General features: G+C 43.7%; 1 protein-coding gene across 1 annotated transcript; it reads right to left on the bottom strand.

Moving 5' to 3' along the window:
* Positions 1-27,695: 27,695 nt before the first annotated feature.
* LOC129701886 (uncharacterized) lies at positions 27,696-99,569 on the bottom strand. Its single transcript, XM_055643374.1, has 17 exons — positions 97,550-99,569; positions 91,627-91,805; positions 90,385-90,590; positions 74,631-74,768; positions 72,396-72,579; positions 65,489-65,579; positions 62,358-62,459; positions 59,495-59,585; positions 58,288-58,473; positions 53,933-54,074; positions 49,663-49,753; positions 47,047-47,141; positions 45,893-46,047; positions 38,136-38,319; positions 36,607-36,719; positions 31,835-31,928; positions 27,696-29,442 (listed from the first exon to the last, which is right to left on the bottom strand). Exons 1-17 carry the CDS (start codon positions 97,650-97,652, stop codon positions 29,335-29,337), a joined length of 2,262 nt encoding a protein of 753 aa, XP_055499349.1. The 5' UTR covers positions 97,653-99,569; the 3' UTR covers positions 27,696-29,334.
* Positions 99,570-144,179: the final 44,610 nt, after the last annotated feature.

The raw sequence follows: 144,179 nt of genomic DNA, 5'->3' as shown, positions 1-144,179 counted from the left end.
GTGGCAGGTACATGAAATGAGCTGCCTGAGGAGGTAGGTGAGGTAGATGCTATCACAATGTTTAAAAAGCATTTGGACAGGTACATGGGTAGGATAGGTTTAGAGGGATATGGGCCAAATGCTGACAGGGGGACTAGTGTAGATGGGACAAGTTGGTCAGCATGGGCATGTTGGGCTAAATGGCCTGTTTCTATGCTGTGTGCCTCTATGACTCTAACAAAAGAGGTAAGTCTTGATGAATTTTTACAAGATCTCTCTTGGACTACTGTTCTTAATTTTGGCCCCTGTACGTCTCTTGGAACCAGTGCAGAGTTGATTAACTTGGGATAATGTGTTTGCCCTGTGAGGAGTTATTGAGAAAAGTGGATGTGATTAGTGGAGATTTGTAGAAGAATTTCTCTCCGTGATGCCTTGAATCATTTTGAACGGGTGCTTACAAGAGGGGGGCAGCAGACAGGGGAAAGGAACCGTGGCAGTGAGCATGCTGGGGGATCACTTCCCTACCCTTTGATGCATCCTGGATGTTCTGTGTTTGACCGTGGGAAGCGCCCAGGAGCATGGAAGCTGAGCAATGGCCATGTGTGATGAAGGACGACGTAAATGTGGGTCGATGTGTCCAGATCGAGGTATCGGTGTGGGGCACTGGCGGTCCTGCATTAGCCCGTGGGTTGAGTAGATCAGGCACCACTGCAGGAGTCTGTGCATGCAGATTGGATATGGCTTGCAGCTCTTGTGAAAATCGGAGGAGGACAATGACAATGTTACCTGGCCAGGACAGCCTTGCAACTACAACCTAGTGCCACTGCCAGAACAATGGAGTTTTACGCCCAATTTAATACATTTTTTAAGAACGTGAAGGGTGCAAGATGCTGCTGGAAACCTGGCGACTCTTGTATACTGCCTATACTTACACTTCTGTACGTCAGTATGATTGTGCCTATGTACAGTAAAAGGTTTACTGACGGCCCTGATCTGAAAAGTCACCTATCCATTTTACTATCCAGGGATGCTGCCTGACCTATTGAGCTGTATCATAACATTATGTATTTTTGTAAACCAGTATCTGCAATTCTTTGTGGCTCCAGATGAAGCCACATATGAAGCAAAAAAAAAAATCGAAAAAACAACTATAAGCAAGAAAGGAATTTAACTGTACTGTACATACATGTGATAATAAACTATGTACATGTGATGATAAACTGTGTTTCTGGGCGCTGTAGGCAGTAGCTCTACCGCTGTGTCCAGTTACATCAGTATGCACCAGTTATAAACAGCATCAGCACCAAACCAATTCAGATCTCTTGTTCCCCATGACTCCAATGAATGCTTTTATGTGTAAACAAATGTACAAGCTTCACACTCACTGGTATTATTATTAACAATTTTAGTATTAATACCATTTAATTGTTAAAGATAAATATCATCTTTAAGAGTGAAGTCCAAAGCAAACTACTCGCTTCATCTGGAGCCACAAAAAATTACTGATGCTGGTTTACAAAAATACGTAACTTTCTGAGGCAACTCAATAGGTCAGGCAGCATCTCTGGAGAGTATGTATAGGTGACTTTTCAGATCAGGACACCTCTTCAGCCTGACCCAAATGAGAAGATCTAGAATAGAACATTTGATGAAGGGTTTCGGCCCGAAACGTTGCCTATTTCCTTCGCTCCATCGATGCTGCTGCACCCGCTGAGCTTCTCCAGCTTTTTTGTGTACCTTAGAATAGAACATTGTTAGCTAGAGTAAGGTAACAACAAGGCATGCAAAGTAAAATTCCATCAGGAGGACAGTCAAATTAGTCGGAGAACTAGGATGCGGGAGGGATAGAGAGAGAGGGAAAGCAAGGGTTACTTGAAGTTAAAGAAGTCAATATCATACCGCTGGGTTGAAAGCTGCCCACTAGTCAAGTCAACCTTTTCCCTTGACCCATCCGCCTGAGGATTTGATACATGTTGCGTTTTACCGCTTGGTATGACTGTATGACAAATTAAATTCCTCGTATGATTTACATACTTGTTTTGGTTTCACATTTGGTTAATAAAAATCAATTACAATTACGATTAAACAAAGTTTTAGAGGGAGAAAGAATTCTCTTAGAACCAAAATATAATCACAGTAGAAGGAGCCCGTAAAATCTACACTTGCACTTTGTAAGAACAATGCAGCTACCTCCATTCCCCCACTTTCTCTCTAGAGAATTGTAAACATGTCCTTTAGATAATTATCCAGCTCCTTTGTGAACACTACAATTACATTTACCCTCACTGCTACTCAAGTTAGTGAATTCCATATCCCTAGTTAGCACTGTGTAAAAGCGTTTTTCCTCACATGACCCACTGGTTCTTTTGCCTATCAGCTTCACTCTATGTCTGGTATTTGGCTACTTCAGAAATGGGAACTATTCTCTTTAATCCCTCTCTCTATATTATTTGTGATTTTAAACAGCTCTATCAGGTCTCCTCACAACCTACCCCGTTCCTGAGAAAATCCATGTAAGTCCTGATAGACACAAGGAACTGCAGATGCTGGATTACAAAAATGAACACAAAATGCTGGAGTACTTTAGACTTCAGAGCGTAAGTCCAAGGACTCATCTTGGTGAATATCCCCTTCACTCTCTCCAAACTCTTTATATTTTCTCTACTGTAAAGTGTGGCTCCCAAAACTAGGCACCATACTCCAGCTATTGCCAAACAAAACTCTTATAATCACCATACCTTGCTATTGCATTCCGTGCCTCTATTTATAAAGCCCAATAATTGTGCATAAATTATCATGTACACTTTTTGTTAAGATATGAATAAAAAAATATGCACGATTTACCAATGACTCTAAATTCATTCATCTAACTGGGACTTCAGTGAAAACAATTCAAATTTATTGCCTTACCAAGAGAAATGAGGCAGCTGACCTATGTAAATGACGGTAATTTATAGAGATTTGTCAGTGAAGACAATGCATAGCAACTGTAAGAGGAAGACTCTGTACAGATAATGATTCAATGAATGTTTGCCTTTACAAAACAAACCCCTAGCTTTAATTCTCAGTTGACCGGAATCTCACCGTGCATCATCAATTGTTTGCAATTGCTGCTCTTAGAAATGGTACCACATCCATCTTTAAATGATTGGGCTCCTCGTGGTGTGGTACACTTCCCTGACCATTTATTTTGCAGGAAATAAATGTTTGACTTAGCTTCTTGCCGCTTCCAGTAGGTCTAGGCATATTGTGGATGCAGCACAGCACATCACACACCCTAGAATACTATCAACACTTCACACTTCCCTCGGGAAAGCAGACAATGTGATCAATGACCACCCACAACCTAACCATTCCCTCTTCTCCCTTCCTCTGTTTGGTAGCAAATACAAAAGTATGAAAGTGTGTACCACAAGGCTCAGACTCAGGCAAGGCTTAGACTCTTTAATGGTCCTCTCATAAGCTAAGGTGGACACAAAATGCTGGAGTAACTCAGCGGGACAGGCAGCATCTCTGGAGAGAAGGAATGGGTGACGTTTCGGGTCGAGACCCTTCTTCAGACTGAAGAAGTCCTCCTCAATGTATGTCGTCTTTGAAGAGGTTCACCTCGTTCCGATCTCATCAAGGTTTGTCTACTTTGAAGAAGTTCTCCCCCCTCTCTCCGATCTCCTCAAGGTATGTCTACTTTGAAGGTTCTCCTCCTCACTCCGACAAGAGTTCAGCAACATCCTCTCATAAGCTAAGGATGTCTTCCCAATCTCCCAATCTACTTCATTACAGCTCCTGCAATTTTCATCCACACTCTCTCTGTAGCCGTAACACTATATTCTGCGTAGGAAGGAACAGAAGATGCTGGTTTGTACCGAAGATAGACACAACATACTGAAATAACTCAGCGGGTCAGGCAGCATCTCTGGAGAAAAGGAAAAGGTGACATTTTTGATTGGAACCCTCCGAAACGTCACCTATTGCTTCTCTCCAGAGATACTACCTGACCCGCTGAGTTACCCCAGCGTTTTGTGTCTATCTACATTATATTCGGCACTCTGTTTCCTTTCGCTTTTTGCATGGCCTATTGTACTCATGTGTGGTTTGGTTGCAACGATAGACGGTGTCATTTACCTGGACAGCTCTCAAAACAACGTTTTTCACTATTATAAACCGATAACAGTATCCAATGTTTGTGAAAGTCAAAACATGTCATGTGGTCGTCCAGTTTACTTGTCACTCTCTCTTCCTACAAGACTTTCACGTTGTTTCAGTGCTGAATCTTAAAATAGAAACACTTTATTTTACCCAAGCAAATGTTTAAGTAAAGAATTAAAAGCGTGATAAAATACACGTTTTACAAATGTGGTTGTTTTCACATTGCTTGAAAGTTTCCAGTTATTTACAGGACCCTCCCGAGTTAAGAACGCCAGATTTTCGGGAGTCCATAGATACGAATGGGTATTTGGGAGACAAGTGGGATGGATTGGCTTACTGCAGTGGGGCTGCAGGCATCTTCTCTGTGTAGGATAGACACCAAATACTGGAGTAACTCAGCGGGACAGGCAGCATCTCTGGAGAGAAAGAATGGGTGACGTATTAGGTCGAAACCCTTCAGACTGAGATTAGGGGAAACGGAGACCAGAGATATGGAAGGGTAAGGTTTGAAAACTATAGATCAAAGCAAACGCTGATCAAGGAAATGTAGAATGGCTCATTGTTGGCTGAGAGGAAGGTGACAACGAGGCATACAAACAGTAAAATTAATCAGGAGGACAGTGAAACTAGTTGGAGAACTAGGGTGGGGGAGGGATGGGGAGAGAGGGAAAGCAAGGGTTACTTGAAGTTAGAGAAGGATATTCATACTGCTGGGTTGTAAGCTTCCCAAGCAAAATATAAGGTGTTGTTCCTCCAATTTGCATTGGACCTCACTTAAACAGTGGAGGAGGCCCAGGACTGCAGTTCAGTGGTGTGAATGAGAGGGGGAGTTAAAGTGTTTAACAAATGGTGGATTGCGTAGGCCTAGGCGGATTGAGCGGAGGTGTCCTGAGCAAGAATCTGATCCTTTCCATCATTAATCTGAATGGTTGAGGTAAACGCCTTGGTTTAAGGACACGTTGCCCTCAGTTGGTCCATGATTTTATTTAAATGCATTTCTGGGCGGCTGCATATCCAATTTACTAATAGTTCAGGTCACGAATAACTCTTGGTTACGGAATCTTGGCTTCATCATTTATTTCTCCTTCAAAATTCTGCTTCCTATAATTTGAAACAAACACAGGAGTCACTGAATAGCAAATTAAATGGGATCTTCCTTTCAGAATAATATATATACATTTCTTTCACATCTTTGCTGCCATATTTGGCATCGGGATAAATTACTCGACACTTGCAACCAACCTGAATGATTTGACCATTTTGTTATTTCAGCTTCTTGGAAATATATATGTGCTTTGAGAAATGATCAATAGGTTTGTATTCCAACACTGGATGCTCCATGCTTCAATCAATTCAGTACGGACTACCATAAAACAGGAATGTTTCCACGATTCTCCTTTAGACTTTCGAGAGACAGTTCAAAACAGACCTATTGGCCCACCGGGTCTGCGGCAACCATTGATCACCCCGCACATTAGAACTACCGTACACGCTAGGGACAATTTACAATTTACAGAAGCCAATTAACCTACAAACCTGTATGTCTTTGGAGTGTGGGAGGAAACCGGACACCCAGAGAAAATCCACGTGGTCACAGGGAGAATGTACATACTCCATACAGACAGCACCTGTAGTCAGGATCGAACCCAGGTCTCTGGCTTTGTAAGGCAGCAGCTCTACCGCTGCACTACTGTGCCACCCCTAAAGACTGCTCCTCGTCTTCCCTGCTACAGTGGTCAAGAAATGAATATGCTACTTTAGTGCAGCCTCTGTGATGAGGGTAATCCCAAACATTTGTTTGCTTGGAAGTTGAAAAATTTGAACCCATTGACCATTGACCCATTAATACATTTGCAAGTCAAGATAGTGTATGATGCAAACACAGACTTATCCTCTGGGAAGAGGATTCTAAACTAGAGTGCCCCCACACCGGGTCCCCCTTTAGTCTCCCACCGCCCCTCACGGCGGTGCCACCATGCCGGGTCCTTCATTGTTCTTCACGGCGCTCCCCCCGTGCCTGGTCCCCATTGTCTTCCTCTCCCCCCTCATGCTCAACGACCGCGAGGCCCCACCACCTCGGCAGCAACGTGGGCCAACGTTGCTGCCGTGACTCCCGCTTCCGCCGCCGAGGCTCCCATCATCGTCACCGCTGAGGCTCCTTCAGCCCAGACAGGCCTCGCTGCCCAGCCTCACTGCAGTCCCCTGGGAGGCCTGTGAAGCAAGTCAAGCCTACCAGGGCTCGTTCCGGTCTTCTGTCATTGCTCTGGTCGTCAGTGCTGCGGTTGTTCGGCGGGTGGATCAGGACACTCCCGCCGCTCTAGCTGCTTCCTGGGACACTCCTGCCGCGCTGCCATCCTTGTATAATGGTGTAAAACTGGCATGCAGTGCCAGAGATGATGGTGAAATCAGATATGATAGTGGCATTTAAGTAGCTTTTATATACTCTAGATACATGGTTAAATGGGGAATGGATGGATGGGGATCACATGAAGACAGAAGAGATAATTTAACTTGGCATCATATTCGGCACAGACACTGTGGGTCTCAGGGCCTGTTCCTATGCTGTCCCTATGCTATGTTCTGTACGAGAATGTGGGTAAGTGGTCTTGAAGAGTATCGTGAAGGCATATGTAGTTTGGATCAGGAGCGATGGTGAGAAATTAGTTTGCTGGGGTGAGGAGTATGATGTGAAAGTAGGCGGATGTGATTTTCTCCCTAAAACAAATACCACGCTGGGTCCCTTTTCCTTCCCGAGCACATTTCTCCTGGTACTTATCTACATATACGGCACCTTGTGACATTAATAAAGGCTGAGGTCATTTCTAGATTTGTACTCAGTGTACTGATCTGTTCAAGGTACTCTTGGTAAACAAACATCTTTGACGATGTTTGATCTAGGACTTGCGTACTGAGGTTTAAAATGCCTACAGCAGATCTGACAAAGCAGAATCGTGCCTTTGTTCACTCGTTAAATAAAGGCTTGATTGTTCTCTGTGGTTTGCTGTGCAGTGTTCACAATGAAGAACAGGCTCCCAAGAGCACCATTTACTGTTGTATTATGATACATACTGTGGCCCGTAAATCAAGGGCTAAACTTTCCAGCTTAATTGCATCTTGAGCTAAAGGTCTGGATGTTCTATCGCCGAACTTTACATACTGGTTAAAAATAAAGAGAGCAAACAAGAGCAACATTGTGGCTTCTCTCTCCATCTGACTCTCCATGTAAAATATTATTTGTCACCAAACCAAATAAAAATCCTCACTTACAGGAATACCTGACTAATTCCACAAAGGGTGGCCAAGAAAATTAAAGGATATACATGAGTAAGAGATGTGAACCATTTAAAAGGGGGTTACTCCCTTGTGCAATTGATACAATCCATCAATTTTATGCCTGGATGTCCAGAAGAAACTTGGGGCACCAGTCCATAGCTCCCTGAAAGTGGCAACACAAGTCGATAGAGTGGCAAGAAAGACATATGGTACGCTTTCTTTCATAAGTTGGAGGATTGAATATAAGAGTCCAGATGTCATATTGCAGCTTTATATAATTTTGGTCAGGCCACATTTGAAATATTGTGCGCAGTTCTGGTCGACCCATTACAGGGAGGATACGGAGGCTTTGGAAAAGGTGCAAAATAATTTCCACAGAATAACGCCTGGTTTGGAGGGTATTAGCTTCAGGGAGAGGTTGCACAAACCTGTATTATTTTCTCTAGGGTGTGGAGGTTGAGGAGTGATTTGATAGTAGCATATACAATGATGAGAGGCAAGATAGCGTATACACACAGACCTTTTTCCCAGAGCGGGAATATCAAAGACTAGAGGGTAGAGCTTTCCGATGAGAGGAGCAAAATTTAAAGGAGTTGAGTGGGGCAAGTATTTTTACACACAGAGTGGTGGGGCTGCAAGGGGTGATAAGATAGTGGGATTTCAGCAACTTTTAGATAGACGCAGGATATGCAGGAATGAGGTGGCATATGGAGAGAAAATGATTTTAACCAGGCATCATATTCATCAAGGATATTGTGGGCTGAAGGGCCTGTTTCTGCATTTAACTATTCTATGTTATATATTTGAAATGGGCATGTTTTCATGGAAGCAGTGATGGAAATGGAAATGGGGGGGGGGGGGGGGGGGTACGCAGGGGTACAGCGTTCCCCTAGTTTTCATTTTCCAGCTCGGGTTTAATGTGTACAGCAGAAGGATTCGAGCCGTTTCTCACTTTATTCAACTCAAACGAAAACGATTTGTTAACTGCCACTGTTAGCACTTGTAAACAGCCAGTATTTAACAGTAGTTATACAATGCGTCATCAATACATTGATCTACATTCCTCAGTAAATGTAATTGTGTTTTAACACCGCAAACTCCTTTGAATAAAATTCAAGGGAGAATTTCTTAAACTCACTGTCAGGGCTACCGGACCGTGAGCACGGGCTCAGGTAAAGTCACGTTATTTTATTATTCCACGTTATTCTATTTGTATCCCTGCCTCCCTGCCTCTGTGCCTCCCTGCCTCCGTGCCTTCCTGCCTCCCTGCCTCCATGCCTCCGTTGCCTCCCTGCCTCCGTGCCTCTCTGCCTTTGAAATGGGTAACTGGAATTTTTTGATCACCAGTTCATCAAAGGCTTTTTGATCACCAGTTCCCCAAACCAGTTCATGATGCCTTTATATGAGGGCCTCTAGACCGATGCAATTTTTTTGTGTAATCAGTAAACTTGCTTGCATATGAGCTGTGAATGTAACAGCAAGACGAGAAGTGAAAGCTTTCAGTTTCTTATTCTGGACACTTGGAAACTGGAGTTTGAGGAAGGACATTCTTGCTATTGAAGGAGTGCAGCGTAGGTTTACAAGGTTAATTCCCGGGATGGTGGGGCTGTCATATGCTGAGACAATGGAGCAGCTGGGGTTGTACACTCAGGAGTTTAGACGGATGAGAGGGAATCTCATTGAAACATATAAGATTGTTAAGGGCTTGGACACACTAGAGGCAGGAAACATGTTCCCGATGTTGGGGGAGTCCAGAACCAGGGGCCACAGTTTAAGAATAAGGAGTAAGCCATTTAGAACGGAGACGAGGAAACACTTTTTCTCACAGAGAGTGGTGAGTCTGTGGAATTCTCTGCCTCAGAGGGCGGTGGAGGCAGGTTCTCTGGATGCTTTCAAGAGAGAGCTAGATAGGATCTTAAAAATAGCGGTGTCAGGGGATATGGGGAGAAGGCAGGAACGGGGTACTGATTGGGGATGATCAGCCATGATCACATTGAATGGCGGTGCTGGCTCGAAGGGCCAAATGGCCTCCTCCTGCACCTATTGTCTATTGTCTATTGTGTTCAGTGGGATTGGGACGCAAACTTCCCCCTTGCCACTATTCACAACCATCTGAACATTGTATGGGTGTGGAGAGCCATGAATATTTCCCCCTACTGCACAACTTGTCATGCTTCTATTTGAAATGAAGATGGATGCACCTTGGAAAGAGTATTCTTCAGTAATTAAATTACTCCATCACTGTGCCGTCTTCAAAGTAGTAATGGGAAGAGATGCTTAGGTGGCGCAGCAGGTTGAGCTGCTGCCTCATAACGCCAGAGACCCGGGTTCGATCCTGATCTCAGGTGCTGTCTGTGTGAAGTTTGCACGTTCTCCCTGTGACTGGGTGAGTTTCCTCTGGGTGTTCCGGTTTCATCCCACATCACAAAGACATGTGGGTCTGTAGGTTAACTAGCCTCTGTAAATTGCTCCTAGCGTGTGCAGGTAGTGATTTCAAAGCACAATGTGAATATTCATTATTTGAACACTCAGGTTCATTATTATAATGTCATTTGAGAATTAGTGAGCTTTTACTAATAGTTTGAAATGCAGAATCCAACAGGATTTTGACTTATTAGGTTCAGTATCAAGCACTGATGTAAAAGGTATAAGTCAGAAGATGCGTGCAATGTTAACAATAAATTTTACACACAACATACTCATGCACACTCATTAATGTAGAGAGGCTCAACACATGCATGCAAGAGAAAGACACTGAAGAACATTATCAAACATTTTCTTCCAGCCTCACTAACGTAGGCTCCTTTGGGAAACACTTCAGTCCTCCTACAGAAAGTATGGAAGAAATCTGAAATATGTGACTAAAGTTCAGCTTGAAAAATAAATGATGGATGTTGGCTCTGATTCTTTGCATTCTTTATAAAGACTTCAACTATTTCAATTGGACAAAGTGGAAGAGAGAAAATTAACCTAACAGGCATTTGTCTTTGTTTTGAAAGACAGCAGAGGGATATATATTGCTATTATTTAGTCAGATCCAATTTGCTTTGATTATTGCATGTTGATTCTGCATGTTAATCTTTAGGAGATTGATTTCAAGGAAGGCAAGGTTCCTCTCAACATCAACACCTTTCAATCTAATGGCATGTTGGCCTTCATAACAAGAGGAGTTGAGTATAGGAGCAAAGAGGTCCTTCTGCAGTTGTACAGGGACTTAGTGAGACCACACCTGTAGTATTGTGTGCAGTTTTGGTCTCCCAATTTGAGGAAGGACATTCTTGCTATTGAGGGAAGTGCAGCGTAGGTTGCCAGGTTAATTCCCAGACGGCGGGACTGTCATATGTTGAAAGAATGGAGCGACCTGGCTTGTATACTCTGGAATTTAGAAGGATGAGAGGTGATCTTATTGAAACATGTAAGATTATGAAGGGATTGGACATGCTAGAGGCAGGGAACATGTTCCCGATGTTGGGGGAGTCCAGAATCAGGGGCCACTGTTAAAGAATAAGTGGTCGGCCATTTAGAACGGAGATGAGGATAAACTTTTTCACCCAGAGAGTTGTGAATCTGTGGAATTTTCTGCTTTTTTATAACACCCAAAATAAAAAGCAGACAACTTGCTGCCTTCCTCACCTTGGTGCCACTGTGTTGTGTCGTGGACTTTCTGTGTTTGTGCTTTTTTAAACATTTCTATTTTATTTTTTTAATATGTTTTAATATTTATTATTTATTTATTTTTATGATACTGACTGTAAAGGGAAATTCATTTTGTTGTCTCTAATTGAGACAATGACAATAAATTTGAATACAATACAATACAATACAACAACACTGTTGGAGGCTGTGTGGGAGTACGGAGGCAGACCACTCGCATATTTTCTGGAACTGTGTAAAGATAAGGCCATACTGGGAAAATGTTAATGCAGCTGTAAAAAATTGTAAAAATAGAAGATACATATTTGATTAAAGTTTTGCTTGCTGCAAGTAAGAAGGCCATTACCAGGCAGTGGCTTAATGAAAACAGTCCAAAACAGGAACAGTGGTTAGAAATTGTGCGAGACATCTTTAATATGGAGAAATTGACATATTCCTTGAGAGTCAAGGAGAATTCATTTGAGAAGATCTGGGAAAAATGGATCGTTTATTTGAGCCATGACACCAATTAGATAAATGCCGAGCTAGATATGCTAAGATTGCGTTATATAGAACTAGATGGTATGATTGTATGAATATTGAATTATCTCCAGATAACTAATCAATGTAATATTTTTTCTTTTGGTAAGTGAACCACACGGTCTTATTCCAATTTTTTTATTTATTTACTTCTTTTTTTCTCCCCTATCTACTTATTTTTTTTATTTTGATTGCTGTTTTTCTTACTTTGTTTTATGTATGGTGATGGTGTTGCACTGTTTTGTATATATCTCTTAAAAATCAATAAAATTTTAAGTGAAAAAAAAAGATAGAGCTCTTAAATATAGCGGAGTCAGGGGATATGGTGAGAAGGCAGGAACGGGGTACTGATTGTGGATGATCAGCCATGATCACAGTGGCAAATGGTCCACTCCTGCACCTATTGCCTATTGTCTATTGTCTATTGTCTCTCATCATCCTTCTCGCTGGAGTTTAGAAGGATGAGGGGGCACCTCATTGAAACTTACTGAATAGTGAAAGGCCTGTATAGAGTGGATGTGGAGAGGATGTTTTCACTAGAGGTAACATCTGACTAGAGTCAAAGACTAGAGGTCATAACCTCAGAATTAAAGGACGTTCCTTTAGGAAGGAGATGAGGAGGAATTTCTTAAGTCAGAAGGAGGTGAACCAGTGAAATTCTTTGCCACAGAACAGTGTGCGGGCCAAGTCAATGGACATTGTTAAGGCAGAGATAGATACATTTTTGATTAATACGGGTGTCAGGGGTTATGGGAAGAAGGCCGTGGAATGGGGTTAGGAGGGAGAGACAGATCAGCCATGATTGAATGGCAGAGTAGACCTGATGGGCCAAATAGCCTAATTCTGATTCTATATCTTATAACCTGATGATAATTTAAGATACTCCACTTTCCTTTTTATTCCACCTACCACTCCCTCACCCATTCACTTGGCTGCTTTGTGCTCTCATAAGTCCTAATTGATTCCTCCTTGCAACCCACATTGCTTTTGCACCATCATCAAACTTTGATATAATAAGCTTGGGACGCTTATCAAAATGATTGATGCAAATTGTGAATAATTCGGGCCTGAGAACGGATTCTAATGATACCCCACTAGTTACAGCCTCCCTAGCCCCAAATGGCCCAATCAGTTTTTCAGACTTAATTTCAGGTTGGTCTGAAGAAGTCTCAATTCAAGATGTCACCTATCCATTTCTCTCCATAATTGCTGCCTAACCCACTGAGTTCCTAATACTGTTTGGCTTTTGCTCAAGATTCCAGCACCTGCAGTCTTTTGTATCTCCAAACCTGTTTCCTCGGCTGTTTTCCTCCACTATGCTTCCTTCCAACTCGGGATAGTCCCTGCCTCAACTTGCCTCCTCTGGCAGCTTGTTCCATACACCCACCACCCTTTGTGTGAAAATGTTACATCTCAAATTCCTATTAAATCTTTTCCCTATGTCCTTAAACCTATGTCCTCTGTTCCTAGATTCACCTACTCTGGGCAAGAGACCCAATCTATTCCACTCATTCCTTTTTCTCCTTATGAATGTATTTACCCTTAGTTGAAATCTAAAATATTTACAATCTCATGGTAATATTTTAAGTCCTTTCCTTTAATCTATACAGTCGTAATCTATTCTTGTTGACCATGGCTGGGCCACTTACCCTTGATGTTTTATGCCGGCAAAGAATATATATTTCTTACAAACCATGCATTAATTTCTTAGATATGATCAGGGGCAGGAATAGCGTTGTTAAATATTGAAGAGCACGACCTTCCAATTCAACTCCTCTGGATGCTGATGTAGCACATTGTGGTTTGTCAATTATAAAAGCCCTGGAGGATGTAGTGCAGCAGAAGCTGTGTGAGGTGCAGTTCAGTTTAGTTTATTGTCACGTGTACCGAGGTACAGTGAAAAGCTTTTGTTGCGTGTTATCCAGTCAGCAGAAAGACTAAACATGATTACAATCGAACCGTTACAGTGTATAGATACATGATAAGGGAGTAATGTTTAGTGCAAGCTTAAGCCAGCAAAGTCCGATCGAGGATAGTCCGAGGGTCACAAATTAGGTAGATATTAGTTCAGTACCGGCGAGTGTTTCAGCTTCTCCCAGCCATTTACAGGGCGGGAGGACAAATACACACTGGACATGAGGATGTCACAGGCCAATGATGTCTTAATCCGATGGAAAATGTGGCCACCACCATGGAACATCACATGAAGACAGGTATACCATTCTTGCGTAGTGCACTAGATATTCCACTATTGGCCCTAATGATTGAAAAAGTACCACTTGGAAGGAGAGTACGAGGGGGTTTAATGTGTGGAAGGGTCATAGGACCAATGGCTACAAACCGCTTTCCCTTTTAGTATGTTGTCCTCACTTTTCCTTCTCCAGCATCCTCACCTCAGTGGGGAACTCAGCATCCTCATTTGAAGAAGGGTCTCAACCCAAAACGTCACCCATTCCTTCTCTCCAGAGATGCTGCCTGTCCTGCTGAGTTACTCCAGTTTTTTGTGTCTATCTTGTGTTTAAAGCAGCACCTGCAGTTCCATCCTGCACATCCTCATTTATGAGTCCTCTGCACCTCCACACCCCTGTCATCTGAGGTATAACAGATGACTTTTCGGGTGGAGGTCCCTCCAGTTTTCCTCTGCCCTGACTTTCAGTCTGAAGAAGGGTTTTGATGCAAAACTTCACCTATTTCTTTTCTCCAAAGATGCTGCCTGCCCCACTGTACTGTTTTATGTTCTGTGTTCTGTGTAAGAAAATAATCGGGATCCTTATTGTCAGCTAATTTCCAAAATTTGCATCATGTAGTAAGCTTACAGCCAAATAGTGATCGACACCATGGAACTAGGCCCTTTGGCCCAAGGGAACTGCACCAGCTATCAACCACACATGTTGTTTTACACTGTTCTATACTGACTAATGTTATTCTTCCAACATTCCCATCAATTCCTCCCCAAATTCTACCTCCACCTGCACAAAATTTACAGAAACCAATTAACCTACCATCCCACATGTCTTTGGGAAGTGGGAGGAAACCGGAGCACCTGGAGGAAACTACACAGTCGTTGGGAGAATGGTCAAACTCCCCACAGACAGCACCGGAGGTGAAGAATTGAATCACGGTCTCTGGAAGTGTCAGGCAGCAGCTCCACCAGCTGCGACACCACTCTCATAGAGTCATAGTCATACAGCGTGGAAACAGGCCCTTCGGCCCAACTTGCCCACACTGACCAACATGTCCCAGCTACACTAGTCTCACTTGCCCACGTTTGGCCCATCCCTCCAAACCTGTCCTATCCTTGTGCCTGCCTAGCTGTTTCTTAAATGTTGGGATTGTCCCTGCCTCAACTATCCCCTCTGGCAGCTCGTTCCCTACACCCACCAGCCTTTGTGTTTGAAAAAGTTGTCCCTCAGATTCCTATTAAATCTGCTCCCCTTCACCGTGAACCTATGTCCTCTGGATAAAAGCTCAGCCCTTTATTTGCTCGCCCCTTGGATGTAAGAAGACATCTTTTTTACTGTCGCATCCCCCTTCAGAACAAATGCTGTGTTTTGAGAAGATACAAAATAATATTGAGGAACTTCACCTCCATTGTTGTGGGTTTGTGCTGCAAGGGCAAAGTTGTAGCTGAGTCACTTCTTATTCTTTCTCAGAGGCCTGATTGTCAAAAGAAAAATTGAAATGCTCAGTGAGGCCTTTGTATAATGGAAACAACTCACTGCAGCTGTGAGAAGGACCATTGTACAGCGGCGCTCAGCTGCAAGGCTTGTGCTTTTACACCTCTGATGTACAGTTCATGGCCAATTACCTTGCAAGGATCTGGCAATGGTCCAGTGGGTTGTTTTCTTCATATAACAAGAGATGGCATGTGCCATCCAAGGTTTTCTGTATAACTGCTCTTTCAGAAGGATGTTGGAACAAATGCTCTCAGATTTGTCATGCGATCATTGTCAGCCAGCCAATCCTCCAAGCAAGAAGGAGCAGTGACAAATCCCCATGACAAATACTTTCTGTTGAATCGATAGGCCACTGGAACATATTACACAATAAGACCCCATCAGAATCGAGGACAATATAAGAATGAATGATGAGAGATTGCTTCAACTCTGAAAGGAAAAGCTTTGTAATACATTGAATCGTGTTAGCATTTTGGGTACATAGCCCCTGCTGGTGCTATTGTTATGGTTTATCGGCTACAAGCCTTGCTTGGTATTTGATTCTTTAAGGTCACTAGAACATACTGCAGCAAATATAATAGCTCCGCCAACGTCCAAGACACGTTTCTAGTCCATAACTGTTTTGGAGGATTTGTAGCTATACCTTGACTGGCAACACTGTCCTGACCACACATTCATCTGCTTTCCTACTGGTGTAAACTGCATTGGAGGTCATGTACAAGTTGCACTATAACTATTTAGGTAAATAGAACTCTACACAGGGAACAATAATTAACAGGCTGGAGGGAGGTTTCTGAATCATAAAAGTGAGGGCTCTAGACCGACTTCTGAGATCTGATCACGCGTTTCTGTGCAGAGCTAAAGAAGTGTCATTTTTTCAGTGGTGCTGTGATACAGATGAGGCATTTAAACTGAGCCCCGTCTGTACTCTAAGATGTACACAACAACCTCATGGCATTACTTTGAAGAAGATCAGGACAGTTGTCCTAATTGCTAAACATTTATCCGTCATGTATATCCGGATTATCACCTTATTTTCGTTATCTTTCTCTATGGGGCCTTGCTCTGCACAACTAAATGGCACGGAATGTAAAGGCACTTACATTGGTTGTAAACATTTTTGGCATCCTGGTGGCTGTGAGAGGCAACTCCAGCTATCAACATGGTTTCGTTTCCTCTCAAAGGAACTTGTGGAGAACAATGAAGTGTCATTCCCTGCTCTTTGATTCAGACCTAAAAATACTGTGAAATGCACGAGAAGTGACTCCTGACTCCAGTCATTGGAGACCCTGACTAAAATTAGAATGATGTAATACAAAAAAGGAGAAACAAAACCTCCAGCAGCAAGTAACGATTTGTACTGGCACTCGGGGATTCCCTAAGTCTTTAAAGGTGGCAAGAGGACATATGACATAGAACATGGAGAAGTACTGCACAAAAACAGGTCCATTGGCCCACCATGTCTGTGCCGAAACAAAAACAGTCTCAATTATTGCTTTGCATTGAGAACTGCCTCAATTTATGACCTAATCCAAATGGCATGCGAGACCCAGACTTCATCCTAACTTCTTCCTTGCTCTAATTTTCTCACCAGGCATCATTCAGAACTGGCTTACTCAAGTCAGTCTATAGATCAACTGCAGAAATGCGATTAGAAATGGCAGATGGACGTTAATTTGGCTGGAGGTTTGTGACCAGTGGTGTTCTGCAGGGATTTGCATTGCGACCTCTGTTTGTGATGTATATTGACGACCTGGATGCAAGTGTAGATGGGTTGGTTGGTAGGTTTGCAGATGACACCAAGATTGCTGGAGTTGTGCACAGTGAGGAATGCTATCAAATAATATAGCAGGCTATAGGTAGACACAAAAAGTAACTCAGCTGGAGTAACTCAGTGGGATGGGCAGCATCTCTGGAGAGAAGGAATGGGTGATGTTTCCGGTTGAGACCCTTCTTGAAACAGCATCTGCCGTTCCTTTTCTGCACAAAGTAGGCTATAGATCAACTGCAGAAATGCGATTAGAAATGGCAGATGGAGTTGAAACTGTGCAAGTGTAAAGGGCCTGTCCCTTTAGGCGATTTTTTGGGCAACTACAGTCGACTACTGCAAAATTTTCAACATGTTGAAAAGTTTTCGGCGACCCTGTCGACTATTTTCGCTATCGTAAGTTGACGTACGTGGTGTCGTAGGTTGTCGTAGGTGCTGCCGTAGGTCGCCAGGTGTCCAAGGTGAATTCCATTAAAACTAGTCCCTGGCAGTCACCTAAAGAGTCGTCTAATTGGGACAAGTCTATTGTAAGGGAGAAGTATACAGTTGATGGCAAGGCTCTTAGCATCATTGATGTACAAAGGGATATTGGGGTCTGGATCTAAAGCTCCCTGTGAAAGTGGTAACACAAGTAGATAGAGTGGTAAATAAGACATATGGTATGCTTGCCTTCAATGACCAGGCATTGACCTTAAGAGTCAGGAAATTATGACACAGCTCCATAAGACTTTGGTTAGGCCGCAGTTGAAGTATTACTTGCAATTCTGGTTGCCCAGGAAGGGTATGGAGGCCTTAAAGAGGGTGCAAAGATGTTTTACTAGAATGAATTCTGGATTAGGTGGTCTGACCTACAAAGAGAGTATGGGCAAACTTGGATTGTTTGTTTTGGAACATCAGAGGTTGAGGATAGACCTGATAGAATATAGTCACATATTTCCCAGGGTGCAAAAATCAAAGGCTGAAGGGGATAGTTTTAAGGTGAAAGGTGCAAAGTTTGAAGGAGATATGTGTTTTTACTCAAAGGGTGGTTTGTGGTTGGAACATGCTGCCAGGGGTGCTGGTGGAGGCAGATGTGATAGTGACGTTTAAGAGACTTTTAGATGGACACATGGATATGTAAAAAAATGGGGGGGGATATGGATCATGTGCAGGCAGGTGAGAATAGGTTGTCTTGGCATGTTCAGCACCGACATTTTGGGCACAACAACTTATTTCTGCGCTGTACCTTTCTAGGTTCTTAGTTTAGATTAGTTTAGTTTAGAGATACAGCACGGAAACAGGCCCTTCGATCCACTGAGTCCGCACCGACCAGCGATCCCTGCACATTAACACTACCCTATTCACACTTGCGACAATTTTACATTTGCACTAAGCCAATTAACCTACAAACCTGTATGTCTTTGGAGTGTGGAAGGAAACTGAAGATCTCAGAGAAAACCCACACAGGTCACAGGGAGAACGTACAAATGCCGTACCGACAGCCCCCGTAGTCAAGATCAAACCTGGGTCTCTGGCGCTGTAAGGCAGTAGATCTACTGCTACGCCAAGTGTTCGGTGCTCTTTATCATTATGAATCACGTTCATGTAAATTAATTGCATCAAATTAATCGCATTTACTTAAAATATTATGGTGTGGCGCGACGATAATCCCGAAATGAAGGCGAGGGATGAGCCAGGTGCTTTATTCGCTGTCGTTGTCCTGACCAGACGAGTCTCCAAGAGAGAGATTGCATCAAAACCCCTGCCCACTCACTTGCGAAGGCGCTGTAGAGTGGATGAGGGCGTTCCCTGCTGCCCCAGTGCCAACGGCACGAACTACCTGGGCACCGTGAGTGGCGACCCGTAAACGTGCTCCGCTGAGGATGAGGCCAAGTCCTCCTTAGGCGCAGTTCAGATGACCAGCAAGACCCATGGCAGTTTGTCCATTCAGCCTGGGCCGGAGAGTCGCGCCTTCAGTGCTGCCTTGAGCTGCCGGTGGAACTCTCCACCAGGTCATTTGCCTGCAGGTGATAGATGTGGTGTGGTGCAGCCACACACCCAACAAGTGAGCCATGGCCGACCACAGCTCAGAGGTGAACTGTGCCCCCGGTCCGAGGAGATGTCCACCGGCACCCCAAAGCGAACAATCCAGTGCGCGGACAACGCATGAGCATGCCTTCATTTTGGGATCACGTCGGGGTCACCAATGTAGTGTGACGATAATCCCGAAATGAAGAAATGAAGAGCCAGGTGTTTCGGGAGGTATTTTATTCGCTGTCCTTCTCCTGACCAGACGAGTTTGCAAGAGAGAGATTGCACCTAAACCCCTGCCCTTTATCCCTGTAGCTAAGGGCCGCCCCCAGACTTATCCATTCCCATGCCGAGGGCTTGGATAGTGGAAATGGCCCAACCCTTGTGAGCCGCACAATGGTGATCAATAATGGACAGGAATGTCTCAATCATTGTCATTCTACCACAATATTTAATTTTGCCTTCTCATTAAAACCCAACTTCAATATGCTATTAGCATTAGTAAAGTTAAACCCAAATGCTGGCTGTTGCTGCCTACAGAGGTTTTGAAGCACATGACTATAAGTGCAGGTGTAATCTTCAGTAGCGAGAAATCAGAGAAGTGACCTGATAATAATCATAAAATGTCATACAAATCACTGGATGAGTTGATAGGTTAAATGCAAAGAAGATATTTTGAGCTGTAGGAATGTCCAAAATCAAGGACCGGAAATAAGAGTCAATCTTAAATCAAATACACAAACTACCCTAGTCGATGAATGGTGGAAAGTTGGAAATGACTACAACATGGGTGAGTTCTGGTGGCAGCAGAGATATAGTTCAGGAGAAGTGAAGTGTATACTTGAGCGTGAAAATAATAGAATGATATTGCATATAGTTAGATGAAGTGAGATAATGAGAAACTTATACAGGTTCTCCCCAGCTTGCAAATCCCCAACCTACGTATATCTCGTACATATGGACGAGTATTTGGGAGACTCCAGAATGGATTTGTTGGCAGCTGCAAGGCTGCAGGCATCTTCTGCTGGGTAAGAACTAGTCACAGCAACTTTTCTGACTGATGAACCATTCAGGTTATGATCCCTGTTGTAAGCTGGGGACAATCTGTACAATGGATAGACACCGGCATGTACCTGTTGGTCTGAAGAAGGGTCTAGACCCAAAACGGCACCTATACCTTTTCCCCAGAGATGCTGTCTGACCCGCTCTGTTACTCCAGCGTTTTGTGTTTTTCCGTTTCTGTTTTTTCTGCTATAATGTTCCATGTATTCGATATTGTGAGGTGGCATGTGCCTGTAAATGAGTGGTTTAAAAGTCAAAGTACTAAGGCACAGAGAGAGAGCTCCATTCCTGCTTCCAAGCATTGTGTGGAATGGAAGACATGCCTTCTGAGAGAACATTTGTTGAAGGGAGACAGTTCCCTCTTTCTCCATTGTGAAATTCTTGGTACTATTATTTTGCCTTCACTCAGACTGCCTTAGGCTTGTTTACTGATCAGCTCTGTTCTCATATTACACATTCTTTTGTCTCCCACGTGATGCATGTTTGAAAGAAAGGCTTTACTGCATAGTTAAAATAAACAAATTTGGTATGAACATTAAACATAAAAGAGGGAAAAACACAAGGGAACAGGTTGAAATGCTAATATCACTCAGGGCCATTTTGTTTGAAATTTTACTTGTCATTCTCGAATTGTATTAGACGTTAGTCTCTGTTTATTCATTTAGTTTTGTTTATTTTAGAGATACAGCGTGGAAACAGGCCCTTCGGCCCACCAAATCCGCGCCGACCAGCGATCCCTGCATATTAACACCATCTTACAGACACTCGGGACAATTTTACATTTATATCAAGCCAATTAACCTACAAACCTGTACGTCTTTGGAGTGTGGGAAGAAATCAAAAATCTCGGAGAAAGCCCACGCGGGTCACGGGTGGAACGTATAAACTACGTATAGACAAGCAATCGTAGTCAGGATCGAACCCGGGTCTGACGCTGCAAGGCAATAGCTCTACCGCTGTGCCACCGTGACATTTGTTGGGATTTGGGCATTGCCGGCAAGATTGGTTCAGATTTTGCTTGAGCTATGGCAAGGTTCCATTCCTGTTCTTAACCCAAAGAGTTTGCAAGTTGGAAACATGTCCGCAAACTGAGTTCCCTAATGGCAGAAGATGCCGGTGGCCCCACAGCAGCTAGCAAATCACCCAACCCATCTCCCAAATGCTTGTTTGTATGTGCAGGCTGCACATTAGTTGTCTGTTTGTAAGCTAGGCAGGACTTGTATTCATTGCCTATCCATGACTGCTCTTGAACAAATAGACAGGCTATTTCAGTGGTGTGGTTAAGGTCAACCACACGCAGTCTACCTGCTTACAACCCAGCAGTATGAATATTGATTTCTCTAACTTGAAATATCCCTTGTTTTCCCTCTCTCTCTGTCCCTCCTCCATCCCAGTTCTCCAACTAGTTCTAACGTTCTCCTAATTAAATATTATTGTTTGTATACCTCGTTGTCACCTTCCCCTCAGCTAACAATGAACCATCCTACATTTCCTTATCACCATTTGCTTTGATCTGCTGTTTTCACACCTTACCCTTCCATATCTCCAGACTCCCACTTCCCTGACCCTCAGTCTGAACAAGGGTCTCTACCCAAAATGCCACCCATTCCTTATCTCCAGGGATGCTGCCTGCCCCGCTGAGTTACTCCAGTATTTTGTGTCTATCTCCGGAGTCAACTTGAAGTTTTATACACAGGCCCAACCAAGTAAGGACAGCGGATATCCTCCCCTGAAGGACATTAGCTAAACAATGGGCTTTTATAGTTTGGTAGTATTTTGCTTTTGCTGGTTGTAAGAGTTGTGGTGTCATAATATCATACTGCAACACCACACCACAGGTCATCATAGAAACATAGAAAATAGGTGCAGGAGTAGGCCATTCGGCCCATCGAGCCTGCACCGCCATTCAATATGATCATGGCTGATCATCCAACTCAGTATCCCGTACCTGCCTTCTCTCCATACCCCCTGATCCCCTTAGCCACAAGGGCCACATCTAACTCCCTCTTAAATATAGCCAATGAACTGGCCTCAACTACCCTCTGTGGCAGAGAGTTCCAGAGATTCACCACTCTCTGTGTGAAAAAAGTTCTTCTCATCTCGGTTTTAAAGGATTTCCCCTTTATCCTTAAGCTGTGACCCCTTGTCCTGGAAACTATTGAACAATATTCCACATTTATTTTTTACACTCTTGCCCCCCAAATCTCCCTTGGATTCTAATACTAGCAGCGGTTTAAAGTGGCCAATTAATTAATCACGCCTCACATCTTGGGGAAACAAGGAACTGCAGATGCTGATTTACACAAAAAGTACTAGAATAATTCAGCAGGTCAGGCAAAATCTCTGGTGAACATGGTGATGTTACAGGTCAGGACCATTCCAGGGGCGGAAATCCTGGGGGGACGGACGAGGGGAACGGGTCCTCTCCATGTTTCCAGAGGTGGGGGAAGACCCCCCCCCCCCCAATGTTTTGTGAACCATGTATTGCTACATATGGTAATTGCTACATATATATTTTGCTATATTTCAGAAGGAAATCCACCTTAGGATAAACCTTCAATGCTTTTATCACAAAACACCTGCATCTCGACTAGTGGGAGGTGAAGACTCGATTGGAAATTCCCATTTACACGATTTTTTCGGTGACTGCTGGCACCGACGCCTCGCTTGTGTATGTGAGTGTGCGCATGCACGTGCGGCCGCCAAGAAATTGTGTCCCCCCGTTGTTTTAATATCGATTTCCATGCCAGGACCTTTCCGACCTGAATCGTCACCTATCCAAGTTCTCCAGAGATACCAATTGATCCGCTGAGTTTCTCCAGCATTCTGTGTGCTCATGTCCTCAGGTTTTGAGTGAAAACGTGGGAGTACCTGGAGAAAAATCATGTGGAGAACGTGCAAACTCCACACAGACAGGTCTGAAGGGTGAGATTGACCCTGCAGAGAAGCAGAGGAGCAGAGATTCCATGGAGATACGTAAATACATAGACAATAGGTGCAGGAGCCCTTCGAGCCAGCATCGGCATTCTATGTGATCATCCACAATCAGTACCCCGTTCCTGCCTTCTCCCCATACGCCTTTGATATCGCTAGCCCTAAGTGCTCTATCTAACTCTCTTTTGAATGCATTCAGTGAATCGGCCTCCACCGCCTTCTGAGGCAGAGAATTCCACAAATTCACAACTCTCTGGATGAAAAAGATTTTTCTCATCTCAGTTTTAAATGGCCCACCCCTTATTCTTGGTGGTGCTAATCTCTTAGGACGTCAAGTTAAATGGAGGATGAGGTTAGTGTGGTGTGGCATGATGAACCTTATGAACAAACAGAGTTAGTTAATGTGTTGGCCTTATATTTATCCATCCAGGTGGCCAAATTAGCATCTTATGACCGATCATATCCCATTTCAGTTGAGTTGCCAATACTTTTACCAGACTTTCCACTTTGTGATACACCAGCCCAAAAAATGACCATTCTGAGTTATTATATCTTTCTGGCAATGTGCGAACCTGCTTTGTTACAGACAATGGGCAACAAAGTGACCTCCAGCTTTCTATCTTATTATGCCACTGTTAAATTAATTCATACTCCAATGAATGTTCTGCCAAATTAAAGCAACATTTAATGGCTCACATATCTGGGCGTTATAATGGCTGAATAACTTCAAATCTGCAGAGCAGAACATTTATATCAGCTGATGGAAATAGTTATTCCTTGCCCCTAGTGTGAAGATAATTTTTTTAAAGGTTGCTGGAAATATTTTGCTAAAAAATCTGCGTAAAGACACTCATGTGTAAAATGAGTATGTACAGAGGCAAATTGAAAAATAAATGTACCAGCTCAGAGGATGACAAAAGGGATAATCTTTCCAGAGTGAATTTATTCAGCCTGAGAAAATACTCAGGTCACTTGATTGGAAACAGTGCAGACAAAAGAAGCTTGAACTTTAGGAATAATAGCAACAGGAAAAAGTAAAGAGTGCTGGGGGAAGAATATATGTCACTGTCAACATCGAAGACATAAATGGGGATCATCATAATGGATGGTGCCATAAAATGAACAAAATTATTAATTATTCTTTGTTGAGGAAATAATGTATTCTGTGGCAAAATGTCACAAGGGTCCCAATACATGAAATAGTGGTCAGGACGGTAACTGATATCTGAATCCCCAAAAGTAATGGTAATTCCAGACATATCTTATATTTAGTTCTTGGATCATTCTGCAACTGAACCTTGTTCTATAGTCATATAGCACAGAAACAGGTCCTTCAGCCCATAAGACCATGAGACGTAAGCGTAGAATTAGGCCATTCAGCCCATCGTATATATTCTGCCATTCAATCATAACTGATCTATTTTTCCCTCTTCTCCTGCCATCTACACATAACATTGAATGCCCTTCCTAATCAAGAACCTATCAAGCTCCACTTTAAAAATACCCAATGTCTTGGCCCCCACAGCCATATGTGGTAATGAATTCCATGGGTTCCCCACCCTCTGGCTAAAGAAATCCTCATCTCTATTCCGAAGGTTTGCCCTTTTATTTGGAGGCAATTGGGATGTAATGTTAAAATTGTACAAGGCATTGGTGAGGCCAATTCTGGAGTATGGTGTACAATTTTGGTCGCCTAATTATAGGAAGGATGTCAACAAAATAGAGAGAGTACAGAGGAGATTTACTAGAATGTTGCCTGGGTTTCAGCAACTAAGTTACAGAGAAAGGTTGAACAGGTTAGGGCTTTATTCTTTGGAGCGCAGAAGGTTAAGGGGGGACTTGATAGAGGTTTTTAAAATGATGAGAGGGATAGACAGAGTTGACGTGGAAAAGCTTTTCCCACTGAGAGTAGGGAAGATTCAAACAAGGGGACATGATATGAGAATTAAGGGACTGAAGTTTAGGGGTAACATGAGGGGGAACTTCTTTACTCAGAGAGTGGTAGCTCTGTGGAATGAGCTTCCAGTGAAGGTGGTGGAGGCAGGTTCGTTTTTATCATTTAAAAATAAATTGGATAGTTATATGGATGGGAAGGGAATGGAGGGTTATGGTCTGAGCGCAGGTATATGGGACTAGGGGAGATTATGTGTTCGGCACGGACCAGAAGGGTCGAGATGGCCTGTTTCCGTGCTGTAATTGTTATATTATATGGTTAATACCCTCAGATTTAGATTCACCCATTACTGGAAATGTCTTTTCCACATCCACTCTATCTAGGCCTTTCATTATCCGATAAGTTTCAATGAGATCTCTCCTAATCCTTCTAAACTCCAGCAAGTACATGCGCAGAGCCTTCAAACACTTTTCACACATTAACCCAATCATCTCCAGGATCATTCTTGTAAACTTCCTCTGGAACCTTGCCCAAAACCAGCACCTTCTTCCTCATATATGGGGCTTAAAACTGCTCATAATTTTCCAAATGTGGCCACATCAGTGCCTGAAAAGTATCAGCATTACACCCTTGCTTTTATATTCTAGCCCCCTCGAAATTAATGCTAGTTTTGCATTTGCCTTCCTTACCGCTGACTCAATCTGCAAGTTCATCTTTTGGGAATCCTGCACCAGCATCCCAAATTCCTTTGCACCTCCAATTTCTGAATTATTTCTCCATTTAGAAAGTAGTCTATGCCTTCATCCCTTCTACTAAAGTGCATGCTAAAGTGTACTTTGCTATGCTGTATTCCATTTGCCTCTTATTTGCCCACTCTCCCAACCTGTCCAAGTCATTTTGCAACCTCCCTGCTTCCTCAACACTACCTGCTTCTCCACTTGTCTTCGGAGTCTGTGAAAAGCACCAAGTTCCTGGGAGTGCACATCACAGATGATCAGACATGGTCCACCAGCACCATCTCCCCAGTCAAGAAAGCACAGCAGCGCCTCCACTTCCTTCGACGGATGAGGAGAGCTGACCTCCCCCCTTCTGCCCTCATGACTTTTTACAGGGGTGCCATTGAGAGCATTCTTACCAGCAGTCTCTCAGTCTGGTATGGCAGTTGCTCTGCTGCTGACCAGAAGGCCCTACAGAGAGTGGTGAGGACAGCGGAGAAGATCACCAGATCACCCCAACCAGCAATCCAGGACCTATACCCATCTCGCTGTCGCAAGAGAGCAACCCCAATATCATCAAAGACACCACCCACCCAGCACACAAACTGTTCACCCTCCTACCATCCGGCAAGCGCTACCGCAGCATGCGGAGCAAAACCACACGATTCAAAAACAGCTTTTTCTCTCAGGCCATCAGACTACTCAACACACTTAAGAAAATTCCATGAACAGTACCCAAACAAAGACAAACAAACTGTGAAAATAACTTGGCTCAATGTCTCCAGTACGAAATTTGCACTTTTTCTATATTGCACCTTTCATTGTTGCACCCTTTTTAAAATACCTCAAAGTTTTTGCTACATTTTGGCATACTGTGAATATTTTAATATTTTAAATAATGTAATGTCTATTGTCTATTTTTATTGGTATGTTGTCTGTCTGTGTTTTTAATATTACTTGCACATTTGGAGTATGGGGAAACGTAATTTCAATCCTCTGTGTAACTACTGTTGCATAATTGAATTGACAATAAAGTTTACTTTGAACTTTGAACTTTGAAGTATCCGGAAACTTGGCCATAAAGCTATCAATTTCATCATCCAGATTATTAACATAGAACCAAAATGTATCTACACTGAAGGTACACTAAAATGCTGGAGAAACTCAGCAGGTGCAGCAGCATCTATGGAGCGACGGAAATAGGCAACGTTTCAGGCCAAAACCCCTCTTCAGACTGATGGATGTATCTACACAGACCCTTGTGGAAATACAAACAACAGCGGCAACCTGAAAACGCCCCCTTTATTTCCATGCTTTGTCTTTTGACAGTCAGCCAATCTGATATCCATGCTAGTACCTTCCCTCTAATACCATGGGCCCCTATCTTGTTTGGCAGTCTCACATGTGGCATCTTATCAAAGGCCTTCTGAAAATCCAACTAAATAGCATCCACTGACTCTCCTATGCCTGTTTGATATCTCCTCAAAAAACTCAACAGATTTGTCAGACAAGATCTCCCCTTAACAAAACAATGTTGACTTTGGCCTATTTTACCATGAGCCCATGATGCGTGATGACCAATATGCCCCATCTAGGCCAGGCCCATATTGCCTGAATTTGACCAATATCCCTCTCAACCGTTTCTACTTGTGTACCTGTCGAAATGTCTTTTCAATTTTGTTATATGACCTGTCTCAATAACTTCCTCTATCATCTCATTCCATATATGTACAGTGTGAACAAATTGCCTCTCGGGTTCCTATTAATCTTTACCCCCTCATCTTAAATGTATGCCCTCTGGTTCTTGACTCCCCAACCCTGGGACAAGGCAGAGTGCATTCACCCCTATTTATGGCCATCATGATTTTATGGACCTCTATAAAATCACCAAAGTTACACATTAAAAGCTGGAGTAACTCAGCGGGTCAGACATCATCTCTGGAGAAAAGGAATAGGTGACGTTTCAGGTCGAGACCCTTCTTCAGACAGAGAGTCAGGGGAAAGGGAAACGAGAGATATAGATGGTGATATAGAGAGATATATAACAAATGAATGGAAGATATGCAAAAAAGTAAACAAAGGAAACAGGCCATGGTTGGCTGTGGGCTAGTTCAAAACGGGGGTGGGGGGTCCTAGATCTTAAAACTGCATTTACCTAATAAAGGATCAGCTTTCTTGGGAATAGTTCAGTTGCAGCAGAGATGAGGCAGCTTGACAGAAGATTAGAGTAATAATAATAATGTTTAATGTACATTTGCTGTCATCATAGAAACATAAAAACATGAAAAATAGGTGAAGTAGTAGGCTCTTCGAGCTAGCACCACCATTCAATATGATCATGATTGATCATCCAAAATCAGTGTCCCGTTCCTGCTTTCTCTCTATATCCATTGAACCGTTAGCCCTAAGAGCTGAATCTAACGCTCAAATTGGCCTCTACTGCCTGTGGTGGAGAATTCCACCGATTCACAACTCTCTGGGTCTTGTGGGAATGGATAATCTGTCATCATTGCTGCTGGTTCGGACAGATTTTGGAACTAACGGAGCCAAGGGCATGCCAGAAATGTCCAGCACAAATGTGATTTACAGAATATAACAGAAACAATAGCATTCTGCAAAAGTATGCAATGTCCTTTTTACTATTTTTCATCTTAGGCATGGTCTATACTGCGGAAGGCTTTTTAATCACATTTTTTAAAGTTTATTCTTGACAGGTGCTGTCCTTATGAATTATATCATTAACAAAGCTAGCATTCTCAACCCACCCACCTTGAGCCTTTGAATAAATGAAGTTGAGCAGTTTACTTGACTATCATGGTCTCACAAGGCTATTGATTAGGGTTTCCAGGGTGTCGATCAATTAATGAATATTTGTGTCCAAATCAGAGTGGCATGTGAATGGGAGGGCAGCTTGGAACAGGGTGGTATTTCCATATTCCTTTTGTGTTTGACCTAATAGGTGATAAAGTTCATTGGTGTACAAGGTGCTGTCAAAGAATCCTTGGTATGTCGGTGCATTGCTTCCCATGGGTAGTAATCTTACCAAACATGGCACGTTAGTGGAGGAGAAAATGGTTGTCTGAGATGAATGAAGGCTACTGATCATTCAAGTTGCATTGTTGTGGAGGGTTTAGTTTGGAGATACAGCATGGAAACAGGCCCTTCGGCCCACCACGTCCACACTGACCAGTGATTCCCGCATTCTAACACTATCCTATGGACAATTTACATTTATACCAAGCCAATTAACCTGCAAATCTGTACGTCTTTGAAATGTGGGAGGAAACCGAAGATCTCTGAGAAAACCCATGCAGGTCATGGGGAGAATGTATAAACTACGTACAGACAAGCACCCGTAGTCAAGATTAAACCCGGGTGTCTGGCACTATGAGGCAGTAGCTCCACACCACTATGCCCGTGTTGGACATGGTCCCAACTGAACCATCTAGGCAAGTGTAGACCATTCCTTCAGACATCTAACTTCAATTCAATAGCAGACACAGAAGATTTGGGGAATCAGGCGGTGTACCTTTCGTCAGAGAATGTCCAGTCACATTCTGTTCCAGTAATCATGGCAATGCTGTAGCTGAATATTTAAACTGATGGTAAACAGTTTCACATCTCAATGAATTTGTAACAAGTTAAACCAATTTCAAAGTGAAATAATCACCAAGGAAATTGCAGCCCTGGTGAGATTTCCTCTCAGCTTGTCGCACTTTTTGTACTTTTCCTTGTTTCTTTGCTCTTTGGAAGTAATTTGGTGTAAGCATTCCAGACACGCACCGTGCAATCCCAGGAAGCAGTAACATACTGAAACATGAGCACAAGACGAGGTTAATTGGAACAGAGATTTCAGAGATGTGCAGAAAAATACAAACCATTTTAATAATTGGAAGATATGCCAACTGAGTCATTAATTAAATGAGTCATTAATTTATGATAATTTCCAATAGAATAAAATGCAAATGGCATGAGTCACCTTCAAGGATGCTAACTCATTGAAACAACTTTCAAAATGACACTCTGATCTCTTTTATCAATATACCCTATAGTTATGTTCTTTTCAATATCTAATTCTCTTTTGAAAGTTATGTTTACATTTGGTTCCAGCACACGTTTGGGCAATGTATTCCAGATCAGAACAATTTAATCTTCTCTTTACACTTATACCATCTACATTAACTGTGCAATAGCTACTGCCACTGGAAAACATTTTATTCTGTGCAACTGTTAAAATCACTTGTAATTAGAACATGGCAGAGTTTAGCACAGGAACAGACTCTGGCCCACAATGACAATGCCAGACATGTTGCTCAGTTAAACTAATCTATTTTTCACATGATCCATTTCCCTCCATTCCCTGCATATACATGTACCCATCTAAAAACCTCTTGAATGCCACTATTGTATCTGCTTCCACCACCACCCGTGGCAGTGCATTCCAGGTACCTAGCGCTCTCTACGTAGAAATACTTGTCCCAATATCTTCTTTAAACTATGCATCCTCTGATGTTAAAGCTAAGCTTTCTAGTCTATGACATTTCTACCTTGGCAAAAAAAGGTTCAGACTGTCTACCCTATCTATGCCTCTCATAATTGTATATCCTTCAGTCTTCAATGCTCCATAGAAAACATTCCAAGTGTGTCCCGCCTCTCTTATAACTAGTACCCTCTAATCCATGTAGTATTCAGTTAAATAACTTCTGCACCCTCTCCAAAACCTTTATATATTTCCTATAATGAGGAGACCAGAATTGGGCACAATACTCCAAAAGCAGCCTAACCATTTTTTTGTAAAACTGCAACATGACCTCCTGACTCTTATACTCACTGCTCTGACATAGAAACATAGACATAGAAGCATAGAAAATAGGTGCAGGAGTAGGCCATTCGGCCCTTCGAGCCTGCACCGCCATTCAATATGATTATGGCTGATCAGCCAACTCGGGATCCTGTACCTGCCTTCTCTCCATACCCCCTGATCCCTTTAGCCACAAGGGCCACATCTAACTCCCTCTTAAATATAGCCAATGAACTGGCCTCAACTACCTTCTGCGGCGGAGAATTCCAGAGATTCACCACTCTCTGTGTGAAAAAAGTTTTCCTCATCTCGGTCCTAAAAGATTTCCCCCTTAACCTTAAACTGTGACCCCTTGTTCTGGACTTCCCCAACATCGGGAACAATCTTCCTGCATCTAGCCTGTCCAACCCCTGACTGATGAAGGTATGCATTCCATACACCATCGTTACCAATCTATCTACATTTTAAGGGAGCTGTAGACTTGGATCCCAAGATCCCTCTGTATGTTAATGTTGTTAAGGGTCTAGCCATAAACTGTACACTTTCCCCACACAATCAACCTTCCAATGTGCAACACCTCACGTTTGCTTGGATTAAATTCCATCTGCCATGTGTCTGCTCTTATCTGTAACTTATCTATATCCCACTGCATTCCTTGATAACCCCACCAAATGTGATGTTGGCTGCAAACTTATTAACCAACCCAGCTACTTTACCTCCAAGTCATTTATATATATCACAAATGACAGAGGTGACATTGATCCCTGAGGAACACTACTGATCACAGACCTCTAGCCAGAATAACACCCTTTCACCACAACCTGTCTTCCAGAGATAAGCTTGTTCTGAATCTAAACTACCAAGCCACAATGAATCCAATACATCTTAATATTCATGGCAGCCTGCCATGAGGGACTTTATCGCATGGCTTACTAAAAGCCACGAGGACAACATGCACTGCCTTACCCTCATCAATTACCTTTGTCTCCTCCTCAAAAAATTCAAATTATTAAGACATAACCTGCCTTGGCCTAAGCTATGCTGACTATCCTCAAATAGCCTATTCTTTTCCAAATGCAAGTAAACCTTACCTTGAAGAATCCTCTCCAATGGCTTCACTACAACTGACGTGAGGCTCACCTGATACGTCACCCATCCTTTTATCTCCAGAGATGCTGCCTGAACCGCTGAGTTCCTCAAACTCCAGCACTTTGTGTCTAAACCAGCATCAGCAGTCCCTTCCTCCACGTACTCCATCAATGCTACCTAACTTGCAGTCATTTCCTAACTTCCTGACCTGAAAGTCCCAGATGCTTCAAATAGATAATTCCCCAACATTGATGAGCAGAAGATGCTCCAGAAGAAAGACTCCTAGTATTGGTGCTGAAGGGTCTGAGTTACCTGGCTTCTCTCAGGAATGTGGATGATGGAACGGATTGAATCAGTGTGTCCAATATTTCTCTGCACTTGCATAAATGTTTCAGGGTCATAAACACTGAAGAAATATTAAAGAAATATTAATGAAAGTTAAATTAAATAGCATGCAGGAAAAAAAAAACCCACAAGTAAATGAAAAGGAATGTCTTTAATAATCATTAATACAAATCTACAAGAAGAGGTGGAAACACAGAACTGCAGGTGCTGGTTTATACCAAAGATAGACAGAAAGTGCTGGGATAACTCAGCAGGCCAGAGAAAAAGGATTGGCGCCGCTTTTGTTCGAGAACCTTCTTCAAACCCGGAGTCTGCAGAAGGTTCCCGACCTGAAAGGACATCCATCCTTTTTCTCTTGAGATGCTGCCTGACCCGTTAAGTTACACCAGCACTTTGTGTCTATCTATAAGAAAATTACTTTGATTTGCACCTTAACTTCAGGTATGATGGTTGTGCAGTGGTAAGAATGACAATGTACTGTGAAAATCCATCAGATTCACTAATGTGTCCATTCTTACTTGGTCTGGCCTAGATGTGATTCCAGACCTCGACTTGTAGATCAACAAAAATGATGCCCCTGTCAAACGAAAACACAGGTCCCAAATGAAGGAACTGCCAGGAATTGTGGAAAGATTAAAATCGGATATATGTAAACCAGTGAGAAATGGAGAAACATTTTCAAAGGTCTAACTCTGGGGTGAGACTATGTAGAGATTCGAAATCAACAATGAGGATTTCAAACCTCCTCAGACCAAGAAGCAATTTGAGAACAGGAATGCAGAGGAAACTTTACTTCATTTCGTTTTTTAATTTTGAGATATAGCGCGGAAACAGGCCCTTCGGCCCACCAGGTCCGTGCCGACCAGCGATCCCCGCACATTAAAACCCACTAGGGACAATTTTTACATTTTACTAAGCTAATTAACCTACAAACCTGTACATCTTCAGAATGTGGGAGGAAACTGAAGATCTCTGAGAATACCCACGCAGGTCACAGGGAGAATGTACAAACTCCGTTCAGACAGCACCCGTAGTCGGGATTGAACCTTTGTCTCCAGCGCTGCATCACTGTAAGGTAGCAACTCTACCACTGCACCACCATGACCCTGTGGAGCTGGAAACTCACCATTCCACACCTGATTCTAACTGTATAGAGTGTAATTTCAAGAAAAAATGATCAGATCAAACATGATCTGATCAAAATAAAAAAAATGCTAACCGTCAGAAAGTTGCGAACTGAGAGGGAATGAGCAGCTTCAAAGCTGTGGAGCTTGGAAAACCTTCCACTATATCTCCCTCTGCTGCTTGACTTTAGTAAAATTAACCATATCTACTGTTCTGCAAATAGACTCAAAATGCTGAAGTAACTCAGCAGGACAGGCAGAATCTCTGGAGAGAGGGAATGAATGACGTCCTACTCTCCAGAGATGCTGCCTGTCCCACTGAGTCACTCCAACATTTTGAGTCTATCTTCGGTTTAAACCAGCATCTGCAGTTCCTTCCTACTGTATTGCAAACATTTGCAATGTCCATAAGCTATTTGTAATGAGTCGAGTCGTACACACGTTAAGATACAACACATCTATATAATTTAAAGTTTCATCTTGACCACTTCCTGTCTGCGCTGTACATTGATTTTAGAAAAAATGCTACCCTCTATAGTCACAGGCTTCAAGTCTTTGAATTTTGTGCAGGCGAAAACCACTGCAAGCAATTCTTTTTCAATCTGTGCATAACATTGTTCAGTGTCGGTTACTATGCGACACTTGCAGTCGCCATCGGTACTGGGATGCATCATGCTCAGTCAAGTCGCACCCTCAGACAAGAATGTCATCGACAATGATGGGGCATGGATACCCTGCAAACAGTTGTTCCATCGTGCGTTGAAAATCCTCGCTGGCAGAGTTGATGCCAAAGGGCATTCTCAGGAATTTGTAACGGCCAAAGCAGGTACCGAACTTAGTAAGGCTAGACGAGTCTGGGTCCAGCGGAATCTGCCAAAAATAACTTTCGGCATCCAGAACGGAGAACACTGATGCGTTGCCTATGTGAGCAGCAACTTCCTCTACCGTTCGCATAGGGTTGTGCGGGCGTTTGATAGCTATGTTGAGATTCCTGGGGTTTATGCAGATACGGATTTCCTCCTTGTTCTTCTTCGTTGCAACAACCATGGTGGATACTCAGTCAGATTGGTCAGAAACTTCAGCTATGACACCCAGGGAGACCATCCGCTTGAGCTCATTGTGTACTTTGTCACGCATGGCAAGCAGAACACTATGTGGTGCTCGAACCACAGGAGTGACTTTGGGATCAACAGCGATGCTGTACTTGAGGGGTAGCTTGCCAAGCTCATCATTAAATAGTTCTCTATATTGAGAGAGTATTTGGTGAATGGAGCCCTCAGCGAAAAAGTGTTGATGGACAGCGCGGCCAAAGTAGACTATGCTTAGATCATGGCATGCATTGACACCAAGCAGAGTTTCAGAATCCCCCTTGACGATATAAAGGTTTAGTGTATGAGACTGCGAGTCTATGATGCAGTTTAAATCAGTTTGTCCAAGCAGGTGTAGAACATCACCCCCTTAGGGCCGAAGCGTGGCCGAGGCCTTTTCGACATGCTCAGCATTATGTTTTAATTAAAAACTCAGATGACGAGATGACATTGCATTTCGCGCCGTATCAATCTTTGCGATCATAGGCTTGTTATTCACAAACATGGTTACCTCAGGGTCAAGTTGCTCATTAGAGGAAGGGAGGAGAGAGTGGATGACTCAACTGTTATCTTCACTTTCAGAGAGCTGAGCGGAGGATGGCACCTCAGGCTCTTGGTTTTCGTTAACAGCAAAATCATGTTGTAACAGGTGCAAACTCGGCCTTGGGATGGATTGCACGGGAACGGCAACATTTTGCAAAATAGTATAATTTCTTCCAGATATTGTAAATTTTGCAATACAGAACTACCAAGCCAGAGCATGAGAATAGCTACAATTAGGACATCAAGCAGCAGACCTTCTCTGCTGCCAGGTCAGGGAAAGCTGTTACGACTGGACGCCTGTTACGACAGGAGATGTCTGTAAGGTTGACACTATACTGGAAGCGGTGGACAGAGATCACAGACTGAGTGTGAGAAGCCGTTATCTCATCAATCCGACAGGCGTGTTCAGCTTGATTTAGAGTCAGTTCAGTGTTACAAAGTAATTCGTATCTCCCATTGTCACTGAGCATACCTCCAACAATTTTGTCGCGGATCAGTTAATCGCATAAATCTCGAAAATGACAGCGTGCAGCCATGTGTTTCCAGACGCTGATAAAGCACTCAACTGGCTCGCCGACTTGTTGCTTACAAGAAATAAACTTGTTATGTTCGATAATAAAGTTTGAGGGGAGGTCACACAACTGTTTAAACTTTGCAAGTAAGACAACAGGGTCACCAATCATTTCTGCAAGTATTTAGATCTGACCATTTGCATCTAAAACAGCAGGCTCAAAAGTAAAATGGTCTGTACCTTTCATTGCCTCAGAACCAGCCAGCTTTAGTAACACAGAAGCACGTACATCTGGAGGACCGTTGCGATGAACAATGCGAATGTACTGAATGTAATCGCGCTCGAAAAGGCACAAGCATTCAATAATGACAGAGTCAAAGATCAGAGGACTAGGACGGAGGTGGAACGTGTTTCCAGCTTCAGGTTCCTGGGGGTCAACATCTCCGATGACCTCTCTTGGACCCACAATACCTCAACTCTGATCAAGAAGGCTCACCAGCGTCTCTTCTTCCCGAGGAGACTGAAGAAGGTCCATCTGTCTCCTCAGATCCTGGTGAACTTCTACCGCTGCACCATCGAGAGCATCCTTACCAACTGTATCACAGTATGGTATGGCAACTGTTCTGTCTCCGATCGGAAAGCACTGCAGAGGGTGGTGAAAATTGCCCAACGCATCACCGGTTCCTCGCTCCCCTCCATTGAGTCTGTCCAAAGCAAGCGTTGTCTGCGGAGGGCGCTCAGCATCGCCAAGGACTGCTCTCACCCCAACCATGGACTGTTTACCCTCCTACCATCGGGGAGGCGCTACAGGTCTCTCCGTTGCCGGACCAGCAGGTCCAGGAACAGCTTCTTCCCTGCGGCTGTCACTCTACTCAACAATGTACCTCGGTGACTGCCAATCACCCCCCCCCCCCCCGGACACTCCTCCCACAGGAAAAACACTATGTCTGTATACATGTAAAAATATTTATTTATTGAAATCATATTCTATCTCGCTCTTCCAGGGAGATGCTAACTGCATTCCGTTGTCTCTGTACTGTACACTGACAATGACAATTAAAGTTGAATCTGAATCTGAATCTGAGAACGAGTTTGCCATGATAGAGATAACAGGCACATAAAACAAATATAAAAACCTGAAAAACGTGAACGGAGTAGTTAAGATTCACTTCTTGACACCATGTAATGAGTCGAGTCATACACACGTCAAGATACAACACATATTTATTAAACTACACCTATAGCATTGGTCTGCAGGACATTACAGTAACTAGCAGCTACCAAGACTGAATTACGTAAGAAAGATCTTGGTAATATCAATTGCATAATAGGCGGAGCACCTACTAACAAGCACTACAATTGGTTAGTAGGAAATAACCAATCTGCACTATTCACAGTTTAATTTTCCATGCTGGACAACCACCATCAACCCCACACTTCATAAGCCCATGTACTCTCACGGGCAAGCCTTACCTCATGCTTTCCTGAATCCCAGCTATAATGCAGCCATTGTCCTGATCGATGCAGAGACAATTAACCGGTTCATGTGTGACCAGTATTTGATCACATTGCGATCCATCTTCACTCTGTTACAAATAGACAGTCCAATAATGTTGAGAAACACTTGGATGGTTCAGTATTCAGTAACTGTTGCACAGGAACTCCAAGACGCAGGAGCTTCGATCGCCCTGACGCGGGGAATTCGATCGCCAGCTGCGGGAGTTTCGATCGCCCTAACTGCGGATGTTTAGACTGCCCCGGTCGTGGGAGAATAAAAGAGGAAGAAGTTTGGACTTTAATGCCTTCCATCACAGTGAGGAATGTGGTGGGGCCGCTGTGGTGGATGTTAATGTTAACGTTTATGTAGTTTTGTGTCTTGTTGCTTTTTTTTAGTATGGCTGTATGGTAATTCGAATTTCACTGTACGTTAATTGGTACGTTACAATACAATGACCTTGAAACCTTGAGGATGATGATAACATATTGCAGTTCGGCACACCTGCATTTTGCTGGTGGCCCATATGAAGCCCGTATATATGGCCTATTAATGTATTGTACATAGCTACTCATTCTCATGTGTCAGGCTGAATATGACAACTGTGCTTTAGACCTCCGTTCCTGTGTCTAACCCTCTCTGACACCACTGCAGTACTTCTGCGGTGTAATGCAGGGAATGCTACTCTATTGCAATCTCTTGCATGGGGTGATAAAAGTACTGTTCCTCGGTACATGTGGCAATAAACTGAATTGAACTCAAGTTGTGGAGATTGGAAATGGCAGAGCTGTTCTTCTTTTCTTTTAATCCATGAAGCAACATTAGTACAACAGACAATCTGACCATTCCTCCATGTGACCTAGCTGTGTGCAATTTGCTTATGTTTTCTATAGAATTGTAATTACTATTCTGATGTACATCATTGGGTGTGAAATGCTTTGTAAAGCATTCAATTCAGATAATTCAGTTCAGTTTAGTTTATTGTAACATGTATCGAGGTACCGTGAAAAGCTTTTGTTGCGTGCTATCCAGTTAGCAGAAAGTAAATACATGACTACAATTGAGTCATTACTGTGTATAGATATATGATAAGGGAATAACGTTTAGTGCAAGATAAAGCCAGCAAAGTCCGATCAAGAATAGACTGAGGATCACCAATGAGGAAGATAGTAGTTCAGCACTGCTTTCTAGCTGTGGTAGGATGATTCAGTTGCCTGATAACAGCTGGGAAAAAACTGTCCCTGAATCTGGAGGTGAACGTTTTTACACTTCTATACCTTTTGCCTAATGGGAACGGGGAGAAGAGCGAGTGGCCAGGGTGCAACTCTTCCTTGATTATGCTGCTGGTCTTACTGAGGCAGCGTGAGGTATAAATGGAGTCAATAGTAGGGACGTTGGTTTGTGTGATGGTCTGGTTATGAAAAGTTACCAACAATTAAAGTCTCTTACTTAACCAGGCCAGTTTCTTCAACTGGTTCCAGCATATCTTGGTTCCTGAGATACTTACCCAGATCCGGATTGTCCCATCCTCTGAGCCACTGATCCACTTATTTAAGAGGGAATGCCACAAGATGGCAGTGATGTCAGCCTCGTGACCCTGCAGAATGCTCACGAGTTTCATTTCACTTGTGATGGGGCTGAACTGGCGAATGTAGACCATCCCATCACTCGAAGAGTAGGCAAACTCATTCCTAACCAACAGTAAAGGGTTCTGGATGAATATGGATTCCAACAGCTAACATGTGTTTTATTTATTGCTACCAATTAAACTAATGAACAAAAAGAAACAAGGACAAATCAGGTTACCTTTAGTTTAGTTTAGAGATACCACATGTAAACGGGCTCTGCAGAGTCCGCACCGACCAGCGATCCTCGTATACCAACACTATCCTACACACAGCAACTCTACCGCTGCACAACGGTTACTTTGTGAGGGAGCTTTTGATATTAATTCATTGACGGAGAAAAAATAATGAACTCAGTAGTTTCAAATTTATCAAACTGTGGCTGATACACTGGCACAGCTGGTTGAGCTAACACCTCACAATTTCAGAGGCCCAGCTTCATTCCCGAGTTTGCATGTTCTACCTGTGACCACACGGGTTTTCTCCAGATGCTCCGGTTTTCTCACACATGCCAAAGATTTGGGGATTGGCAGGTTACTTGGTCACTGTAAATTATCCCTAGAGTAGGTGAGTTGCTGGAGTTATGAATAGTTACAGGGAAAATTAGTGGGGAAATGGGATTGCTCTGCACTGCACAGACTTGATGGGACAGCACAGACTTGATGGGCCAAGTGGAATCTTGCTATGTTGCTTAGACAGTTTAATAGATTTAAAGTGCTTACATAAATTGCTCTTGTGTTATAATTGGTAACAAAGTTTTATTATTAATTGTAGGTAATTCTGTCAACTGATATAGCACCTGCCAAGTTGACTTGAGACTGCAGGGGTGTTTGGCTACCTCTACTGCAGGTCCAGCTATGATGGTGTTCTAACAGAGCTGGGATACAAGGGAAAGGCTTGCTGAGCCCCCTTAGAGGTTGAATAAGAATCATCCATCTGAACGTTGTATTTACAAGTTTCTTGCACTACAGTGGATTAGTTAACAACTTTGGAAGAAAATAACTGCCAGCAGATGGAGAAATTCTGACAAAATGCTATTTCTGCTTCCTATTCTTACTTGCCACACATTCTGCTACATATCTCTATCTTTTTTCTGATTTTATTTTGTACTAGACTAAGTGGGACCCATTGGGTCCCATGTTCACACGGGAGGACTGGTCCCCCAATGCAAAATTCCACCTCTCCACCAATTCCAATATTGGTGGCCAGTGGGGTGGGGGGGCTTTCTGGAGCGCTAGTATGGCCACCAAATTCAAACACAGTTTCTTACCACTTCAAGCAGGGTGCAAAGACACCGAATTCAAGTGCAGTTTCCTACCACTTCAAGCAGGGTGCAAGACCAGCGAATTCAAATGCAGTTTCATACCATTTCATGCAGGGTGCAAGGCCACCAAATTCAAATGCAGTTTTATACCATTTCAAGCAGGGTGCAAGGCCATCACATTCAAATGCCGTTTCATATTATTTCAAGCAGTGAAGCCACCATAAAACCCACACAAAACATCACAAATCACCACATATACACCACATAAACACCACACTCATAGTTCAGTAGACATTCAGTGTGTTCAGTTGATTCACAGCTCAGACAGAGACATGACCTCTCCCTCCCCCATCTTGCAGAGACTGAGCCACACTCACACTTCCGGGTATTATAATCCCTCCTCCCTCCCACCGGAAGGGGCGTGGCCTTCATGGCGTGATTGACAGGAGTGACATTTTTTTAACACTAATAACACTTTTATTTTTCATTGATGGGAAGAATCCTCTGCACCTGATGAGCGGAGGGGGACTGAGTAAGATGGCCAAAAATCACAGCCGTAAGTGGTAGCAATTTTAATCTAAAATCAATATACAGTGCAAACAGGAAGTTGTCAAGTTTAGACTTTTAATCATTTGCCATTTCAAACCAACCACCACCAACCATTTGCTGTGCTTTATTTCAAACCAACCACCATCAACCATTTGCTGTGCTTTATTTCAAACCAACCACATTTTCATTTTCAAACCACATTAAGGGCACTCAAGGTCACTCAAGGTCAGTAAAACCACACGCACAGTAGACATGTGTTCAGTGTTATTCACAGCTCGGACTGAGAGACGTGACCCTCTCGCTCTCCTATCTTTCAGAGACTAACTGAGGCACTCAACACTTCCAGGTTTTATAATCCCTCCGGAAGGGGCGTGGCCTTCAGGAGAGAGAATCTCAACATTTTAAACACTAATAACTCTTTTATTTTTAATCGATGGTAAAAATCCTCTTGTCCTGCACAGCGGAGGGGGACTCTGACTAAGATGGCCAAAAATCACAGCCGTAGGTGGCAGCGTTTTTTCCAAAATCAATATACAGAACACCAGGAAGTGGTCAAGGTCAGAATTTTAGTAATATAGATTAGTGAACCCAATCCTGACACCATTATGGTGACTTTAATTTAGTCCATTTATTTAATTATTTGCAGATTAATAAAATCTGATTTTAAAATCTCTAAATCCACTTGTATGGCATTGTACAAGGGCTCTAGATCACTAGTTAAGATGCATTACCACTGCAATACTGATATGTACAATGTGTCTTCATAACCTACATGAACTAGGAACACTCAAGCCCAATGGACTCAATAGAGATGAAAGAATTTCCATAGGCACTTTAGTTTTAGGTTACAAGTCCATTCCAATTCTTGGCTAATCTGGTGAAAATCTCTGCTCTCATGGCTCCAAGGAACTTGTGGCAAGTATGAGATAATTGTATAGGAAGAATCCACCATGCAAAGCTGCTCAAGGATTCCCACAATCAAAGGCCAGTCAAAGGTACAAGAGTTGTAGGATTGGGTTTTGAAGAGTAACATCTTATTTTAGTCAGGAGTGCAAAGGAAGTCTAGAGGCCAGATGCTTGATCTTTAGGTGGACCCAGGTGATGATGCAGACAAAGCAAACTCTTAGTGCAGGAGAAGGTATTGGACTGGAGCACAACCTCCAAATGAAGGAGGGTCTCAAGCTTGAAATTCAGCCATGGAGCCTGAAGATGGATGTAATTGGCATACAAAGAACAAGGGCCAACATCAATGTTTTGTGACCTCCCAGTGTTGAACTAAAATAAATACCTGTTCAACGTCAGGTAAATAATGGGATAAAATTAAATGCACATGAGTGTTTGACAGGGTTGATAGCAATGTTGAAGAGAAATGCCCAGCATCTTTGAGAACTAAAGATTAAGCAATTACTCATTGCAGCATCCTCAAAATCTGTTTGTAATTTTCTTTGAATACTGTCATTTATTAGTTGTATAAACAGTGAAATTATCCATTTTACAGCCTTGTGCTATGGAAATGGACTCGTTGAATACTCGTGGGAAATGTGGGGTGATAAGAGAAGTTGAGAAGGAAAGGCTGGTGATGAATCTTCATTTGTAAAAGCTTCAGCCAGTGTAGCTTCTGAGCTGGGAGTCTTGCACAGTGAGCGAAGAATAAAAAGATTGCTCTGTGTTCAACTTAAAGAGTTTTTTTTTTTTTTACAAACCGATCGTTTTGTGTACGGACTGTGAAATTGCTTGCACTAAATCCTTTATCACATTTTGACAAGCATTGCCTAGTTATTGGAGTCTGTCATGTGAATCCTATTACTGTTAATCTTTTGTTTGCAAATAACACAACCTGCGACTTGGAATCCTTAGCAACCAGATTAATATTTACCACTATTTATACTGTGGGATTCAACCAGTACCAAGACAATGGACAGATTTTCTTGGCTCAGTTTCAGCCTGCTAAAGTGTCCACGCTTTTTTTCTCTTTTATGTTTTCCTGTAATTGAAGTTGAGTTTTCAAAGTCTTTGTCCCGGATCCTTGTGTATCCCTTTGGAGAATGGGACGGTGAGAGGGATAAGTGGAGGAGGGGAATGGATAAACCCTGGGAAATGGGGTTGGGATCAAGATCTGAATAGGCAAGGCAAACAGGTTGAGAAGCTAAAGCTAGTGTGGTGGAACATTTGGGAGGGTAATTGAAACAGTAACCCATGTTTGATGAAGATTATTAAAGGGAATTTAAGGAGATATGAAAAAGGAACGCAAGGAGATTACACATACCTCTCAGGCCTGTATTTAATAAGTAGAAACAAGGAACAGCAGTTGGTTTACAAATAATACAATGTGCTGGAGTAACTCAATGGGTCAGGAGCATCTCTGGACATGGATAGATAAAGTTTCAAGTCGGGACATTTCTTCAGACTGCAACATCACCTGTTCAAGTTCTCCAGAGATGCTGCCTGACCTGCTGAGCTACCCCAGCCCTTTATGTCCTGTATCTAATAGCATGGTTAAACCTTCATGCAGCACAGAAGCCATCTAGTACAACATCAACAATAATCTCATTTTCATTCTTGCATCCTCATAAACTCACCCATTCCCTATTCACCAATACAACTCTCCCAACTAATCCCTGCAATCCTGGGCGACAATTAGGGCAGCACGGTGGTGCAGCATTAGAGCTTGCAGTGCCAGAGACCTGGGTTCGATCCCGACCATGGATGCTGTCTGTACGGAGTTTGTATGTTCTCCCCATGGGTTTTCTCCGAGATGTTTGGTTTCTTCACACACACCAAAGATGTACAGGCTTGTGGTTTGATTGGCTTGAGTTTGTATACCATGTATAAGTGTAAATTGGCCCAAGTGTGTTTAGGCTTGTGTTAATGTGCGGGGATCGCGGGTCGGTGCGGACTCGGTGGGCCGAAGGGCCTGTTTCCACGTTGTATCTCTAAACTAAAGTAAACTAAACTGTGACATTTTTAGAGCCCCAAAGATCAATTGGATTATTAGGGGAGATTGAGTAGGCTGGGACTTACTTCCTTGTGGTGAATGAAGAATGCTGAGGTGTGACCTTACAGAGATATATAAAATCATGGTGGTTTTGGTTTAGTTTATTGTCATGTGTACTGAGGTACAGAGAAATGTGTTTTTGATGCATGCTATCTCGTCAGAGGTAAGACTATACGTGATTACAACAAAGCCGTCCACAGTGTACACCACTTACAGGATAAAGGGTATACCGTTTAGTGCAAGATAAAGTGATATGGAATATGGAGAAACTGGTGTAGGTAGGGTGATCAGTCACAGCCTTTTTCCAGGGCAGAGAGTCGAGGCGAGAGGGGAAAGATTTAAAAGGGACCTGATGAGCAACTTCTTCCTTCACACTGAGGGTGATGGGTATATGAAAAGAACAGCAAGAGGAAATGGTAAAGGCAGGCACAGTTGCAATGCTTAAAGGGCATTTTCACACGTGTAAGGACAGAAAAGGTTTATAGGAATGAAGGCCCAATGCAGGCAAATGGCACTAGCATAGGTAGGTAACTCGGTAGGCTGAAGAATCTGTTTCTTTGATATTCTAACTTTTTGACTCTTGGATTTCAGCCTCTAATCTTTTGAATGAATGAGCACACACACACACACCACCAGGATATAGAACTTGAAAGAGAAAATCTTAAATAACTAAGCGAATTTTTTCGGAGCTTGAAGTCAAAAGATCCTCCAGTTGCTGTAATTGTGAGCAAAAAAACAGTGTTGTAGGAACTCAGTGGGTCCGACGCTATTTATTCAGGGACTGAACAGATGACATTTTGGAGTTGGGACCCTTCTTCAGACTGTGGTGCAATATTTTTGGAGTTTAATTCAGATACACGTGAGGTCTTGCATTTTGGGAAGTCAAACTAGGGCAGGACATTCACAGTGAATTGGCGGGTCCCAGGGGGTTTTGTAGAGCAGAGGGATCTAGGAGCACAAGGACATAGTTCCCTGAAAGTGGTGTCAGAGGTAGAAGTAGATATGCCATAGTGGTGAAGGAGGATTTTGGCAAGTTGGACTTCATTAATCTAGATATTGGGTTTGTAAGTTGGTGTGTTATGTAGCAGTTGTACAAGATGTTGGTGAGGAGGCACTTGAAGTATTATGCTCAGTTTTGGTCACCCTGCAACTGGACAGATGCCATTAAGCTGGAAAGATTGCAAATAAACTTTACAAGAACATTGCCAGGGCATTAACATAACAACATTTAAAATAAAATTGGACAGGTTCAAGGAGGGGAAAGGCTGAGAAAGAAAGATATGGGCAGAATGTGGCAAACAGAACTAGTTTAGATGTGGCATATTGTTCGGCATGGATGAGTTGGGCTGTTTCCGTGCTGTAGGACTTGGTGACTGTATGAATTACATTACTGGACTACGGAATTCTGCACCATTGATATGGAGACCCGAGTTTATCTTCCATCATGGCCGTTTGTGAAGTTACATTCAAACAATGAACAAAAATAAGACCATCAGATTATTGTAAAAACATTGAATTTCCTAATGTACTTCAAGGACATCTTTTGTCCTTACTCAGTATGGACTGTAGGTGGCTCCAGAGTCACCTTATGGTCACAGTCAACAATGCCCTCAGTGCAAGGGACTTAAGGATGGAGAATACACACCATCTTGCCTGTGACATCCACATCCTGTGAGAGAATACATTTTCAAAAAGCTTCTTAACCAAAGCCCAACACAATTGCAGCCATTTAAAAAAACAACTGAAAATGATGCAAATATCCAGCAGGTCAGGCCGACCTGAAATATTAGCTCTGCTTCTCTTCCCACTAATGCAGCCTGACCTGCTGAGTATATGTACATTCTTATTTTAGCTTTCCAGCACGTACATTTTTTTGATTTTCACAATTGCAGAAGTATTTCTTTACACTTGGACTCAAGCACTTATCAATAAAACATTAAACCATTGGCCTTCCTAATTGTTTAATGCACCCAGAGTTTACTTAATGGCTTTGTGGGTTATGATTATTTGAGAATATTAGTTAATGTGCTTAGTTTAGTTTAGTTTAGAGATACAGCACAGAAACAGGCACTTCGGCCCACCGGGTCCGAATCGACCAGCAAACCCCGCAGCAAACCCCTACATGCACTAGGGACATTTTACACATACACCAAGGCAATTAACCTACAAGCTTGTATGTCTTTGGGGTGTGGGAGGAAACAGAAGATCTCAGAGAAAACCCACGTGATCACGGGGAAAACTTACAAACTACGTACAGACAGCACCCGTAGTCGGGATCGAACCTGGGTCTCTGTTGCTGCAAGCACTCTAAGGCAGCAGCTCTACCACTGCGCCACCATGCTGCCCGCAATGGCAAATGTGATTGTGCCATGTTTCTGCGTACCAAAGTGTCTAATCATGTAGGTTGACACAAAAGTACCAGGTTTTTGTGTCTATCTTCGATGTCAACCAGCATCTGCAGTTCCTAAGAACTACCAAGTTCCTTAAGAATCACCAAGATGCTGTACAGAATGCCACAGGAGATCCTTCTTCCCTTTGGCTATCAACTGTACTACTCCTCCCACTTCGGTCGTGGGGTAGACTGACTCCCCTCCCCCCTCTCGAATCTTTCCACATCCCCAATCCTTTCCACTTATCGCTTTAATTTCATGTTTCATGTATTTTGAGTTTTAGGACAGATCAATTTCCCTCCTGGGATAAATAAAGTTATATCGTTTCGTATTGTATTATATCGTATTATAATCACACAGGTTAACTGGGCACAAGGGGATTTCTTGGGGACAGCTGTTTGGAAAACTGTATTCAGCAAACTAATGAGAATCACAACTCACCGCTTTGGGCTGTAGGCAAGATCTAAAATGGCGCCATCACAGGCCAGCTCCTGTATATCTCCACTCTCGCCTGGCGCAGTATTGGAGAACGTGTTATACAGATCACCCACTTGTAGATCCCACACACATAACTGCCTGTCCCAGCCACCAGAAATCTGTCAAAATAAAGACAAACAGAATAGCAAGACAAACTAACACCTTTGCTTTTATACAGGATTCCGACATTAATTGATAAGTCCCATCAGACCAATATACGAGTTAAGAAAAAATGTCACTCTATCCTCTTGGATTCACAAAGAAAAAACTGATGGGATAGATCATTAGTTTCCTCCACACTGTGCTTTAACTGATTTTTAACAGAGCAATTTCACATGTTTAAAATGAAATTTCATAAACGTTCGATAGATATACACATTTCTCCTCAGCTTCAATAATCTGCCCCAATTCCATTTATAGCTTGAATGCTGACTGTCTGTGACCAGGGACAGTTTTATGTACCTAGTCCATGTTCCCTTAAGATGGCAGCATCTTTATTCTCTTTAGACCCCCGTATTGAGTAGAGAGAGGACCGATTCCAAATCCAATGTTGTGAAGCCAGTATCTCACCAAATGCGCCATCCAAACCTTTTCTTTTGGGCTACTGGGTAGCTGAATCATTATTGCCGCTCTCATCATCGGCCACAATAAAACTAATTCCGCAGTTCAGGGACTCTCACGTCCAATGCATGAAGATGCATAATGTACCTTAACCCGCTAGTTTAGCTAGTTTAGTTTATTATTACTGTCAGGTTATAGAGTCATAGTCATAAAGCATAGAAACAGGCCATTCGGCCCAACTTGCCCTAGCCGACCAACTTGCCCTAGCCCTATCTAGGCTAATCCCATCTGCCGACATAAGCCTCTAAACCTTTTTTACCTATGTACCTGTCCAAATGTCTTTAAATGTGGCTATTGTACCAAATGCTGTTATGTTTACCGAGATGCAGTGAAAGCCTTTTCTGCATGCTATCCAGTCAAATCATACGATGCATGAGTACTCCACTTCTGGAACAGCACACACAGAATCGCCATGCTCCAGCATCATCTTCCAACTTCCAAGTCTCACGTGTTAAGTCTGGGCTTTGTGAGAGAGGAGCTGATGGGAGGAAACTCACCAGGTAGTCAGTGTCGTAGCCTCGATCTCTCCCAACCACAGCAACTCCTCCCACAGGCTGAATATGATGAGACAAAACCTTCTTACACACAAACCCTATATCAGAAAAAAAACCAATTAGTGTCGTTGTGCACATGTAGGAAGGCTTTAGCATGAGTTGTGCAATAGTGATTTATGTGAGGAGGCTATGTGTGAATATATGTGTTATAGCTATGAAGTGATACAGCACAGAGACAGGTCCTTCAACCCATTGTGTTTCTGCACCTATCAACTGCACAATTACACAGCTAGGATGACCTTGAGTTCCTGGTTCCCAGCCACTTCAATTCCCGTTCCCATGCTTTGATCTGTCTACCGTCAGCCTCCACCACTGTCAAAGTCAGACCATACGCAAATTGTAAGACCACCAACATATTCTGTCTGGGTAGCCCACGACTCTACAGCATGAACATTGAATTCTCCAATTTTAGATTGACCTCTCCTGCACTTGCCTTTCTCTCCAATTCTCCTACCCTTCTCGCGCAGTTCCATCCCTCACCTCCACCTCCACCTCCACTATCTGCTCATCACCCACTCCTTCCTAATTTGCATCCTCTGTTTTTCTTATCCCCTCCCCATTCCTATCTACGTACCATCCCTCCCTATGGTTCTACCATTTACTCCGCATCTTCTATGTGGACTCCCCACAGTAATCAAACACTATTGTCTCAGGATCATAGCTGCTACATTCTCCACAGGTGGCCACTGAAGTTGCTAAGCAATCATTTCTATTAATAATTGTGCAATGATACTATTTATATAGTGTAATTATACAGCTGAGTATTTTTAGCTTGCAGCATTAAAAAATAAACGTATTGCTTTGAAATTACCTTTATTTTTGAAAAATCCTGCAGGGGAGAAATAACTACGTTATCACGAGTCTGAAACCACCTAACTAACCCTGATCCCCTACTCTATTGCCTTTATAACACAATTTGCTATGATATCAGGAATCTTAGGAAGTCAAATATTGTATAATAGTAGAAATACCTGCATCAATAAAGTAGCAGCACTGGTTAATAAAATCATAAATTAAGCAAACAAAGATATTTCTAGACAAGTTACATTGAGTTAAGATGAAGATATATGTCAAACTTTGCAGCTAAAATTTGTTTAAGAACAACTAGAGTGTTGTACTGGTACATTAATGACCAATGACATGTAGCTACTGATAAAGGTGTGGAAAATATATTTTCAAGATAGGATTGCAGAGCTGAGGGGTTGCTTGGGAAGGCTGAAGAGTTTTTTTAGAGTAAATAATCACTATGAGGAACACCAAGACTAATTAATGAGGAACACCAAGACTAATTAAGGGGCTGTCCCACTTGGGCGACCTAATTGGCGAGTTTAGAAGAGTTTAGGATAGTTTGAAAAAATGTAATGTTGAAGACCTCCTTCGATCTCCTTTGACTATGTTGAAGACCAGCTTCGACTAGCTAAGACTAATTTTGGGAAAATTGGACACCGAATAGTGGAGAGTGAAGACGACCTCCTTCGATCTTCTTCGACCTCCCTTCGACTTTGATGAAGACTATCTACGACTACCTTCGACTACCCTTGATTACTTACGACTAACATGCCGACCTACCGCGACCTACTACGACTAAACCTACGAGTAAAAAAAGTATCGATTTTTTCCATGGCGACTTTTTTTTACTCGCTGGCATTTTTCAACATGTTGAAAAATACGCCGCGACCTAGCTGAGGCCTTGAGTACACGGGAACCACTCTCGAGCATGAAGGAGAGTTACAATGACCCCCGATGACCTCGTGTCGACCATGCTGCGAGTACGAGTCGAGGGCAAACTTGCCAGAACTCGTGGATTAGGTCGCCCAAGTGGGACAACCCCTTAAGGACAAAAAGCAGTCATCAATAAATCTAAAACGAAGGGCAGGAAAACTGTCTTTACCCAAGGAGAGGTTAAAATGTGAATCCTGCTGCAACATGTGTACAAACAGAAGAGACCCATTTCAGGGAAATTGGGTACAGCTATGAAGCAGCAAGAAATTGATAGGGTTAGGGTGGAAGGTGACATGTGGCGAGTGTAAACCTGCTCAGCCAAATGGCCTGCTTTCATATTGATAAGATTCTACATAAAGCACAACTGGCAAAGTGTCAAAGTTTGCAACCTTCTGTTTAATCTCTCCATTCCTTGACTTCCAGTACCGGCCAGTGTTTCTGGAAACATTTTGTTTAATATGTTCGTTCACCTTTCTTTTCTTGACCAAATATCCATCATGAACATGCAAGTGTCCCCAGCCCCTAGTCCAGCTGTGTGGCTCACCTCAAGGGAAGTTAATTCTGCTCTCAAGTAAAGTCAGCTGCATCTTTATCCCCTGCATCAAATGAGACTTTTCCACATCAAAGTCAAAGTGATCGACATCTAACTGTAGCCATCGCTGCCCTGTTGATTGAGATCTGCCCAACCTGGATCATTCCATTCCATGTCGTTTAGCAATTCATGAAGTAACCGTATCATCTGAAAGTTGTGGCTTTGTTCAAGCACCGGAATTTAACCTGAGTGTTGGATTGTTGGGGTATCATGTGTGCACTATAATACTGAGCTATCTTCACTACCTGAAACACGGTTAGTGACCGAATTCCCGTTCTCCTCCTCAAACGTACTGTATTGTCTGTCAATACTTGGCTTGGACAAGCATTCAAAATTCTGGAAAAAAGTTCAGAAAGAAATTGCTCTTCCAGTTACATGAGATTAATTTTAATTTGTGCTTCAGACCCACGCCCTGTGCAATAAATATTCCCCCCTAATTTCCAATATTGCTGGCCTTGCAATCCTATTGCCAAGGTAAGCTTCTTTCCATTGCCTACTTAATCCAGGGGCCTTTAAGGTCACTGCTTTTTAATTAATTTCAAGTCAAGATGGAGGATAAATTTAGAGGCATTTCTCTCCACCCATCCCTAGAACTTAGAACAGTAGAGCATAGGAACAGCACCTTCAGCCTACAATGTCCATACCGAATATGATGCCAATTTAAACTGATCTCTTCTGCCTGCACATGCTCCATATCCATCCATTCTTGGCATATCCATGTGCCCACCTAAAAACCTCTTAAATGCCACTATCGTATCTACCTCCATCGCCACCCCTTGCAACATGTTTCAGGCGATCACCACTCCCGGTGAAAAAACTAGCTTGCACATCTTCTTTAAGGTTTGCCTCTCTCACCTTCAAGCTGTGACCTCTATTCTTTGACTTTTCACCCTTGGAAAACATTTCTGACTATCTACCTTTAGAATTTAGAGAAACAGCGCAGAACCAGGCCCTTCGGCATGCTGAGTCCACACCAATCAGCAATCACCCATTCAAACCTCTACATCTTTGAAGTATGGGAGGAAATAGGAACGCCCAGAGAAAATCCATGCATTCAAAGGGAGAACGTACAAACTCCATACAGACAGCACCCATAGTCAGGATTGAACCTGGGTCACAGGCGCTGTAAGGCGGCAATTTTACCATTGTGCCAATGTGCTGCTCCTGTACCCTGTTATATTTTTTATATATTTCTCTCAGGTCACCCTTCAGCCGCAGATGCTGAAGCAGGAACAATCTAAGTTTATCCAATCTCTCTTGATAGCTAACACTATCTTCCCTACAGCCATTTGGCTATTAAACACTACAACCTCAAATAATCTCTGAACTACATAGACTATTAATGCTATTATTGCGCTATTATTAATTTTGTGTGTATGTATGTGTGTGTATATATCGCACACACATATATATTGGAATTGGTGGAGAGGTGATATACTATATATATATATATATGTGCATGTGCATGCTAGTGCTTTCCAGAGCGCTAGCATGGATATTATGGGCTGAAGAAACTAGTTTCCAGAGGACTAGTATGGACATTGTGAGCCAAATGGATTCTTGGGGAGACAGCTCAGTCACTCAAGCCTGATGTGCTGGCAGATCACTCATGGCTGGTGGGCGAGCCAGTTGACTCACGGCTATTCCTTGAAATTCCATTTCAAGCAGGGTGCAAGTCCACCAAATTCAAATACAGTTTCCTACCATTTCAAGCAGGGTGCAAGGCCACCAAATTCAGGTACAGTTTACTACCACTTCAAGCAGGGTGCAAGGCCACCAAATTCAAATGAAGTTTCATACCGCTTCAAGCAGGGTGCAGCACCACCAAACTCAAGTGCGGTTTCATACCATATCATGCAGGGTGCAAGGCCACCATATTCAAATGCAGTTTCATACCATTTCAAGCAGGGTGAAACCACCATAAAATCACCATAAAACCACATGAAACACAAACACCACACTCACAATTCAGTAGACCTCCAGTGTGTTCAGTTGATTCACAGCTCAGACAAAGTCGTGACCTCTCCCTCCCCCATCTTGCAGAGACTGAGCCACACCTACACTTCCGGGTTTTATAATCCATCTCGCCTCCCACTGGAAGGGGCGTGGCCTTCATGGCGTGATTGACAGGAAAGAGATTCTCCATATTTTTTAAAACACTAATAACACTTTTCATTGATGGGACAAATCCTCTGCACCTGATGAGCGGAGGGGCACTGAACAAGATGGCCAAAAATCACAGCCGTAAGCGGTAGCGTTTTATCTAAAATCAATATACATTGCAAACAGGAAGTTGTCCAGTTTTACCACCACCAACAACCATTTGTAGTGTAGCATTTCAAAGCAGTTACCACCATCAACAACAACCATTTGTAGTGCAGCATTTCAAAGCATTTACCACCACTAACAACCATTTACAGTGCAGCATTTCAAAGCAACCACTTTTTCATTTTCAAACCACATTAAGGGCACTCACAGTTGAATAGACATGTGTTCAGTGTTATTCACAGCTCAGAGAGATGTGACCGTCTCGCTGGCTCCATCTTGCAGAGTGAGGCACAACAATTCCGGGCTTTATAGTCACTTCCCCATCCCACCAGCAGGGGCAGCAGAGAGAATGACAATATTTTTTAAACATTAATAACTCTTTTATTTTTCATCGATGGGAAAAATCCTCTTGTTCTGCGCAGCGGAGGGGGACTAAGTAAGATAGCCAAAAATCACACCCGCAAGTGGTAGCGTTTTTAAAAAAATCATGAAACAGAAAAACAGGAAGTGGTCACGATCTTTCTTTTAGTAATAGAGATGTGTGATGTGTGTGTGTGTGCGTTTGTGTGTGTGTGTGATATTTATATATATGTGCATTTGTGAGTATGTGTATATATATGAACATTGAACTTTTTTTTCTCTCTCTCGTTTATTATATTGTTTACTCGTATGTTTACATATTCTGCTGTGCTGCAGCAAGTAAGAATGGCATTGTTCTCTCTCAGACATATGACAATCAAAAACGCTTGACTCTTGACACTCTCTCCAGGTAGCATCCTAGTAAACTTCTTCTGCCCCCACTCCAAAGCATCCCTTCCCTTCCCTGCAATGGGGCCACCAGAACTATACACAATACTCCACTACTCATCTTGTATTCTGTTCACAAAGGAGGAGTTTCTGACATTGTGCCTCAGGCATCATGAGAAGGGGAACAGTACAGCCAGAGCTGACATACACAGTGGATGCTGCAGAATTCATTTATTTCTGATCACTTTTTATGCTATAAATTCCTTCTCGTTCTTCTTTTTGTCTGTCTTCATCCATGATCTATGCAACCATTGAAGAGGTTTCCTGCCCTTTCTTGTTCCATCTCTAGTTCCACGAAGGATATTCAGCAATTAATCGTCCCTGCCATAAAACCTCTCTCTGACACTGCTCTATCATTATACCTTGCCTTGACTGAAAGCATGCATCCTTAATCAATGTTTAATATTTAATATTCAGGAGCTTAAGTACTGAAAATGCACTCCTTTAAATGGAATGGTGCGCTACTCATGGCCCAGCCATTAAATTGAGCATGATGTGATCATATATAGAACAACAAAGAAGGAGTCCATTTGAGCTATTCGGTGCATGCCAATTCCCAGAGAAGTAATCTCGTTTGTACCTTCCCACATCTCTTTATTTCCCTGTAGTCCTGCAGCTTATTTTCTCTTGCACGCACTGGTCAACCCCCTTGATTCTGTGTGATATTAATCCACATAAAGTGGTGACTTGCAGTAGCTTACTAATGTTCCAACATGTCTTCACAATCGCTGGGGAAAATGGAGCATCCAGATGAAACCATCTAGAGGGACCTGTCTTGGGGGAGCCGCCGAGAACTAAGGGGAGCCGGGGTGGGGGCACTGAGTGATAAGGGACAGCCGACGTGGGGAAGGGCACTGAGAACTAAGGGAACCCAGTGTGGGGTTCCGCAGAGAACTAAGGGGGACCCTGGGGTGGGAACCAAGAAGGGACGAGTAATTTTTGTAACGTTGTCGGTGCCTTTGTGGCAACTCTTTGATGTACTTTGTATGCATAAACAAAGAATTTAACTGCACCTAGTTGCAAGTGATAACAAAGGTAGACAAAAATGCTGGAGAAACTCAGCGGGTGAGGCAGCATCTATGGAGCAAAGGAAATAGGCGACGTTTCGGGTCAAGATCCTTCTTCAGAAATCATCATCAAGCCCATGTGGTCACTGAGAGAAGCAAATTCTGCATGGACATGGCCCAAGGTCAGGATTAAACCCAGATCCTTGGAACTGTGAGGCAACAGCACCAACTGCAGGCTACCCAACACGGTATCAGAGTCAGTTGGGTGGACAACATCCCCTGTAAAACTGGCTGGCTAATCAGTGCAAACCCATCCTCAAAATGCATAATTGGCCTTTGAATTTTCAGACTGGTGAACCAAATCAGATCATGTTTGTTCAGGCTGCTTGCTTGCTTACTTGGAGATGTCAGCCCACCTCTGGTTCCCTCTTACCCTTGTGTTATTCTGTTCTCGACTTGTTCTTGAAGGCATCATCTTGAGAATGCTGGACATGGAGTCATCGAAGCCCCAAAGGTAGATATTGCCATCATCAGCAGCAAGAATCAGCATATCCAGCTCTTCCACAAACAACGACCTACAACCCAAATAATCATGCCGAGATGTTAGCATTCAAAATACATCTTCTGGCCATGGGTTAGAATATCTCACTGCCCTCTTTGTTGGGCTGCATTTTGTCTGTGTGCCATTCAATGACCCATGTTGAATGATCTGTGGAATTCTCTGCCACAGAAGGCAGTGGAGGCCAATTCACTGGATGTTTTCAAGAAAGAGTTAGATTTAGATCTTCGGGCTAATGGAATCAAGGGATATTGGGAGAAAGCAGGAACGGGGCACTGATTTCCGATGATCAGTCATGATCATATTGAATGGTGGAGCTGGCACGAAGGGCTGAATGGCCTATTCCTGCACCTATTTTCTATGTTTCTATGTAATCTTGCCCACCAAACAGACCATTTGGAAGCATGAACAGAACATGCCAAATAGATGAAAGGTAACCACTTGACTTTTTAGGAATGTGGGAAGAAACTGTAGATGCTAGTTAAAACTGAAGATTTGAAGAAGGGTCTTGACCCAAAATGTTACCTATTCCTTTCCTCCAGAGATGCTGTCTGAGCCGCTGCTGCTGCACCCGCTGAGTTTCTCCAGCTTTTTTGTGTACCTTAAACACTGTCTGAGCCGCTGAGTTACCCCAGCTTTTTGTGTCTATCTTCACTTGAATAGTTATCGACCTCTCGCTGCACAGATGCTGCCTGACCTGGTGAGTATTTTCAGCCTTCTCCTGCTTTGGTTGCATGTTTCTCGTATCTGCAGGCTTTTATTTTTAGAAATGGAAGCAGCTATATTCACTCCAGTTTTGAGTAATGATCGGGTTCTCTAAATTGCTCTCCTCTGTTCTTTACATTGGAATTGTTGAGCTATCCCACTCCTTAGTTTTGAAATCCCCATTCAAACTTCTCTCACTTTCCCCCCTTCTATGAATGCATCTCAGAGTCAACCTCCATTGCCCAGCTACATGATTTTATGACATAAGTCCTCTGAGGAAATGCCATTAATTGTAAGTGTAACTCCTAACGTTTGCCCATTCTAACTATGCAGAACCACGGGACTTGTGTGCAAATGCACAGACAATTCCCAGGATTTTCTCAAACATGCTCTGCGCAAAGTTCTTCACAAATCCAAAAGTTATAGGAGTAGAATTAGGTCATTTGGCCCACGAATCTACTCCACCAGTCAATCATGGCTGATCTCACCCTCCTAATCCAATTTTCCTGCCTTCTCCCCATAAAGGGCCTGTCCCACTATACGAGGTAATGCAAGAGCTCTCCCGAGTTTAAAAAAAATGAAACTCGTGGTAAGCACGTAGAATATACGTAGCGGCTACGTCGGAGCTCGTGGACGTCTCGTAGCGGCTCGTAATGCTAACGGCAGGTACTCGGGAAACGTGGTGATTCGTGAAGTTTATCAGCACTGTGAAAAATGTTCACGAGAGCCCCGAGTACCTATGAACGGCTATTACCATAATTCTCCGAGTTCGAATCAAGGAAAACTCGGGAGAACTCTTGAATTACCTCGTACAGTGGGACAGCCCCTTAACCCTTGACACCCATTATAGTCAAGAATTTGTCTATCTCTGCCTTCAAATATCCACTGACCTGACCTCCACAGCTCCCTGTGGCAATGAGTTCCACAGATTAATTACCCTTTGAATAAGTTCCTCCTCACCTCCTTCCTAAAAGAGTGCCCTTCAATTCTGAGGTTGTGACCTCTGGTGGAAACATCTATCTATGCCTTTCATTATTCTGTAAGTTTCAATGAGGTCCCCCCTCAACTTTCTAAACTCCAGCAAGTAGAGGCCCAGTACTGTCAATCGCTCATCATATGCTCATTCCTGGAATCATTCATGTAAACTTCTGCAATGTCCCAGCACTTTACACTCGGGGATCTGCCCACTGTCTTTGAGCCAAGTCTGACCTGCCTCAGCATTAGTGAGCCCAGTCAATTGAACCAAGAGTCAAGACTGTTCGATTATCATACAAACCGGGACAAGAACTATCAAATTCTAATCTGCTGTAGCTTTGTAGGCAGGATTACAGGAGAAATGTCTTTTTGTCTCTGAATTAACTTTACTAATTTTTTTAAGCATCTTTCTTACTAATTATTTAAAATGTCATTGAATATCAAAGGTATTTTATTGGTCACATTCACATACACCTAGGTGTAGTGAAGTGAAATGTTTCTTGCCATTTTGCAGCACATAAAGAAGGAATACAGACATAACATTAATAAGAGTTTTAAACATAAAGAACATCCCCCCACAATGGTTCCCATTATGAGGGAAGGCACAAAGTCCAGTCCCCAACCCCAGTTCACCCATAGTCGGGCCTATTGAGGCCTCCACAGTTGCCTCTACGGAGGCCCGATGTTCCAGGCCGAATATCTTAAATATCTGCAGATATACAATATGTCTGAAAATTTTGACAGCCTTATGCCTTCAAAGAAACTTGACTGATTAAGTGTGCAGGAAGGAACTACAGATGTTGGTTTAAACTGCAGATAGACACAGAAAGCTGGAGTAACTCAACGGGACAGACAGCATCTCTGGAGAATAGATATAGGTGACGTTTTGGGTCGAGACTCTTCAGCAAACTGGTTTAAAGTAGTACTGTGACCGGGACATTCCAATAATGACTGAACACTTTAGAGTCAGAGTTATTCAACACAGAATTAGGCTCATCAAGCCAAATTGTCCACGCTGATCAAGTGTTCCATGGCAATCGTTTAATTGCTAAATTATCTTGTAACAGACTGAAGACCTGAGAGTACTGCATCAATATAAATTATTTCTTAGCTCATCATCTTAACTTTTCAGAATGACTCAAAGGTTTCAGTTAGTCATCTATTTTGCATTCATATCTCTGACAAATCTGTTCCTTGAACTTTGGCTTAAGAACAGGCATCCTCAACAATTTCACTTCACAAAGTCTCAGTATAACATTTATTTCTTCCTTCAAAGAACTTACATTTAGCTTCCATAAAGCACAATGAGAGAATCAATTATATAATGTGCTTCAATGCTAGTTGTCTGATATTGGCGAGGATACAAAGGAAATGCCCCAGTACATTTGTAATACTATACAAACCGTTTTATCTGCAAGATCAAAGAGGGATTAGAAACAAGGAACTGTAGATGCTGGTTTACAAAACAAATGAAACACAGTGCTGGTTTAACACAGAGCCTGGGGCAGGCAGCATCTTTGGAGAACATAGATGGTTGATGTTTCAGGTTCGGACCCTTCTTCAGTGATTGTGGGGATGGGGGCGGAAGGGGGAGAGGGAAAGAAAGCTGGATGAGTGGAGGGGACGGAGAAAGCATGGCACGTAATAGGTGGACACAGGTGAGGGCGGGGTTGATTGGCAGATGGTTGGACAATGGCCGGAGATGAAAAGACAGGTGTGAGACAAAAGGACTAAAGAGTTGAAAATTGAGAAGATTTAGGTGGGGAACAAGGGAGGGTGGTCAGGGAATAAAAGTGAGTGTAGGAGAGAAAGGGGAGCAAGAGCGGGGGTTATTAGCGGTTATTTAAATTTGGAGAATTCAATTTGCATACCATTGAGTTGTGATCTACCCAAATGGAATATGAAGTGATGTTCCTTCAGTTTGCATGTGACCTCATTGCGGCAATGGGGAATGCCCAGGACTGAAAGGTTATTATAGGAATGGGTGAGGGGGTTAAAATGGTTCGCAACCGCAAGATTCAGCAGGACTTGGGGGACCAAGCACAAGTGTTCAGCGAAACGGTCACCGAGTCTACTTTTGATTTCACAGATGTACAGGAGACCATATTGGGAACACTGGAAACAATAGATGAGGTAGATCAGAGGAGGACTTATTTTGTGACTCGTCCAGCAGTCGGGAGTAGCATCGGAAACACTAAGCTCATTGGAATTACTTCATATGATCAGGCCAGAGGGGAGCAGTCAGGTCATTCAAATGGGGAGGGGAGAAGAACAAAGGAGGACCTGGCATAGGATATTTTGTAGTCTGAAGAAGGGTCTCGACCCAAACTGTCACCCATTCATTCGCTCCAGAGATGCTGGCTGGCCCGCTGAGTTACTCCAGCAGTTTGTTTCTATCTTTGGTTTAAACCAGCATCTGCAGTTCCTTCCTACATATTTTGTAACTTTGTCAATGCCCTTTATGTGGTGACTATTTGCATACCTTAGGTAGGCAAGCAAGGAATTTCACTGTGACGGAACAGTCCAGGGAGAGCACAGAGCTCCTTTACCTGGTAAAGCTGCATGGTACGTTGGGTTTACGTGGTCTCTTGGCTCCAGGTGATTCCTTCACCCTGCTCGAAGGCCCACCAGCAGGACTACGAACGGACAGGGCTTTGCGGCGACTGGCCACTTTGGCGCTGCTGTATCTCCCCTTTCCAATGGACTGCGTTTCAAACTTATTGAACAATTCACGACTGAAGAGTGGGAAGCCAAATGTAAACACATAGCAGCCATTTAGTAACAATTCAAACATTAAATTAGCAATCATTTGAATTTACAATAAAATAAATTAGATCAGCAATAATTTGTATGGATACCTCCCTGAATAGAGCATTAATGAATGGCTAAACGTTAAGAGTCTCAGAGAACATGGGCTACAGTTGAGAAATTGCTCTACACGAGTGTAATTTCAAACATAGGGTTCAGAGTGATGGTGTGCTGGGTTAGATTGGTCAGTGAAAACTGAAACACTCAATTAACTACAGTGCAGTGACCATGGCTGGAAGTGGAGCAGTCTAGGGCTGGGTTGCAGGCACTGGAAAATATCCAATTCATCCTTCACCATTCTATGCATCACATTGTGCAGTAATGATGGATTTGGTTACTATTCTAGCCAATAAATCTCCAGGTCAATTCATTTACAACAAATGGAGAAACAAAAAGAGGAACAGGGCAGCACTGTAATGTAGTGGTGGAGTTACTGCTTTACAGTGCCAGAGACCCGGGTTCAATCCTGACGAAGGAGTGCTTGGCTGTACGGAGTTTGTATTTTCTCCCTATGACTTGCATGGGTTTTTGCTGGGGTCTTCAGTTTCCTCCCACACTCCAAGGTATGTGCAGGTTTGTTGTTTAATTGGCTTCGTATTAATGTAAAAAATTGTCCGTAGTGCGTGTAGGGTAGTGTTAATGTGCGGGGATCACTGGTCGGTGTGGACTGGGTGGGTCAAAGGACCTGTTTCCGCGCTGTATCTCTAAACTAAAATAAAAATACCACAGTGGAAAATTCACCTGTTCCTCTTATACATGTGACACCAATTTACAATCACTTTTTGGAAAGAAATCCAATCAATTGGAACAATGACACATTGTGACTTCTGATTGTCTCATTCACAAAGTGAACAATTGAATGAAGCCCAATTGGACAAAGTGCTTGAAGGGGTCTATCTCCATCAGAAGAGGTAATCAGCACAAGACATTGTTTCAGAGTGAATCTACCTGTAGAGAAAGTAAGATGACTGTTGTCTTTCCCATTTTATAAGCGACCCATCACTGTGTCCACTGAATAGGAGTATTGGTTCCTTCTGGGCTGGAGAGACAAACAGATGCAATATTTAACCACAGTTGTGTCAATTCAAATTCACATAACAATGGGTAAACATCACTTACAAAATGATAATATCCTGTATGTCTTAACATAGTGAAACACGAAACTCAAATTAAGCATAGCAAGCTCCCACAAACAACAGTAAATCATGTTTGCACTTCAGATGAAGCAAATGCGACCTGATACTTTAGCTCTGTTTCTCTCCCCACAGATGTGGCCCGTCCTGCTGAGTATTTTCAGCATTTTCTGTTTTTATAGTATATTGGTTTATGATAATTTATCAATTTTCACGGTGGTTGTTGACAGGGCAGTGGAAGAACATTGTACTGTCGTTGATGTAAAGACAAATTGGGGACATAATTCAACAATTAATCCAAAATGAAGAACCTGCAGCAATCCAGCATGATCTCAATAATGCAGTAAGTAGTGCAGTCATTTCCGCTCTGTAATTGCCGCAGCAATCTGCAAAAAACGTTGCCAAATGTCTCACAAGATAATGTAATCCACTGTTTCTGAAACATTCTCAGTGTCTGTAAAATGCTTTGAATCTGTGGTCATGGAAGACAATACAAGATAAGTTTACTTTCCCATTAATTGCCCAATTTGTATTGTAATGCAGTTTGCAGCAGAACTTCTTTAACTATTAATTCTCTCATTTTCAAAGTCTTTTGCAACTGGATCCTTCATTTCCTCATCGGCAGACCTCAGGTCAGTGTGGATTGGAATCAACATCTCCACCTCAGGAATGCAACTCAGGAACGTGTGGTAAGCCCCCTGCTCTACCCCCTTTATACCCATTTCCATCTACGCTCCATTGCCATCTACAGATTTGCCAACGACACTGCTGTTGTTGTCTGAATCATGAGTGGTAATGCGTCAGCGTCCAGGAGAGAGATAGAACACCTGATTAAATGGTGCCACAAAAACTGCCTCTCGCTCAGCTCAACAAAACCAAGGAACAATTGTTCAGTTCAAAAAGTGGAAGTGAGGAGACCACATGCCAGTTTTCATTGGTGGGTTGGACGTGGAGAGAGTTAGCAGCTTGAAATCCCTCCACAATTAACATCTCAGGAGGACCTGACCCGAGTCCACCACACAGATGTAATCATGAAGAAGGCATAACATTGCCTCTACTTTTTGGGAAGTTTAATGTATTACCTTGCTCAAGGTAAATTGGACAGGGAGGCTGACATGAGAGGTCTCAGGTTAGAGTTCGCGAGTAGATGCACTTATTGGTCTTTCTTTTCCTTGGCAGAAGGAAGCTGCAGGTTATTGCTCACATAATCCAGGCTGAAATCTACAGTGTCACTGACAGAGCGATGGATTGTTACAATGTAAACTAAGGTCTATAAGCATTCATCTAATCGCCACCTGAACTGAGTAGCTCAAAAGGCTGCTATGAGATAAACAACTCATATTTCGCTTGGGCATCTTACAACCCAGTGGTATGAATATTGACTTCTCTAACTTCAAGTAACCCTGGCTTTCCCTCTCTCTCCATCCCTCCCCCACCCTCGTTTTCTGACTAGTTTCACTGTCCTCCTAATTAATTTTACTGTTTGTATGCCTCGTTGTCACTTTCTCCTCACCCAACCATAAACCATTCAACATTTCCTTCATCTGCTTTGATCTGTTGTTTTCACACCACACCCTTTCATATCTCTCGTCTCCCTCTCCCCTATCTTTCAGTCTGAAGAAGGGTCTTGACCCGAAACATCACCCATTCCTTCTATCAAAGGATGCTGCCTGTCCCGCTGAGTTACTTATTCTTATTATTCTTTTTTAAACTTTATTTATCCGTTAGGAACTTTGGTTTCTGCAGCCATACAACAAGAAGAAACGATTTTACAAGACACAAAACCAACTCAATTCACACAGACATCCATCACAGTGAATCTCCTCCTCACTGTGATGGAAGGCAAAGTCTTGTCTCTCCCCTGCTCTCCATCCTCTCCCGATGTCAAAGCCCCCGGCAGGCGATGGCAAGTCCCGCGGCCGTTAAGGACTCCAGCCTTTTGTGTCTATCATGAGTTAAACATTGGTGGGTTTGGACTCGTATCTCGGCCAATCCAAGTAGTAGAGGCATGTTTCCTTGCTTGAATGACTTTCATAAACCAGATGAATTTTCACAATAATGCCATGTTCATTATTTGGATTATCATTAGTTAGTATAAACTCAATTTTCTCAGCTGCAGGTGAGAACATAGTCGGCACAGAGGTAGAGCTGCTGCCTTAAAGCACCAGAGACCCGTTTGGTCCTGACTACGAGTGCTGTCTGTGTGGACTTTGTACGTTCTCCCTGCGACCATATGGGTTTACTCCGGGTTCTCCAGTTTCCTCCCACGTTCCAAAGATGTGCAAGTTTGTAGATTAATTGGCATCCGTAAAAATTGTTCCAAATTTGCAGGATAGAACTAGAGTGAATGGGTGATAGCTGGTTGGTGCGGTGGGCTGAATGGCCTGTTTCAAAACTACATTTCTAAACTAAACCAAAAAAGTGAACATAGAATATAGCACAAGAACAGGCTCTTTGGCCCACGATGGCTGTGCTGAACATGATGCCAAATTAAACTGCACTCCTCTGCCTACAAGTGCTCCATCTCCTTCCATCTCTGCATATTCATGTGCCTATCAAAAAGCATATGATACATGAGCTCCGCCCTCCAGAGGCATAGCCTGGGTACAACTCTAGCTGTTGCTGAGCAGATAACTGACAAGAAGCAGTGGTGCATCCACTACTCCAGTTATACTCACTGTAACTCAGGCACTCCACTGGTTGTTTGCTTCGCAGCATTGTGACCGAGCCCATCTTATTGTACTTCCACACCGTCAGGTCTCTGCGTTGCCTGCTGAAACCTGCCGCAGGAAAAACCAAAAAGGATTAATGAGCCACTTGGAGACATAAATAACTGCAAATGCTGGAGTAAAAAAACAAGGTCCGAAGAAAGGTTTTGGCCCAAGATCAAAGCTGCCTGACCCGCTGAGCTCCTCTAGCACTTTATTTTTTGCTTAATGAGCCACATCTCAGCTAACATATCCTATCAGCCTTGTCATTATCAGGGGTTGACACTGCCCAGGTACATTGGTAGTGGGATCGATGGGATATAGGTTGCCTGCCAGTAACTCAGCTGAATAAAATATTTTCATTGGGGTTTCTCTGTTAGTGGCTGTTGGCTGTTGAACCATCAGGGAATCCACAACTAGTTCTCCTGTATTTCACTTACACGGGCCTTCCGTTATGGCTCTCATCTCCCACAGATACTGGGATGGAGCAGGGTGGATTTTTCTGTTTCCAGTTACGATGTGGAGAGCAACTGTAGCACCACATTGTGACCCTAGCACAGACCAGAGAGTGGAGCTTGCTGCCTTTGTAAACTCCATGGGTCAGACATGCTTGGACAGTGCATAAACCAAGTAAAATAGCAGGGAGGAGGTGGAGTTTTAATCCATCTATTTATTTATTAATTTATTAATTACATATGGAGAAAACTTGTTTTCTTCGCAGAAAATTGATTAAGGAAATGGCTTGGATTACTGATAAAACTTTCATCTCTATGCTCACAGTATCTGGGTTCACTGCTGGAATATAATCCAAGTTAACACTCCCAGTCTAGTAAGCAGGCTATCCAGTTGCGGGAGTAATTCAACGGAATAGTCACCATCTCTGGAGAGAAGGAATGGGTGACCTGTCCCACTGAGTTACTCCAGCATTTTATGTCTATCTTTGGTTTAAACCAGCATCTGCAGTTCCTTCCTATACAGTTGCAGGCTTTGCCTTTTGTTAAACCAAGTTCACCACCCATCTCTTGGTTAGTTTTATATGGTACAATTGAATTATTCTGAAGAAAACAGATGATGCGCTGTAGCTGTAAGGCTGGAAGTATCATCAAGGAAACCATCTCCAGATTCAGATAATCTCCAGATACAGGAACAGTTTCTTTCCTGCTGTGATCAGGCCATTGAACCATCCCACCAGCAACTAGAGAGTAGTGCTGAACTACTATTGACCTCATTGGAAACCCTTGGGCTATCTTTAATTAAACTTTACTGTCATTTATCTTGCACTAAACGTTATTCCCTTATTATGTATGTGTACACTGCAAATGGCTCAATTGTAATCATGTATTGTCTTTTCGTTGACTGGTTAGCGTGCAACAAAATCTTTTCACTGTACCTTGGTACACGTGATAATAAACTAAACTAAGCCTGCCAGCCAGGCCATTCCCCTTTCTCATTTCTATCTTCTGGGGAAGATACAGGAGGTAGAAAGCTCAGACCAAAGATTATAGAGGAGCTCAGACATCCAATCTCCCCTTTCATACCCTATTTCCAGAGGTGCTGCCACCTACTGCCTGAACTTTGTCAACTGTTTAAGAAAGAACTGCAGATGCTGGAAAAATTGAAGGTAGACAAAAATGCTGGAGAAACTCAGCGGGTGAGGCAGCATCTATGGAGCGAAGGAATAGGTGACGTATCGGGTTGAGACTCATCTTCAGGCTGGGTCAACTATGTCAACTGGTTATTCTGCTATTGTACTTTAGCATACCAGGACTTTGCGCCTAAATCTTGCACCATTCTGCTGTGTTGACTTCATCAGGGGTATTTATTGTTGTAATTATCATTACTGTATGTGTATTGTTTCAACTATGAGCTTCATCTTTAGTTTAGTATCGTTTAGATATACAGAGACCTTCGGCCCAACGAATTCGAATTGACCAGCGATCTTTGCACCCTAACACTATCCTACCCACACTAAGGACAGTTTTTTACAATTTTACCAAGCCACTTAATCTACAAATTTGTGCGTCTTTGGAATGTGGGGGGGGGGGGGGAAACCTAAGATCTCAGAGAAAACCCACGCAGTCACAGGGAGAACGTACAAACTCCATACAGACAGCACCGATGTTCGGATTCAAATCTAGGTCTCTGGCAATGTAAGGCAGCAACTCTACTGCTGCATCACCGTGCCGCACTGAACAAAGGAATTTCATTGCATCCCGTCTGCATCTGATAATTAACTAATCTTATCTAATGTAATCGCCATTCATTTTATTGCCTTTTGGTTCACATAAATTGGCTGCTAAAATTTCAATTGGAAATTGGATTATTACTCAATGGATAAGATTATGTATTCCAAATAAACTTTAAAGGCATCTTTCATATTCTTTCAGTTATGAATTTTAGTACTGTAGGTATAATGTGATGTTAGACTTATTGCAAAAGGAGGTTTTGCTACATGGATGGACAGTATTTATAGGAAGGAACTGCAGATGCTGGTTTACACCGAAGATAGACATGCTGGAGTAACTCAGTGACACAGACTGCATCTCTGGTGAAAATGAATGGGTGACAATTCAAGTTGAGATTCTTCCTCAGATTTAAGAAAAATCTCAACCCGAACGTCACCCATTCCATCTCTCCAGAGATGCTGCCTGTCCTGCTGAGTTACCCAGGATTTTGTGTCTGTGGACGGTATGTATGCAGTTTGGGTGTGTTGCTTAGATTCCAGGCACCATTTTTAAGAAACGAGAATTTGCTACCATTTTGTACAGTTTGAAGACAATAATAGTTCTCATGATGTATGGTGTATGAAAGTTATATAATATATGCCCACATGGAACTGGTTATGTTGTGGTAAGGTGATGTATTGACTTATTGTGGATTTGTTATTAGTGCAAGCAAGTGTATGCATTTCACAGGCAGTGGTTGTCTTATGAATTCAGGATATCCATGTGGGTGTCACTTAGGGCATTCTCAAGCTAGGGAATATATTGAATAAATGTGTTTTGATAGAAGATGTACAGTATTTTCCTATGTTCAGAAATGGTGAAAGTGCTGATTGATTTGACAATATAAGTGAAGACATTGTTAATGTATCTTCTTGCCTATGACGTGGTTGGATTCTGGTGCGCAGACCAGTTGATGCAGTGGTTGTCCATTCTCATGACTTTGGAAAGTTTCGATGGACTCTGAAACCTTTAAAGGGAAGTGAGACAATAATCAGTCCAATGGCTTAATTCAAAGTAATCTATCTGGGTTAATGGTTACTAAACTCAAGAGGTTAAAGGCATCTTTGATGAATGTAGTTAATGAAGTGAACGTGCAAAATATCAACAAAGTTTGCAGCATGGTTGGCTATGGAAAGTAATCAGGGGATCGTTATGATCTGCAATGGAATAAGTAGAGTGTAAAACATTGCAAATTACAAGAATAACCAATGTGAGAACAGGCCTGTAATAGTTAGATTGGATAGCACAAATGGAATTTCCAAAACTTTCTCCCATTAACTGTCGACTGAAAAAAAGCATGGAACATTATGAGAGGCACAGATAGAATAGATGATCAAAATATTTTTTCTCCATGATAGTAATGTCAAAAACATAGGGGTAAAGTTTTATAGTGGGAGGAAAGTGAATTAAAGGGTATCTGAGAGGTAGATTTTTTTAGACCGACAGTGGTTAGACTGACAACCAATCGGGTTCCCAAACACTTTAATTCCCCTTCCCACTCCCACACTGATCTTTCTGTCCTAGGCCCCCTCCATTGTCAGAGGCTAAATGCAAATTGGAGGAACAACATCTGATATTTCACTTGGGCAGCTTACAACCCAGTGGTATGAATATTGATTTATCTAACTTCAAGTAACCCTTGCATTCCCTCTCTCTCCGTCCTTCCCCCACCCAAGTTATACCAGCTTCTTGTTCTCACCTAACAAACAGCTAAAAATGGCTTGTTTCCTTTATTATCGTTACTTTTTTGTATATCTTTCAATAATTTGTTCTACATCTCTCTATATCCCTGCCTATATCTCTCTTTTCCTTCCAGTCTGAAGAAAGACCAGAAAAGACCAGAAACATCACCCATTCCTTCTTTCCAGAGATGCTGCCTGTCCCGTTGAGTTACTCCAGCATTTTGTGTTTATCATCTCTTTAACCTAAGGACTTGTTATCGATTCTCCTATATATCTTGTTGCGACCCTTGCACTCTTTATTTTACCTATACTTTCTGTGTAACTGTAAATTACAATGAAATCACAAATAACTTGTGCTGTAACTCCAGGATAAGCGATCAACTAAGAAAACCAAGCCCAAAACCAAAGTATTATCGAACTAAATACACAAACTTAAAATAAATAACTCCATATGCAAAAAAAAAAACCCAGTCTACCTACATATTAATTACCTATTAAAAAAAACTAATCCTGTAGATGCAATTTTATAATTGGGGTTATCAAGTAGGCACCTCGCTTCATTGGTGATTCATTGAGTTAGGCCCACAACATCTCAGGAAGGCTCAACAGTTGGTTTTGGCATCCCAGACCATAACATTATATCAGGCCTCAAACTACTAGTAATTATTTCCTGCGGAACGACAAGCTTTCCTCCTAAATCTACCCGCATCTCCCAATCATTGGCTCCCTGTAACTGGCCTAACTCATACCTATCTGTAAACTTCCCTCCTCTACCTTTCTCTCCCTCACAGACAAAATTAATCACTACACTCCCAGTCCTGATGCCTACTGAATTCACCTGTACTCTCCTCCTCTCAATTGCAGCAGATATTCACTTCAATACCTGGTGATGCCACCAAGTATACCGATCCTGAGAAAGACTATTCCTACACCCTGACAAAATATGCCTCAACGTTGCCACCTCTCAACACAAGGGACACGCCAGGTCCCTACCCACCCATTGTTTGAGGTTCTGCGGTGATGACATCACATCATAAATAGCCCTTATAAGGAAACTTACATGACCCGCCTCCATGGACCACAGGTCCCTCCAGCTAAGCCTCCTGTTTTCTACACTTTCCCAGATCATCCACTGTCCCTGCTTAACCTGAGCTACTGCCCTAACACATCTCACTGCTTCCTCCTGACAATGTACCTGCTCTACAACCAATTCTTTCTTCTCTGTTGGACCTGCCTTACTCCACACTGGTTTCCCTGTGCTGAGCCCTAAGCCTCCACTTCCTTGCTGCACCCTACCAACAATGTTTGTATGCCTCAGAGCTGCTTGTGCTTCTTCTACTGCCTGCTTTGAGTTCCACTTCCTCCCTCTAGTTATACTTGGCACCATATTACTAACTAAGGTATCCTTACTCCCTGATAATTGCAACTCTCACCTCACCTTTGGCTAGACAATGGTAAATGGAGAATACCTTTCCCACATAAAGCCACATTACTGAGACACCGTGGAATTCCTAACTATTTCCTAATATATGAACTAACCAATCTCTCTAACTTTTCCATAGAAATTGGCACCTCATATACTGTCAATGGCCACATCAACCTAGGGAATAGCCCAAACTGCAAACACCACAACTTCAACTAGACTGGACACCCTGACTTCTCTCTATCCTTTCTAACCCATCAGTAACATATTTCCTACATTGCTGAACCTGTTTAGTGTCATCCAACTTCCTGTTATACCACCTACACAAACTTTTAACTGGTTTCTTCATTATAGACAGGATTTTCTCATCTACACAGAACCTTTTCTCTACTTCCTTTCCTCTTGGCAAAGAAATACTCTGTGATTTACTAGGCTTAATCTTCAATCTAGCCCATTTAAGATTATCATTTAACTTCTCTAAAAACCTTCTTTACAAGCTATTGTTGTGGTCACCAAGGTCATATCACCTACATAGGCCCTGATTGGAGGGAGCGCAGCCTGTCCTGCCGTCTCTCCCTGCCAAGGACCCACCATGATGCTCTAATCACACGCTCCATCACCATTGTAAACGCTAACGGGGAAATAGTACACCTGCCATAATGCCCATCTCTAGGCTCTGCAATGCTGTCGTGAAGTCTCCTGTACTAAAACACATTCGGACATCTTGGAAATATGCTTTCACTAAATTTACTATTGATCCGGGGACTCTAAAGAAATCAAAAGCACTCTAAATAAGACTATGTGGCACAGATCACAACGCATTTGCCAGGTCCAAGAACACTACATGCAAATCTCTTCTTTCGAGCTTGGCTGTTTGAATCTGGTGTCATATTACACTAATGTGTTCTAAGCAGCCTGCAAAACCTGGGATTCTTGCTTTCTGCTCTGTGGTATCTATTAACCTATCCCTTTCTAAATAACTTGCCAGCCTCGAGTGCCACTATGCTAAAGAAAATCTTGCCTTGTACATTTAGAAGACATATAGGCCCAAACTGACTTAACTCTGAAGACTCTTGTTCCTTGGGAATGAAAATTCCCCCTGCTCTACATCAAATCCTTGGTATGACCTGCTTCTCCCAAACTATATGCACGAGCTTCTACAAGAATCTAAGCACATCAGGTGGACTTTTATATACCTGATAAGGGACTCCACTCGGCCCTGGGGCCTAAGAAGCATTTGCATGCCTTATTATGGCTTCCACTTTGGTGGTGGAAAAACATCTAACTTATACTCTATCTCACCTAAGGGCGGTATATCTGGAGGGTAACCCATTCCCCTTCTGAGTATGTCCTTTTAAAATATTCCTCTAACTCTTCCTTTGAAGCTTTGAGCTTTCCACTTTTTTCCTGACTTTTAGCATAAATTCTTTTAACAAATTTAAATGGATCCTTATAAAATGCTGACCTGACTCGCTCCTTCTTCTTTCTCTTCCTCCTGAGGTGTTCTGCCCTCCTTAATATTGCTTACCGGTTTCTTAACTCTTCTTGCAAAACATTAATTCCCTCTCTCATCAACTGTAGCCTTTCTCCACTGCTTTCCCAACTGCCTCATCTCCTTCACTAAACTCTTGATTTCTCTCTCTCTTGTTTAGATCTAACCACCTGTAGAGCCTGCACCTTATTTTTTCTCAATAACACCAAACCTGTTGGCACTATATTGATTAATGACCTCTCCCATCTTATCTAACTTGTTTTCTACTGTCCCTTTCAGACTCTCTAACGCATTTACCAAATCTATAGTTTCCCATTCTTTCCTTTCACTTGCCCTGGGCCATTTCAGCACACCGTTCTTCTCCCTGACTGGCAGATTAACCTCACCACCACCTACATCCCCCTCTACAGCGCTTGTTCCCTCCTCATCAGTAACAGGGGTAATGATATCCTGCAAACTGTGGCTTTCTACCCATCGCTGGACTTCATTCGACTGACTTGACTGACTTCTCAAGAAGTATTGCACTATATTATGCACCATTTGACTGTATTCATGTATGGACGGTCTATCTGGATAGCACACGAGCCAGGTTATTCACTCTATCTTGGTGATCATAATAATGATAATAATGGCAATTCCAATACCAACTCCAATATAACAGCACATTGCTTGTTGTGGAATTGCAGGGATTTGGAAGCAGGAGGCAATGGATGAGCCAGACATCCACTTATTATCTGGTCTATCAGTGACAATCTCATTAATTTACAATACCAATAAACACTGCAACAAGATGCCCCTCAGCAGCCAGATTGGATTTATTTATTTACTTTTGGGAAGTGAGTGTCACTGACAAACTCCATCATCGTTTTGCCATTTCACATTCGTCCTGGAGAGGGTGGTGCTGAACCATCTCCCTGAACTGCTGCTCTCCCTTCGATAAATATATGCCCACAATGCTGTTGGGGAGATGAGTTCTGGGATTTAAACCCAACAATGACCCAAGAGTGATATATTTCCACACCAGGATGGTGTTTGACTTGAAGGCCAACCTGCATGTGACATTATTCACATTTTCTCACTACCCTGGAGTTGCAATATGATTCAACGACCTCTCCCCCTCCATATCCCTTCCTTCCAGTAGGACCACTCTCTCCATGGCTCCCTGGTCCAGTCATCTCTTCCCACCCATTCCACCTCATCTCTAAGTGCTTTCCCCTGTGGCCATAGGAGCTGCAACACTTGTCCCTACACCTCCTCCCTCACCACCATCCAGGAACCAGCCCTTGCAGGTGAGGCAAAGATTTACCTGCACTTCTTCCAACCTTGTCTATTGCAAAAACAAGGGGGCAGATTATTATCTCAATGGGGTTAGGTTAGGTAAAAGGGAGGAGGTACAGCGAGAACTGGGTGTCCTTGTACACTGGTCACTGAAAGTTGACGTGCAGGTACAGCAGGCAGTGAAGAAAACTAATGGAATGTTGGCCTTCATAACAAGAGGCTTTCAGTATAGTAGAGAGGTTCTTCTGCAGTTGTATAGGGCTCTGGTAAGACCACATCTGGAGTATTGCATATAGTTTTGGTCTCTTAATTTGAGGAAGGACATCCTTGTGATTGAGGCAGTACAGTGTAGGTTTACGAGATTGATCCCTGGGATGGTGGGACTGTCATATGAGGAAAGATTGAAAATACTAGGCTTGTATTCACTGGAGTTTAGAAGGATGAGGGGGAATCTTATAGAAACATATAACATTATAAAAAGACTGGACAAGCTAGATGCAGGAAAAATTGTCCTAATGTGGGGCGAGTCCAGAACCAGGGGTCACAGTCTTAGGATAAAGGGGAGGCCATTTCAGACTGAGGTGAGAAAAAACGTTTTCACCCAGAGAGTTGTGAATTTGTGGAATTCCCTGCCACAGAGGGCAGTGGAGGCCAAATCACTGGATGAATTTAAGAGAGAGTTAGATAGAGCTCTAGGGGCTAGTGGAATCAAGGGATATGGGGAGAAGGCAGGCACGGGTTATTGATTGGGGACGATCAGCCATGATCACAATGAATGGCAGTGCTGGCTCGAAGGGCCGGATGGCCTCCTCCTGCACCTGTTTTCTATGTTTTCTATTCAATGCTCTCAATGTGGCCTCCTCTACATCAGAAAGACCAGAACTAGAATGGACAACCATTTTTCTGAGTGCTTGCGTTCTGGAACAATGACCAGTTTGAGCTCCAGATTGCTGACCATTTCAAATACCATCCCCATTCCCACACTGGCCTGTCTGTCCTTGGCTTCCTCCACTGCCAAGGTGAGGTCGGTGCAACGTAGAGGAACAGCAAGTCATACGCCAACTGGATAGTCAACAGCCTCATTGCATGAACACTAAATTCTCTAACTTCAGGTAACCTGCACACCCTCGGTTCATTTCTCACTCCATCTGAGCTTCCCAGGTTCTCTTGCTTTCTGTTGCCCCAGCCCCCTGATACCCAGTTACATTCCCCTTCCCCACCTGGTTCCCACAGTCCAGAACCCGCACACTTTTTGGATTATCTTAGATCGGACTTTGCTGGCTTTACCTTGTATGAAACATCATTCCCTTATCACATATCTATACACTGTAAATGACTCGATAATAATCAAGTTTTGTCTTTCTGCTGACCACAACAAAAGCTTTTCACTGGACCTCGGTACATGTGACAATAAACCAAACCAAACTTCACGTATCGTCTACACTCTGGTGTCAATAAGTTCCTATGATCGTCCTTCACTTACAGTATATTATCAAAATGTCTAATTTCATAGATTTCTGTATTAATTTCATTCTCCCAGTAGTCTGCGTATTATACCAGTGTGTTATTGTGCTCTTTGGGGTCAATAAACTTTGCCAACAATGCACACAACTCAAAACTTCAATTAAACAAAAATGTTGCAATCCTCCCCACTTTCACTAGCTTTCGTCATTTAATTTCACGCATGGACTTTGAAATCATGTCCTGTGTAATTATTAATATTTCACGAAAATACCATAGTCCTACTCGTGGGTTTGAGGAAGCTACTTTGGAGGAAGGAAGTTTACTTCACTCTTGCAGTGACCTCCTATTCTTCGCTTTTAAATCTTTGTTAAATGTACAATTACACTGCCCGCTGTCACTTCAATGGCTGGATTTATTCCCAGTAAAGAAAAGAGCAACACTCACGATCTCTCCGGAGCTTGGGTCAAAGATGGAAGGGGACGGGACGCCACTGCAGATCCAGACTGAATTCACGCAAGGCACAAAGCAAAGGCTACTTATAAAGCCGGTAAAGTAAGGGAGCTTGAGGATCAGCTGGCCATCCTGTGACCAGACTTTCACACTTTTATCGAAGGAGCCCGTCACCAGCCTGAATGAGTCGTGAGAGAAAGCTCATTACTTTTGGGGAAGAGAGAGAAGAGAGAGACAAGAGTGTTTTATTGTCATATGTCCCAGATAGAACAATGACATTGTTACTTGCAGCAGCACAACAGAATATGTAAACATAGTACACTCTAAACAATAAACGAGAGAGATAAAAAAAGTTCAGTGTGCGTATATATACAAATACTCACAAATGCAGATCATATAGATCATATATATATAAACAGACATACAAAAAACAAACACTAATAGTGCAATGATAACAATAATAATCTATGTAGTTCAGAATTTATTTGAGGTTGTAGTGTTTAATAGCTGAATGGCTACAGAGAAGAAGCTGTTCCTGAACCTGGACATTACAGTTTTAAGGCTCCTGTACCTTCTTCCCGATGGCAGAGGTGAAATGAGTGTGTGGCTACGATGGTGTGGGTCTCTGATGATGCTGGCTGCCTTTTTGAGGGAACGACTCCGATAAATCCCTCCGATAGTGGGGAGGTCAGAGCTGGTGATGGACTGGGCAATGTTCACAACCTTTTTCAGTCATTGCAGTCAACGGAGAAACACAAGGGCCTGTCCCACTTGGGCGTTATTTGCTCGTCATTTATGCAACATCATTTATGCGCCACGACACACGCATAATGTGCATGTGCCGTTGACACAGCTATTCCTTGAAATTCCACTTCAAGCAGGGTGCAAGGTCGCCAAATTCAAGTGCAGTTTCCAACCACTTCAAGCAGAGTGCAAAGCCGCCAAATTCAAGTGCAGTTTCATTCCATTTCAAGCAGGGTGCAAGGCGACCAATTTCAAATGCAGCATCATACCATTTCATACAGGATTAAACCACCATAAAACCACGATAAAACCCACACAAAACACCAAACTCACAGTTCAGAAGACACTCAGTGTGTTCAGTTGATTCACAGCTCAAACAGAGTCATGACCGCTTCCTCCCCCATCATGCAGAGACTGAGCCACACCCACACTTCTGGGTTTTATAACACCTAACCCTCCCACCGGAAAAGGTGTGGCATTCATGGCGTGATTGACAGGAGAGAGATTCTCAACATTTTTTACACACTAATAACACTTTTATTTTTCATTGATGGGAAGAATCCTCTGCACCTGCTGAGTTGAGGGGAACTGAGTAAGATGGCCAAAATCACAGTCGTAATTGATAGGGTTTTATCTAAAAATCAATATGTGCAAACAGGAAGTTATCCAAAGCACCCAAACCGCCATTTGCAGTAGTGCCTTTTAACTTCAAGCCAAAGCACCCAAACCACCATTTGTAGGTGCCTTTTAACTTCAAGCCAAAGCACCCAAACCACCATTTGCAGTAGTGCCTTTAAACTTCAAGCCAAAGCACCCAAACCACCATTTGCAGTAGTGTCTTTTAACTTCAAACCAAAGCACCCAAATCACCATTTGCAGTAGTGCCTTTTAACTTCAAACCAAAGCACCCAAATCACCATTTGCAGTAGTGCCTTTTAACTTCAAGCCAAAGCACCCAAACAACCATTTGAAGATAGTGCCTTTTTTCTTCAAACCAACCATATTTTCATTTTCAAACCACATTAAGGGGACTCACAGTTGAGTAGACATGTGTTCAGTGTTATTCAGAGCTCAGAGAGACGTGACCCTCTGGCTTCCTCCATCTTGCAGAGACTGAGTGAGGCACACCACTTCCGGATTTTATAGTTCCTCCCCCATCCCACCAGCAGGGGCAGCAGAGAGAATGGCAATTAAAAAAACCCATTAACATCTCTCTGATTTTTCATCAATGGGAACAATCTTCCGGTTCCGGAAGGCGGAGGGGGGCTCTGAGCGAGGTGGCCAAAAATGACTGCCATAGGTGGCGGCATTCTCTCAGAAATCATACCACGGCGAGCCAAAAACAGTCAAGATCAGACTTTTAGTAATATAGAATGCGCAAAATCAAAATGGACACTGCGCGGCCTTTATTTTGCAGAGCAGGATGTTGGCAAATAAGAGATTCCCTCCGTCTTGTCTGAAGTTGAGATGGACTGTACACCTTACCTTGTGCTTTCTATTTCCCGAACGACCATCAGATTTGTGATTCCAGCATCATGAGCTCTGGGATTGCAGTGGACCACCTGCAGGCTTCTGCTGTTCGGATAGGAACTGGTGTTGTAGATGATGAATTTCTTGTCATAACTGCTCAAATAAGAGGAGCGAAAATGTTTCTAGGCCAGTGAGTGCTAAAATCCTCTATAGTTGCAGTATTTGTCCCATTCTCAGATCCCTTCCACCCTTCCTTACTTCCCGTGCTACCTCCTGATCTCCAGGGAGAGGTGAGGGGACGTAGGTAGATCATAGGCTGTACAGCCCTATAATCTCAGTCTGCCATGTAATTAGATCACTTGTAATATGCACCTCCAACTACCTTGGGGGGCACAATGGTGCAGGGGTAGAGTTGCTACCTTGCAGCGCCAGAGACCCAGGTTCGAACCTGACTATGGGTGTTGTCTGTACAGAGTTTGTACATTCTCCCTGTGACTCCGGGGTTTTCACCGGGTGCTCCGGTTTTCACCCGCACTCCAAAGATGTACAATTACAGATGTAATTGGCTTTGGTAAGTTGTAAAATTGTCCCTAGTGTGTAGGATAGTGCTAGTGAATGGGGTGATTGCTAGGCGGTCCTGGAGGCTGTGGGCCAAAGGGCCTGTTTCCACACTGTAAGTCAAAAGTCTAAACTACCTGTATTTACTTCACATCCCTTGAGACTCGTACCTTCCAACAATCTATTAACTTCAGTCAATGAGCATCAATCATACAGCGTGGAAACAGGCCTTTGGCTCAACTTGCCCACATTAAAACCCTGAATTCACATTTTTTGAAGCAGAGGTCTCCTATTTTTCATTGTGCAGTGAGCTGCCTTCCTGATTTCAATCCTGATTGACCTCCAAATAAAGTTGAAGTCCACACCCTCTCCCTTATACCCCCAACTAAAGTTAAGAAACATCCGGCAAAATAACTTGTTTCACCTCATACACTCTCTCAATATCTTTATTTCTTGAAACAATCACTCCCTCACAAAAAAATAAAATTCTACTTCCTCTTAAATTGTTAAAGTGCTAATTTACCTGTTGGCCTTAAACCATCCACTTCACTTCCAAGCTGTCAAAACATATTCTAACTGTATGACTATGACTAACTTAGGAATTTCATGGTGCTATTTCTTCCTGCTGTACATCTAATGGGCCTGTCCCACTTAAGCGACTTTTTAGGCGACTGCAGGAGACCATGCAGTCGCCACATAGTCACCACATGTTCGCGGGTGGTTGCTGGGAGTCGCCTTTGTGGTTGTGAGGAGTTCCCGCATTCTAGGAACTAGTCGCGGCCTCATTATGGTCGCCGTGAATTTTTCAACATGTTGAAAAATTAGCGGCGACTAGAATGAAGCCGCCATGGAGAGTAGCGAGAATTCTCGAGCCGTAGGTGGGTCGCCAGGAGGTCCTCATGGGTTGCCAGGCAGTTGAAGATTCTTGGAGGCTCTCGTAGGTTGTAGCCCGTGCTGACCGGTGAATTTCATTGGCTCATTAGGTAAAATAGGTAAGCAGTAGTTTTCAGAACCAAGGATAACCAACCCGTAATGTTAAAAGTCCGCCGAGCTTTAGCCGTCTTATTACAGCGCCAACTTTCCTGTTCATTGCGTGGTGTGCCTGTTTCGCCTTGGCTTTGCACCGTGTGAACTTTTTAGACAGCGCTCCCCCTGCTTGCCCTGTCCCCTGCCTGCATAACGGGCAGATGAAGGAAGCGGTGTGTGTGTGTGTGTGTGTGTGTGTGTGTGTGTGTGTGTGTGTGTGTGTGTGTGTGTGTGTGTGTGTGTGTGTGTGTGTGTGTGTGTGTGTGTGTGTGTGTGTGTTTTCAGGTTGCCCTGCCGGCAACGACTGCCGGCAACTTGGCGGTCCGCTGAAAAATCGCCTAAGTGGGACAGACCAATAAGTGTTTTTGATCTGCTTGCGTAAGATTAAAGCATGGTTTGATACAATCCTGTATTTCTAATTCTCTCTACATGACATTTGATGGTTACGCTCAGAGCTCAGCTAATGTTTGATATATTTCATATTAAAACATAATACAAAGATAAATATGTTGACCTAAAATTGCCTTTTGATCCATTCAGCCTAACTCATTCAGTATTTAAATACATCATCTCATGAGGCAATCCACCCCTCCAGATACATGGGGAATACAAAGACATGGCACTGTGTCGAACATCAGCCAGTGGACAACTGTCATTGATAAAGAGCTCATCCAGATGTGGCCTGATGCAGGGTTGTCTTCCAGACTTGGCACAACCACAACCCAACGCTGTCATTGCCTGAAAGCCTTATTCCTTTCCCCTGTGTGAGTTAGCTTTGGGCATTGCCTTATTGTCAATGTCTTAAGGCCTTGAGTCATCTTTGCAAATGTAACTTATTTATTCCATCTTTGGAATGTGGGTGTGAATAGTAAGAACACATTTATTTCTCATCACCAGTTGCCCCAGAAGTAAGAGGCTGGCTGTACAATGTCAGGTGGGAGATTGGAAAATCATACACATTGAAGTATCCGGAATACAAGGCAAATACAAGGCAAATATATATATTTGTTCGCCCCTGAAGGGCATTCATAAAGCAGATGGGTTCTTACACAGCCATGTAGGTAATTTTGAAGATATCATTACAGATGACAGATTATTTCAGATTATTCAAGTTTAAATTCCATAATGGCTGTGGTGGGATTTGAACTCAGATCTCTGGATGACAACTCCAGGCCTTTGGGCTAATATTAGTGTATGAAATAATAACATATAACATATAACATATAACATATAACAATTACAGCATGGAAACAGGCCATCTCGACCCTTCTAGTCCGTGCCGAACACATAATCTCCCCTAGTCCCATATACCTGCGCTCAGACCATAACCCTCCATTCCCTTCCCATCCATATAACTATCCAATTTATTTTTAAATGATAAAAACGAACCTGCCTCCACCACCTTCACTGGAAGCTCATTCCACACAGCCACCACTCTCTGAGTAAAGATATAAGACATATAAGATATAAGATAATGAGAGGAATAGATTAGGGAGACACACAGTCTCTTGTCCAGATTAGGGGAATCGAGAACCAGAGGAGGTTTAAAATGAAGGGGAAAAGATTAAATAGGAAACTGAGGGGTAACTTTTTCACACAAAGGATGGTGGGTGTATGGAATGTGCTACCAGAGGAGGTAGTTGAGACAGGGACAATCGCACTGTTTCAGAAACATTTACGATATAATACAATACGATACGATAGAACTTTATTTATCCCAGGAGGGAAATTGATCTGCCAACAGTCATAAAACACAAAATACTTGAAACATGAAATTAAACTGACGAGCGGAAAGGATTGGGGATGTGCAAAGATTGGGGAGGGGGGAGGGGAGTCGGTCTACCCCACAACAGAAGGGGGAGGAGTTGTACAATTTGATAGTCACAGGAAAGAAGGATCTCCTGTGGTGTTCTGTACTGCATCTTGGTGGAACCAGTCTGTTACTGAAGGTACTCCTCAGGTTGACCAATGTATCACGGAGAGGTTGAGCTGTATTGACCAATATGCTCCGCAGTTTGAGGAGCATCCTCCCCTCCAAGACCACCTCCCATGAATCCAACTCTGCCCCCGGGATGGAGCCATGCCTTCTTGATGAGTTTGTTAATCCTTTTCACAATCCATTTAGACAGATACATTATAACATAGAAACATAGAAACATAGAAATTAGGTGCAGGAGTAGGCCATTCGGCCCTTCGAGCCTGCACCACCATTCAATATGATCATGACTGATCATCCAACTCAGTATCCCGTACCTGCCTTCTCTCCATACCCTCTGATCCCCTTAGCCACAAGGGCCATATCTAACTCCCTCTTAAATATAGCCAATAAACGACCCTCTGTGGCAGAGAGTTCCAGAGATTCACCACTCTCTGTGTGAAAAAAGTTCTTCTCATCTCGGTTTTAAAGGATTTCCCCCTTATCCTTAAGCTGTGACCCCTTGTCCTGGACTTCCCCAACATCGGGAACAAACTTCCTGCATCTAGCCTGTCCAACCCCTTTAGAATTTTGTAAGTTTCTATAAGATCCCCTCTCAATCTCCTAAATTCTAGAGAGTATAAACCAAGTCTATCCAGTCTTTCTTCATATGAAAGTCCTGACATCCCAGGAATCAGTCTGGTGAACCTTCTCTGTACTCCCTCTATGGCAATAATGTCCTTCTTCAGATTTGGAGACCAAAACTGTACGCAATACTCCAGGTGTGGTCTCACCAAGACCCTGTACAACTGCAGTAGAACCTCCCTGCTCCTATACTCAAATCCTTTTGCTATGAAAGCTAACATACCATTCGCTTTCATCACTGCCTGCTGCACCTGCATGCCTGCTTTCAATGACTGGTGTACCATGACACCCAGGTCCCGCTGCATCTCCCCTTTTCCTAGTCGGCCAACATTTAGATAATAGTCTGCTTTCCTGTTTTTGCCACCAAAATGGATAACCGCACATTTATCCACATTATACTGCATCTGCCAAACATTTGCCCACTCACCCAGCCTATCCAAGTCACCTTGCAGTCTCCTAGCATCCTCCTCACAGCTAACACTGCCCCCCAGCTTAGTGTCATCCGCAAACTTGGAGATATTGCCTTCAATTCCCTTATCCAGATCATTAATATATATTGTAAATAGCTGGGGTCCCAGCATTGAGCCTTGCGGTACCCCACTAGTCACTGCCTGCCATTGTGTAAAGGACCTGTTTACTCCTACTGTTTGCTTCCTGTTTGCCAGCCAGTTCTCTATCCACATCAATACTGAACCCCCAATGCCGTGTGCTTTAAGTTTGTATACTAATCTCTTATGTGGGACCTTGTCGAAAGCCTTCTGGGATTCCAGGTACACCACATCCACTGGTTCTCCCCTATCCACGCTACTAGTTACATCCTCGAAATATTCTATAAGATTCGTCAGACATGATTTACCTTTTGTAAATCCATGCTGACTTTGTCCAATGATTTCACCACTTTCCAAATGTGCTGCTATCCCATCTTTAATAACTGACTCTAGCAGTTTCCCCACTACCGATGTTAGACTAACTGGTCTGTAATTCCCCGTTTTCTCCCTCTCCCTTCTTAAACAGTGGGCTTATGTTTGCTACCCGCCAATCCTCAGGAACTACTCCAGAATCTAAAGAGTTTTGAAAGATTATTACTAATGCATCCAGATAAGACAGATTTAAAGGGATACTAGACCAAGTGCAGACCCGTTGGGTCTGTTTCCCCAACAGCGTTTGCGGGGGGGGGGGGGGGGGGGGGGGGGGGGGGGGGGGGAGGGGGAGTAGGGGCTTGGCGGCATCACACTCAAATTAACCACCCCCCCAAACTCACAGGTGGGGGGAGGGGGGGGGGTGGTCAGGCTAGATGCAGGAAGATTGTTCCAGATGTTGGGGAAGTCCAGAACAGTGGGTCACAGTTTAAGGATAAGGGGGAAATCCTTTATGACCGAGATGAGAAAAACATTTTTCACACAGAGAGTGGTGAATCTCTGGAATTCTCTGCCACAGAAGGTAGTTGAGGCCAGTTCATTGGCTATATTTAAGAGGGAGTTAGATGTGACCCTTGTGGCTAAAGGGATCAGGGGGTATGGAGAGAAGGCAGGTACAGGATATTGAGTTGGATGATCATCCATGATCATATTGAATGGTGGTGCAGGCTCGAAGGGCCGAATGGCCTACTACTGTACTTAATTTCTATGTTTCCCTCTCCTCACCCCTCTCCCTCTCCTCACCCCTCTCCCTCACCCCTCTCCCTCTCTCCCTTTTTTAAAGGGATATGGGCCAAACGCAGACAGGTGTGACTAGTATAGCTAGGACATTTTGGCCGGTGTGGGCAAGTTGGGCCGAAGTGCCTCTTTCCATGAATCTAGTCCATTAAAATGAGTGCTCTCCCACCATCATACCATTATTCTGTTAATTTACTGGTGAAACAATCTTCTGACTAATTTGAAAATTATTTAAATGAAAGAAGAATATTCTCACCTCATGGCCAGAAGAATATTCTCATCTCATGGTCTTCCCTTTAAGACACTCCTTCCTGATTTCATTTATTGGCCTGAATTTTCTACCTCACGACACCATGACAATACTATGACCACTAGCCATCCCCAAGGAAAAACAAATGCAGATGCTGGAAAATCGAAGTGGACAAAAATGTTGGAGAAACTCAGCGGGTGAGGCAGCATCTATGGAGTGAAGGAAACAGGCAAAGTTTCGGGTCGAAACCCTTCTTCAGACAAATGGGTTAAGTTTTATAGACATCCATGGATTTTGTCCGCAGATCAAATAGCATATAAAATTCACTCAAAGTGGTAACTATACCTCCACAATATTGCAATGCATGGCATCACAAATATATATACTGATAAGAAAGAATAACTACTATAAGAGGAGAGAGATAGGAACCAAGTTTTGCTGGTCACAGGAACTATAATTTGTATGTGGAGGTTTCTGAATTTAATGATTTCATGGTGTCCATAAGATGTTCATTCACAACCCAGTGTTGGTCTGTACCCAGTCAGTTAACATTCCATAGGACCACTGCAACCAGTGGTCTTGTTTGTCAACTGATCAATGGGCGGACATTGAGCAGTGGCATTGCCAACAATTTTGGTTCTGTGAATTAGCGTGGTATTCCCGCCGTGAGGGGGGGGGTCCTTCAGAACAATGGAGGACCCTGCGTGGGGGGACCGTCGGGAGGTGGGGATTGGGGGAAGGTTTGAGAACAAAGGAAGACCTGGCCTGGGATACTTTGTGACTTTGTGGACGCCCTTTATGTGGCGACAACTGCATACCTTGATTTTCACTGTTACTTGCCGCATGCGATGATAAAGTATTCATTCATTCATTTATTAATTAATCAATTCATTAATTACTTACTTAATGAATTCATTTCTATGCCAAACATTGGATTCTGGATCTCACTTAATTGAGGCCAATGCATTCTCTGCTTCTGTATATTCAATGCAATATAACTTCAAGTAACAGGGGCGGTCCTAGGCCGATTGGACCAATTTTTCCAAATTGGGCCCCGCGTTAATTTTCCGTATTTCACTTTGTTAAATAAAGATTTTAAAAAACATTTGGCATACGGATTTTTTTACAAAACGAACATGGATAACAACCGCTGTGAATAATAAACAATGTGGTAACTGCTACTGTAGCAGTTAACAGCCAGTAGTTAACAACAATGGGTCATTAATGCATAACGATACCCATTCCTCTTGGCATCAGCTCCACCTACATCAACCAACTCCAACTTGTCCAGAACGTAGCCGCCCGACTCATCACCCACACCAAATCCTGGCATCACATCACTCCAGTCCTCAAACAACTTCACTGGCTTCCCATCTCCCACCGGATCACCTACAAAATCCTGATCCTCACCTACAAAGCCCTCCACCATCTGCCCCCCCCATATCTCACTGACCTCCTCTCCCCCTACCAACCCTCACAGTCCCTCAGATCCACATCAGCCGGTCTCCTCTCCATCCACAAGTCCAACCTCCGCAGTTTTGGGGACAGAGCCTTCTGCAGGGCAGCTCCCAGGCTCTGGAACTCCCTCCCCCAACTGATCCGCAATTCCGTATCCCTCACCATCTTCCAGTCCCGCCTCAAGACCCATCTCTTCACCTCTGCCTATCCTTAGCCCCACGTCCCCCTCCCTTTTCATCTGTGCATTAATTGCCTCATATTGTGTTTTGAATTGAATTCTGTCTTTACTTTGTGTACTAGTCATGTCTCTACTATTTATTTCATTCCCCTTACATGTTTTTCCTCTACCTGCTAAATTTTTGTAAGGTGTCCTTGAGACTCTTGAAAGGCGCCCATAAATAACATTTATTATTATTATTATTATTATTCCTCAGTAAATGCGTTTAAATTGTGTCACTCGCTGCCGCAGGAGCGGGCCGAGACGGGGGGGGGGGGGGGGGGGGGGGTGTGGGAGTCCACAGGGCAGCAATCCCCAGCACTGCAGTGAACTCAGCCGTGAGTATTGAACGTTAAATGCCGGGAGCGGGCAGGCGGTCGGTGTGTGCGTGAGAGTCAGATTTGTATGAAATCGGCGGCGTACCGGCCCGCTCTTGGTCGGGGGGGGGGGGGGGGGGGAGATAGAGTTAAAAGACCTGAAGCAGAAACGAAAGACAACTGGCCGGGTAATTGCGGGAGGGAGACAATCTGTGGATAAACAGATCTGGGGGTTGTGTTAACTCATTTGGTGCCGGTACAACAGCAGACCAGGTTGGAGGTTTGAGTCTGTGTTAACATTGGTGTCGGGGTTAATGTCTGGGACGGGGTACGGGTGGGATTTAACTCTGTCTGTCTGTCTGTATGTGTGTGTCTGTGACTCTGTGTCTGTGTATGTCTCTGTGTTTCTGTGTGTGTGTGTGTGTGTGTGTCTGGTTGTGTGTGTGTGTGTTTCTGTGTCTCTAAGGCTGTGTTTGTGTGTCTCTATCTGCATGTGTGTCTCTGTCTGTGTGTGTGTGTGGGGGCCGTGGAGAGACAGAGGGGGGATTTTCAGTTTGCAAACCACACGTTTTCAGGTAAGAGTTGGACACGATTACTGTCAATACGAGCAGCTCACGGAGCAGAGTCAGAATGAGAAACACTGCTCGCCTCTCACACACACACACTCGTGGAGTGAACTGTAGATATAAACGTGGTGGGGGGTGGGGGGGGGAGAGAGAATTAAAGAGAGAAGAGAGAGAGAAGGGGAGAGAAAGGGAGAGAGAGGGGGGAAGATGGAGATGAGAGAGAGAGAGAGAGAGAGAGAGAGGAGAGAGAGAGAGAAGGGAGAGAGAGAGAGAGAGGGGGGGGGGAGAGAGAGAGAGATAGAGGGAGAGAGAGAGATTTCTCCCTTCTGCCTCACCACTGTTGGCTGCCCTTTGTGAGATGATTGGAGACCAAAACTACCTCTACTACCTCCCTCCCCCTCTCCCTCCTTCTTTAGAGAGGGGGGGGGGGGGGGGATGATGAGGGAAGGAAGGGGGAGAGGGCGGAGGGGAGAGAGGAGTGTGCCTTGCTTGGTGTAGAAGAGGGATGTGGGAACGCTGTACGCAGGTGGTGACACTCTCACACTGGGATCCCCCCCTGTCATTGCGCAGTCTATCTGACTCCCTGCACCCCCCCCCCCCCCCCCCCCCTCTATGGAGCGAAGGAAATATGCAACGTTTCGGGTCAAAACCCTTCTTCAGACCCGGCCCAAAACGTTGTCTATTTCCTTCGCTCCATAGATGCTGCCTCTAGCCCTGTCCCACTGTGCGAGTTCACCCAAGAGCTCTCCCGAGTTTAAAATCTCTGTGTAGCATCTCTGTCCCTATCTTCAAATTCCAACTTTGAAATAAAATACAATTTTCGACTTAAAAAGGGGAGATGCTAGGATAAAATACCATATATTTGCATTTATATCGCGATCCTGCTGCGAAATCTTTAAGTCGTAAGTTGTGTTTTATTTCAAAGTGGGAATTGGAAAATAAGGACAGAGATGTTACACAGAGATTTTGATAGGAAGGAAACGTTAGGAAGCAGCTGAGTAAAAGATCGGTCAAATGGTAGGTACAATGAAGATCGGGCGAGGGGGATTGGGGGTGGGGGAAAAGTATCTATAGTTTGGGACTTGCCTAAATGAGTACTGAGATGGATTATCATTCCACACCAAATTTCTTATACAATAATACCTTTTATGCAATTATCACAATAGCTTGTTGGATATGGATCAACGGACTCTGTATGGTACATGCTCGTAAATTAGTAAAACAAACGTTCTTCTTTAAGTTCAGTTGTTTCTGGGATGGGGGTGACTGATAACAAATAACCCACATTCTGTATTTTGTCATAATGTGGCTGAAACAATGTCATATTTTGTGATATTTATTGAGATAGAAAGATAAAACGGAGTTTGGGCAAGATATTACCTTGCAACATTCTGTATGTCTGATAATATTGTGAAATGGAACTCAGAACTTATGGGAGGATTATATAAAACTACAATTCATAGGTAATGAATATACAGAGTATTCTTATTTCCATCATGAACATACAATAGTGATATAGGACACCAGTTCCTACTACGGCAAACTCAAGAGCTACTACGGTATGACTACGTGTTAAAAAGTATCCAATTTTTACATCCTGAGTATATTTTACTCGTGGACATTTTTCAACATGTTGAAAAATCTTCACGAGTTACCACGTTTCCCAAGTACCTGCCATTAACGCTAAGAAATGGCATGTTGGCCTTCATAACAAGAGGAATTGAATATAGGAACAAAGAGGTCCTTTTGCAGTTGTACAGAGTTCTAGTGAGACCGCACCTGGAGTATTGTGTGCAGTTTTGCTCCCCTAATTTGAGGAAGGACATCATTGCTATTGAGGGAGTGCAGCGTAGGTTTATAAGGTTAATGGCGGGACTGTCATATGCAGAGAGAATGGAGCAGCTGGGCTTGTACACTTTGGAGTTTAGAACGATGAGAGGGGCTCTCATTGAAACATATAAGATTGTTAAGAGCTTGGACACGCTAGAGGCAGGAAACGTTCCCGATGTTGGGTGAGTCCAGAACCAGGGGCCACAGTTTAAGAATAAGGAGTAAGCCATTTAGGACGGAGGGCCTTTTTCTCTGACAGTTTAAGAATAAGGAGTAAGCCATTTAGGACGGAGAAGATGAAACACTTTTTCTCTGAGAGTGGTGAGTCTGTGGAATGCTCTGCCTCAGGTTAAGAATAAGGAGTAAGCCATTTAGGACGGAGACGAGGAAACACTTTTTCTCAGAGAGTGGTGAGTCTGTGGAATTCTCTGCCTCAGGTGGAGGCAGGTTCTCTGGAAGCTTTCAAGAGAGAGCTAGATAGGGCTCTTAAAAATAGCGGAGTCAGGGGATATGGGGAGAAGGCAGGAACGGGGTATTGATTGGGGATGATCAGCCATGATCACATTAAATGTATGTGATATGAAAGTGAACTAGGTGTCAAATTAAACTTATTTTTCAGAGCGTGTGGGTAGTCTGGCCAGGGGTAAAGTTGCGAGGAGGGCAGGAGGGTTGAGATGGGGGGGGTTGGCCGGGGATCATCCAGCTCAAGAGCAGGTCAGTGGGCGGTGGAGCTTACTCCATATGTCAGGGTGAGTAAACTCAATTGATCCCTTGTTCACGCTGACACAGGAGTAAGCTCCATCGCCCGCTGTGATGTTATCAATCACCCGCTGACCCACTCCGCTCCATGATCTTTGCTCTTGAGCTGGTCCCCTCACTGTTCAGACGGAGAACACTGCCAGATGCGAGCGGCCCGGCAGAAGGCGCTGAGATGGCAGTCGGTTCCGCTGTCCGGTGATGGAAGCCGCTCGTAGCCACACGAGCTGCTTCCCTCCCCGGCCACAATGCGGTGGCTCCGCGCCCGGAGCAGCGGCAGCGGTGAGCGAGTGTTACTGGCATGAACCCGACCCCCTCCTTCTCAACGCTCCCGCAACTTTATCCGTGGCTAGACTCCCCACACGCTGTGAAAGGAACTCTCCCCCGAATTGTCATGTTACTCACGACACGTGACTCATTTATAATTATTTATTTATATATATATTTTTTTTCACTTAAATTTTTATTGATTTTTAAGAGATATTTTCAAAACAGTGCAACACCATCACCATGAATAAAACAAAGTAAGAAAAACAGCAATCAAAATAAAAAAATAAGTAGATCGGGGCAAAAAACAAAAAGAAGTAAATAAATAAAACAATTGGAATAAGACCATGTGGTTCACTTACCAAATTAAAAAAAGAAAAAAACATTACATTGATTAGTTATCTGGAGATAATTCAACATTCATACAAACATACCATCTAGTTCTATATAACCCAATCTTCCCATATCTAGCTCGGCATTTATCTAATTGGTGTCATGGCTCAAATAAACGATCCATTTTTCCCAGATCTTCTCAAATGAATTATCCTTGACTCTCAAGGAATATGTCAATTTCTCCACTTAATCCGTGGCTAGACTCCCCACACGCTGTGAAAGGAACTCTCCCCCAAATTGTCATGTTAGTCACGACACGTGACTCATTTATAATTATTTATTTATATATTATTATATAAATAATAATATATAATATTATATATTATAATAATAATATATAATATTATATATTAGGCCCCGCACCTCCTAAGGCCGGCCCTGGTTATTATACTTGAAACACTAACAGACTCAAGATGGCGGCGCGCACGGTTGCAGAGGCTCGGTGCTCTTTCTTGTTGTTCGTGTACATTTTATTGTTCGTGTACGTCTTCACTATCGGTTCTGCGAACATCTCCTACACCCGCCAGAACCTCATGGACATCGGTGACCAGCATCAGACATCTGTTTCGATTGTCTTTCATCACACGCATAACACCCCAGACGACATAGCGAGACCATCGGGCTCTCCATGGATTGTTGTCGGGTCTAGGAGGCGGCGCAGACGGAGGAGGGAGAGGAAGCGGAAGCGAGGCCGTAGGTCCGGTGTTTTGCTAAGGCTAAGAAAACAACCACATAAGCCACCTCTACCGAGCCTGTATCTCTCCAATGCCAGATCCCTGGTTCATAAAATGGATGACCTGGAATTACAACTCGCTGGAAATCGATATGTTCATGACTGCTGTGTTTTGATTATCACCGAAACCTGGCTTCACCCGGGGATACCTGATGCTAGCATGCAGCTAGCAGGACGCTTTCTGCTCCGCGGGGACAGGACTATGGACTCCGGTAAGAGCAGGGGAGGGGGCCTCTGTATCTACGTGCATGAGAACTGGTGCAACAACGGGACAATCATAGACAAACATTGTTCCCCTGACCTCGAGTACATGTCTGTAAGATGCCGGCCTTTTTCTCTACCGAGAGAACTAACAGTCGTGATTGTCACGGCTGTGTATATTCCACCTGACGCCAATGTAAACACGGCACTCTCTCTCCTGCTGAACACCATTAACGAACAGCAGCTGGCCCACCCCGAAGGTGTTCACATAATTGCAGGGGACTTTAATAAGGCCAACTTGAAGACTGTACTGCCAAAATTTTATCAACATGTCAAGTGTTCTACTAGAGGGGTGAACACGCTGGATCATGTCTACACCAATATCAAGCACGCGTATAGAACCATCCCCCTCCCCCAACTCGGCCAGTCAGATCATCTCTCCCTCCTGCTCTCTCCAGCCTACACCCCCCTCAGACGCAGTGCCAGGCCCACCATAAAGTCTGTTACAACCTGGCCTGGAAATGCACTCTCCAAACTACAGGACTGCTTTACACAGACAAACTGGGACATATTCGAACACCAGGATCTGGAAACATTCACAGGAACGGTACTGGACTATATCAAGTTCTGCATCGGAAACATGACTGTGGACAAAAACATCCGGGTTTTCCCAAACCAGAAACCCTGGATGTCCAGCCAGGTCCGCACACTCCTCAGAGCCCGCGATGCTGCCTTCAGGTCAGGTGACAGAGCTCTGTACAGGGCTGCTCAAGCCGATCTGAAAATTGGAATTAAAAAAGCCAAGGCGGACCATAAGAGGAGCATAGAATCCCACCTGTCCAGCAATAATACACGGAAGGTATGGCGGGGCATACAAGACATCACAAACTACAGAGGCTGTACCACAAAGTCAGAAGACCTGAGTGCGTCGCTGGCAGAAAAGCTAAATTGCTTCTTCTCCCGCTTTGAAACATCACAACAGCAGCACTCACCTGCTACAGCCCTGTTCCCACCCTCACCTAGCTCTTGTACTACTCCACTCACTGTCAGGGAGCACAATGTCGGACGGGTGCTCCTGGCAGTGAACCCCAAGAAGGCTGCCTGCCCAGATGATGTACCTGGTAAGGTGCTCAAAGCGTGCGCCCACCAGCTCACCGTCATCTTCACCAGAATCTTCAACCTCTCCCTGGACCAGGCAGTTATCCCGTCCTGCCTAAAATCAGCCACAATCGTCCCAGTGCCGAAGAAGTCTCCCATCACCAGCCTTAATGACTACCGTCCTGTGGCCCTCACTCCGGTAATCACGAAGTGCTTCGAGAGATTGGTCCTCCAGCACATCAAGGACTATCTCCCTCCAGACTTCGACCCCCACCAATTCGCCTATCGCACAAACAGATCCACAGAAGACGCCATTACCGTAGCTCTCCACTCTGTGCTGAGCCACCTGGAGCAGGGGCAGAGCTACGTCCGGATGCTTTTTGTGGATTACAGCTCAGCTTTCAATACTATCATTCCGGACATTCTCATCGACAAACTGGTCACTCTTGGCCTCCCCACTCTCACATGTGCCTGGATAAAGGATTTCCTCACCAACCGGCCCCAGACTGTGAGACTCGGCCCCCACCTCTCCTCCACTCGCATGTTGAGTACCGGCTCCCCACAGGGCTGTGTGCTAAGCCCCCTCCTATACTGTCTCTACACCCACGACTGTAGTCCGGCCCACAACAACAACCGCATCGTCAAGTTTGCTGACGACACTACAGTAGTCGGACTCATCTCAAGGGGAGACGAGGCAGCCTACAGAGAGGAAGTCCTGAAGTTGACAGCCTGGTGCTCAGAAAACAACCTGGCTCTGAACACCAAGAAAACAAAAGAGCTCATTGTCGACTTCAGGAGGCACAGCACCGACTTAGCCCCCCTACACATCAACGGCGAGTGTGTGGAGAGGGTCTACACCTTCCGGTTTCTCGGCGTCCTCATCTCCGCTGACATCTCCTGGACAGACAACATCACGGCGGTTATCAAGAAAACTCAGCAGCGGCTGCACTTCCTGAGGGTCCTCAGGAAGCACAACCTGGACTCCAACCTGCTGCTGACCTTCTACCGCTCGTCCATTGAGAGCCTGCTGACATACTGCATTACAGCATGGTATGGCAGCTGCACCATGGCAGACAGGGAGAGGCTTCAGAGGGTAGTTAGAGCAGCACAGAAGATCATTGGCTGCCCTCTCCCCTCTCTGATGGACATTTACACCTCCCGCTGCCTCAGCAGGGCGAAGAACATCATCAAGGACAGCTCCCATCCTGCATTTGGCCTGTTCGACCTGCTGCCCTCAGGGAGGCGCTATAGGTGCATCAGAACAAGGACAAACAGATTCAAGAACAGTTGCTTTCCAAAAGCCATAACCTCCCTGAACTCACACATGTATTGACTTCACAGCCAAACCCCCGGACTTCCATCTATCCACCTACTGTAATTTGTACTGTAACTGTACCCATACTGTATATAGGAATCCTATTTATTCACTCTCTTCATCCATTGTCTTGTTATAGATATGTATATAGCGCCGCAGAACTGTGCACCTTATCCCCCCCCCCCTTGTTTTGTTTTTGATTAATTACGTCTGCACTGAGTAGGAGCTGCTTTTAATCACATTGTACATGTGTATAGTGACAATAAAATGGCATTCATTCATTCATTCATTCATTCATTCATTCAAATAAACGATCCATTTTTCCCAGATCTTCTCAAATGAATTCTCTCTGACTCTCAAGGAATATGTCAATTTCTCCACTTTATTTATCCGTGGCTAGACTCCCCACACTCTGTGAAAGGAACTCTCCCCCGAATTGTCATGTTACTCACGACACGCGACTCATTTATAATTATTTATTTATATTTCTACGAACATTTTTCCCAATTAGGCCCCGCACCTCCTAAGGCCGGCCCTGGTTATTATACTTGAAACACTAACAGACTCACCCAACAGAATATATCCGGGTATCAAGGCAGACCACAGCTGACACAATGTCCCTGTGTCTGCGGTTAGTGAAACTCTTCTCCAGATCCAGGACATGACCAGAGTCTTTCTTTTCATCCAAAGGAAAGACTCTCAGCTGGTTTTTGAATCCACAAATGAGTTGATGCCTCCGATGATTGATCGCCATGCAAAATACCGAAGTGTTTAACTGGAAGTGAGAAAAAAATGAAAAGCAGGATCCATGTATTTCAACTACCCATTCATTTGCCAATTTGCCATTTGAGCAATCGTGTTCACTTGAAATGGGCTCTTTCCTACATCATTTTAAATGCGTTCATTTTTTGTAATTTGTTTTTGCTATATGTGCTATATGTGTGAATCATTAATTATTATTTGGCTTATATGTATGTCCTTGACTAAGTTGTAGCACTCTCGACTCTAGTGGTTACAAGTTGCACTTGTACATTTTGAGAATGTAATCATGACTGTAAAATCCTGTGGGGAATCGAGAAGATCGGGCGCTGCTGGAGGCCCCACAGATGTCAGATGAGCTCTTGGATCAGACGTACCATGCAGCAGCTCGGAGGGACAGAGCAGTGGAGGACACTGACAGCATCGGCAGGCCAGGCCAACCGCTGCAATATGGCCCGTTGTCGCCACCTGGAGAATGGGCCTTTAGGGTCAAGATAAGACTGTATTCTGAAGAACTTTGAAACATGAAGGGCACAATTTGGTGCCAGGAATGTGGTGATTCTTTGTGTACTGCCTCAGTGGTTTATTATTCTTACACTACAATTGTGGCACTTTTACACTTATCTATGAGCGTGCTTATCTTATCTACAGTTTGATTTTACTGGATTGTGTGCAAAAGGTACCTAGGTACATGTGACAATATAGTATCATTGAATCATTGAAGCTTTGAATTAGCAAAATTGATGTTCTGACGATCATCATCTTACCATTTGCAGCATCTCACTCTACACAAAATCAACTATTTGTGACATTCCTTCAGTGACTATTCCTCAAATGCTTTCCTTATTTTTTTTTTTCTTTGAAATTGGACCGCACTTGAGTTAATTCCCCAAGGCGTTTGGACGAGAGAATAATAGAGCAGAATCCAAATTCAAAGAAAAAAAACATGGAAAGCTTTTGAGGAATAGTGACTGAAGCAATCTCCTTGACAAGTTGGAACACAGGAATAAAAATACAAGCTTAAACAGGGAAATCTAGAATGCAGTTCGTACCGTGATCCTGTCAAACACAGTGGCCCCAATAGTCCAGACCACGATAGTTCCATCATTGGATGATGAGAAAAGAAGTTTGGGTTCAACCCAATACAGTAACTGCGTGATCATACCAATATGTTCAAAGACGCAAAAGGTTAGTTGTCCAGTCTCCAGATCCCACCATTTAATGACACCATCTGAATTAAGGCAAGAGAGCAAGTATTCACTTAGCATACAAAGCACCATGATTACATTCCACATGTGGTGTTCTGTTCTGAGTGCGTAACAGAGAAAGACAAGCAGACCATTCAATCTTTGAAAAAAGCCCCACCATTCAGTTGGCCCATTGTTTGAAACATATGTTGATTCAATTAATCTGCCTTTGATCCAAATCCCTTGGTAAATTCGTGTAACACAACTTTGATTTATCTCAGTTGTTGAATTTTCAATTGATCAAACATCTACCAATCATTTGGGAGAGGGAGTTCCATGTTTCAACAAACCTAATACAGAAAAGTATTTCCTGATTTACCTCTTCAATGACAAGTCCATTTATAACTTTAATTTTGTTTTTGTTTTCAGCCAAAAGGGCAGGTGCAAACAGGTGGCACTCACTGTGCAGAAATCAACCTCACACAATCTATTCCTCTCAGAGTTGCACCCATTAAGGGGAACATTATATAATGGCTGAGTTAGAATGAAGATAGCCTGGGTAAGTTACGGAGGAATATATCATTTTGTCCACATTCAGTAGTGATGTTATGCTGCACAATAATGCCATGGGGAAGTAGGTGGGTGTATTTACCTATCCTTTTATATCAAACTTCCAGTGCCACCATCAGCTGACATTTTGCACTAAGGAAGAGACTCTTGTGAGTGAAAATTTAACACAAAACACAAATGCTGGAAGTCCAAAATGAAAATTGGAAATGCTAGAAAAACGCAGCAGGTCTGGCCACATCTATTAATCTGAAACATTTTCTCTGTTCCTCTGGAGTAACTCAGCTGGACAGGCAGCCACTCTGGATGGAAGGAATGGGTGACGTTTCAGTTCCAGACTCTATCCAGAGACACTTGCAAGTTGGTCTTAATGGATTGAATAGTGTTTGTTTTTCATTTAATTTTGTAATGATTACTTTGCTCCTGAGTATTTTGGTTTGCCCACGATTAGTAGTTCCCCTTGTTCAATTAGAAGTGAGAACATGTAGTAACAACATGGTTTACATAAACACAGGGATCAGAGTACAGTGCTGAAAGAAATCCACATTATATCGTCTTTCTTAATTGAAGTGAGAAGTGATGGTTGCATTTGTGCTCACTATCTTCACTTGAGTCAATTAACAATAGAGTGACAACCATTTTCTTTTTATGGGAGCAATGTGGGAAGATTTGAAAATGTTTAGATGAGGGGAGATATTATTGAGGTGAACAATATCATGAGAGGAATAGATCAAGTAAATGCAGAGTCTCTTGCCCAGAGTTGGGGAATCAAGCACCAGAGGACCTAGGTGTAAAGTGAGGGGGGAAAGTTTAAATAGGAACCTGAGGGATAACTTTTTTATACAAAGGGTGGTGGATGAATGGAACGAGTTGCTGGAAGGGATAGCTGAGGCAAGTACTATCGCAACATTTAAGAAACATTTAGGCAGGTATATGGATAGGATAGGTTTAGAGGGGTATGGCCCAAAATGCAGACAATTTAGTCTTGTATAGATGGAATATGTTGGTCAGTGTGGGCAAGTTGGGCTGCTATGCCTGTTTTCATCATGTAAGACTCTTTGACTCTATGTGGTGTGAATCCAGTTGAATTGTTTGAGAAAGTAACAAAACTAGTTGACAAGAAAATGTTACAGATATTACTTATATGAACTTCCAGAGGTTTATGATCGGCTCTTTTGAAAGCAATTAATAGCTTAAGTTGTGAAACTTTGACAAGAGATATGTTTAGAAACTGGCAGGGAGAGAGTGGATATGTAAAGGCCCAAGATTTCAACATGGTACGATGTGATCAGTTGGGTCTGTCAAATATCTAGGCTGGAGTGGCAACCATTCCTCAGTAATGATATAGATGACCAGGTTAGCTGAAGGCACAAGGACAGATGGCAATGCAAGCATTGTGCAGAAGTGTGACATTTTAAAGAGATATTAAGAGATTGTGTGAACAACAAAACTGTGGCAAATGGAAATAGGGGGGGGGGGGGGGGGGGGGGGGGGGGGGGGGGGGGGGGGGGGGGGGTGGGGGGGGGTGGTGCTCATAGGTTATGAAAATGTTATACATTTTGGCAGACAATATCAAAAGGCTTATAGAAGGCTGATATTCCCCTACTCTGGGCAGGAACGGGGTACTGATTGGGGATGATCAGCCATGATCACATTGAATGGTGGTGCTGGCTCAAAGGGCCAAATGGCCTACTCCTGCACCTATTGCCTATTGTCTATATGTATATCCAGAGGACTGGACTTCAAGGTGGGTGGTGAGGAGATCACACAGGCCTCTTGGATACATCACTACTGGGCACCAGACCTCAGAATGGATAAATTGGCCTAGACATGAGCACAGTGCAAATTTATCAAGATTGTCATTGTACACTGAAGGATACATCATGGGTTAAGAAAACAGAGCAGTGTACCTGGAATTTAAAGGTTTACAATTAATTAAGGGAATCTGACAGTAGAGAGAAGGAAGGGAGAGAGAGTGTGCGCATTGGAAGGAAAGAGATAGAGAGAGAGGGAGAAACAGGAATAGAGCAGAGAAAGAGAACCAATGGAGAAATAGAGGGAAGGAACAGATGGTGAAAGAATAGTGGAGAAAGGTAGGGGAAGAACTGGGGAGAGAGAGAAAGAGAAAAAAGAACAAAAGAGAGAAAAATAGGGAGGGAGAGAAGGAGGGGGAAGGAGGGGGAAGGACGGGAGGAGGAGGGGGAAGGAGGAGGGAGGGATGGAGGGAGGGAAGGAGGGAAGGAGGAAAGGAAGGAAATAGAGAAAGGCTATTTCCAAAGTCCACAGAACTGCAATGGACATTCCCTCCACAGTGTGCCTGACCCACTGAATTATTTCATGACTGTGTCTTTCAGTAGATGGACATAGCATTTTTGTGATAAGGGGAAAGAATTAGGCCACAAATTATACACAATGTGAGCTATAGACTGATGTCTACAGCTCACCTATTAGCCCATTACCACTTGACTGTGGGAATATTGGGTTTGGATGACTGCATGTGGCGTGAATTTCATCTTCCAGACTTATTCTCCTGGGGATCCCTGCTTACTTGCTTCATTACTGTCGTCATGTCACCCATTGCAATAGGCAGCAGCAGTGGTTTCACAGATCCTTTGTCGTAGTTTCTGGCCACTATCCAGCAGATGGTGAATTTGCTCAGAAGCTCAGTTCCCTTTGTGCTTTACTCACGAGCAGAGATGGGGTTGACATCTAATTACTGGGACTTACTGTTAACCAAGCATTGACAAACTCTTGCATGCTCTTCCAGGAGACAGATACAAATAGACTGATTTGGTCCCATAAAGACTATCGCTAAATCCAATTAAATCAAACAACTGTAAAACCCAGACTAATTCTGGTCTCACTAACCTTGAGAGATATTATTTAATATCAACGTTAAACACTCAAAAGCTAAATGCACCCTGACTTCGAACGAATAGAGTGAAGCTTACAAACTCATCAATAACTTTAAACTGCAATGTGGGGATTACTTCCCCATGTTAAAAAACGCAAAGTGCTGGAGTAACTCAGCGGTCAGGCAGCTACTCTGGAGGCATGGATGGGGGGCACTTTGGGTTAGAACTACTTCAGACTGATTGTAATGGGGGGGGGGGGGGGGGGGGGGGGCTGGAGGAGAGATGGGGTGGAAAAAAGCCAGATAATATAACCATATAACAATTACAGCACGGAAACAGGCCATCTCGGCCCTACAAGTCCATGCCGAACAAATTTTTCCCCTTAGTCCCACCTGCCTGCACTCATACCATAACCCTCCATTCCCTTCTCATCCATATGCCTATCCAATTCATTTTTAAATGATACCAATGAACCTGCCTCCACCACTTCCACTGGAAGCTCATTCCACACCGCTACCACTCTCTGAGTAAAGAAGTTCCCCCTCACCCCTAAACCTGTCCCTTAAGATAGACTCTGCAAATGCTGGTTTACACCGAAGATAGACTCAAAATGCTGGAGTAACTCAGCGAGACAGACAGAATCTCTGGAGAGAAGGAATGGGTGACGTTTCGGATCAAGACCCCTCTTCAGACTGAGACACAAGACTGTCGGGGGAATGAAGTCAGTCCACTGACCTTCTGTTCAAACGGAACATATAATGCATTGAGCTCATCAGGGAGTTACGCATTGTTGCTTAGGATACAGCCGATCTTCACTTTACAGGCTGAAGGATTGAGGGGGTGAACTGGAGTTGAGAGGATAAACTGGACTGGGAGTAAACTGAGTTGGGAGGATACGCTGAGAGGGGCTAAACTGAGGGTTAGAGTAGAAACTGGGGGTAAGAGGGGAAACTGAGGGTGTGTGGATGAACAGGGGCTGAGAGGATGGGGGGTATAAAATAATAAAATGGAATTGGGAGAGTAAACTGAGATGAGAGAGGAAACCAGAGGTATGTTAATGAACTAGGGGTGAGAGTGTAAACCGGGGTTCGTACTCGTGTCTCTGACACTAGAGACCCGCTCGGATACTGCAACGAGGTGCGGGGCATGGGGCGAGCAGGCGAATGGGCTTCACCCCGGAAGAGATGTGAATCCAAGACTCCTCTGTTTCTTGGTTTTGTTGTAAAGATAACCCATCCCGCAATATTAGGAATCGGCAAGATGATTCTAACGAACTAAAGACAGATTTATTGCTATTTCAAGTGTCTTGATGCGTCCGCCTACATTGCAGCAGTAAATAGACTTCAGGAAAACAAACATTGACGGTATAGCACAGGAGGACAGCCTGAGATTGCAAAAGGCGGTAAAAAAAATCCAAGCACGTCTTTCATTTGAAACAAAGATAGACACAACATGCTGGAGTAACTCAGCGGGACGGGCAACATCTATGGAGAGAAGGGATGGGTGACGTTTCGGGTCGAGACCCTTCTTCAGGTCTGATACAATTCTCTCAACCCAAAACGTCACCTACCTTTTCATCAGAGTTTCTCAAGAGTCAAGAGTGTTCTATTGTTATGTGCCAGATAGAACAATGAAATTCTTACTTGCCGAAGCACAACAGAATATGTAAACATAATACATTGAAAACAATAACATAAACAAGAAAAAAATTGTTCAGTGTGTGTACCCACACACACATAAATATACTCACATATAATGTCTTAAGACCCTTCTTTAGACTGGGTTTGGATATATATATATACATAAACATAATATATCCAAACCCTGTCTAAAGAAGGGTCTTAAGACAATAGACAATAGGGGCAGGAGTAGGCCATTCGGGCTTCCAGCACCGCCATTCAATGTGAGAATGGCTGATCATCCCCAATCAGTACCCCGTTCCTGCCTTCTCCCCATATGAGGCAGAGTCTTAACCGAAATATCGCGCATTCCTTCTCTCCAGAGGTGCTGCCTGGCCCGCTGAGTTAATCCAGCATTTTGTGTCTATCTGTATATATATATATATATATATATATATATATATATATATATATATACACACACGCACATATACACAATCCATTAATCCATTCATAGTATAATAATAACAATAATAGTCTATATAGTGTAGAGCTTAATAGCCTGATGGCTGTAGGGAAGTAGCTGTTCCTGAACCTGGACGTCGCCTGCCCTGCCTGCTGAGTTACTCCAGCATTTAGCGTCAATCGTCGGTGTGTACATCAGCATCTGCAGTTCCTTCCCAACGTTTCCTTTGAAGCAACCAGGTTCGGTTGGCGAGTTGCAGCAGGATCTCGGGCAGTACTCACCCTCAAAGCCGGTCACAAACTCCCTGCGTGCAGAGTGGTAACCCAGGGCGCTCACCGAGCGGCTGTGGCAATCTGAGATAGTCAGGTGTTTCTGCATGGCCATGCTGAGTCAGATTATGGGGGGACCCGCGGGATGGGATGAAGAATGGGATATTTGTGTAAGCTCCCCCTAGCTTTGTGTCCAGTAGTTGTATCACCTCGGTGCCCTCCTGCCCAGCAGTCGGACTGCAGCGTGACATGGGAACCACTCAACCCCGTCCTAGCTGAAGAGCAGCGAAGTGCCGGGCCTCTCTCCTCGTTCTGTACAACCCGCTTGCCCTCCGAGTAGAACAAATGTCCCGAAGCTGCGATTTCACACAGACTGTTGCAGAGTTTTAAAACTTCCTGCTGCAGCCATGGAAACTGAGACGCCAAGATCAGCTGATTCAAAGCCAACAAACGCGGCCCACAGACTGCAGCTCCTGAAAACATAGTACTGAGAAAGAAAATTATTGTTTTTTTTGTAGGGAAAAGTAGATATACTTGGCAATGCCTGGTCACAACGCTCCGTGCAACGTATTCATTCTGACTTCTATTTACTAACATTGTAAAGTCTCCAATCTTATTTCTTCCGATGCCAATATTGCAAAGAAGACTTGAAATGGAGGAGTTGCGATCGCGCAAACCTGTCATTTAGTTTAGTGATACAGTGTGGTAATAGGCCCTTCGGCCCATCGTGTGCGCGCCGACCAACCATGACCCGTGCACAAGCTACCCAACACGCTAGGGACAATTTGCAGAAGCCAATTAACCTACAAACATGAAGGTCTTGGGAGAGTGGGATGAAACCGGAGCACCTACGTGGGCTCAGTGAGAATGGTCAAACACCGCACAGACAGCATCTGTAGTCAGGATCGAACTGGCGTTGTAAGGCAACAACTCTACAACTGCGCCATTGTGCCGCCCTAAATGAATATATGTGTTTCATTTTCATCTTGAAGAGTTTTATTCCAAGTTTCTTCTCGTTTTAAAAGAAGGTTCCCACACAACCCGCAATACTCGAAGTGTTGCTGGAGATACCAGAGGATGCACATGCTGGAACCTAAACATAGAAACATAGAAACATAGAAAATAGGTGCAGGAGTAGGCCATTCGGCCCATCGAGCCTGCACCGCCATTCAATATGATCATGGCTGATCATCCAACTCAGTATCCCGTACCTGCCTTCTCTCCATACCCCCTGATCCCTTTAGCCACAAGGGCCACATCTAACTCCCTCTTAAATATAGCCAATGAACTGGCCTCAACTACCTTCTGCGGCAGAGAATTCCAGAGATTCACCACTCTCTGTGTGAAAAAAGTTTTCCTCATCTCGGTCCTAAAAGATTTCCCCCTTATCCTTAAACTGTGACCCCTTGTTCTGGACTTCCCCAACATCGGGAACAATCTTCCTGCATCTAGCCTGTCCAACCCCTTAAGAATTTTGTAAGTTTCCATAAGATCCCCCCTCAATCTTCTAAATTCTAGCGAGTACAAACCGAGTCTATCCAGTCTTTCTTCATATGAAAGTCCTGATCCCAGGAATCAGTCTGGTGAACCTTCTCTGTACTCCCTCTATGGCAAGAATGTCTTTCCTCAGATTAGGAGACCAAAACTGTACGCAATACTCCAGGTGTGGTCTCACCAAGACCCTGTACAACTGCAGTAGAACCTCCCTGCTCCTATACTCAAAACTGCTGGAAGAACTATGTGGGTCAGGCGGCATTTGTGGAGGGAAATGGATAGACTACGTTTCTGGTCGGGATTCTTCTAAACGTCCACTGTCCATTTTCCCTCCACGGTTGGTGTCTGACCCGCTGAGTTTCAACATGAGTTTTTTCATTTGTTCTATATCTCTCTATAGCCCCGTGTATATCTCAGTCTGAAGAAGGGTCTCGACCCGAAACGCCATCCATTCCTTTTCTCCAGAGATGCTGCCTGTCCCGCTGAGTTACTCCAGCATTTTGTTTCCATCATCTTTTTTTCCAAATACAAAGGTCTTTTCAATAGTTGTAAAAAAAATATTTTTGTTACCACAAGCAAAATGTATTAAAGACTTATACTACATTATTTAATAGAGTTTCTCTGTACAAATGTCAATAGAAATGATCGCTGGTCAATTTCTATAGCCACAGGCAGTGAAACCAGCAGCTGTGTTCTCAAGAGACAACGGTGTCTATGGAAACAATCTTTTCTCCCAGGCACGGACTATTCTGTTTAAGAAGGAACTGCAGATGCTGGAAAGTCGAAGGTAGACAAAAGTGCTGGAGAAACTCAGCGGGTGCAGCAGCATCTATGGAGCGAAGGAAATAGGCAACGTTTCGAGCCGAAACCCTTCTTCAGACTGAAAGGTTTCGGCCCGAAAGGTTGCCAAAACCCGCTGAGTTTCTCCAGCACTTTTGTCTACCACGGAATATTCTTCCTGGTTGTCAATTTCAGAAGTCATTTTTAACCGGTTCTCCAGCTCCGGGTCGGAGTTGCGTTGTAACCAATTGATCCTGTGTACTTCAAATGGTTTTCTCAAATTGAATGGTCGCGTTGTATCCAAAAGCGGTTTAAAATAATTATAGTAAAACTACCTGTTTTTGGATCATTGTAAACGGGAATAAGAGCTAGCCGAAGACCCCAAGAGCTTTAAGATAGTGTCCATGAGCTCACTTGTGGAGCTGATGTTATAGTCATCGGGCCATACAGCATGGAAACTAACCACACTATTTTAACCATCGCCTCATTTCTCGCTTTAACCTAATTTTTCTCATTAATTTCCATTAATGCTCTCTCTCTCTCTCTCTCTCTCTGTCTCTGTCTCTGTCTCTGTCTCTGTCTCTGTCTCTCTCTCTCTCTCTCTCTCTCTCTCTCTCTCTCTCTTCCTCTCTCTCTCTCTCTCTCTCTCTCTCTATCTCTCTCTCTCTCTCTCTCTCTCTCTCTCTATTTCTCTCTTCTGTTCCCTCTTTCCCAGTCTCTCTATAGGTGAGAATATCTTCCGGGTCACCTATTGCCTCTTTCTCTCTCTATTTCAACGGCTTCCTTTTCCCAGGGTGGTAGGTGAGAATATGTTCCGGGTTATTGAAAAAAAATATGTTTAAAAATGCTGAAAGCACTCAGCAGGTCAAGCAGCATCTGTAGAAAGAGAAATATAATTAATGATCCAGGGTGAAGACCCTTCCACAGGATGGAGGAAGAGAGAAAACAAGAGTGATTTAAATTCAGAGAAGGCAGAATCAGACGGGAGTGAGTTTGGTTGTTCAGGTGTATGCTCACCCTGTTTGTAATAAATGGAGAGGGTTATCACCATGGCTTGTTTGTTTTGTGCACTTTCTTCATTACACACACGTCTTCTGATAGCGTCACTGTAATGTTTGCCCACTGCTGTAATCCTCATCACATCTCCCCCGCTGTGCCATTCGGATTTTGCCAGACCTCCTGCCAGACCAGCTTCCATCTCCAGAAAGATGCTTTTCGAGTCAAGTGAAAATATTATGCAGGTAACAACCAAAATGATCATTCATATAGTCAGGGCACGGAAAATGTGCTGACACTTTAGTGACCGGTGTATGGTGACTGTCATGGCTGTTTTTGGCAGCTCTCTTACCTCTTAACAAGTAGTATGAGCAGTTTTGTGCACCATGTCTGAGGAGGGACCCGTTGGAGAGTGTCGAGAGGAGATTTATGAGAGTGATCACAGAGATGATTTGGTTAAAGTATGATAAGCATTTGACAGCACTGGGCCTGGAGTTTAGAAGGATGAAGGGGTACCTCATTGAAACTTACCAAATAGTGAAAGGCCTGGATAGAGTGGATGTGGAGTGAATATTTCCACTAGTGGGAGAGTCTAGAAGGCGTAGACACAGAATTTAAGGATGCACCTTTAGAAAGGAGACGAGGAGGAATTTCTTTAGTCAGTGGGTGGTGAATCTGTGGAATTCATTGCCACAGATGGCTGTGGAGACCAAGTCAATGGTTATTTTTAAGGTGCAGATTGACAAATTCTTGATTAGTAAGGGTTTCAAGAGTTAGGGGGAAAAGGCAGGAGAATGGGGTTGAGAAAGAAGGATAGATCAGCCATCTTTGAATGGCGGTGTGGACTTGATGGGCCGAATGGGCTACAGTACTTCTGCTCCAGTGATTTGTGAACATATGAAGTAGGCTGTTGGTTTGAACCTCATCCAGAGACATGATCACATAAACCTGCCATGGATGAGGTTCATTGTCACTGCACTGCGCAGAACAAGGCATTTACCCAAGGTGTCTGGCTATGTAGAAAACATGGCAACTATGTTAAGGACCTTAAAGTTCTAATAAACAACAATGCTGTCCTACAACCAACAAAAGTGAAACTGGTATTTTCATTTCATTGTTGCATCTTTAGTTCCATGACTTAATTGTTACATTTCTCATATTACCTCAGCAATTATACTTCAAGAATTTCAAGAGGGGCGGCGCGGTGGCACAGCGGTAGAGTTGCTGCCTTACAACTCCAGGGACCCAGATTCGATCCTGAGTAAGGGCGCTGTCTGTACAGAGTTTGTACATTCTCCCTGTGACTAAGAGGTTTTCTCTGGGAGCTTCGGTTTTTACCCACACTCCAAAGGCAGGTTGTAGGTTAATTAGCTTTGGAAAAATTGTATATTTTCCCTAATTTGTCCCGAGTGTGTAGGACAGTGCTGTGTTCGGGGATGGACTTGGTGGGCCGAAGAGTGTGTTTCCATTCTGTATCTCTGAACTAAACTAAACTTGTCATTATGGATCCTTGGGTTATGAAGCTCAGTTCTTTTTCTGACAATTGGTCTCAGAGATCATTGCCCACGAGATCGTCTTTTGCTTGCATGCTTCTGCTATAATAAGTTTTGGTGTTACTTTCACCTTCAGTGCCATGTTTGTTCTTCAACTCATTATCATGAAGATGGAGTGGATTTGGTGCAAAGGTGATTGACTGAATGTGATTGTTGCTCTGCTGTGTAGATGTAATTTAGCAAAGAGAGGCTGAGCTTCTTTATAGGGCTCCATTCATCAATCCAATGCCCAAACGAGGCATCAGTTTTGATCATTGGGTTGAGGTTGGGTGGGGTAGGGCTTTCGTATGCAAAGACTGATTATTTATGACTTGCTCGCCTGACTCTTGAAGAAAGGCTGGATGGACTAGGTTTGTTTTCCTTGGAGTAGAGGTGACTTAATAAGAGGTGTAGATAATTATGAGGGGAATAGATGGGGTAGATGATAGGTAATTCCCCCCTATCAAAGGTATTAAAAGTTGTGGGCAAAGCTTCAGTGTAAGGAAGAAGCAGTGTAGGGTGTTCTGCAGAAGAACAGTTTCATCCAGAGTGTGGTTGGAATCTGGAAAACTCTGCCTTAGAAGGTGTTGGAGGCAGAGACTCACAAAATTTACAAAATATCTAGATGAACACTCGATTCACCAAAGTGTGAATGTCCACAAACTAAATGCTGTTCTAAGGGGTTAGTAATAATAATAATAATAATAATAATAATAATAATAATAATAATAATTTTATTTATAGAGCACTTTAAAAACAAACATAGCTGCAACAAAGTGCTGTACACCACTAATCATTGACAAAAAAGTTAATACACACCAAAAATAACAATCAAAAGAAATAGTAGGAAAAGACACGTAAAATAAAGAAACATCAAAAACACCAAAAACAGAAGCAAAGCCTCAGGCATGGTCAAAAACCAGGGAGTACAAATGTGTTTTAACACTGGATTTGAAGATGGACAGTGAGGGGGCCTGTCTGATGTGCAACGGCAGGGTGTTCCAGAGTGCCGGAGCAGCAACAGAGAAGGCTCTATCCCCTCTGAGCCTCCGACTAGACCTCGGTACCTCCAGGAGCAGCTGAACAGCTGACCTGAGGGACCGGGCAGGAGCGTATGGGTGGAGCAGCTCAGAGAGGTAAGGCGGGGCGAGCCCATTCAGAGATTTAAAAACAAATAACAGTATCTTAAAATGAACTCGAAAGTGCACTGGGAGCCAGTGTAGGGAGGCCAGAATTGGCGATATGTGCTCCCTCTTTCGAGTCCCTGTTAAAAGGCGAGCAGCAGCATTCTGAACCAACTGGAGACGAGCCAGTGAATAATAGGTACCTTGTAGTCAGCATTGCCATGGAGGGCCATTTTTAAAAATAATGCCTGACTCTAGGACCCTTTGACTTAGGGGAGATTTTCATTGGGATTCTTGGTAATATTAACAGTAGGTTATCAAACTGTAGTTTTGCAAAAGAAGAAAGACACAAAATGCTGGAGTAACTCAGCGAGACAGGCAGCATCTCTGGAGAGAAGGAATGGGTGACGTTTAGGGTCGAGACCCTTCTTTTGCAAAATTAGCTTGCCCTATTGGGCTTTCCCAAAATCAAGCCACCTCCACTCCAATCCGGTAGGCGGCGCGGCTCTGGCCAGCAGCGGCCTCTGCAGTCTGTCCGCGTTTTTATTATTTTCTGTCTGTGTTTTAATGTAGTTTTTGTTATTTTTTGTTGGGGTGTGTGTGTGTGGGGGGGGTGGGGGTGGGGGGGGAGGGGGGGGGGGAAACTTTTTAAATCTCTCCCTGCACTGGAGACCCGACCTTTTTCTCGTCGGGTTTCCGGTGTCGTTGAGGCCGCAACGAGGAGCGGCCTCCAACAGGAAGAAGCCGGGGACTCTGGTGCTACTCACCGTCGCCGTCGCGGGGCTGGCCGAGTCCGGAGCGGTGGAGGAGCGCTGCTGCTGCTGCTGCTGCTGCCGCCGATGCCGCTGCTGAGTCGGAGGCTGCTGCTGCGGGTCTGCGGACGACGGCGCCGGGAGCCCGCGGCTCCCTGGAAGGAGACCGCTTTTCAGGGCTCCTGCAACGGCGAATTCTCCCGCCCGAGTTGTGGGGTTGAAGAGCTCCTGGAGCGGGGCCTGACACCACTGCCCCGCGCGGCTGGAACGGCCGCGGACTCTGCGGGCGCACACCGGGGGCTCCAACATCAAGACCCGGTGTGCGACCTCGCACCACCCGGCGTGGCTTCAATGGCCGCGGGACAATTGCCATCGCCAGCCCGGGGCTTTGACTTTGACTCTGACATCGGGGGGGGGGGAGAGTGCAGTGGAGAGATAAGTTTTTTTGGCCTTCCATCACAGCTATGTGATGGATGTTTATGTAAAATGTAATTATGTTGTGTCTGGGTCTATTTGTGTGTAATGTATGGCTGCAGAAACGGCATTTCGTTTGGACCTCTAGGGGTCCAAATGACAATTAAATTGACTCTCTCTTGACTCTCTCTCTCTCTCTCTCCGAGAGAGGTAACTCTGGAGGAACAAGGGGCTGGAATCTGGAATCACAGGATGTAATGGATTCAAAGAGTGCATCTTGTTCCTTGCTGTTTCTCTTTCGATCCATTGTGTGTGGAACTGGCCCATATCTACAATCCACATATCCCTTTGGTTCTAACCTAAAATCGACTATTTGTTTAAGCTGCTTGAGAGGCTTAGACACATTCACTATGTTGATTTAGCTCCTTTGCACTGGAGAGCCACAATTGTCCTCAATTAAGATAGGGAAATACATTTGCTGGTATGTGGCCTGAACTTCAAGTTGGACAATGCAGTTTTAATAGAAGGCTTTCACTGTTGAAAAAAATCTGGGAAATTTGCACTCCATGAATACCTTTCTTGCAAAGCCAAATTGACCTGTTAAAAATGCCATAGATGAACAGGCTGGAATGGTTAAGTGAGAGTAAATCTTGTTAGTAAAAACTTGTAAAATAAAAACACCACATTTAACTAACCAGGACTTCAACATTGTGGTTCTTGCATCTGTCAAGAGTAAGATTTGTTTAATAAGTTGGCAGTAGCTTTTTCTCTGTAACTAAATAAAGTGGCTCCTGATCTTTGAGAGACAGATGCTGCAACTTTAATTGAGAGAGGTCAGGAAGAAATCTAATCCTGTTTTGTTCAAAGAGTTTGATCATATACTGCACATGACTTGTTCTTTGGTGTTGCAAAGACTGGTAGGAATAACAAGTTCCTTAAATGGTTTTAACAGATATTGTTCAGATTCTGAGCAGCTCGTATTCCCTATCCTTCTTTCTGTATTACAACTGCAAAATCCCAATTTCCTGCTATACTCAGATCAGACTTGGTCTAACATTGACCTACAATTCAAAGCCAAAGTCAGAGCAAGACTCAGCGACCAATGCATTTTTGTGGGTGCCCTGCAATACATTTAGAATGAACTCCTGCCAATATACAGAACACGTTTAACAAAGCAGATATCACGATAATCCGGAATTCACAACTGGAGGAATGGTAGAAATGGAATCAGCTCAGGGCCTCGAAAGAGACTTCGATAGGATATTGAAACAGAATAGTAGGTCATCGGCGGTCACTCAGAACGAGTATGACTGTCTTCTCATGGAGGACACCTGTGCGTGACTTTGTTTAACTTGGGGAGATTGGTGCACAGACAGCCACCACATGGTCCTTGACGGATCTAGGTTAGAATCCAGTGGCATGGAATCCAAGACGACTGGGAACCCTTTTCTGCTGCAGCCTTCAACCGCCTTCCCAGCTGTTGTGAAGCTCCACTAAAGTCAGCCATCATCCTCCGCCTGTTTACCCCATTGAGGCCTTGGTTGGATTGCTCTTTGTCAGAGACCTCCCCCTCAACCTTACCGCCATGTGTGGTTCTACCAGGAACATAGCTCCTGACGGCACCGCTCTCAGGATCTCAGGACCACACAATGTTCTCCACCACGACAAGGCGATAATCCATGGAGAAGAGAATAGTAGGTAGTTCTTTGGGAAAAGGGAGGATTTCAGCTGGCTAGATTGCTCTACCGTGAGCTACCATGGGCACGATGACTTATTTGGCCCTCCATTCTACTACATTTCCGTGATTCATGTGGGAAGCCATGATATAGAAACTAACTAGCTCAGACTATAGGAACTGGAAGGATTGGAGGTGTTAAAATGCAAGTGTTTAGTAACAGGGAACATAGTAGAATAGGAAGTTGGATCTGGTGCAAGAATGGCTGGTGGATCTATGATCTGATGGTCTCGTAATTTGGAATCTGTTATGAGAAGACCTCCAAGAAAGTAGAAACTAGAAGTCTTCGAATGTATCATAAAATTAAGTAGGAGGGCTGGGAACAGGAGTTGGTAGAATTGTGAGTCAATCTCAACACTCTGCCAGCCAAGAGTACACCAAAATCATAATGAAGGTGTTAAATGTGGTTAAATATAGAAGTGTATTTGTCCAAACATTGGAAAATCTTTATGTTTCCTAATTTAATCTGTTGTCCGTATACACTGATTTTAAATAAACACATCTTGCTCTAGAATTGGTTACTTAGTTACACAGATAATTACGGGAGTCATTATTAGCAGAACGATTGACGTACTGTCGAGGTTCGATCATTGTCATGGCAACCAAATTATGTAAACATCAAATGACCCAATTGGTCTGATTGTTGACCAAACAACATGTTCGATGCAACTAGTATTACTACTAATACTAGAAAACAGTGTAAATAATTTATATACGCAGATGAAATATGACAATGCCTCTTAACTTGTTTGCCACACAGCAACACAACCAAACTCCCGTTAAACCATAGTGGGTTTACTCAGTGTAAACAGTGTGAAAACCGAGGAAAGAGTAAAGTGCCAACATCATTGTTTACTAACAACAAGGTTCAGTCACTGCTTTGGGTCTTTGAACAAATGACAAAGCTGTGCAATCGCCTCAGGAGAGAGTTACATTTGGTGAGTGAAAGACAACGTATAGGCCTGTTAAAGTAGTCCTTAGAATTACTCAAGCAGAGAGCATTGGTAGTCTGTGCATTTGTGAGCAGGCCTGAATAATTTATGATACTTTGTGATTGCTCTGTGATTAGCTTGGTCCTGGCTATAACACGATAATAGTTGACAGGTTATTGAATGACACAACTTGGAAGCAGGTTATTTGGCCCGCCATGACCATGCTGACCATTGGGCACCAATTACAGCTTCCAGCACTCTGCTTTTAAGCCTGGATGATTCAAGTGGTCTTCTGGACATTTTTAAATGGTGTCTGCAACTCTGCTTCCAGCACTGTCTGGGTGAAAATGGTTCCCCTTCAATCCCTCTACATCTCTTATCCTTTACTCTAAAGTTTTATTCAGCTCGGGAAGTCTTGGAATGTATCATAAAGTGAAGTAGGAGGGCTAGGAACATGACTTTGTGGAATTGTGAGTCCATCTCAACAGCAAGCCAGCTAAGAGAACACCAATATCATAATAAAGGTATTACATTTGGTTACATATAGAAATGTACAACAGGAACATTTTGCTGCAGTTCATCCTATCTATATTTGTCACAATTTTATATTCCTCAATAATATTCCCTTTTAACCTCTTTCCCTCCTGGGATAACAGACCCACTCGTCAGTCTCTCCCGACATTGAAATGTTCCATCTCATTCTGGACGCCCCTTGATTAATTTGTCTACCAATGTCACTGCTTCCCGCCAACGCACCCAACTCCAACTGGTGCTGATCGACCTGAGCCTAGAGGTCACCTGACTATTTTTGCTCACCATTAATGACACCAATTGCTATTGTTCGGATAAAAGTTCGAACATCCGAACAAGAAAGATAGGATGTTGGAAAGAGAGATCCAAAGATTTGAGCCAGGGCTAAAGGTAGGTTTGTCAGTGTAGGAGCGAAGGAAATCAGGGATGAGCAAGAGGCTACTGTAGTTTAGGTATAGGTTTAGGCTCATTATTGTCATGTGCACTGGGGTACAATGAAAAGCTTTTGTTTGTGTGTATCAAATTAAACCAAATCAAATCAGATAAGACAATAAATGAATACAATCAATCAAACACAAGCACAAAAGGTAGAGCAAAGAGAAAGATACCAGAGTGCAGAATGGTTTTTTTTCAGCATTGTAGCATAACAGTTCCAGAGAAAAAATCCAATGTCTGCAATGAGGATGCTTGGAGAATCAGGACTGTATCCTAGATTTTTTTTTAGTTTAGTTTAGTTTAGAGATACAGCGCAGAAACAGGCCCTTCGGCCTTTAGGGTCCGCGTCGACTAGCGATCCCCGCCCATTAGCACTATCCTACACCCACTAGGGACAATTTTCACATTTACAAAGCCAATTAACCTACAAGGCTGTACATCTTTGGAGTGCTTATTAAGAAAGATCATTCAGAAGTTTAAGGGAAGAATTAGTATTGGAAGAGTTCGGGGACCTAAGTCGTTAGTGTTGAGGGAGGTAAGGAGGAGCACTGCCAAGGAGAATGAGAATTAATAAAATAAGGCTTTGATGTGTGATTTCAAGCTTTGGTTCCAAGATGGTAGAGCCAGCAAGATGGCATGGCCTGGATGGTGGGGAATTCAAAGTAAGATTGTGCCATATTTTGGAGTTACATTTATATGGAGGAAGTAGGTGCTCAGTACTTTTCTTACCTGCTTGTGTGGACAGGAGTGTTCAAAGTTCTGCCTTTATGCTATTTGGGAGTTTATGATACGATACGATACAATACAATATGGCTTTATTTATCCCAGGAGGGAAATCGATATGCCAACAGTCATAAAACACAAAATACATGAAACGCAAAATTAAAGTGATGAGTGGAGAGGATTGGGGGTGGGCAAAGATTGTGGGTGTGTGGGGGGGGGGGGGGAGGGAGTCAGTCTACCCCATGACAGAAGGGGAGGCAGTTGTACAGTTTGGTAGCCACAGGGAGGAAGGGTCTCCTGTGGCGTTTGAGCATCTGAGCTGGTCAGCAGGGGCACCAACTACAGCATGCTGTGTTAGTTTGGACCTCAGTTGCGAACAAGGGTGAATCGTAACACAATCTACCACCAGTACCTCTGCAAGCCACAATTGCAGTAGACCAATAGGTGGAGTAGAAGGAGGAGCAGCCAAGATAACACAGCAACCATAACACAGTCTGAAGAAGGGTCTCGATCCGAAACATCGCCCAATCCTTCTCTCCAGAGATGCTGCCTGTCCTGCTGAGTTACTCCAGATGTTTGTGTCTATCTTCGGTTTAAACCAGCATCTGCAGTTTCTTCCCACACACAGCAACCACTGCTGGTCATGATGTAGTTGCAATAGCAGCAACCATATCATGAGCAGCAGTGCATGCCTCAAAGCATCAGCACAGCAGCCACAGATGCAGTAGAACCAGCAGCTGCAGCAATAATCAACTCCACACAAGCGGTGGTCCCAGTACATAGTACCTCCCTTCTTAAAGGAATGATGGGCTTGTGCTGGGCATTCACTCTGGTGGTTAAGTGGTCTCTATCTTTACTCCTTTCTTCCTTGACCTTCATTCTAATTGGAACCTTCAAACTACCTTGAGGTAGAACTACCTTCTGCATTCAACTGATATTAACACACTTTTAAATGCCTCCCATTTTTCGGATGTCCTTTTGCCCAAAAAACAAATTAATCCAATCAAATTTTGAAAGTTCCTCTCCAATACCATTCAAACTGTCCTTGCCCTGAATTAGAGCTTTAACTTGTGGGCCAGCCCTGTCCTTTTCCATAACAATTTAAAAACTAATAGAACAGTGGTGATTTGGTCCCTTGTCAGGCATGGGTAGGTAGAGATCACTGTCTCTTGTCATTGTCTGACTCACTGTCACACTTGCCACACTTGCCACACCTCCAGACAGTTGAGACTCTTTCCACACTCCTCCACTGAGCTATTAGGAGTTACACCTGCATTTAATCTGCTCCCCTAATCTTTCACTTGGTATAAATACCTGAGATCATCACCAATTGGGGGCTGACTAATCAGTTCTGCATTCTGAGTTTTGTTGGTTTCAGGTCTATATCGTTCGGTTCCATTCACGTTTGGATTTTCTTCAGTACTTCTTGGTGAGCCTGCATTTGAGTCCTTTCCATTCCTGAGCTTTCTGACAGATTTGTCGGCCAGTGTGGACAGATTAGATAGACCAGAGTTTGGATGCCCCCAGTTCCAGGACTGAGGAGATATTGGATCATCTCCACAAGGCTGTTCAACACCAAAGCTCCACTCTTGGCACCCATGAGGTTCAAATAGACCAATTTAAAGCCCTGTCCCACAGTATGAGTTCATTCCTAGAGCTCTCCTGAGTTAAAAAAAAAAATCAGACTCGTGGTAAGCACGGAGAATGAACGTAGCGGGTACGTCGGAGCTCAAGGACGTCTCTTAGCGGCTGCTAACGGCAGGTACTCTGGAAGACTCGCTAACGGCAGGTAAGCAAGGAAAACGCGTGAAGATTTTTCAACATGTTGAAAAATGTCCACGAGAGCCCCGAGTACCGGCGAGCGGCCATTACTGTAAATCTCTGAGCAAATCAGGGCAAACTCGGGAGAGCTCTTGGAATGAACTCGAACCGAGGGACAGGGCTTGTACAGGTCGAATACGCCGACTTGCGTGTACTGTCGAGCAGTTAACAATCAGTGTCCACCAGCTCCTGGCACACCTTGCACCACTGCCAATTCCTCCTGCCTCCGCTGATGCCTCTCCACCTCTGTCCATGTCCAGCCGTATCCAGTCCATTCTGGAACTAGTACTTCCCACCCCGGAGAGGTATCATGGCGATCCTTCTACCCGCAGGTCCTTCCTATCCCAGTGGTCCTTGGTTTTTGAGCTACAACCGTACAGCTTCAGCGCAGAACAAAGTAGCCTCTGCCATCTCCCTGTTGTCAAGACGTGCTTCAGCCTGGGGTACAGCTGCCTGGGAGCGACAGCTAGACTTCTGCCAGGACTTTGCTCATTTATCAGCAGAACTGAGAAAGATTTTTGACCACACTTTGGTCGGACGTGAGGCGTCTATGCTAGGCGATTATGCTATTGATTTTCGAACCATTGCTTTAGAGAGCGGTTGGTGTGATACCGCTCTGCTCAGTATCTTCATCCATGGCCTCAACGAGAACCTGAAGGATGAGTTGGCCTCTCGGGACCTTCCCTCGGATCTGGACGCGCTGATGGATTTAACCATCCGGATAGATAACCGGCTCCAAGAGGGAAAGCGAGACAAGCTGTCAGCAGCTGTCAAACAGTGTCCTTACCCTTCGCACTCCTCTCATCATAGTGAGCCGATTGTGTCTCACTTTCCTTGGGAAGAAGAAGCCCATACATCCCGGTCCTGATCCAGTGGAGGGGGACCCTATGCAGATTGGCCGCACCAGGCTGAGCGAGGCCGAGTGCCAGAGACGCGTACGGGAGAGGTGTTGTCTCTACGGTGGAGGTCCCAGACACTTCATCGCTGCTTGCCCGGTAAAAGCCAACACTCCCCAGCAAGAGAGGGATTATGGGTTGAGCAAGGTTTATATCCCTCCTGTTTCCACCAGACTCACTATGATTATGGTACGCTATGGAGACACGCTATTAAAACTTAATGCTCTGATTGACATGGAGGCAGATGATAGCTTCATTGATATCACTGTTGCTTGGAATTTTCTGATTCCCACCGTTAAGGTCGACGAGCCCTGCCAAGCTAGTGCACTTTATGGAAGATAATTGGGATGGCTTCACTTTCTGCTCTCCCTCTAGAACTTTGGGTTAATGGGAACCACCAGGAGAGAAATCAGTTGCTCCTGCAATTGTTTTTACCAGTGTTTGTTAGAGACATTGCAACCAGCAAGCAAAGGCAAATGGCAGTGTAGCATTGGTTAGAATGAGTGGGACTGGGACTGTGGCTCTGGCTGACTTACTATAAGATGGGGGGAGACAACAGGGAAGACGGTGGTAATTGAAGAACACAGAAGTGTTTGTCAGCTAAGCTGCTTTAAGTAGACAGCTGGTGAGGAACCACAGAAGGATCTTTCTATGCATATAAGAATTCTGTGCAGCTAGCTTGCAGCTCACTTCCTGTAACAACTCTGCTTCCTTGATCTGTTCATCACTTGAAGCAGGGACACTTGGAGAACAAGTGATGCAGCTGGTAGACTTGCTGCTTCACAACACCAAGACCTGGGTTTGATCCTGACCTTGGGTGCTGTCTGTGTTCTATCTGGGACATAGAGAACATATTTCATACATGCAACATATTTTCACCGGATGCTCTCGTTTCCCCCCCTCATCCCAAAGATGAGCATGTTTGAAGGTTAATTGGCCTCTGTAAATGACCGCTAGTGTGTAGGAGGTCATTGAGAAAGTGCGATAACATAATGCTATTGTGAATAGGAGATTCATGTTTGGCATGGAATTTGTGAGCCAAAAAGCCCTTTTCCATGCTATATCTTCCAATCAAACAGGCAGCACGGTGGCGTAGCGGTAGAGCTGCTGCCATAAAGTGCCAGAAACCCAGGTTCGATCCTATCCACAGGTGCATGTGTGCACCTTCTCCCCATGATGTGCATGCATTTTCTCTGAGATCCTCGGGTTTCCTCCCACACTCGAGATGTACAGATTTTTAGGTTGATTGGCTTGGTATAAATGTAAATTGTCCCGAGTGTGCGTAGGATAGTGTTAATGTGCAGGTTGGTGCTTGGTGTGGACTCTGTGGGCTGAAAGGCCTGTTCCCGTGCTGTATCATTAAGCTAAACTGAAAACTAAACTACACAAACAAAGCCAGGATGCCTGCCTTCTGCTAAACTCTGAGAAATGAGGCCCAGTTGAAGTGCAGCATAAGATTTGTGAATTCTACTGTATTTGCTGATTATGTGCACCATGTGGCTGGGTCAGATTTCAGGGACCAAGTTTAGGTGTGCAGAACTGCATGAGATGTTGCACATGAGTTTGTGTTGGATCTACAGGAGGACTAAGAATTCTTGATGCAGCCTCCTTCACTGACTCTGAGGTAGATGGTGCTGTGAGAGATGGTTTCACATGCTCTCCATCATTGCAGCTATAAATCACTCCTGCTGGTAATCACAGCACCCTTTCATAGTCGCTGTCATCAATTCAGATCGGAGATAGCTGAATTAACCACGTCAGTCAGCAAACAAGAAAGGGAAAAACTGTCGTGATTCTGTGGTTCAATAGCCGAATGAAACTTGAGCAACAAAGCAATTTTTAGCACCGACCGATATATCCCTGTGAAACCAGTTGACATTATGCAACTCTTGTGGTTTCAGCAGGGCTAGTGGAAGGTAGTAGGCTGCAGCCGTAGGTAGACATGTATAGTGATAAGTAATTGTTCCTCTTATGGAAACACAATGCTGGAGTAACTCAACGAGTCGGGCAGCATTTGTGGAGAAAATGAATAGGTGATGTTTTGGGTCAGGACCACTCTTCAGACCTGATGTGAAGCAGCACCTAGCCAGAGATGCCAGAGATTCTCCAGAGATGCTGCCTGACCCGCTGAGTTACTCCAGCATTTTGTGTCGTTCATTAGTATAAACCAGCATCTGCAGTTCCTTTTTTTTAAATCGAAAGTCATTCCTCTTATTTAGTAGATTCCTTCTATCAACTATTTTGGTTCAAAAATATACAATTTTCTTTTCTCACCCACTTACACAATAAATTTCCAGCAGTTACAGCAGTTTTTCCAATGGAAAGCTACTCGATGCCCAGTGACAACACTTCAGTGCCAAGGTCACCCCTACCCCATTTGCACTTGCACACACAAAGATAAACTCCAAACCATTGTTCAGTCATTCACTGAAACAAACATAAAGATAAGCATCCCATTCAACTTCTCCCTTTCAGCCTGCCTTTACTATGCAGCACCAGTCCCCAGTGATGGTGTAGGAAGGAACTGCAGATGCCAGTTTGCACCGAAGATAGACACTAAATGCTGGAGAGATCCCTCATTTTCACATCTGACCCTTCCATATCTCAGAGTCTTGACCCAACACATCACCCATTTCTTCTCTCCAGAGATACTGCCTGACCCGCTGAGTTATTCCAGAATTTTGTGACTAATCCAATGGTGATGGCTCTTCCTGAGACTCTGGAAAGCAGGGCTTAGTAAAGGAGGATATTGATGATTAAATTCACCATGGTCTTCCACAGGCCAACATGGCCTAAGGTTGAAAGGACAAGGGTGTTTGAAAATCAAGACTTCCAATCTGATGCAAAACACTTGGTCTATCCCCATTAGAGTTGCCTGCTCTCCAACAAACGTTATAGACTTGCACAGCCCACAGTAGGCATCTCAAAGCATTTGAAAAGTTTCACAAGCATCATGTCTGCTGATTGCCTTTAAGACATTTTTTGAGACGCGAACTATTATTCAGGACCTAAATTATATATTTAAAATAAAACCGCAAAACATACATATAAAATGTAAAACATTTAAACATATGAGTGAACTTAATTAAAACAACTGATCCATAAAAACTATTCAACTTTCTCCTTCAAGCCAAACCAAGTGATCATTTACACTGGTACACTCATTTACCAGACCAGATGGTGCAAGCTGCTGTATGTATGAACCTTATACAACATTCATGGTTGTTCAGTGCTGAGTCAGGTTTGTGGTTAGGCTTGTACAGGGTGGTTCAAGAGCCTAATGATTGAATGGAAGAAGCAGTTCTTGAATCTGGAGGTAGAAACAAAGAAAAACAGGTGCAGGAGTAGGCCGTTCGGCCCTTTGAACCAGCACCGCCATTCAATATGATCATGGCTGATCATCTAAAATCAGTACTCCGTTCCTGTTTTTTCCTCATATCCCTTGATTCCTTTAGCCAGAAGAGCTAAATTAACTAAAAAGGTAACAATTCTCAGTCTTCTGTCCTTTCTTCCTGATGGTACAGTGAGACTGTAGCCAGGGTGGTGTGGTTCTTTGATGATATGAGCTGGCTTTTTGAGGCAGCACTTTCTGTAGATCCCATCGATGGTGAGGAGGACAATATCTGTGATGGACTAGACAATGTCCACCACAGTGGCTGTGATGTTCCCACCATTTAGAACATGCCAAGGCTCACTAAGGTAGAACGGTGATGTAAAGTTTGGATCGCCTTTAGGAGAGAAAATCACCCAAATTTTATTTCAGTTTTGACAAATACTGTGATGTTGAATCTGATGTTTCATTTCCTACAGAAATCTGTGGAGGATATTCCCAGGAGGTTCAGACAACACCTTCCATGGGCCACTGCCAGAAGAAGATCTGGAAGAAATAAAGCTTTCAGTGGCAGGTTGGAGGTAGGTGTTTTGCAGTACAAAGTCCCGTATTAATTGCAAATTAAATAACTAAATTCTAACTGTTTACTTTTGGTGGACAATGCTATATCATTCACAAAAGTAACAACTGACCTATATCACAAATACCTGGCCTTGAGTTCATGGACAGATTGATGCTGCTGTCTTGAGTATTGAGATCATGTCCAATTCTGACAGAGCTCCTCAACTCGGTTAAGCCTTAGATTCAAGAGAGCATAATTAATGACAGTCACCCCCTAATTCGATACAGCAATGGAAAAATAATGATTTGATAGATTTGTTGATTATGAAAGAGAAAGGGTGGAGAGTGATTGTTAAATTAATGTATTGTCAGGCAGGTTGGGGTTTTCTCTGGGATGTTTGTTGTTGCTTTTTGCAGTGTTGGTTGCATGTTCCAGATGGTCTAAATGTTTTGATTCTAAATGATCCAGATATTCATGATTCAAGATAATCCAAATGTTATGAAATAAGGTGTCATGTGGGATAGACTTCACTGGACTGTGGGATAGACTTCATTGATCGCATTGTCTCTTCTTGACTGTGATAGTTGTATATTGAGAAGTTCAGTTGGTTCAATGAGTCTTTGTATTGCCTGCCTTGAGATGAACTGAAGGAACACGATATTTGTGACGGGCACGGAGATCAGGTCTTGTTTGCAGGTGGATATTAATCTCAATATGTGCTGTAATATGTTGAGGTCAATCTGCGACACACCTAGACTAGTCACATCACTGAACCCTTCAGTAGCCAGAAAATGCACTCCCTGTGTTACTCAATTGAAATTTCACTCTACCCTAGGGTGAAATGCATTGACGGCCTTTTTCAGTTGATGATGGGCGACAACGAAAAATATTACTTGCAATAGTTAATCTGTAGGTAGAACCAAACTGAATGACTGAACACTCCTTGAAAAATTAAGCTTTATTAGGCTGACACCAGTTCTCTACTGTATCTGTACCCGCTCTAGCCAGAAGCCGAACCAAGGTTGCCAACCAGTTATTGAAAGGTGATGTAATTTGGGTCAAACAACTCAACAGGATGTTTGAGGTTGACTTTCCTTGAATGATTGCAAAGTGTAATATGGACAACGTCAACAGAATGTAACTACAAGCCACATACACGTCATGTTTTTCTGAATAACTCGGCATGGACTGCTCTCAATGTGGTGATGAGATAAACCAATGAGGGATGGTACTGTAGAAGATGTAACATTATGTAAAAATTTTATCAAGCATTACTTTCATAATTTGTGGCTACCTTGTGCACCATAATCTCATCAAAGTGGGGAAGTCACCTGTCCTTTCTCTCCAGAGATGCTGCCTAACCAGCTGAGTTACTCCAGCACTCTGTGTCTATCTTTGGTATAAATCAGCATCTGCAATTCATTGTTTGTACACTGTAGGCCTAACTCTTACCAAGGCCAGATAGGAATGACTGGACAAGCTAACTCTATTGTGGGAGGCATGAGCAGAGTATCTGCAGGAACTAGATTCTTGATTAGTGTGGGTGCCGGGGGTTATGGGGAGAAAGCAGGATTAGGAGGGAGAGATGGATCAGCCATGATTGATTTGCAGAATAGACGATGGGCCGAATGGTCTAATTCTGCCCTTATCACTTATGATCATGGGGTCAAGGAAAGAGCGTTCATGTTGTGGTCCTGTTTTCACCTCTTTCCACCTCTATGCACAATAAGCACAAGACTGGCACCATTATATGCAGATGCCGAGAACTGTATTCAGCTCTACTTGAACAACTTCTAATCTTGTGTGTGGACTCGATAAGGAGAACTTATGATCATGACCTAATGACATTACTTTGGGAGCCGATGATTGAGAATGTGGAACTCCAGTCCACAGCCAGTACCATTTGGCCATTGTGGAAGTTGCCCATGAGTCTAAATCTGTGCCTGAACACCCGCACGGTACCCCTGCTATACCTATCTCTCCCAGGCAGAGTTACATAATGTATTTGATCAGAGTGGATGTATCTCTGCAAATTCTTCCAGCACATGCACACCTTGAATCGGATACAAAATAAAACTCTATCTACAATGTCCCATTCGGAGACTTCCTGGGCAATTGCAGCACATGTGCTCCCTGCCCCACTGAATTACTCCAGCATTTTGTGCTTGTCTTCAGTTTAAACCAGCATCTGCAGTTCCTTCCTGCATGTTGAGTATTTTTTTTACTGTTTTTGGTAAAGTCATTTTAAAGCAAAACAAAAATGCATGCACGCATATGCACAACAAGTGAGAGTCTTAAAATAAGAGTGAGTTACTTTTGTAAAACAGCCTCTCATCTTCTTTGTCTTACACATCCAGTAGCCCTGTCCCTGGGGAGATTGACATGGTTCGGGTATAGGACAAATTGGACACAGAGTTAGACACATGGTTTAGATGTTGTTTTGTTTAAACTGTACTCATGAAGGCAGTTGATGGGGTAGTTTGTTTTGCATCCAGTTGGAGGAACTGGGCTGAAGTGTTGACTCAGAATATGGGGTCAAGCTTTGTAGCACTGTGGTCACTGCCAACTCTGATGCACCTGCAGATTTGGCAAAGATTACTGATTGTTCAGTTTCCTCAATAGTAACATAAAAGCAGACACTCCAGCCGCCTCACTGTGTTAAAACCAAACTGAGGATGCGGGTGTGACAGTCTTCTTCTGTGACAGATCACCCCTCTTAGTTTCTCCAATGCTGCTGCGAACATACACCACATAGTTTTGTAAGAAGGAACTGCAGATGCTGGTTTAAACAGAAGATTCTGCAAACTGGCTGCAGTCAATCTGGAGAAGGGTCTCATTCCAAAACATCTCCAGAGATGCCGTCTGACCCGCTAAGTTACTGCAGCTTTTTGTGTCAAGTCAAGTCAAGTTTATTTGTCACATACACATACGAGATGTGCAGTGAAATGAAAGTGGCAATGCTCGTGGACTTTTGTGCAAAAGACAAACAACAAAACAACCAAACTAATTATAAACACAATCATAACACACATATTCTTTTACATAATAAATAATGGAAGGAAAAACATTCAGTAGAGTTAGTCCCTGGTGAGATAGGCGTTTACAGTCCGAATTGCCTCTGGGAAGAAACTCCTTCTCAACCTGCGTTCTCACCGCATGGCAACGGAGGCGTTTGCCTGACCGTAGCAGTTGGAACAGTCCGTTGCCGGGGTGGAAGGGGTCTCCCATGATTTTATTTGCTCTGGAGTTGCACCTCTTGTTGTATAGTTCCTGCAGGGGGGCGAGCGAAGTTCCCATAGTGCGTTCGGCCGAACGCACTACACTCTGCAGAGTCTTCTTGTCCTTGGCAGAGCAATTCCCAAACCAGATGGTAATGTTCCCGGACAAGATGCTTTCCACTGCCACTGCGTAGAAGCACTGGAGGATCCCCGGAGACACTCTGAATTTCCTCAATTGCCTGAGGTGGTAAAGGCGCTGCCTTGCCTTACTCACGAGTGCTGAGGCGTGTGATGCCCATGTCATATCCTCGGAGATGTGGACTCCCAGATATTTAAAACCGTTCACCCTATCCACAGGATCCCCATTTATCCTCAATGGAGTGTACGTCCTTGGATGATGTGCCCTCCTAAAGTCCATGATCAGCTCCTTCGTTTTTTTGATGTTCAAGAGGAGGCTGTTATCCTGGCACCAGAGTGCTAGACCAGCCACCTCCTCCCGGTAGGCCTTCTCGTCGTTGTCTGAGATCAGACCCACCACCACATAGGGTTTGTTCAGGGCCTGGAAACTGGGCCCATGAGCAATGGGTGCATAAATTATGCTTAATGGATAAGTTTAACGGGTAGCAGCAAAACATTAATATGTGTCACAAGTTTGGTCCAGACCCAATTTGTGATGTTTGCTTTTGCCCATGAAACTATTTCCAGAGACCAGAAACAGAAATGCTGGAAGAATTTCTCACCCCCATCTGAACAACTTTGCAACTTCATAGCATACAGTACATTGTTTCACCCCATGCTAGAGGTCCACCATTTTGTTGGACAACAGGACTTTTGCACACTGCAGTTGGCATCACAGTCCATATCTGCTCCTTAACCGTTTCATTGCAGTCTCAAGGGATTAAGGACCAATCATACAAGCAGCACTAATGTGGAGAAAAAGCATTGTTTCAGGTCAAAGACCCTTCATCAGAAATCAAGATCTTTGGCCTGAAACGTTAAATGTGTTCTCTTTCCACAGATGCTGTTTGCCTGGCTGAATTCCTCCATGCATTCTTGTCTTTGTTTCAGATTTCAGCATCTGCAGTTTTAATTGCTTTCAAAGCAATTTCAGGTTGTAATTTGCCCGGTGTAGATTGGTTATTTCCTACTAGCCACTTATAGTGCTTGCTAGTAGTTGCTCTGCCTAATATGCAATTTATATTACCAAGAGCTTGCCTACGCCATTCAGTATGAGTAGCTGCTAGGAACTGTAATGTCCTGCAGACCGATGCTGTAAGTAGATTTAATAAATATGTGTGGTATCTTGATGTGCGTCTGACTCGACTCATTACATGGTGTCAGAGAGTGAGTCTTACCTACTTTGTTCACGTTTATCGGGTTTTTGTTTTTTAATTTGTTTTTGTGCTGGTTATCTGTATCATGGCAAACTCGTCTCGCCATTATGGTCCTCTGATCTTTGACTCTGATATTGCTGAATGCTGACATCTTTTTGAGCATGACTACACTCACTATGTTCGCATTGTTCATCACAACGATCCTACTGATGTGCGTGCTTCTGTATTACTTAACCTAGCTGGCCCAGAGGCAATGAAACATGCCGACAGTTTCACATTTGAGCCTGCTGTTTTAGATGTGAATGGACAGGTCCTAGTGCCTGCAGATAAGATTGTTGACCCTGCCGTCCTACTTACAAAGTTGTGTGACCTGCCCTCAAACTGCATTATCGAATGTACCAAGTTTTATGCTTGTAAGCAACAGATTGATGAACCGATAGAACGTTATATCAGCGGCTTAAAACACATGGTTGCACGCTGGCAATTTCGTGATTTGTGTGATGAGCTCATCTGTGACAAGATTGTTGGAGGTATGCTTGATAACAAGTTAAGGGATGAACTGCTCCGTAACACTGACCTGCCCCTTAATCAAGCCATGCACGCCTTTCGGATTGCTGAAATAACATCTTCTCACACTAAATCTGTGACTTCCGGTCAGCGTTCGCAGTATAGTGTCAATCTTAGACGCCTCCTCTCATAACAGCCATTCCCAGCCCTCCGCGGCCTGGCGGCAGCAAAGGTCTGCTACTCGATGTCCTAATTGCAACTGTTTTAATGCTACATGTCGAGAGTTCTGTATTGCTTATAGTAAAACCTGTAATTTCTGCAATAAATCAAACCACTTTGCAAGATGTTGCCGTTCCCATGAGACTCAATCCTCCTCAAGAATGAGCTTGCACCTGATACAACATGACCTTCCTGATAACGAATTCCAAGAGCCTGACTTGCCATCCCCCTCTCCGCTCCCAGAAAGTGCAGATACCAGTTCAGCCATCCACTCTCTCCTCCCTTCCTCTAACTAGCAACTTGACCCTGAGGTAACCATGTTTGTGAATAACAGACCTGTGATCGTCCAGGTTGATACGGGCACAAAATGCAACGTCATCTCGTTATCAGAGTTTAAAAAAATTGATAATGCTGAACCTGTTGAAAAGGCCTAGGCCACACTTCGAGCCTATGGGGGAGATGTTCTACACCCGCTTGGGCAGACTTATTTAAAATGCACCATCGACTCGAGGCCCCATACCCTAAATTTTTATATCGTCGAGGGGGATTCTGAGACTCTTAGTATCAATGCATGCCACAATCTAAGCCTGGTATACTTTGGCCGCGCTGTCCATCAACTCTTTCTCGTTGAAGGCCCCACTCAGCAAGTACTCTCTCAATCCAGAGAACTGTTTAACAACAAGCTTGGCAAGTTGCCCCTCGAGTACCACATTGTCATTGATCCCAATGCCACTCCTGAGATTCAAGCACCACATGGTGTTCCACATGCCATGCGTGACAGGGCACACAATGAACTCAAGCGGATGGTCTCAGGCCGGACCCAACAAAAACGGCAGCTATCAACAAGATGCCGGTTATTACTGACGTTGGGTGTCTGCAAAGGTTCCTTTGAATGGTCAACTACCTGGGGAAATTTATTCTCAACCTCAGCGACACATCTGCCCCTCTGCGGGAACTGACACACAAAGACGCTGCATGGTCCTGGTATCCGAAGCACCAAAGAGCTTTTGACACTCCCAAGTGGCTGCTGGCTAGCGCACCTACTCTCGCCTACTTTGCTTTGGAGTTACGCATAACGCTCACCTGCGATGCATCCCAGTTTGGACTTGGTGCTACTTGGCTGCAGACCACTACCGATGGTGACTGCAACCCTCTTTCTTATGCCTCTCGTACACTAACTGGCACTGAACAACGTTATGCCCAGATCGAAAAGGAATTGCCCACAGTGGTTTTCACCTGCACAAAATTCAAGGACTTTATTTTTAGGAAGTCTGTAACTATAGAAACAGACCACCGGCCACTGGTCACTATCTTGAATAAACCCATTCACGGTGCTCCGGCCTACAATGGATGTTGATGCAGCTGCAGTGGTTTGATTTCAACATTGTCTATCAGAAAGGCAAGGACATGCACATAGCTGATACGCTATCAAGAGCCCCACGCAAAACCAGTGAACAACAACTCCCTGAACAGGTCCAGTTCTCAGTAATGAAGGTATCGTATGTTCCCACTGATTGCTTGAGTAGCCTGGCAGAACACACGGCTGCTGGCGAGACTTTGCAATTGGTGTCCGCAGTCATCCGGCGTGGCTGTCCGGATAAACAACACAGCACCCAGCTCTCAATCCGCCCATACTTCCTGGTTCGTGACGGACTGGTCTTACAGGATGAGATTATAATCAAGGGCCACAAGGCAGTTGTCCCAGCTGTTCTCCGGGGCAAGTACTTCAACGCCGTCCACAGGGGTCACCCCAGCGTGGAGGCAACCGTACATCAGGCACAAAGCATGTTTTACTGGCCTGGTATGACCAAGTACATACGCGACAAAACTGAAGTCTGCGCCGTCTGCAAAAGCCTGACGTCACATCAGCAGAAGCAACCCTTACTGCTGCACCCAGTTCCTCTTTTACCGTGGTCCACGTTAGCCACCGATATATTCGAATGGCATGGGAAACACTATCTGGTTCTTGTTGACTCTTTTTCGGGTTGGTTTGACATTGATCTACTCCAAACCATCACATCTGAAGCGGTTATCGACAAGTTGCAGCGCCACGTCTCCATGCACGGCTCCCCTGCATGACAACGGCAGTCAGTTCACCAGCCAGACTTTCAAAACCTTTGCACAATGATGGGACTTCTGATATACTAACAGCAGCCCTGAGTTTCCGCAGTCCAACAGACTCGCCGAACGAGCCCTACGAAGCGCAAAACAACTAATAGAATGTTCTTACATTGCAAAATCGGACGTATACCTAGACCTGCTCAATTTAAGGAACATTGCAAGGGATCCCATACTGAGTTCCCCAGCCCAGCGCCTGATGTCTCACCATACCCGTGCTCCCCTGCCTGTGACCCAGCAGCTTTTGCAGCCACAAGTTTGTTCTCCGTCTGCAGTCCAAAAACAACTACAATTCAAACGCGATACACAAAGTTTTTTCGACAAATCCAGTAAGCCACTTAAACCTCTCACCAGTGGACAGGTGGTTCGCCTCCAGACCAACAAGGGCTATGGCCGTCTGGGTCACATCTACAGCCCTGCCAAAGAATGGCACTCTTAGCCAGTTGAAGTGGATGGAGCCATTTACAGACGCAACCGTCAACATATCCTTCCAGTGAAGGAACCACGTATTGCGACTCTGTATCCAGATGTTTTGCGTTTTGTAGACTCTCCCACTACCGGTCCTGCTGCTCCACTATCAGAGACCGTTTCCACTGTGGCCTCCCCGTGGCGCTCAGCACCTAGCTCGCCTATCTCACCACCTCCCCGCCCCGACGGGCCCCGGTCACATCCCTGGTATCTTCTCCAGTCAAAGGAGGTGAAGCGGATTTGTACCGCACACGCGCTGGACGGGTTAGCAGGCCACTCATTAGATACGGTGACTTTGTGCAACTGTATAAACTTTCCCATATGCGTTATTAACGTTCCGCTTCCTATATTGCTTAGCCCCCATGTTCCCACGTATCGATGCTTTATTTTTGTTTCTACAAGGAAAAATGTAGATTGGTTATTTCCTACTAGCCAATTGTAGTGCTTGTTAGAAGTTGTTCTGCCTAGTATGCAATTTATATTACGAAAAGCTTGCCTACGCCATTCAGTACGAGTAGCTGCTAGTTACTGTAATGTCCTGCAGACCAATGCTGTAAGTAAATTTAATAAATATGTGTTAGACAATAGGTGCAGGATTAGGCCATTGGGCCCCTCGAGCCAGCACCGCCATTCAATGTGATCATGGCTGATCATCCCCAATCAGTACCCCGTTCCTGCCTTCCCCATATCCCCTGACTCCGCTATCTTTAAGAGCCCTATCCAGCTCTCTCTTGAAAGCGTCCAGAGAACCTGCCACCACCACCCTCTGAGGCAGACAATTCCACACACTTACAACTCTCTGTGAGAAAATGTGTATCCTCGTCTCCGTTCTAAATGGCTTACCCCTTACTCTTAAACTGTGGCCCCTGGTTCTGGACTCCCCCAACATCGGGAACATGTTTCCTACCTCCAGCGTGTCCAAACCCTTAACAATCTTATACGTTTCAAAAAGAATCCCTCTCATCCGTCTAAACTCCAGAGTGTACAAACCCAGCTGCTTCATTCTCTCAGCATATGACAGTCCCGCCCATCCCAGGAATTAACCTTGTAAACCTACGCTGCACTCCCTCAATAGCAAGAATGTCCATCCTAAAATTAGGGGACCAAAACTGCACACAATACTCCAGGTGTGGTCTCACCAGGGCTCTGTACAATACAGAAGGACCTCTTTGCTCCTATACTTGACGACTCTTGTTATAAAGGCCAACATGTCACTCGCTTTCTTCACTGCCTGCTGTACCTGCATGCTTACTTTCATAGACTGATGAACAAGGACCCCAGATCCCGCTGTACTTCCCCTTTTCCCAACTTGATGCCATTTAGATAGTAATCTGCCTTCCTGTTTTTGCTACCAAAGTGGATAACCTCACATTTCTCCACATTAACCATCATCTGCCATGCATCCGCCCACTCCCCCAACCTGTCCTGCTCCCTACAACCTGTGTTGTATCGTGATGTGTGTCTGACTCAGCTCATTACACCCAGCTAATGATTAAGTTGCTGTACGCAATTTATCTGGCTTTAACATCATAAAATGGTCATTTTGGGATTGATTTTCTACTTTCAAGATCCAATAGTAGTTCACCTGTTAACTTCCTGTGCTACTTTGCAGATTTGGTCATGAATTGGAAGGACAAAGCTCACATCTAGCTGAAGGAGGTGACAAGAACATTGATGCAATATACCATAGAAAGAAGTGGTTACCAGTGTGTCTATGACTGTCTAGAAGAACAAGGCAATATCTCATTAAGCCCTATAAAATGCTTCCATACCTCAACTGGTGGATGAAAGGAGTGTGTTTCCCTGAATGAGTCTAAAACCAAGAGTTAGTCTCAGATTAAGACTGTTTAAGACTAAATTGAGGAACAATTTCTTCATGCAATGTGGCGATTCTTTGGAATTCTTTCCTACAGCTAGCGGTAGACGATCAGGATGCAATGATTGTGTTTATTCCAAACATCGATCAATAGTCTTCTGGATATTAAGGAAATCAAGAAACATGTGGACAGTGGAGCAAAATGTTGAGATGGTCATTTTGTTAATGTTGGTGACGCAGATTTAAAGGGCCGGCTCGCCTGCACCTGCTCCTATTTCCAATGTTTTTTGTGCACTTCTGAATGACCACCTTCAGAGGTCAGGGTTGGCTGATCTGCCAAAGCTTAATGATAGCTGAAACACACAGCAAGTGACTTTAACTCCTTAAAAATATATTGAGAGAGTTCGGTAGTCACAATAATGAGTGCCATGACTGGAGAAATGAATGTGGTGAGGGTTGGCCTGTGATGAGGAGGGACCTCAATGCAAGAGGCATGCACATTGCAGTAGTGGTAATGCCTATCCCCTTAGCCTTCAGAATGCAGTTTTGTTGTCTCAATCTCTCTGAAGAGCAAAATCCTCACAAGCTTTAGTTTTCAAAGACCGTCATATCAGAAATGTGTGACCTGTTCAGGGAAGATTTATCTGGCTCTCATGCCAAAACTGTGTCAGTGAAGTCATGCAGAAGCAATGACTTTATCTACTTCGATTTCGTTGAGGAAGATATCATCTCATTAGCATTAGGAGCAATTAGCATTGGTTTCCCACAGTTAAAGGGCTTTCTCACGGTGCGACCTGAAGCAAGACTTAACAAGAGTTTAACATCGTGGGAACCTTCTGCGATAACAGTACGGCATTCGTGGACCCCCAGGACCTCCGTGGCGCTAACGTCAGGTAGTCGTGATACTTTTTGAGGTCGGGAGAAAATTCAAACATTTTTGAATTTCTCCAAGAGTGCCTTGGTGAGCTTTGCAACATTGTTTGAACGCAGTGGCCCGTGCGATATCCGTGCGATATCCGTAATAACTCTTGCGGGTACCGTGGGAACTCCTGCGAACGGTAAACCCGGAAGCCTGACAGAGGGGACATAAGGTGAGGTTAAATAAATATATTTTTTACTATCAGATTGATGTCTGCAACTCTTCATTAACACATCACTACAAGAGGAATGTCTCTAATGTTATAATCCCTCTCATGCTGAAACACAAAATAGTTGAAGGGAGGTGAAATAATCACATTTTTATTCTTTTTCATTTTTGAGTGTTCAGGCACCTCACTTGCTGAGCTATTTTACTCCAGCAGTTTGTGTCTCTTTTTGTCTGAAAGCAGTTTCTAACTGGAGGAACTCCGCGGGCCAGGCAGCATCTACAGAGAGAAATTGACAGGCGAGCCTTTCCTCAGGCTGCCTTACCTCTCTACACCCCTCCCCCCAACTGCCACCCACACACACAAATGCTGGAGAAACTCAGCAGGTGCAGCAGCATCTATGGAACGAAGGAAATAAGCAACGTTTCAGCCCGAAAAGTTGCCTATTTCTTGTGCATGTGTCGGAAGGAACAGCAGATGCCGGTTTAAAGAGAATGAGTAACTCGACGGCAGGCAGCATCTTTGGGGAGAAGGAATGGGTGACATTTCGGGTCGAGACCCTTCTGATATGCTGCTTGTCCCGCTGAGCTACATGTTGTGTCTATCTTCGTTTTAATCCAGCATCTGCAGTTCCTTCCTGGCCGAACCCGATTGAAAGATGAGAGGCTGGGCAATAGAAATCATTAATTGAATTAAATAACTAGATACCTGTCTAATCGTATCTACGGGATTGAACAGGCTAGATGGAGGAAGAATGTTCCCGATGTTGGGTGAGTCCAGAACCAGGGTCCCAGTTTTACAGTCTACCGTGGGAATTCTTTAATTACAGCGGGAAACCTTCAGTTTCTCAGGGGGTTGGGACGGGACTGGAGTTGGGAGGGAAAGGTGGGGGAGTCAGCGGGTGCAGCAGCATCTATGGAATGAATTAAATAGACAACGTTTCGGCCCCGCTGCATCCGCTGAGTTTCTCCAGCATTCGTGTGTGTGGGTGGGAGTTGGGGGGAGGGGGGGAGAGAGACATAAGGCAGCCTGAAGAATGGGTCGCCTGTCCATTTCCCTCCGTAGATGCTGCCTGGCCTGCGGAGTTCATCCATTCATGGCTGTGTGAGAGGGAGGGAGAGAGAGAGGCACATACAAGGTGGATGTGAAATCTCACCTGCCTGTTTCAGTGACAGACACCCACCGCCACTAAATGAAGACACCCCCATCTGTCTCCCCCTCCTCTCCCTCGACTCCCCCACCTTTCCCTCCCAACTCCAGTCCCGTCCCAAGTTCGGTCTGTGAAACGCAACACGCCAGCCCCGACAACCAACGCGGTGGTCAGTCCTTTGAAGATAGACACCAGTTGCTTGGAGCAATTCAGCAGGACAGGCAGCATCTCTGGAAAGAAGGAACGGGTGGCGTTTCGGGTCGAGAGCCTTCTTCAGACTGAAAGCTTCACCTCTCAGTAGATCATAAAATAACACAATCATCATGGTCAATGTGAGACGCAGTCTTTATTCATATTTGACAAAATAAAAAGACGACTTCTTGCACATATTGAGAGAAGGTGCATCACACTAAACAACATTTGTCTAAAAAAACACAGATTATTCTTCAGCTCATTAAAGAGCTCGGGTGAAAAAACCCAATATAGTGTGTGACACAAAGTAACATCATTTGTGCCACGTGATTAACTACACTACAGTCCACGATGTTCATTCACGATTAACGGGAAAGATCGGGAGACGGACAAGTCACTCGCAAAAATGACAGAATTGCAGAGTACTGTGGGAACTCTTTATCTACCTCCCGCTATATTGTGCGGAACTCTTGCTGGACCACGACCACTTCACTCTGGTGACATCTTGCATCAGGTCGCACCGTGAGAACTGGCCTTTAGACAGCCGTCAAGTCAAGTCAAGTTTATTTGTCACATACACATACGAGATGTGCAGTGAAATGAAAGTGGCAATGCTTGCGGACTTTTGTGCAAAAGACAAACAACAAAACAACCAAACAAATTAACCAAACAAATTATAAACACAATTATAAACTGCATTGATTCGTCCCTCATTGTTTCACTTGCTACTTCCATCCAGTTCACCAGCACAAAGAACTTCCACCTATTGAACGTACATATTGTGATAGATCATCTGAAGCTCTTGCTCACCCTTTAGTGTAATATTTCCCAAGAGGTCCCACAGGGCGAGTGGGCTGACAGATATCATCAGAGGTTGCCACTGCTCAGCAGGAACGATCCCATGGGACGAGGCTATCCCTTTCCTTCCCTGGTTCCTAATCCTTGCACTATCCGTCCACACTACTGCAGAACACCCCCTTAACGTGAGCCTCATGAGTGCCAGAATCATCAATAAAAGCACACAATAATTGTCCTTAAAATGGGACTCTGATTTCTCAATCAGTCCGTTGGCCCGTACTCTCTCTGCAGGTGTGTGGTCTTGATGTTTGTAGTATAGTAGTGGGTATTGCAGGAAGGACCAAGACAGCAGGAAGGACAGCACGGTGGCACAGCGGTAGAGTTGCTGCCTAATAGCGCTTGCAGCACCGGAGACACGGTTCAATCCTGATTGTGTGTGATGTCTGTACGGAGATTATATATTCTCCCCGTGACCTGCGTGGGTTTTCTCTGAGATCTTCCATTTCCTCCCACACTCCAAAGACGTACAGCTTGGTGTAAATGTAAAGTTTCCCTAGTGTGTGTGGGATAGTGTTAATGTGCGGGGTGATTGTTGGTCGGCGTGGAATCGGTGTGCCGAAGGGCCTGTTTCTGCACTGTATCTCTAAACTAAACTATAAAGTAAACAGCAGAGGTAAGTAATTGGGGTCAAATGATATCACTAGCCTCACAGTGATGAGGGCCGCTGCTATTCAGCAAAGATCCCAGGTGGGAAGCCATCATTGAAATGCTGGAATATCTTGGGCCTTCATCAGAGGCAGGCACTCATTTCGCAGTCTTGTTCAGTGAGGCATGGGGAACTACAATGCCCCGACTCCTCCAGTCACACTGGCCAAGCCTGAATACAGGGCAGTCCCAAAGACATACAGGTAGTTCTGCTGTGATGCAGGAGTTGCATTCTGAAGTGTCCCCATGTTATGGAAAATTGCATTATAAAAACAATTGTGTTCATGTTAAAGTGTGGTAGGTGCTGGGGACTTTCGGACTCGCAATAGCAAAGTTACTTTTCCCCTCAGGATTTTCAAAAGTAAAGGTCTTTTTAATCACAAGTTTATTTTTGTTACTGCAAGCTAAAAATACCAAAGGCTGTATGTTATATTTGTTTACTGGAGTATTGTTGCAGGATTTGGTGAGCACTTGTAAGTCATGCAGCGTGCAGTGCAGAGCTGTCTCCTGCTGATTAGCCTCACTGCCCTTTACTGGGCATCACTGCTAACTGTGCTTGTGGAGGTACATGCCTTCAAAGGATCTAACTCTCATGGAAAGTGTGTGCTGATCCACAAAATTTGGTTGTTTGTCTTGTAAAGACACCACAGGTTCCATTTAAAGGCACGCGTTTGGTCAAAAACACCATCGGTTTCGGATTAAGTTTAGGTTTATAATTGACACGCGTACCGAGGTACCGTGCAAAGTCTTATCTTGCATGCTATCTAATTAGATCAGATGTGCCATATCAAGTCAAACTCAAATACAACAGACAGAGCAAAACAGAAGATACAGTGTGCAGAATATATTTCTCAACACTGTAGTGCTTGCTGTTAAAGATTTTTGATCAGCAAATTTTGCTCTTTCTTTGCATGTTATGAATGTTGTACACTGAGACACTGTCGCATACCAGCAACACTTAAAGCCCAATTTATGGGCCTAAGTGTCCAAAATTTATATCTTAAAACTTCAGTTTTAATCTCACTACTCATGAGCAACTCAGTCAGTAACTGTAGAAGTGGTTAAAATTAGGCCACTTGTTAGCATCCACTTTAGAGCAGTTAGCAGCACAAACAATAGGTATTTAAATATGCCTATAGAGTTGGAATTATCACTGGGAACAAACGGCAGTGTTAATCAGAGGCCTTGGGCAAGTCTGTGCCACTGGCTTCCCACCAGACCAGACCTACTGAAGGGTCTGAAGGATGGTCTCGACCCGAAACATCACCTATTCCTTCTCTCCAGAGATGCTGCCTGTCCTGCTGAGTTACTCCAGCTTTTTGTGTCTATCTACTGAAGGAATTGTTAGACCAAGGGAGTGCAGATTGTAGGCTTAAAAATGTTATTGTCTACCTTGGGGGCAGGAGTATTGCATTTGCCTTGCCACTCCAGCCACCTCTAGCCCTGCTCCCTCTCTGCCACTTACAAACACTGATCCCCCTTCAATTGACCACAGACCCATTCCACAGCCATGGCCAACTCTATCAATTCCCCTACGCTATGCAAAGGCAATGGATGTGGGCAGAGGATGAGGAATGTTTAGGTGTGAATGATACCAGCCATCAGGCTCAACTTGGCCCATCAGTGCTAATTTTCAAATTGGCCATTGTTATATCCTTCTTTTCTCCCTGTGCCACACTGGTGACCTTCATCTCCAAACGACTGGCAAGAAGTTATTAAATATATTGTTCAGGTTGTATTACAGAAGAGCAAGCAGCAGCCCCTTAAGAGTGAAGTAAACGTGACTCAGAAGGGTGAGATTTTGACTTCCTTCTGTGGTCTGTTGCTATGACAGTCCTTCCTGAGGAAGAATGACTGCAGTACTCTGAGTAGTCGTTAAAGAACAATACTGGTCATAAAGCTGCCTCTCTCTTCTCAGCAAGCCTCTTGAAAATATCCAATGCTTTAGACAGAAGAATGGCAGGAAAAACAATGCTTGCCATCAATGGGAGGCTGGTGAGTGTCTATTGATCCTTGAATCGGAGTGTGTTTGTTTTTAATGTGTGTATTTGCTAAGCTGTATTTTACCTTGTGCCCATATTTTGAAGGGAGTGTATGTGCCACTCACCGATCCTTAACTATGTCAAGGATAAAACCTACCTAATTTTAATTTTGACATCCTGTGCGTGTTAAACAGGGCACTGAAATTAATATAAATAGTTATGGTAAATTCACAAATGAAATTGCATCTGTTTTGGTCTTATGATTTTATAATAGTACGTTTTATTTTTTTACCAGTGGTGTGACAGTATTGATTCTGACAGTTATTTACCTAAACTATGGGGTGCAATCTTGCAGTGTGACATTAATATTCAATACTATTTTGTGTTTGATTACAAATGCCTCCTAATGATAACTTTACGAGGAAAATTGCTATTGAACATCAATCATTTTTGTATTCAGATTTTTCTTTGTAAAGTGTACAGGATTGGTAACTTGGTAAATTTCCTTTTGGGGCTTAGTGTTCAATGTTGTGCTAATGTTGAGCTCCACCTCACGGATCTTCAGATGCCGAGAAAGTAATATTAATCTTTAAGTCGTATTACTCCAATTCTTTGTCCATGGCTAATGAAACTATTGTCAGACCATTCTCAAATGAGGCTCGCTTAGGCTAATGCTCCTATTGATCATCTGCCTTTTGTGAGAAACAGTTCACCTTTGTGGGGGAAACAAGGAACTGCAGTTACTGATTTACAAAAAAAGACCATAAAGTGCTGGAGTAACTCAGCGGGTCAGGCAACATTCTTGGTGAACATGGATAGGTGGGATCCTTCTTCAGACTGAAGATGAGTCTGACCTGAAATGTCACCTATCTATCCATGTTCTCCCAGGATGCTGCCTGACCTGCTGAGTTACTCCTGCACTTTGTGTCACCTTTGGGTGATGTAACTATCAGAGCCCAGAGGTAACTGGAAGTCACAGGTCTAATACCTCTTGTTTGAACAGAATTGTTTTCCTTCCCTCATTGCAGAAGAATATTAGCAAGCACTTTTTTAACACCAGGCTCACTGTTGCAGAGATAGTCCCAGGCACACCATATTCTGGAGGCAGTTGACGGTACTGACTAACGTACAGTCATACCCATCACAAGAGCTGTAGGTCACTATTCTTTCTGACAAGTTGCTTTCCACTGCTGGAAGTTTTGTTTTAATCATTAAATCACTGCTGGAAGTTTTGACCACAGCTTGGTCATTTTTGTTTGAAGAAATTGTTTCTCATTTATGCTGATGTGTGTAGCATGTGCAATCTGCAGGGTGGGGCATTGAGAGGGGACACTGCACCAAGTGAGATATCGGGATGTGGTAGCTTAACCCTTCAAACAGGATGCGGTTGAACCTTGTGAATGAAATGTCTCAAAGTATACTTGTTGCAAGTGGCAGGTTAGTGCACGAATACTGTGTCAACAGAAAAAAGTTCAATGTTTTTATAGTCTGTGCATTGTTTGGTCGGCCTCTTGCCTTTGAGACAGAGGGTTCTTGTTTCAAGTCCTACCCTAGAGATTTGAGCACAAAAAAGTATCAGACACTCCAGTCTAGAAATGAGAGGGTGACCCCACCAATATAAGAACTCCTTCGGATAAGGTATTAAATTGAAGCTTGGCCTATTCTCTCCAGTGGAGAGTACAGTTTTCAAATTAGCCCTCGTATCATTGACAATATTTATCTGACAATCAACATCACCAAGAGCAGATTATCTAATCATTGCCACATTGCTGCTTGTAGGGAACTTGGTGTGTGCAACTTGCTTGCAATGTTTCCTGTTTTACCCTTTAAAAATATTTCTTTCTTTTTCTTTTCCTTCATGCCGCCTGAACATGATGCCTCCTCCATGCGGCTCAGTAGATTATTCCTGTACCCGTGCTGATCGAGGGCATGGTGAAAGTCTACTGGACTGTTTGCAAGGAAAATAATTTCACTGAGATAACAAATAACCTATACGTGACAATAAAAATCACTATTGGCACAACCTTTCTTTCCAGTCCTTCCTCCTTTTCAGCTTCCCTTCCATGATCATATCCTTTTTTTTTATGGTTTGAAAAGTCAGACTTCAAAAGTTTAAGGGGTGAGAGACACAAAGCTGGAGTAACTCAGCGGGTCAGACAGTATCTCTGGTAAAAGGAATCGGTGATGTTTCAGGTCGATACCCTTCTTCACACTGACGAAGGGTCTCGACCCAAAAAGTCACCTATTCCTTTTCTCCAGAGATTATGTCTGACCCGTTGAGTTACTCCAGCTTTTTGTGCCTATCTGGTTTAAGCCAGCATCTGCACTTCCTTCGTACATGTACAAGGGGTGATCTGACTGAGGTATTTGGGATTGCAACTAAAATTAAATGTCAGGAGCAGATGAATACTTTATCTTGCACTCTCAAAAGAAAGAAATAAACTTTTTTATACAAAGGGGATTTTTAGTTGTGAAAATATAAGATTATTTTTATGGGACTCTGTTGACATGGTGCTTGCGTTGAATCGACTAATCCAAATAATTACTGCATAGAATGCAAATAGAAAAACAAAGTAGATGTTGAAAATCTAACATAAGGCAGAAAATATTGGAAATACCCAGCAGATTAGGCAGCGGCTGTGGAAGAGCTAATGTTTTAGGTTGATGATGGTACTATCATTAACCACTTCCTCCCTTACAATTCAGCACGCACCCAGTACAGTGAGCTGCAGAGCACCATGTTGCTTCTCTCTCTGTAGCAGCGAGTGTACCTGGAGCCCTTTGTTTGGGCAACAATTTTCTCGGTATTACTCTGGCTTGGGGTAGACTTGTTTGGTTGTGTGTGCTGTGTAATTTTATGGAGGTGTGATCTAATCGCGTGACACCCTGTTTTGTTAATGGTGAACTCTACCTCCGTGCAGGAAGCAGGGGTTCATTGCATTCTGTGTCACAGACATCAGCGTCCTGACTAGATGTCAGGTCTCTTCTTGATCCGGCAGGTTTCTAGACATTCAGCACTAGTTTCAGGAATTTTCTGGAGCAAAGCCCAAACAGAACTTGTGTAGGCAGATGCTGTTTTAAACCGAAGATAGACACAAAAATTTGGAGTAACTCAATGGGTCAGAGAGCATCTCTGGAGAAAAGGAATAGGTGACGTTTCAGGTCACGACGCTTCTTCAGACAGAGAGCCAGGGCAAAGGGTAATGAGTGATATGGAGAGATATAAAACAAGTGAATGAAAGATATGCAAAAAAAGGAACGATGATAAAGGAGAGGCCATTGTTAGCTGTGGTCTAGTTACAGACAATGAGGCAGGGGAGAGGGAGACGTAGAGATATGGAAGGGTGAAGTGTAAAAACGCGAGATCAAAGAAGTTGCTGACCCAGGAAAATGTAGAATGGATCATTGTTGGCTGAGGGGAAGGTGACTGAGGGGAACATTACCATCTGGTTCGGGAATTGCTCTGCCAAGGACAAGAAGGCTATGCAGAGAGTAGTGCGTTCGGCCGAACGCACTATGGGAACTTCACTCACCCCCCTGCAGGAACTATACAACAGGAGGTGCAACTCCAGAGCAAACAAAATCATGAGAGACCTCTTCCACCCCTGCAACGGACTGTTCCAGCTGCTACGGTCAGGCAAACGCCTCCGTTGCCATGCGGTGAGAACGGAGAGGTTGAGAAGGAGTTTCTTCCCAGAGGCCATTCGGACTGTAAACGCCTTTCTCACCAGGGACTAACTCTACAGAACGTTTTTCCTTCTGTTATTTATTATGTAAAAGAATATGTGTGTTATGATTGTGTTTATAATTTGTTTGGTTGTTTTGTTGTTTGTCTTTTGCACAAAAGTCCGCGAGCATTGCCACTTTCATTTCACTGCACATCTCGTATGTGTATGTGACAAATAAACTTGACTTGACTTGACTTGACTTGACAAGGCATACAATTCGTAAAATTTAATCAGAAGGACAGTGAACCTAATCAGAGAATTAGGATGGGGAGGGATGGGGAGAGTGGGAAAGCAAGGGTTAATTAACGTTAGAGAAGATGGAGAGAGGGGGAAGTTGTTTGGCAGTTGTCCCATTCAGTACTAATTCTATCACATCAGAGCCCTGGTTCCTACACTCTTTAAAATCAAGATAGACACAAGGCTGGAGCAACAGGCAGCATCTCTGGAGAGGAATGGGTGACGTTTTGGGTCTAGACCCTTCTTCAGACTGGTTAAGGGATAAGGGAAATGAGAGATATAGATGATGATACTGAGAGATTAAAAAACAATGATAAAAGATATTCAAAAATGTAACAATGTAAAGGAAACAGGCCATTGTTAGCTGTTTGTAGGGTGAAAATGAGAAGCTAGTGAAATTTGGGTGGGGGAGGGATAAAGAGGGAGGGAATGCTGGGGCTACCTGAAGTGAGAGAAATCAAGATTCATACTACTAGGCTGTAAGCTGCCCAAGTGAAATATGAGATGCTGTTCCTCCAATTTGCATTTAGCCTCGCTCTGACAATGGAGGAGATCTAGGACAGAAAGTTCTGTGTAGGAATGGGAAGGAGAATTAAAGTGTCCAGGAACCGGGAGATCAGATAGGTTCAGGTGGGCTGAGCGAAACAATCGTCCAGTCTACGTTTGGTCTCAACGATGTGTAAGAGTTCACATCTCTGACAATGGATACAGTAAATGAGGTTGGAGGAGGTGCAAGTGAACCTCTGCCTAACCTGAAAGGAATGTTGGGGTCCCTGGAGAGAGTCGGGGGAGGAGGTATAGGGACAGGTGTTGCATCTTCTGCCGTTGCAGAGGAAGGCGCCTGGGGAGGGAGTGGTTTGGGTGGGGAGGGATGAGTTAAACAGGGAGTTGTGGAGGGGATGGTCTCTGTGGATGGTGGAAAGAGGTGGAGATGGGAAAATGTGGCTAGTTGGATCCCATTGGAGGTGGCAAAAATTTCAGAGGATTATTTGTTGTGTGTGACGGCAGATGGGGTGGGAGGTAACAACTTGGGGGACTGTCTCTCTTGCGATAAGGAGGAGGGGGAGCAAGGGCAAAGCTGCGGGGTACTGAGGAGACATGAGTGATGGCCTCATCTATTGTGGGAGAGGGGAACCCCCGTTCCCTAAAGAATGAGGACATCTCGGATGTCTTGGTATGGAACATCTCTTTGAACTCATTTGATCATGTTTTCCTGACTCCCTTGAAACTCATTTGGTTCCATTTCTCATGATCCCTTTAAATTTACTGTGTTCATTGGAAAATGTATTGGTGTATTATGCAACATCATTAAAAAAAAAAAAGTGAATTCAATATGTCATTGTAGTAGTAGGAATAACAGCTGGTAATCGGGACAATCTATTGATCTGACATCTCTAAAATCCCAGCATGGCAGATTAGTAGAGTATTATTCTATAATGGGTATGAAACTCTTTATAAAAATAGATAAACATAGATACATTTCTTTAATTACATTTATGTTATTTAACTGCAAGGTCATGTCCCATAGCTAAAGATGCTATCAACACATAATTATATTCATAAGTGTAGCATGGTTATGGGGAATTTAGCCCATTGAGCTCTTCCAAGTCCGAGGGGTATCTTCTTTCATACCCCTGTTATTTTAGTTTGGTTAGTTTAGTTTATTGTCACGTACCGAGGTACAGTGAACAGCTTATGTTGCGTGCTAACCAGTCACAGGTAGACAATAAAAGATTACAATCAAGCCATCCACAGTGTACAGATACATGATAAAGGGAATAATGTGAATAACGATTAGTGCAAGATTAAGTCCAGTAAAGTGCAATCAAGGGTCTCCAATGAGGTAGATAGTAGCTCAGGACTGCTCAGGACTGCTCTTTGTGTTTAATTCTATTGAATGCTTTGGCAGGCTGGAGAAATGCATCTAATACTCTGCTCAATTATTCACCGTTGTAAATTCCAGTGGGGTAATTATTTAGTGCTGAGCAATGTACAAAATGTCATCTAAAGCAAGAATTAGTCAATTAAAATCACGCGTAGGTGCTACCTTTCCTTTTTGTGCAACGTGTTGAAAATGACCATCTATCATCATCATACAGGGGGAATCCCCGATGCAGAGAATTTCCGACACAATAATGTAATGGCCAAGTCTACCAGTATCTGATAGTCATAATATGCCACGTGGGTGAATGGGAATGACTGACCTTTTACCACTGGCCTACACTTTATATGATTTTTGTGTTTTTGGAAATTTCTGCTTTTCATCTAATTCAGTGTTTAACTTGAGATGTCACACCTACTGACTACATAAAGTGGAAACTAATTTCTAATTGTATTCTGAGTGTGTCAGTGTCCATTTTGATGTTTTGTGCCCAAGTATGCTTTTGTATTTAAGTTTGTCCCCGAGTGTTTTATGTCTGTACATAAGCGCACACATGCAAGTGTGTGGCTGAGTTTTGTGTAGGCTTGTGTGGGTGTGTTTGAGCATATATGTTTGTAATTGTGTGTGCATGTGTTTGCACGCTTACATGCTTGAGAGTGCGTGTTGGAGAGTCATAGGTTCAAAGGGTATTTTATTGTCACGTGTACCAATTAAGGTTCAGTGAAACTCGATTTACCATACAGCCATAATAAAAAAAGCACCAAGACACACAACTACATAAATGTTAACATAAACATCCACCACAGTGGCTCCCCCACATTCTTCATTGTGATGGAAGGCAATGAAGTCTAATCTTCTTTCCGCCTTATTCTCCTGTGGATGGGGCAGTCGAACCATCCGCAGTCGGGGCGATCAATGCTCCCGTAGCCGACAATCGAAGCTCCCATGTCAGGGCGGTTGAAGCTCCTGTGTTTGGAGCTCCCACAGTTGGTCCCTAACTAAGGGACCACCAGTTCCACGATGTTGTCCTGCAGGCCCCCGCAGTTGGAGCTCCCAAAGTCGATCCCAAAGAGAGTTCCCTGTGGTTTACTGTGGCAAGTGGCCACCAGCTCCTCGATGTTAGGCCGCAGCGGGGACGGAGATACGATACAGAACAAAATCGTGACTCCGTCGAGATAAGAGATTTAAAAGCTTCCCCCAACCCCCTCCCCACCCCTCACATATAACACAGTTAAAGAACACTAAAATATACATTTAACAAAATACTAAAAACAACAAATAATAATAATAATAATTTTATTGATAGAGCACTTTAAAAACAATCATAGTTGCAACAAAGTGCTGTACATCACTAATCATTGACAAAAAGGTTAATACACACCAAAAATAACAATCAAAAGAAATAGTAGGAAAAGACATGTAAAATAAAGAAACACCAAAAACACCAAGAACAGAAGCAAAGAAAGAAAAGAACAAGACAGACTGTTGGCGAGGCAGCCACAACGGCGCCACCTGGTGGAATTAAGCATTATATGGTAGTTGTGAACATGTACACATTCCTCTTTGAAATAGAAACCTAAAAATGTTGATCACTTTCCAAAATGTAACTCGGTGAAATTCATATGTAAACTGCAACTGGAAGAGGCAATAGCTTCATGAAGAACATTTTAAAATACTTGTGCGTAAATCAGCCCAAATTTATTTGACTGTAAATATAGGAGAAGAACTTTACTCCACAGTACTTCACAACCAGCACAGTTAGATTAATTATTAACCTGGTGATAAATATACATTTTGGGAAGTGTGATCATATCATTGGTCGCATCTTGCTGGAAATTGTTGGTGATCGCCACTCATTTCACAACGCGAGTGGCATATATGTAAACAACAAAGCCAAATCAGACACTGTTACATCCCCCCCCACTAACAGATCTGTGTTGATGATATTGTGGGTTGGAAGTAGGACAGTGCCTTGGAGAGAGTTCCCTGTGGTTTACTGTGGCAGTCTCATGGGCTTGTTTATGGTGACTGGTGCTGGCCTCAGTTTTATCTCTCATTAATTCATCTGATGGTGCAGCACTCCCTCAGTGATGTACTGAGGTCACAGAGTCATAGAGTGCTACAGTGTGGAATAAGGCCCTTTGACCCAACTTGCCCACACCAGCCAACATGTCCCACCTACTCTAGTGCCACCTGCCTGCATTGGTCCATATCCCTCCAAACCTGTCCTATCCATGTACCTGTTTAACTGTTTCTTAAACGTTGCGATAGTCTCTGCCTCAACTCCCTCGTCTGGTAGCTAGTTCCATATACCCACCATCCATCGTGTGAAAAGTTACCCCTTAGATTCCTATTAAATCTTTCCTTTTCACCTTAAGCCTATGTCCTCTGGTCTTCGATTCCCCTACTCTGGGAAAGTGACTCTGCGCATCTACCCGATCTATTCCTCTCATGATTTTATACACCTCTTTAAGATCACCCTTCATCCTCCTGCGCTCCAAGGAATGGAGTCCAGCCTACTCAACCTCTCCCTAAACCTCAGACACCCGAGTTCTAGCACCTTCCTTGTAAATCTTCTCTGTACCCTTTCCAGCTTAACAACATCTTTCCTATAACACGGTCTAGAGAAATGAACACAATAATCCAAATGCGGCCTCATTAAAATCTTATATAATGCAACATGACCTCCCAAATCTATACTCAATACTCTGACTGATGAAGGCCAATGTGCCAAAAGCCTTTTTGACCACTACATGGGACTCCACCTTCAAGGAACTAGACATATAGATTTTTTATTCATTTTCAGATTTTTGCAGCACATAACATGTATATATCAGATATAGAACAGTGAATGTTGAAGAAGAAGTTGTGTTGGCTCTGCAAAATAATACTGAGGAGAGAGTTTCAGAATTTTATGGAAATGTCAAAAACAAATTATGAACATGGCTAAAAATAAATATTACAGGATAAAAATATTAACTCAAAACACACTGATAAATATTTTATTTAAATTTAATAAAGTGAGATAATTAAGCATTGGCCACACCTACCATTTTCTGTGAGACTGCTGTAGGGTTTCTGTTCTTATGTGTGTGTGTGTGTGTGTCTCCTCCTCCTCCTCTCTCTCCCACTCGCCTCTATCCACCCTCCCCACCTTCCTCCCCTCTCACAACTCCCCCCCCCCCCCCCCCCCCCCCCATGTATGGTGGGAGGTTATGTGGTGTTAGTGTGTGTGTGTGAGGAGTAGGTTAGTGTAAGTGTGAGGGGTTGGTTCCACTTAGCCTAGTATATATATATATATCTTCTACATTACTAAAAGGCTGACCTTGACCACTTCCTGGTGTTCTCTATATTGATTTTAGAAAAAAACGCTGCCACTTACGGTTGTGATTTTTGGCCATCATACGCAGAGTCCCCCGCCGCTCATCAGGTGTGGGCATGGCTGCCGAAAATTTTTCCCATCAATGAAAAATAAAAGAGTGGCCTTGCATGGTTGAGTGTTGAAACTGCACTTGAATTTGGTGGTCTTGGACCCTGCTTGAATGGAATTTCAGATTCTCTCTCCTGTCAATCATGCCATGAAGGCCACGTCCCATATATATATATATATATATAACCATCAAAAGAGAAAGGGAGTATATACATTTTCTGAAAATTGAGAACTATCCAGATGTCCTGTAATGGAAGGCCTCACGTTGAGAGTCGATGCAGCAGAAATGGGGAAAGTAGGAGAAAGGGGAACAGTCTATGTCGCTGTGAGAGTCGGTTGTTTTATCAGAAATATCAGTAGATAGATGACCTCCTGGGATGGCATCAACTGCAGCTTGCCGTTCAACACGATCATTCTTTATAAATTCACCACCAGATCCAAGGCCTGGTCCTCTGAAGCTCCCTTTACAACTGGCTCCTTGACTTCCTCATCAGCAGACCTCAATCAGTGTGTATCTCTTTCTCATTGACCCTCAACAGAGGTGAAGTTTGAGGCTGTTTTTAATACCCCCCCCCCCCCCCGTCTCTACTCTCTTTACATCTATGGCTGTGTGACTAAGCACAGCATCAATGCCACCTATACATTCGCCAGTGACACCATGGCTGAATCATCAGTGATAATGAATCAGAGTACAGGAGAGAGATAGCACACATGGTTGAATGGTGCTGCAACAACATCGTACCGCTTAACGTCACCAAAAGCAAGCAATTGGTTGTTGTTTTCTGAAAGGGGAAGGTGGGAGACTATGCACCAGATTGTATAGATGGGACAGTGGTGGAGAGATCAAGCAGCCTCACATTTCTGGGCTTTAACATCTTGAACAACCTGACTTTGGCCCAGCACATAAATTCAACCATGAAAAAGGCATGCCAATGCCTCTACTTTCTTAGACATTTACAGTATTCAGAGGCACACCTTTGCAGATGTAGATGTAGGTGTATATGTGCAGAACATGTGGAGAAACATATAAGATTGTTAAGGGTTTGGACACGCTAGAGGCAGGAAACATGTTCCCGATGTTGGGGGAGTCCAGAACCAGGGGCCACAGTTTAAGAATAAGAAGTAAGCCATTTAGAACGGAGACGAGGAAACACTTTTTCTCACAGAGTGGTGTGTCTCTGGAATTCTCTGCCTCAGAGGGCGGTGGAGGCAGGTTCTCTGGATGCTTTCAAGAGAGAGCTAGATAGGGCTCTTAAAAATAGCGGAATCAGGGGATATGGGGAGAAAGCTGGAACGGGGTACTGATTGGGGATGATCAGCCATGATCACATTGAAGGGCCGAATGACCTATTGTCTATTGTCTATTGTATTGGAGAAAGTAGCCTGACGGGTTGCATCATGGCCTGGTGTTGCAAATCTAACACATAGGAACACAAGAGGTTGCAGAGAGAGTGGTGGACTTGGCCCGGTCCATCATGGCCCAGCTCTCCCTTTATTGAAAGCATCGGCATGAAGTGTTGCCTCCCTCACGATGGCAGCATCTATCATTGACGTTCCCCACCATCTGGGCAATGCCTTCTTCTCACTGCTACCGTTCAGCAGTGGATGCAAACCCTGAGGTCCCACACCACCAGGTTCACAAACAGCTGCTTTCTTACAACTATCATTTTCCCGATTCAACCTACACAATCCTAATCCCACCTTAGAGTCCTAGAGTGATACAGTGAGGAAACAGGCCCTTCGGCCCAACTCGCCCACACCAGCCAACAATATCCCAGCTGCCCTAGTCCTACTTCCCTGTGCTTTGTCCATAACACTCCAAACCTGTCCTATCCATGTCCATGGCGAACTGTTTCTTAAACAATGGGATAGTCCCAGCCTCAACTACCTCCTCTGACAGCATGTTCCATACACCCACCACCCTCTGTGTGGAAAAAGTTACCCTTCGGATTCCTATTAATTTTTTTCCCCTTCACCTTGAACCTATGTATTTCTGGTCCTCGATTACCGTACTCTGGGTAAAAGACTGTGTATCTACACGATCTATTGCTCACATGATTTTGTACACCTCTATAAGATCTCCCCTCATCCATGGAATAGAGACCAAGCAATTCAATTATGTTTTTGCACAGATATCTTTTTTCCACAATCTTTTATTAAAATTTGTATGTTTAATTGCTTGTCCCTTCCATTCAAACCAAAGGACTTTATGAGGAATTGTAATATTTTTGTGTTGTGCCTCTGGACTCTATCAGGAGTCCGACATCAGGGTGCATTTGAACCACCCCCCCAGTCCAGGGCCTCCATCTAGCTTGAGACAATGGGAGGAAATTTCCATTTTGATGGCACTTACATAACATGAAGTGATGCACGATGTCTGGAATTGCTGCAAATTCAAACACCTTATGTAATGTTCACTTCCCTAGAAGTGCTTACCGCAAGGCAATCATAATCATTCTTGTCTCACTGCAGAGTGCTAGTCGAAGCCAATTCATTCCCCAGTCACCCCAGTTGGTCAGTTACGTTTTTGATCCAGGAAATGCTCTTGAATGCAATTGTAATTCACTTTACTATTGAAGCAAATGTTGCTTTAAGAAAAAACTCTTCAATATAAATTAAGATAATCCCTAAATAATTAATGCGTCATGCAGCTGGTTATATTGATCTCTATGTTCCAATTTCTACTCTGACTGGCACTGTTATTGAGCCACTGATCTATTTTCAGTGGATGCAAGAAGCCTGCAAATGCTGCTTTACAAAAAAAGACACAAAGTGCTGGAGTAACTCAGCGGATCAGGCAGCGTCTCTGAAGAGCATGGATAGGTGACATTTTTGGTCTATGTTATCCCATTTTCCCAATCCCTTCCTATAACATAGGGTCAATTTTATAGACCCGACCTGAAAAGTTGCCTATCCATTCTCTCCAGAGATGCTGCCTGACCCAATGAGTCGTTCCACCTTCGTGCAGTCCGCCTTGGCCTACGCAATCTCCTGGTTGCCAAACATTTTATCTTCCCATCTCTTCCCCTGTCTGTTTTCCACAGAGACCGCTCCCTCCGTAACTCCCTGATCCATTCGTCCCTTTCCACCCCCTCTCTGGGCACTTTCCCTTGCAACTGCAAGAAATTCTACACTTGTTGCTTTACCTCCCCCCTTGACTACATACAAGGACCAAGTAGTCATTCCAGGTGCGGCAGAGGTTCACCTCCACCTCCTCCAACCTCATTTATTGCATCCACTGCTCTAGGTGTCAGCTGATCTACATCGGTGAGACCAAGCGTACACTTGGCGATCGCTTCGCCGAACCCCTCCGCTCGGTCCGCATTAACCAACCTGATCTCCCGGTGGCTTCACACTTCAACTCCCCCTCCCATTCTGTATCCGACCATTCTGTCCTGGGCCTTCTCCGTGGTCAGAGTGAGAACCACCGGAAATTGGAGGAACAGAACCTCATATTTTGCTTGGGCAGTCTGCACCCCAGCGGTATGAATATTGATTTATCTAACTTCAAATAACCCTTGCATCCCCTTTTCTCTCTGTCCCTCCCCCCACCCTAATCGTCATACTAATTTCACTGTCATCCTATTGTGTTTCATTGTCTGTATAACTCGCTATTGCTTAGCCCACTGCCAACAATGGACTGTTCCCTTGATCAGCATTACATTTTGCATTTGCTCTCTCCTCACCCCCCCACCCCCCATTCTGTTATCCCTTC

This window comes from Leucoraja erinacea, chromosome 11 (assembly GCF_028641065.1).
Source record: "Leucoraja erinacea ecotype New England chromosome 11, Leri_hhj_1, whole genome shotgun sequence".
NCBI classification, from domain to species: Eukaryota; Metazoa; Chordata; class Chondrichthyes; order Rajiformes; family Rajidae; genus Leucoraja; species Leucoraja erinaceus.
The sequence above is the reverse complement of the archived record's forward strand: the minus strand, read 5'-3'. Positions and strand labels throughout refer to the sequence as shown.

What these genes read in the sequence shown, in the direction of transcription:
- LOC129701886 (XM_055643374.1), bottom strand. Translation starts at nt 97,652, where the DNA reads ATGGCCATGCAGAAACACCTGACTATCTCAGATTGCCACAGCCGCTCG. An exon ending in ACCCGGATATATTCTGTTGG is followed by an intron (nt 74,769 to 90,384) that starts GTGAGTCTGTTA and finishes TTATTTGAGCAG; the next exon opens with TTATGACAAGAAATTCATCA. An exon ending in GGTCACTAACCGTGTTTCAG is followed by an intron (nt 47,142 to 49,662) that starts GTAGTGAAGATA and finishes TTTCTGATATAG; the next exon opens with GGTTTGTGTGTAAGAAGGTT.